The sequence below is a fragment of the Rattus norvegicus genome, chromosome 14 (genome assembly GCF_036323735.1).
Source record: "Rattus norvegicus strain BN/NHsdMcwi chromosome 14, GRCr8, whole genome shotgun sequence".
Taxonomy (NCBI): domain Eukaryota; kingdom Metazoa; phylum Chordata; class Mammalia; order Rodentia; family Muridae; genus Rattus; species Rattus norvegicus.
In genome coordinates, this window is record NC_086032.1 from 9,751,745 (window position 1) to 9,895,094 (window position 143,350).

At 46.8% G+C, this 143,350-nt stretch overlaps 3 protein-coding genes and 3 long non-coding RNA genes across 20 annotated transcripts; 4 read left to right on the forward strand and 2 right to left on the reverse strand.

Annotated features, from left to right (window-relative positions):
* Positions 1–2,315: 2,315 nt before the first annotated feature.
* LOC134481707 (uncharacterized) lies at positions 2,316–7,168 on the reverse strand. The gene is made up of 2 exons (XR_010057450.1): positions 6,883–7,168; positions 2,316–6,775 (listed from the first exon to the last, which is right to left on the reverse strand). It is a non-coding gene; the product is annotated as an uncharacterized LOC134481707 (long non-coding RNA).
* Positions 7,169–7,283: 115 nt separating this feature from the next.
* On the forward strand, positions 7,284–77,844 carry Tmem150c (transmembrane protein 150C). 4 transcript variants are annotated; one of them, XM_006250670.5, is made up of 8 exons: positions 7,284–7,687; positions 61,062–61,151; positions 63,509–63,562; positions 63,655–63,687; positions 63,791–63,858; positions 69,550–69,677; positions 72,157–72,334; positions 75,689–77,839. In XM_006250670.5, the coding sequence occupies exons 2-8, from the start codon at positions 61,072–61,074 to the stop codon at positions 75,895–75,897; spliced, it is 750 nt and encodes a 249-aa protein (XP_006250732.1). In that variant the 5' UTR covers positions 7,284–7,687; positions 61,062–61,071; the 3' UTR covers positions 75,898–77,839. The 4 variants fall into 4 exon arrangements, with proteins under 4 accessions (XP_006250732.1, NP_001101824.1, XP_063129401.1 ...); NM_001108354.3 differs by lacking the exon at positions 7,284–7,687 and adding an exon at positions 7,893–7,937 and having other exon boundaries at positions 75,689–77,844; XM_063273331.1 differs by lacking the exon at positions 7,284–7,687 and adding an exon at positions 60,603–60,805.
* Positions 64,244–66,016, forward strand: LOC134481706 (uncharacterized). Its single transcript, XR_010057449.1, has 2 exons — positions 64,244–65,193; positions 65,681–66,016. It is a non-coding gene; the product is annotated as an uncharacterized LOC134481706 (long non-coding RNA).
* A 6,037-nt stretch (positions 77,845–83,881) lies between the features above and the next one.
* On the reverse strand, positions 83,882–110,307 carry Enoph1 (enolase-phosphatase 1). 2 transcript variants are annotated; one of them, NM_001009391.1, is made up of 6 exons: positions 109,537–109,715; positions 93,820–93,921; positions 92,597–92,790; positions 90,285–90,417; positions 88,239–88,362; positions 83,882–84,837 (listed from the first exon to the last, which is right to left on the reverse strand). In NM_001009391.1, exons 1-6 carry the CDS (start codon positions 109,618–109,620, stop codon positions 84,689–84,691), a joined length of 786 nt encoding a protein of 261 aa, NP_001009391.1. In that variant the 5' UTR covers positions 109,621–109,715; the 3' UTR covers positions 83,882–84,688. The 2 variants fall into 2 exon arrangements, with proteins under 2 accessions (NP_001009391.1, XP_017454658.1); XM_017599169.3 differs by lacking the exons at positions 83,882–84,837; positions 88,239–88,362; positions 90,285–90,417; positions 92,597–92,790 and having other exon boundaries at positions 93,819–93,921; positions 109,566–110,307.
* Positions 98,402–106,691, forward strand: LOC134481708 (uncharacterized). Its single transcript, XR_010057451.1, has 2 exons — positions 98,402–98,983; positions 101,036–106,691. It is a non-coding gene; the product is annotated as an uncharacterized LOC134481708 (long non-coding RNA).
* On the forward strand, positions 109,972–116,201 carry Hnrnpdl (heterogeneous nuclear ribonucleoprotein D-like). 11 transcript variants are annotated; one of them, NR_174877.1, is made up of 9 exons: positions 109,972–111,100; positions 111,816–111,984; positions 112,073–112,234; positions 112,583–112,714; positions 112,820–112,934; positions 113,166–113,333; positions 113,578–113,669; positions 114,034–114,138; positions 114,787–116,201. NR_174877.1 is itself a non-coding variant. In NM_001401450.1 (8 exons), exons 1-7 carry the CDS (start codon positions 110,658–110,660, stop codon positions 113,646–113,648), a joined length of 1,260 nt encoding a protein of 419 aa, NP_001388379.1. In that variant the 5' UTR covers positions 109,972–110,657; the 3' UTR covers positions 113,649–113,669; positions 114,034–116,201. The 11 variants fall into 11 exon arrangements, 7 of the variants coding, with proteins under 7 accessions (NP_001388379.1, NP_001388378.1, NP_001388380.1 ...); XR_010057363.1 differs by having other exon boundaries at positions 110,895–111,245; positions 114,787–116,196; NM_001401450.1 differs by having other exon boundaries at positions 114,034–116,201.
* Positions 116,202–143,350: the final 27,149 nt, after the last annotated feature.

Consider the following 143,350-nt stretch of genomic DNA (forward strand, 5'->3'; position numbering starts at 1 on the left):
CCTGGCGGCCCCCTACTCTGGTCTGTTAGAGATGAAGAGGACTCTGGGAACATGTATTTACTAGACAGTTGGTCTTGCATTTAGAAGTCTAGCTCTTTGCATCCAGTATCCTTGCAACATCTATGCTGGAAATCCTAAATTACCATACGCCCCCCAAAAAGGGGGATTTTGTGGCATATATCACTTCTTTATAATTCGAGACCTAGAGGAGACAGCCTCAGAGGCTCATGGTATAATGTGGAATGCCTTAAGGCTGATGGTGACAAGACACACGGGTACACTCATGAGCTGTTGAATTCTTCCCCACCTACCCTGTTCAGAACCGCCCTATACACTGTCTTTTTTACCTCCTGATTAATGAAGGCATGGGATGTATTCTTTTAGAGGCTCCTTTCAAGAGCTAAACAAGTCTGTGGTTACATTTAGCCAAAAAAAAAAATAGACATTTCAGTAATTAATATGTCTGGTGCAGGGTAATAACAAAACCCACCCCCAGTGGGAAAGGGGGTGATATAGGCACCCCCATGTTTCTTTCAGCCTGGCACGTCTCCCTGTCCTAGGCTGGCCAGCTCCTCCAGGAAGAAGTGGGGAGAGAAAGCTAAGGAAATGAGGTTTTGGAGTGCTTACATGCAGGATGCTCCTGCCCACGGCCATGTTTCCACACTGTCTCCTGCACTTTCTTGGGCTTGTCAGAATCCGGCTTCTCGCCGGTGCCCACTGGCAGGTACTGACCACCCAGGATCCTTTGGTACAGGGCAACCGTGTTGCCCCCCACTGGTGGCTTTAGCTTCCCCCCAACCCTGGACATGAGGAAGTAAATGTCGTGCTTCTTTCTGCTGAGGTTGCTTGGTCATTAAGTGGGATCTCAATCCCACACTGTGGCACTATCCGTGGGACTAAATTGCTTCCCCCATTGATATGCAGGCTTTTTTTTTTTTTTTGGTTAATTTTGGTTTGTAGTCTGTACAAGGTGTGCAGGGTGGAGTATGAAGAACACACACTGAGCTGCGTGAGAAGTCTGCCTGAAGTCTCTCATACCAGAGAGAAGAAAAGCTGTCTTGGCCCCCCTGCTGTGGGAACAAAGGAGGTGCCCCTCAGAACTATGTCTGCAGAAACCTTCCCCAGTGCCCAGCAGCCCCACCAGCATCTATATGTCAGGTAACTGAGACTTCGCACGACACCCATGCTCCTTGCCTGGTAATGTATAGAGCTGGGTTTGGTTAGAGGGTTTCTAACTACTATTATCAGGGAGGGGGACCTTTGCAGAATGGGGGTATACTGAGTATACAGGAATCATCCACTTAACCTCTCAGTACCAGAGAACCTCCACACCTTTCTAGTCACAGCTTCCAAGCTCTCTCGCTTTCTCTTTTCTTCCTTTCTTTCTCTCTCTTTCTTTCTTTCTTTCTTTCTTTCTTCCTTCCTTCCTTCCTTCCTTCCTCTCTCCTCTCTCTTTTTACTTTTCTGTTTTCTTTTTCTTTCTTTTGTTTTCTTTTTCCTTGTTGTAGTTTTGTTGTTGTTGTTGTTGTTGACTGCTGTGGTGGGGTGGGACAGGGTCCTTCTTTAAGACAGAGCACCTGGCTAGCTTAAGTCACAACATATAGACCAGGCTAGCCTCAAAGTGCAGGCAATCCTCCTGCCTCAGCGTCTCAGGTGCTATGGTTCCAGGGATGTGTCATCCCATCCAGGGTTCTTTAGCAAGTAGATCAAATGTCATTTCTATAAACTTGGTGTGGTTTCTGAGCTTCCGGCAGAGGTTTTTATCGTAATGGGATTCATTGCAATTTCACCAACAGCCAGGATTCCCAGGATCCCTAGGAGTGTTATTTATGAGCTGTGCAAGCCTGATGTTTCAGATAAACGAGGGAAACGATTTGAATCATAAACAACAACAAACTGGCTGCCCTAGGGGAAGACATGCGCGAGAGTAGACTTTCCTCTCGGTTCTAAGTGTCCTGTCGTGGTGTGCACTAGAGTTCACTTATATCAGGAAAGCCAGCACCCTTGTTCAGTCCCATGAACCCTGTGCAGGGCAGCAGAGGACAGGCAGCAGAACTAAGGAGCAAGATGGTGCCAAAATCACAATGTCTTGCAATGGCCCTGTAGGATAATGTCCCCATCCTCCCCAACGAAGTCTGTGGCTGGCATATACCACAAGTAGGCCTAAAGCCTCCTTCCTGCCTGCCACACTTGGTCTGTAACTCTGTGCTTTGCCCTTTCCTTAAAGCATGAAGTGTTTTAGAACTCCATCAATAAGGCACTTGAATGCACAAGATGAATCTTACATTCACTAAAAGATAACCAACTCCAGGATGTTAATGACTTTTCGAATTATTTTATTTATTTACATCTCAAATGTTCCCCTTCCCAAATATCTTTATTTTTTTGAGATAGAATCTTACTAAGGAATCCAGGCTGGTCTTGAACTTGGAATCCCCCTGTTTCACCTTATGAAGACTGCTACTAGGTTTTGGGCCACGATGCCCTGATGTAGTCACATACAGATTTGATGCCTATGGCCATACCGTGTACATAACAGACAACAGATTTTAACAAGTGAGATATCAGTTAAAGAAAGATTTAAAAAGCTCAGCCAAGTGTCTCCGGCTCTCTTGAACGGGGGAACACAGAACGGAAGTCCCATTCGTGATAGCGGAACCTTCTTAGAGCAGCGGGTTCTTCTCTGCAGCCAGCGTTTTAACATATTAGTCTACGCTGTCGATGTCACTGTTGGATTCACTTCACTCTCGGGGTTGATCTGTACGGACATTTTGGAGACTGGGGCGGCAATGATGGAGTCCTGCAGTTGGGACTGAGCCTACCGGATGCATAAACTCAGGTTCGGTTCTAAAGCAAAAGTGGGCGGGGCTCTAGGCGCCCAGTATGCGTGGAGCAAGCTTTGTCCTCTCTTCCACAGAGAGAGGGAGGGACTCTCACAAATTGGAAACCCGCCCCCCCCCCCCACACACGGCTGTGACTCTTACAACCACATCAAAAACCATATCTGGTTCTTCACCAAAATGCCCTGGGGCTGGAGAGGTGGCTGGCGTTAAGAGCGCTTGCTGCTTCTGTAGAGGATACGGGGTTGGTTCCCAACACCCACACAATGGCTCAAGATCATCTACATCTCCAGTTCCGGAGCTCCCACACCCTCTTCCGGCTTCTTTGGACAGCAGGCATGCATGTGGTATATGTACATGCATACAGGCAAAACACTCGTACACGTAAAATAAATCTAAACATTACAAACCAGGCGTGGTAGCACACGTATATGGTCACGTGCTTATGACAACAGTTACTGGGAAAGCTGGGACCAATGGAGTGCAAGTCTTGGCCTCCAAAGCTCGGTGTGTGATTGTGGGTAACGGTTTCTGGCTCCCGGAGGGAGAGGGAAGTCTGTTCGGAAGGTAAACAGAACTTACAAGTCTGAGAAAGCTATAACTAGATTCCTATGCCCCCTCCTTGTACAAGTAATAACAGATAACAGTGATGACTGGGAAGGGAGATCCACCCTCTGTCCCGGGAATGACTGCAGATTTTCTTCTCTGCATACTTCTTGTCTCCTGACCTATAAGAATAAGGAACAGAAAGGGAGCAGAGCAAGGTTTATAAACCAAAGGGAAAGAGAAAGCTCTAGATGGGCAGCAGCAAGGACAGTGGTCAAGTTCACCACCAACGCCAAAAACTCCCTGACAGAAATAGAACTCGAAAAACAACTAGCTTTAAATCCTCCTTCACAACTCCTGCCCCTTGCCTGCGTTTGCTCCTTGGCTGTGGATAAATGCATAAAATATATTTAATACTGAAAGTGTGACATAATGTGAAGCTATGTGGCTTGCACTTTGAGAGCCTACTCTAATGCTATACAAATTCACTAAGTTGCACAGACTTTGAGTCTCATTAATTTTGGTGACCCATTTGTAAGTTTCCTTATGATAAATTTATTGAAAAAGAGAAAGTATTTGCCATTGAAGAGAGTGGGTCTAGGGGTTTTTAATAAGTCCAAGAAGGTTCTAACTGGCTAGTTGTATGTATGCAAAATAGGTGAAAATAGGGACCAATCAGAGGAAAGTTCATCAAACTGAGAAGGGTTCTCAGTTAAGTCCTCACCTCAGTCCTCTCTTGACCTTTGAGGGGTATCTCATGGATATGGGGGAGGTAAAATGAGGAAGTGCGGGTTACCCAGAGGTTTTCAGCCTCCATTTCTGGCCACTGGTACCCATCACAGCCTGGAGCCTTTCCCACCTCTATCAGAACACAGTGTTTGTATTGTCCACACTGGGGTGAGCTTTTTTCTCTTTTTCGTGGTGCAACTGTCTTTGAGTCATCCTGGCTCCTGGAAGTAGTTCCTCATTCCTGCCCTATAAGGAAGTCCAGCGAACTCACGGTTTTAGCAAGTGCAGTGTAGAATTCTTACTATAGCCTGCTGGTGCTGAGCAGATGTTTGTTCTCTGAGGAAAGGTCACACGACCGCATGACAGGGTTGTGTTACTTTTCTCCTTATCGCAAACAAAACAAAACAAAACAACAAAAAACTGGCAAAGCAACTTAAGGGAGAAAGAATTTACTTTGCCTTACAGTTCCAGGGTAGAGCCCATGGTGGCGAGAAGTTGTGAGGTCAGCAGGAGCCTGAGGTAGACTGGCACATGGCACCCACAGCCAGGAGGTAGAAAGGGATAGATGAGACACCCAGCTCTCATTCAGTTCATGAGTGGGAGCCACCTACATCCAACCAACTTCATCTAAATAATCCCTCCTGAGGGTCCTGGAGGCTGACCTCAAAATCCCCTCACAGGCAAGCCTAGAAGTTGGTGAGTCTAGAGTCTTTGAGTTGACAATCAATACTGACCATGATGTAGACCCTCTTCAAAAGATAAAAACAGATCTGCCCACTCAGGAGGTAGAGGCAGGAATGTAAGGCCAGCCTTGCTACAGAACACCGTGAGTTCTAGCCCAGCTAAGGTAACATGAGACTGATTCAAACACCACCATCACCACACACACACACACACACACACACACACACGCACACGCACACAGGCACACACACGCACACGCACACGCACACGCACACGCACACATACACATACATACACACATGCACACCACACACACATACACACACATCATACATACACATACACACCACACACACATATACATACATACACACATGCACACCACACACACATACACACACATCATACATACACATACACACCACACACACATACACATACCACACATACACATACACACAAACACATTACACATACACACACACACGCACACAGGCACACATACACATACACACAAACACATTACACACACACATACACATACATACACACATGCACACCACACACACATACACACACATCATACATACACATACACACCACACACACATATACATACATACACACATGCACACCACACACACATACACACACATCATACATACACATACACACCACACACACATACACATACCACACATACACGTACACAGAAACACATTACACACACACATACACATACATACACACACATGCACACCGCACACACGAACACACACAACACATAACACACACATACTACACACACACCACACACATGCAAACACACCACACATACACATACACATGCACACACATACATACACACAACACATACACACATACATAGACAAAACACATACACACACATTGATACACACCCATACACACCACACACACAAACACCCTACACACACACCACACATACACATGCACACCACACACATACACATACATACACACATACACACACACACACTCACACACACATACACACACACACCACTGACTCCCCCCTCCTTCAACTAGACTCTAACCAGGGTTGGGGAGCTAGGATGGGCCTTTGGGCTTCTTTTTGAGTTCTGTGGGTGGTTCTCATACATAAATTAAGAGGACCTGCTAACAAGTTGGCTGGATCTAGAAGATGTAAAATAATTAGGAGTCTGTGAATGGTGCTCAGTGGTAGAGCATCTGTCTGGTAAGCGCTAGGCCATAGGTTCAGGCCCCAGCACCCTCACCTATCACACACATGCACGCATGCACCCATGCACCCATGCACATTGAATAAGCTAGAGGTGCTGGAGAGAAGGCTCAGCCGTTAAGGGTCCTAAAAAGGGACCGGGGTTCAGTCCCCAGCACCCATATCAGGTGGTTCACAACCCTCTGTGCCTCCGGTTCTGGGGGTGGGGATAGGGGTATGGATGCCTCTGGGCACAGGCACTCTAATTAAAAACAAATGGCTTTTAAAAGAATGAATCAGAAAAGTGTCTAGCTAGAGGTCTCTTCCGGTCAACTTAGAAAGAGAGCGGCAGAAGTAGATCAGGTAGAGTGCACCTGGGATCGTGGTGCTTGGGAGGCTGAAGTAGGAGAAACTCTCCGGGACTCTGTAACTACTCTCCCAGGGCCAGTTTGCTCTTTTCCTCTCCTGTCTTGGTCAGGTAGTCATAGAAATGTACTCATCGGCATTTTAATAATGTTTTCCACCCTAGGCCCCAGACTCCCAGTGACAGCGCGTTCATAGCTCACAGCAGCAGCAAGGATCAGTGATACCCCACCCCCACCCGGTCCACACCTGATTGACTCATTGATTCATGCAGTCTTAATAGCCAGTCTGGGCATCCCCGTAAGGAGACAAGGAGTAGGAGTTTAACCGTCAGACCTGGGGTTCACGCTGGGCCTCAAGCAACTTTGGGGGCCTCACAGGCCACCTGGACAGTCTGGAAAAAAAAAAAAAAACAACTCACAGAATTAACTTATGAATTAACTTGATTGAAAAAATAGTAGTCCCATTCCTTAATATGTGGCAAACAGAAAGTCGTAAGACCTCAAGAATCGACCAGTCCAGTAGTCAGAGCAAAACAGTGGCCAGAAACCAACGCATGCGTAGATAATTACAAGCGCCATGGAGAACAGAGCATTCTAGAAGCCAGTGGTGGAGACTTTGTACAGGCGGAATTGAGGAGGAATCTTAGAATCTTGTGCTCTGAGAGGCAACAGTTTTAAATAGATGGGTGTGGTGGGTTGATCCAGGCGACCCTACCATGCATAGCAGGCCAGTCAAGTAAGTTAATCAGGAATCTAAGGTTAAAATGACACTGCTTAGGGGTCAGGGTGACACTGGGCTATGCTACTTAGGGGTCAGGGAAGTGACAAAAGTTGGGGTCTGGGACGGGGGTGCTACTAAAATGCTGACTAGTGTTTTATGAACACACACACACACACACACACACACACACACACACACACACACACACACAGAGGAGATGAGCAAGTTGGCTGTAGGAGAGCGGCCTTGAAGTCCTCGGTCCATTGTCAGGGTCAGAAGTTGGTCCTGTGTCTGTTCAGTTAGATGAAAGAAAACCACGGGAGGGCAGCGGGTGGCGGAGAACTAAGCTGGGCTGGTGGGCCTGGAAATGAATTTTAGCTGCTGTGCGCAAAGCCCTAGGTGTGTGTGTGTGGACAGAAGGAAGCCGGCAAGAAGGTTACAACAGGTCAGGAATAAATAACCAGCAGGCGGAGGATCCCAGATTCCGTCCTGCCTTTTGTTGGGTGAGGAGCGCCAGGCAAACGCGTCCACCTTGGCTTAGGAAGGAGGCGATTGGACCGTCCGCCCGCAGCCGCAGCCCCGGGTGACTGTGAGGGACACGGGGACCGGGAGGAGGGGGGAGAGGTACAAGCCGGGACCTCGGGGCTCCACCGTCTACCCCGCGACGGGGACCCCGGAGTAAGTCGGGGACCGGCCGCGCTGCGGCGGGAGGGGGCGGGCGGGCAGATCCCACCCCTTCCTGAAGGAAGCGCCCTCCCCACCGCGATTGCCACCGCCGCCGCCGCCGCTGCCGCCGCAGGTCACGGCCCGCGAGCCGCCGCCGCCCGGAGCAGGTAGGCGCCGCGCCCTCCTCCGCCCCTGGCCCCTGATGCCCAGCTCGCCCAGCTCCGGACCCCGTGGGGACCCCACCCGGGCGGTGGCGTTGCCTACCCAGCCCCCGGGCGCGTGCTCCGGAGCCCGAGGCTGGCGGTACGGCTACGCGGCGCGCCTGTCCCGCTCCCCGCCTCCGCAGTGTCTCCTGAGTCCCCCACCCCGCCCGGTGACAGGTGTCCCACCGCCGCGGGTGGGGTCCGGGTAGGAGCGGTGAAGCCGAGTCCGCCGGCCCGGGGCGCTAACTTGCGGTGCCCTGCACGCAGTCGGGTGCCCGCCCTGCTGGGCGCTCGTTCCTGGGAAGAATCCAGGATTTCGAGGAGGGGGGCGAGGGGGAGGGTAGGGGTCACGGTGCACGAGGCGGTCTGGTTATCCACGGTTATAAATAATTTTCAAAAGTCGACTGACTACCTTGGGTTTTGGAGAGAGCCTTCGCTGAGTGGTTTTCCCCCTCCTTAAATGAATCAAAGCGGGAATTAGGGTTTTCCCAGTTGAAATTCATGTTCCTTTGCCTCCTCCCCCGACAGCCTCCCCCATTCATCCTTCTCCGTCCACCCCTAACCCCCATAGCACTTTGCTGGTCTTTCGGTCGCAGCTACCCTGACCAGGTCTTTCAGAGCTGAGCCAGGGTGGTGACTGCCAATGTTGAGAGCAGAGCCCAGGTGAACAGAAGCCAGCCAATCCCCCTGGGCGATCCCAGGCTGACCTCCCACAAACGTGATCCTGATAGGGAACCGAAATGCACCACAGAAGCAGGACAGGAAAAAAAGCACTGCTTAGATCTATTACAGTAACGCAGCCGAGAGGGCAACGTTAGTTTCTGTTTCTTCAATTCTCTGCTTGAATCGAAGACGGATTTTAATAATGCACGGCTGTAACTCCATTCTGGGCTGCAGTTAATAAAAAAGGGCAGGCGAATGTGAATGTATAACGTTCACGGTAGCAGCTAGTAAGCTGACCCACGTAAAATTTCCCATGTTGAGGGTAAACCGTTAGGCGCCTGCATGTAATAGATGCAAAGTGAATGATTTTACAATCTCAACTTGCATCAGATACCTAACTTTCTTACACGTGTCCTTCGGAGAACCCTGCTTCCAAAGTAACCATAGTTGTGCAGAGCTCTCTCTCCCCCTGTCTTTGCCTCCCTCCCTCCTTCCTCCTCCCTCTCCCTCCCTCCTTCTCTCTGTCTCTGTCTCCCTCCCTTCCTCCCTACCCACCCACCTATCTATTGACCCATCTGAAACAAGGTCTCCCTATTATGTAGCTCTGGTTATCCTGGAACTTAACTATATAGACCAGGCTGGCCTGGAATTCACAGAGATCCACCTGCCTCTGCCTCTGAGTACTGGGATTAAGGGCTTGCACCAGCATGCCCAGCAACTGTCATCTCTTAATGAACTAGAAGTGTGAATTTAATTTTCTCGGCATAAGCGTGGGAATCTCAACGGTTTGCCCTTGATGTATAAATTACTTAAACATTTTGCAAGCCTCCCAAGTTGGAAGCTGACAAATTGGATGTAGTAAATAAAGGGTAAGGAAGTTCTGCTAGCATTAGTAATAATTGGCAGATGGTCTGACGTTGGTCAAACATAAACGGTTTGAAAAAAAAAACCGCGTGCTTATTCTGATCTGCAGGTCAGCTAAGTAAAGGCTGGCTTATGTAGATTTGCATTATAATATCTTGATAGCGATTTATTAGTCCGTGTTTGTTTCTTGTCGAATGCTTTGTGAGGGAGGTAGATTGCCTTAGAGGGTCATCGTTTTTTTTTTTAAATTTTTTCCTCATCTTTATTAACTTGAGTATTTCTTATTTACATTTCGATTGTTATTCCCCTTCCCAGTTTCCGGGCCAACATCCCCCTAGCCCCTCCCCTTCCCCTTCTATATGGGTGTTTCCCTCCCCATCCTCCCCCCATTGCCGCCCTCCCCCCAACAATCACATTCACTGGGGGTTCAGTCTTGACTGGACCAAGGGCTTCCCCTTCCACTGGTGCTCTTGCTAGGCTATTCATTGCTACCTATGAGGTCAGAGTCCAGGGTCAGTCCATGTATAGTCTTTAGGTAGTGGCTTAGTCCCTGGAAGCTCTGGTTGGTTGGCATTGTTGTTCATATGGGGTCTCGAGCCCCTTCAGCTCTTCCAGTCCTTTCTCTGATTCCTTCAACGGGGGTCCCGTTCTCAGTTCAGTGGTTTGCTGCTGGCATTCGCCTATGTATTTGCTGTATTCTGGCTGTGTCTCCCAGGAGAGACAGTAATGCTGTCTGTTGGCCTTTGTCACAGCCTGCCGCCACCGTGCTCACAGCCACCCTGCAGGAATTTTGTGTTCAGTTGCGCTGCTTTTGACTGTGGAGAATGAAGGCACTGTATCTTGGTTTCCCTGTGGCCAGCACCTCTGTGGTCCAGATGAGCAGGCAACCTGGAGCCCTGAGGGAAGGAAGGGTAGCTGTATCTGGACTTTTGGGTTCATTTCAGGGGTTAGGCCAAGGGATCCTGAGAAGCTAATGTTTTCTCTGCCAGTCTTCCTCTTCCTGAAGGGACCAGTAGTATCAGACTCAGGACTCTGCAGGAACGGGGTTGGCCTTGTCAGGCCCAGGCAACTATGGTTACTACCCCACTGTGTGTGTTGGGTATGTATGTATGAGTGTTGGCCCGGGTGACTATGGTTACTATGCCTCTGATATGTGTTGGGTATGCATGAATGTTGCCATTGTATATGTTGGGTCTGGGTGTGGTGCACACACGTGTGCACATGTAAGCATGTGTCTCCACACGCGACCTGAGGTCAACACTGCACATCTTTCCTTCATCTCTCTTCGCCTTTATTTTTTGAGATAGGGCCTCTCACCCAACTTGTGAGTTTCAAGAGGTCTACCCGCCTCCCTTCCCTACCAAAGGCTGGGGTTACAGGCACCCAACATCACGCTCAGTGTTTGACACGGGTAACAGAGGGTCCAAACTCGGGTCCTAATGCTTACATGCCAAGCACTTTATAGACTGAGCCTCTCCCGGCCCAGAGTGGAAATGCTTAACCAAGAGGGATTTCAGTCAGGATAGATGGAATAATGAGAGATAACGGTGGTCACTGACACACCCAGCCCCAGGTTGTCTGAATCAAGCCAGCTCCAGTTAGGCAAGTAAAAAATAAAGTTTCCTTTTTAACATATATAGTATTATATTTAATTTACGTATTACATTTACATATATTACATTTAATTTAATATATGCATTATATATATATATATATATATATATATATATATATATATCCTCTTGCAGATCAGTACTACCAAGCATAACTTTCTACATTGATGGGAATAATCTGTAAATCTGTCTTATATGATAACCATAAACCTTAACATGAGGCCGTTGAAATGTGGCCAGTACAATTGTGGGACAGATTTTAAATCTTATTTAACTTTAATTAGCTTGAATTGCCACATGGAGATAGTGGCCACCGCGTTAGGCGACGCATCTCTGAATTCCCACCACTCATTTCTGACAGGGATACATTTGAGGGCAATTATCCCTTAATTGGGAAGAAGTAGAAATTTGCATTATCCTGCCAGGAATTGAGATTTAACTCGGGAATCGGGTTTCGTAGAAAAGGCACTTGCATTTACGCTAGAGTCCTTGTCTACTCTGAAAAACAGTTGGCTTTTTAACTCTCTGTCTCGGCCATTCGCAAGCAGAGTTATCGGTCCGAGTTGTCGGGAGCTGTGTTTGTGGGGCGCTCACAAAGGGGCGTCGTCTGCGCTTGTGCGCCCTGTAGCTCACTCACTCTAAGTTGGCTCCTGCCCTCGGGACATTTCCAAGCCAAGGAGGGGAGATTTGGAGAAAGGGAGGAAAGATTATGGCTGTGTCTGCCTGTACCCTTCCTCTCATAAGTCAGCCCCGAGACAAATAGCCCATGAGTTGCTCACGGGACAGGCGAGGGCTGGTGTCTTTGCTCTGTATCCCTTCGTGTCCGGTTTCTTTCTCTGGAGCTTCCATCTAGACACCCGCCCCCTCCGCTGCTCCACACCGCCTGTAGCGTTTACCAAATTCACTTAAAATACCGCCCACTCTCCTTTTTAGTGAAGTGGGGTTCGAGTAAGCTTCTACTGGATAGCTTCCATTTTTAAAACTAACTCACTTTGGTTAAAACCGTTATTTTGATGCTGGAGACAGCACATTTTTTTTTTTAAATTAGATTTCACAAGATATTGCCTCTCTCCTTTCTTGAATGAGTGACCCTCACCCAGCCCAGAGACCTAAGAGTCTCTCTGCAGGGGAGAACTGAAGGGTCCGGAGGCTCCCAGTTTGGGAAGTCACTATCCTTCAGTGTGTTATTTAGAAATTATTGAGTGTGTTAAAATATATTAGAGTTGGGTTAAAACAACCCTAAGGCATTTGTGCCTTACAGTACTTATGGTCTAGAAGGGCAGATTCCTCATAACTCTCCTATACGGTGACGTGGGTGCTTAAATACATTTAATAAACGCTCCCTATAAATCCAGTGCCCTCCAAAATAAAGTGCAATGTCCTTCTAGCTTTGATTTTTAAAAAACAAAAAAGTTGTTAGTGTTTTCATACATTATGGTGTTTTTCAAACTGCTTGTCTTGGGTCTTAAAATCAATTTGTAGATGAGGATCATCGTGCTCCTTCTGAAACAGAACCATAAAACCGTCTGTGCGTTGTCCTCAATGGAAGTTTCCCTTTCCTCAATGTATAATAATGACTAGGCCACAAGGAAGCGAGTAGAAACGGCTTGAGTACTGGAGAAACGGGACCTCTGGCTTTAAACCTTTCCCAAGTAGCCTTGTTCATCTGTGCACCGCACAATGTACGGGTGTCCACTGCCTGCAGTCACTGTCGTGTACACATGTGTCCTGGTTCAGATGCAAAGTCCTCCCTGTGAAAGGTCCTCTCGCACCCCTCCAAGAAACACTGATGGGAGACGTATGTAGTCTGTAGCAATACCAATCACTCCACACCAAGTGCCCCAAGTGAGTTATCCTCGTCTTCCCTTGATGGGGGGAGTTCTGTTTCCCCATAGTACCTCCATCTCATTTGGTGGAGAAGGCAATCAGTCTGAAGACACACCCTGTGTCCGTATCCAACAGTCACATACATGGATGGGCATCTGCAGACGTGAGGCACTCATAGACTCATAGACCAAGGCCCTTAGGCAGAGGTAAGCCAACAGCAGTGGTTTTTCTGCACAAGACAGAACCAATGGTGAGAAGGGAGGCACCATAGTTGTAGGCTGCAGAGACCTCACTGCCGCCAGCCAGTGCTCTCTGAGGCTAGTCCTCTTCGAGAGAGAGCCTGAGCATCCTGGAGGCCGCCTGCAGATCGCATATCCACAAGTGTTTCCTTTGCTGCCCACACCCCCCAGCTTCTGCGTTCTGGTTTGCAGCAAGCAAATGTGAAATACTCTAACCGGTCCATCTCCAAACCCCTGCTGTATACAATCACCTGCACTTTCTTTCCAAAATCACTTCTGACCTATGAATGCCACTGCACACTTCCCAGTACAGCTAACTGAGGCTAGCCCACTGGTAGAGGCTTGCCTAGTGTTGGTGAGGCCCCGCGTTTACCCCCAGCACCACGGCTGGAAAAAATTGTTTTAATATAAATGAGCACATATGTGAGTGTCAGTGTCTTTGGAGGTCTTAACGTTGGAACTGGAAAGCCCCGCCCCCCATACTGTAATCTAGATGCAGATTCCAGTTTTCCTTAAAGACCAGGCTAAAGACGAGTGATCACTTATCCAGAGACCTTGCCGGGTAGGAGAGGCCTAAGTCTGCCGCCATGCTCAGTTTCCTTCTGTTAAAAGTCCAGAGGCTGCGTGTAACATACCAAAACCAAAAGTCTGTAAAATATTCAGACTTTGTTCAAGGCTCCAGAATTGTCTGTTTCTGCAGACAGTGAGAGACTTTGCCCATGGACTAGAAAGAGGCTTGAAGAACCATCGTTGAAAAGACACTGAAAGCCACGTAGACAGTGCCTAAGGAGTAATCATGCTTAACTACGGCAGTAGAGGAAACTGGCCTGTGCTTGGGATGGCATTGTCTCACGCCAAAGTGTCCGTAAGGGGTGAACGTGATAATCATATCAATACGGAAGGTAGCCGGGCCCTCTTTTTATATCCTGAGGTTACAAACACACGGCAAAATTAAGCATTTTAATTATATTTGTTGTGTTAATTCTTCATGTCTGTGCTGAGTTAGCTGACAAAGAAATGGTTTTAGATGGCATCACTTGGAAGTTCTAAAACGTAAGTTAAAATCGGCTTTCTACAGCTACAATGGGTGTTTGACCCTGTCGACCCCACAGAGTCTTGCCAATCAGAGTCTTCAAACTGTCTTCCTTCTGCAGATTCATAAGTGAATAAAATAGTTAAGAAATGATGATATTGGGGCTGGAGAGATGACTTCGTAGTTTAGGGCACTTGTTCTTGCAGAGAACTGGGGCTTGATTCCCAGCACCCACACGGTGGCTCACAACCATCTGTAAATACAGTTTGGGTCCTGACATCCTCTTCTGACCTCTGTGCACAACGGGCATGAGCATGGGGTACACGTGGACAAAACACTTACACACATGAACCAAGTAGGTAAAATGGGGGTATCATTGTGAAACAATGTAAGCAGAAGCATTAGTTTCATGTGAGTTTAGAAGTACTTGTCTATTAAGCTGTGGCTCTGTGATGCAGTTCTCTTAGAGTTCCTAGTAGAGGTGTATCTTACAACATCTAGGCCCAGTTTCTCCAAGTGATTTAGGCCGAAGCACAAAGACTTTTATGAACGTATTCCCTCATGCCCTCCATGTCAAAAATCTAACATTCTGCCATTCTTGTCATTGGCAGCACGGTGGCTGCAAGGATCATATTTATGTCCTTGTAGCTTTGGTAGCTAATGCAATTGGTCTTTTAAAAGGCAGTTATCTTCCCTGTGACATTTTGATTGGTATTTCTCCCTTTTAATTTCAGCTTATATGTAGCATAAAAATTGATTTACATGGAGAGGAGTGGGCTGCCATTACATACCGTAATTTTGATTGCATATCTAGGCTTGTAGAACTAAAGAGATTTCTCCATTAACTGAATTGCAAGGCAGACCCAGTTATGATCCAATAGGGGCAAGTTGTGATTTTTTTTTTAAAGATCAGGTGACTTAAACCAAGCCACTGTCTGCTTGCAAAGCTATAAACGGAGTTCAGAAATGTGGCTTGTTAGCTATGGTGGCACTTGAAGTATGGCCCCTGGCTCAGAATGACTGTTTGTGGGAGGATGTGAGATGTATGATTATGTATACATTCAAATGTGTGTGTGCATGCAAGCGTGTATGTGCATGCAAGCATGTGTGCGCATACAAGCATGTGTGCATGCAAATGTGTGTGCATGCATGTGTGTCTATACAAGCATGTGTGTATGTGCATGCAAGTATGTGTGTGTGCAAGTGTGTACACACAAGCATGTATGTGCATACAAGCATGCAAGCGTGTGTGCATGCAAGAGTATATGTGCATGCAGACATTTGTGTGTGTGTGTGTGTGTGTGTGTGTGTGTGTGTGTGTGTATACAAGAATGTAAAGCCCAGAGGTTAATGGGCTTCTTCAATTGTTCTTCATTTTTGTTTTTTGAGACAAGGTCACTTACCTAACCCAACACTCACCTTTAGATTAGTCCTGCTAGACAGCAGGCTGTAGGCATCCTGCCATCTCTACTCTTCAAGCCCTGAAGTCACAGATCTGCATGCCTGGCTTTTACATGACTGCAGGGGACTGAACTCAAGTCCTCAGCTTGTGCACCAAGCACAGTGCTGACCAAACTGTAGCCCCGTTCCCTCTGGATAACACCTTCTCTCCCTACTATTTTCTTTAATTAATAACATGGACCTTAAATCACTTTGCCACATGGAGAATTGAGGAGAATTGTTCTAGGTGACAGTGATTTCCCAGCAGGATGTCTGAAAGCAAGACAAAGCCTTTGGATGTCACACGGTTTATTTCTTGGAGTATAGTCACCACGGAAGGCGGTGGCTTCTTTACACTTTCAGACTCTGGCTATGTTACACGAGTTCTTGACACACTGTTGGCCAGGCTCTCTTAGCATGACTTTCAGCCTAGACCTCAAGAGTCTCTTCAGATTCAGTCCCCGATTGAATGTTTCCCCCCTCTCTTTAATTAAATCATTTCCTCTCTGGGTTATATTATACAGGATAGTTTTATCTTAGGGCATTTGACTATCTAATGGAGAAGGCCAGCAAAGTACTATAAAGTGTTACTGGACACAATCACTCTTCTGTTTCTATGTTGTCTGAACTGCTTATATACCGTCAAGGAGTTGGACAGTTGGCTCCCCAAACTGATGATATCTCCTGCTAGGTCTGCTGTGGGCTAGATCTTTAATTCTGACTGACTTAAATTTTACCAGCTTTGTGTGGTGCGGCATCCCTCCATCCAATGGTCCAGAGAGACAGGCACCAGCAGATGGTGAGCTGATAACGTTCTTAAAGGGTTGCTACCTTGGACAGCGCCATCCACATGCGGGCTGGGCCGTCTACCCAAGAGGTTCCTAGCCTGGTTGCACAGTAAAATCATCTGAGGAGTTAACAATCAAGTTGCACCCTCAAACAGTTAAATTAGCATCGCCTGTGTGGGGGTTTATAGACACCACACTTTTAAAAAGCTCTCATGTGATTCCATCAAGTTTGGCTGGTTAGGCACAGGTAGTCAAGGAAGCCTGTGTTCCCTCAGGGACTCGGTAGTGTTCCCTCAGGGCATCACAGAGTGTGCCTTGGGCCAATGGCCAGAAATGAACACAGGAAGGCCAATGGAGCCCATCTCATCTTAGTCAGGAAGACTCTGACAAATCTATGGTGTTAGATCTAGGCCATTTTCCTATCGGGTTGCCATAGCAACAAGGGCACACTTACCCCCACAGTGTCCAAGTACCAATTTGATTTGCTCATGGGTAAGGCAAGGGGTTGGGGGTGGGGAATTGTGGGAGCTGAAGGTGTGAAGGACGCCAGGGGAACAAGCTCCACGGAATTCCCTAGGCAGGGTTCATAGCAGCTCAAAGAAGCTGAAGCAGCCATCTTGGAGCCTGCCTGGATCTGTGCTAGGTCCTCTGCATATGTTATAGTTGTCAGCTCGGTGTTTTTGTGGGACTCCTCACGGTGGAAATGGGAGTGTCTCCGCTTTGCCTGCTCTTGGGACCCCCCCACCCCCACCAGGTTGACTTGTTCCGCCCTGATATGAGGATTTGTACCTAGTCTTTATTGCATCTTTCTTATGTCATATTTGGTTGGTATCCCTGGGAAGCCAGCTGTTTCTGAAGGAAAACAGAAGGAGTGAATCTGAGGGAGGGGCAAGGAGAGGGGCGAGGAGGGGAACCTTCGGTCAGGATGTATGAGGGAAAAATAAATGGAAAAAACTTGCTGCAATCATTTTTAAAAAATACAGATTCATGTTTAAAGTTTAAAAATCAAGAGAGAAAGTTGGTCTAAAACTAACACAATTGGTCCTTTGTCAACTTGACACAAGCTAGACTCTAGCTGCAGAGTCATTTGGGAAGAGGGAATCTCAATTGAGAAAAATCACTTCATAGGATTGGCCCATAGATGAGTCTGTAGGGCACTTTCTTCATTGATGCAGGAGGCCCGGTCCACTGTGGGCGGCGCCATCCCTGGGCAGGTGGTCCTGAGCAAGCCACGAAGGGTAAGGCACTAGGCAGCATCCACCATGGATTCTGCTTCAGGTCTGGCCTCCAGGTCCCTGTCTTGAGCTCCTACCCTGATTCCCTCAGTAATGGGAGTGGCCTGAGAGACATAAGATGGAGTAAACCCCAAACAGCTTTGGTCGTAGTTTTATCACAGAATAAAACTCTAGGACAACTTCCCCTCTAGTCTACTCCAGAACCCGAACCTCTTCGGTCCTGACATCCCTGTCTCTTGAGTGAACTTGAACCTCTCTCTCTCTTCTTTATGGACACCTTTCCATCGGTCACACATTTGTAGATTTTGTCCATCCAAAATTTGTTTTCCGCTGTTAAATAGATTAGGTTCATCTCTACAGTGGAGTGCTCTATTGTCGTCGAAATGCTGATAGTACGTACGCCTCAAGTGAACACGGCATCACGAAATACCTGAAAAGAGTGAGTTCCTTTACAAGCTTTTATTTATTTATTTATTTATTTAAACATTCTTATTAAATCTATTTTGTGTTGGGGTCCTGGGGGTGCATACCACGGGGCTTGTGTAGAAGTCAGATGACAACTTGAAGGGTCTCATCTCCCAGCTGTGGGTCCTGGGCATCAGACTCAGGTTGTTAGCCTGACATCAAGCACCGAACGCTCCTGATGAGCCGTCTCACCAGCCCTATTTACTTGGTTATTAACCGTAGCATGAAGAGCACACATAAAGCTTTCCATCTTCGTCATTGTAAGATCTACAACCCAATTGTGTCAGGAACATCCCCATCACTATACATTCTGTCTCCAGAACTCTTTGTTTTGCAGAGTTGAAACTCTATACTGATGGGACAGCTTATCCCTTCCTGTCATTCTGTCTGTGAGTCTCTGTCTCTCTCTGTCTCTGACACACTCTCTGTCTCTGTGTCTCTGTCTCTCACCTCTGTCTATTTGTGTCTCTGTGTCTCTGTCTCTCTGTGTCTCTGTCTCTCTTTGTCTCTCTGTGTCTCTGTCTCTGTCTCTCTGTGTCTCTGTCTCTCTGTGTCTCTGTCTCTCTTTGTCTCTCTGTGTCTCTGTCTCTGTCTCTGTCTATCTCTCTCTCTCTCTCTACTTTCCTCTAGTGAGACCCAGCAACCTTAGCCACTTCACCATACCAATGACCTTCCCTTTTGTTGAAGACCTGTTAGTATTTGCGGAGCCCCTTCTGGTTTAGAATCCCATGATCCCATGTTGTCCTGTCCCGGCTCCCCCGGCACCAGGATGGTAGTGTGTCCATCTCACTCCATTTGTGTGTTCCTAGATGGTGTGCTGCACTTGGTGCGATTTCCTAAGGTTTACTCATGTGACAGCATGTGAGAGAACCTCCACCTCTTTAAACTGAGAAGTACTATAATGTATTAATGTATCACATTTTAAAGGAAATTATTTCAGCTTTGAAGAGAAGTAATGCTTGTTAGTGCATGCAGGTATCTCACACACACACACCACACACACACACACACACACACACATACACACACAGATGTACACACACACATACCACACACACAGAGACATACACATACACACAGACACACAGACACACACACAGACAGATTTTCATCCATCTAAATGGGTTTTTAGAATACTAATATAGAACAAAGTCTATTACTGTTATTGTTATGGGAACCATGTCTGGATATCTGTACTTTTAAATAAATGAGACTTTGCCCAGTCCAGTGTATGTTTCTTCGCTATCAACCCATAGCCGGACTTCAAGATTAAGAGCCAGAACCCGAAAGCATGTACGTATTTCGTGGGATTCAGTGACTGTAGACAGTGATTTGCAGTTTTTTGCAGGCTCTTTGCTGATTTAGTCTGATTTGTCCTGTCATTTCACCTTTCTGTGGCAATTTAACACATCTCTCAAATACTAAGATTTTATTAAATTTAAGACATATAATGAAATATAATTCTGCTGCCAGATTACTGAGCATGTATCACTAAATGCTCTCTCTCCCTCCTCCTCTGCCCTCCTATTCTCTCAGCGTAGGTAACAAATCAGGGGTCGATTATCTCAGGAACTGTGTAGACACGAGGGAGAAGGAAACATGCCCTCCTCTAAGCAAACACAGCTCAGTCCACAGCCGTGGGGCCACTGTGGACTAATGGTAATAGGAGTTCACACCAAATGAGGGTTAGCTGTGCAGGCAAACTTTGTACGGAGAAAGAACTAGAAGCCTGCCGCTCACACGTATTAAGCTCTTAGTGTGTGCCAAGCACTGAGCTAGGTAAATCATGTGACTGCATGCGCACGCAAATATTTGAGGTAGGTTCCTTAATCAGATCTTCAAAAATAAATGAATTGAAATGTCCCGTGATAATAAACATTGGCTAAAGTCAGACAGCTAAAATTCAAGGCACCCTGTCTCCTGGAACACTAAACTGAAGGCGTTAACAATATAATAGATATTTGGAAAGTGTTACAAGATGGATTCTGAGTGTTCTCAGTGGAAACAGTAGTATGTGAAATGTTGTTGATGTTAATTGGCATCATTTAGCCTCTCCTCGGTGCATACACATATTAAAACAGCAAGGAGAGGTAAGTATTAAAAGTTTTTACTTGGTGGTTAAAGACAGCGGCCAACAGGAAAACAACTTGTCTTTATGTCAACATAAAAAATACAGTTTCATGGGCTGAGAAGTTGGCTCAGTAGCCAAAGACCGCCAAACCTGATGATCTGACAGAAGCAACACCAGAACGTTGTCCTCTGACTTCCACGTACACACCCAGAGATGCATACGTGTACATGCATGCACACACACACACACACACACACACACACACACACACACACACACACACCACACACGCACCTGCTAAATTAGATAAATGAGTTTATAATTTGTGTGCAGTGTAATGGGTAAATTAGAAGGCTTTAGTGGCGTTTCTTTTAAATAACTATAACGCTGTGTAGAGATTTGCCTTTCCCTAGTGGGAGCGAGCTGAGCTAAGGAGGCGTAAGGAGCAAACGCAACAATGCTAACAACAGTGTATGAAAGGAAGCCCCCTCAGTGATGCGATGCTAATTAAAATAACAGGTGGGGACAGTGCAGGGCTTAGTTGTGAATCTCCTGATAGAACTGACTTTCAAGATTATCAAGTAGGTTTAAAAAGATTTTGAAAGTGGCCTAGTTGGAGATTTCCTGGGTAAGTAGGCTTGTCTTCAAACTGGTGCTCCAGATGAATGATAGAGATAACATCATTTCCAAACTCATCTCCCTGAGGGCTTCTCTCTATTGACTTTTCTGAGTCCCACCTTCTGTGGGGTCTTCTCATGTCCCCTCCTACCGCAGATAGACCCACGTATTTTGGGGGGGGGGCTGTCACTATTATACATTGATTGTGTTTTCATTTTTTTTTGATGTAGGACTCTGAGACTTTACTCTTCTGTGATTTATCTAACCCTTTATTCGAATGCCCATTAACTTCTGAAATAGTTTACTTCATTCTCTGGTCTCGCTGGTTTTGCTATCATTTCTGTAGGCCTTCATCTGTACGTCTTGCTGGAACAGCATTAGTAAACACAGTAGTATTCATCTACTCTAGTTTTGCTTATGGTGAAAGCTCTCTTCTCATATCAAAGGATAATATTGGTATAGAGAGAGGCAGGAGGGGGCTCACAGAACCCATCAGCCACTAAGCACCCCTAGATGTTTTTTATTAAATGTTTTATTTTATTAAATGTCTTTCCACATCCATGAAGCTCAGCTTTGGCTCACGAATGCTTTACGTCTATAATATCGATAAATTTCTCACAATAAACTGTTTTATGTTAGGAGGCTCTTTTGAGGCTAAATCTGGCTATGGTGCCAGGGTGGCTTTGAACTTCTGAGCCCTGGTAATCCTCCTGCCTGTAGCATCCTGAACATTTGGACACAAGGCATGTATATTTTAGTGTCTTGTTGACATCCCAGGTTATTTCTAATTTGCAATTCCCCCCCATGTTGTTCATATAAACAGGAAACATATCTATTACAAACAGTTACCTTTAGGGGTCACATTGTACACATTCCTTCATGTCCTGAATTTTCTGTCCGTGTGCTATACGAATCTTTAGAAGGTTTATTCTTCAAGACATAGTTTAATGGTTGCATAATTTACTATGGGTTCCTCATAACGTAATCCTTACAGTTTTTAAAATGTTTATATTACACTTTTATTTACCATGTGGGAGAATGAGAGGACAGCTTGCAGAAGTCACCTATCCCCTACCACTAGGTCATCAGATTTAGCAGAAAATATCTTTACCCACTAAGCCATCTTGTCGACCCCTTCATCCCTGTAGTTTTTTTATTGCTCCAAGTTTTTCCTGATTGTTTACTGTCACATCGAGCTCAGTTGTGCGTTCATGCATGTATAAACTTTTCCTCCTACCTCTTGTATTAGCTTCCAGAGGCCTCAGTGAATTGCCACACACGGTAACTTAAAACAGTGGTGGCTTATTCTCTTACAATCTGGAAGCCAGGAATTCACATTTAAGTTGCTGGCCCTTCAGGGGCTCAGGCTCCCTCTAAAGAATCCAGGAAATTCTCTTGCCTCTGCCAGCTTCTGGCCTCCCTGGCATGTGGTGCCATCACCACTGCCTGTGGCTGTCCCCTATGTGCCTATGTCCTTCCCGAGATTCACAAGGACGACAGCCACACACCGTAAATCTGTGATGACTTCAAGATTGTCGACACCTGCCTCTACAAAGGCCCTGTTTTCCAATAGTCACATTCACAGGAAAGAGGGATAAAGACATGGACATATCTTCTTGGTGGTTGCCAGATTCAGCGCTACTATAAATTTGTGTCAGAGGACAGGTTTCCCACGCTTCCTGATTCTGTTAGCTGCTTATTTTCCAAAGGCTACAGCCAGGCTGTCCTTGGTCGTCAGTGGTATAGATTGCCCCATTCACTTACAGTCCTTCTTGCATTAAGTATCTATTTTAAGATGATCTTTGCCTCTTGGACAGAGCAGGGGAAATGAAGACTTTGCTGAATTCAGCAGAAATTCCTGTACTCGACTGCAGACATTTGTTTCTTTTCTGGTGAATCTTGGTTGGCATCTCTTTGCCCCTATCCATGGTGTGGTGACTGTTCCTTTGTCACACCGTCACACCACCGCCATCACTTTCTCTCAAACGCTGTTCGTAACCATTCTCACCGATTACCACTTACTTTGTAATGGTTCCAAAATTTAGTCTATGCATTCAAAACCAGAAGTATCCATTTGTGATGTCTTCCCGTATTTTAAATCTAAGAAAATACTTTCCTGAAGGGCTAGAGAGATAGCCCTGTGATTAGGAGCACTTGTTGCTCTTACATGGGACCCAGGTTTGGTTCCCAGCACCCATGGTGGCTGCTGATCATCTGAAACTCCAGTTCCAAAGACTCCACACCCTCCTGACCTCCGTGAATACTGTGAGCACACAGTTCCCGGACACATCTGCAGGCAAAACACTCCTGCACATAAAAACACAAAATAAAAGGATGTTCCCAGCCAGGTTAGAGTTCCACATTTTATATTATTCTCTTGTATTAGCTCCTGATCTCTTTGCCACAGTCAAATGCCTGACAAGAAGCAAAGGGGGGGAGTTTATTTGGCTTCAGCTCACAAATACCGTCCATCTTGGCAGGGATGGCCAGTGGCAGGAGCTGGGGCAGCCAGTCGCTCTGTACCCACAGTCAGAACACAAGAGAGGTTGAAGCTCCCCCCACCTTCTTCCTTTTATTTAGTCTGGGACTCCATCCTAAGGCATCACACTCACAGGTGGGTCTTCTCATGCCAGTTAGCCTGATCTAGAAAGTTCCTCAGGCATGCCTATGGTAGTTCTACATCCCATCAACTGGACAAGCACCTTATTCCAAGAATTGCCATATTCCTCACTCATTCCTTTAAAACAACCGTTTTTAGTGACAGGTGGTTTTTGCCTCCCCTGCCCCAGGGACATTGGCCACAGTAGATGTGCTGTCTGTTGAGACATGGTCTTTTTCTTTCCGTCAGAATTTTGTGGTATTTTTTAATTCCAGTTTTGTTAGGACAAATCCTTGCTTTGTGGTTTATAATCCACATTTTCCTGTCTCCCCCACCCTGCTGCAGTGATTCTGGGGACTTAACTGTTTCACCTGCCCCGAGACACACCTTTGGAGATGTACCTTCCCTTTCTCCCTTCTCCTTACCGACGTTGGGATGAGGCCCTGGAATCTGCACTGTGAGAAGTGTGAGCTGTGACTTTGAAGCAGCACTTGCTGGACCCCGATTAGACAGATGCTCCTGTGAAGCGATTGTCTAACCTGAGTGGCTTCTTGTAGCCTCTCCCTTTGTTTATTATCCTCCTCCTTCAGCAAAGTTTGCCCTCCAGATTATTCGTCCTGTATGTGGCAAACTCATTCGGTTTTTTCCTACCATCTTGTAACTGTTATTGGTGATTTGTATCGCTTGACTTGTTTGCTTGTATCCAAGTTGTTCGCTTGTATTGTTGACTTGTTCACTTTGTGTCCAACCAATTTACCCAGCTCTCTAGTCAAACTGAGTAGCTTTGTAGCAAAACCCAAGCCCTAGGAAGTCCTTCACCTGGAACAAGTCATTTTACCTTCTTTCCAGTGTTACACCCCCTATTTCCTCACTAGATAGCCCTTGGTGGCCTGGAGCTCACTGTGTGGAGCAATTTAAACCAGACTGGCCTTAAACGCACAGAAATCTGCCTGCTTTTGCTTCCTCAGTGCTGGTATTGAAAGTGTGCCCGGCTACCCCTGCTAGTCCAAGTGTTTTTAATGCCGCTTCTGAGGAGGGGCATGGGGTCACCTTCACAGGTCTCATTAATGAAATAAATTTACAGTAGACTCAGGATGGAACTCCAGGATAATTTGCAGGAGTCAAAGAGAAGAAAGAAGCAGGGCACCCAGGCTGGAGGAGGGGTAGAAGGACGACAAACGGAGAAAGTTTGTTTATAAGAGAGTACAAACAAAAGATAAACCCCAAAGGACCTGATGGGTCCTTGGGGGGACAGGGAGGAGCGGGGAGAAGCATCTAATGGCAGGGTCCTTGTTCCTTGTAGTTTTTATTCAAGGGGTACAGAATGGCTCTCCTCCGGGAGCGGGGAGGTATGTCATGGTCTGGGGTGTGAGAGCAGATTAGGAGACGCTTACCCGAGAATCATTTGATTCCGCTGAGTCAGCTGGAGTGGCTCCAGGGAGCTTGGAGCTCAAGATGTGTCTAACACAGGAAGGAAAAGCAGCCAACTGCACTTTCTGTTGTCAGTTCTGCTCTGAGAGCCCACTGTAAGGCCCCCGTATTGGCCCTACTTAGTCGTGAGCGCCACTGTAAGCCCACCCCCACCCCAGCATCGGCCCATCTTCCACATCCACTCTCTGCCTGGACATCTTTATCATTTCCTGAGAGGCCAGCACTAGCCGTGGAGGCCAACATTTGAAAATGAGTTAGGAGCAGGTTGGAGATCCTCTTGTATAGTGTTTAAAACTGCCTCTTAAAACGACTCTTAATTCCTTATCTACCAGGGTATTTCTGACCACAGACCTTGCATTTGTCTCCAAGAGCTTGAACACATTAATATTAGTATGTCTGAAATAACGCTTGGGAAGGAGATAGCTGTTGCCCACCTAACCTCCCCTCATTTAAAACAACAACGACAATAAAAGATCTGTTTCACTTTTATATCTGTGGCAGTGTGTGGGTGTGTAAGTGCAGGTATCCACAGAGGCCACAGGAGCCGGGGTTATGTATAGCTGTGAGCTGAGCATCATGGGTGCTGTGTACCAAGCTCCAATCCCCTCAAAGAGCAGCCAGAGCTCTTAACTGCTGGGCCACTTCCTCCTCCTCCTCCTTTAACCGTTCTTAGGGCAAACGCTCTGACTCCAGCTACCCCAACTGGCTAGACTTGGCCAGCCATTGCAGTGTATCAACTAAAGGGTAATACTGGACAATGGAGAGAGAGAGGATTCAATAAATAGGCACTGGGAAGGGGACCAGATAAAGGGGTCCAGTGGACCCTTCCTCAGTTTATTTTCACTGGACTGAGTGTTAGGCTTCATTAGAGGAAACTTTGGAGCAGGGGTCAAGCTGTATGTGCGATTAAGCATCTGTCATTGCCAGAGCCTTGGTTCTGTGAGATTGTCTGATAAATCGTTTGTCTGTAAATGCTTTTGTCACCTGAAGGGACTAGTCAGATTCCTACATGATGACCTCTCCTGTTCCAGGGTGCCCCTTGTTCTTGTGTGTAACTGCTCTCTTGAGGGGTTAGGGGTGCCCATCCTCTGGGGTTCTGCTCGTCCTAGAACCCAGAGTGCCAAGTGGTTTAGGACAGTGACTCCTCTTCTGTCTTGCCATTTAGAGGGGGATGAAGTACATTAGGCAGACAGAAATGGACAAGAGAATGACCCAAAGAAAAAGACACAAAGTAAAGGCTTCCATCCCGCCGGGCTTCCTTGTGGGCTCAATGCTTCTTAGCAAAAGCAGTTCCCGGTGCCCATGGCCAAGAGGGAAGGTTCCAGATCAAAGCGTCCTCTGAAACAAGCTAGATTTGTTGGTAGTGGCGGGCTATTCTTGATTTACATTCTTCAACTGATTGGGTAGCATCTCCATGACCTTTATAATTTATCAAGAGACTGGCTGTGCCCTGGAGCTGGAAGCTATAGAGAACATAGATCCTTCTGGAACACTGGAAATACCCACTGGACCTAAAGACAGTAATAATTGGCATTTTTCTCTACATTTTTAAAATTCTTGTGTGTGTACAGATCTTTCTCTCTCCCCCTCCTCCTCCCTCTCTCTGTATATGTGCTTGTGTCTATACACATATGTGTGCAAATTTCTATGCGTTTGCGTGCATGTGTGTATGAATGTGTGTGGGCACATGTATGTGTGCATACATGTGTTTGTGTGTGTGTGTGTGCGTGTGTGTGTGTGTGTGTGTGTGTGTGTGTGTAGGTCAGAGGAAGATGTCCAGTGTCCTCTTCTATCACCCTCTGCCTATTCCTTTGAGACAAGGTCTCTCAGTGAATGTGGAGCTCACTTGTTTGCGCCCCTTCCCCATGTTCTGCCAGCAGCTAATAAGCTCTGCGTCCCCCTCACAACTCCCTCCCCGCATGCCGAGGCTGCAGATTTGTCCGGCTTCACTCAGCACCTTCTGTTGAGGATTAGAGCACATGTCCTCACAGTCACACAGCAAGCTCTCTGGCCCTCTGAGCTGTGTCCCCAGCTTTCCTCATACTTGTAAAATTTCATACTTGTAAAGTTTCTTTTACTAAGTATGGGAAATGATGGTTTCATTTGACTATCCTGAGATCCACAGCTAGGGATGCAGCTCAGTGCGTGAGCACCTAACATGGGTGAGACCTAGGATTTAGTCTCCAGGATTACAAAAGGATAGCAGATAGATAGATAGATAAATAGATAGATAGATAGATAGATAGATAGACAGACAGACAGACAGACAGAAGACAGACAGACAGACAGACGGACGAAAGGTACTGACAGTGCACCTGAAAATGCAGAGCCATTGACTAATGTGGATTTTATTTTAAGGCTGGGATTCTGGCTTCGGCTGCCCTTCTTCACTCAAGATCGCGATGGCCTGGGAATGCCGGCGGCAATTCACATTTGGTTCAAGAGCAGCCTAAAGGATTCAGTTGATAGCACAATTCAAACAGAAAGGGCTTGTCTACTGCTTTAAACAAATACCCTTGGTTTTGACTCAGGAAGTACAGTTCTTAACGTAACTGCCCAGACTCTGGGATGGCTCGGCATAAAAGAGCTCTGAGAGCCACAGACAGAATCCCATGATGCTCTAGCGGCTATTGAGACAATTATTGCTGATACAAAGATGGCCCACAGGCTCTGGACTGTGGGAGGTGAGCATTTCAGGCTGCTCTTGCCTACTTGGTACACTGGTAGCCACACACACTTTCATCACGTGTTGGGAATTATCATTTATTTGAAGCAGGCAATCAGAGAAGTGGCTGTGAGAGCCAGGATGTAAAAGTGCATCAGTCTAAAGCTGTGAACGTTACTTTTCCTTTTATTCGGGAATAACATTGGTCTATAGTTTTCAGTGTTTAGAAATGTACCTACTGATGAGGGGCATCGGAATTAGTCCATCTTCAAGAAGAATTTGGGTAGCTCACCATATTTTCTCATATTCTAGCATTTTTCACACTAAAATGAACTCTTCCATAAATGTTTGTAACTGTTAAAAAATAATTTTCAGAAAAAGGTAATTTTGGATATAAGAACGGATACCAGTTAAAGATGCTGAACTCGCTAGCCACTGCCAGGAGTGTTGGAGCCAGGAAGGCAAGCACACTGTAGGGCAAGGGCTCCGTAGTTCTCAACCTGTGGGTCACAACCCCGACAGGGGTCACATCAGATGGCCTGTATATCAGATATTTGCATTGTGATTCATAACAGCAAAATTACAGTTATGAAGTCGCAACAAAATAATTTTATGTTGGGGGGTGGGAGGTCACCACAACATATGAGGAACTCTTTTAAAGGATCCTACTATCAGGAAGTTAGAACCACAGTTGTGTTACAGGTGATCTGACAAGTGAAGGTATAAACCATCCTTCGGTGGGAGAGAGAGTGAGAGAAGCGGGAATCAGATGAGCTTGTCCCTTATTGAACGCAATCTGCATGTCTAGAGAAAAGCACTGTGTTCATGGCTTTCGGTTACCTATAGCTTAGTTTTCCGCGGAGTATGTAGTTGTTGGTGTAGGTCCATGCAAGCATATATACACCGATGTGCTGTTACGTAAGTACATGTTACAGACACGGTTAACACTGTCTTGCATGTCGTTCTCATCAACATAGTTGGTATGCCAATCTTCCGTGGTAGAACTAGCTTTCAGATTTCCTCCGTCATTTTGCTCCTAGTATGGCTGAATGGTCCCAGCACTTAGAAGGCTGAGGCAGATGGATCTCTTGAACCCCAGAGTTCAAAGCCACTGGGGAAACATTTCTGTTCATTTAAAAATTTATTATTGGGGGGTTTGGGATTTAGCTCAGTGGTAGAGCACTTGCCTAGCAAGCACAAGGCCCTGGGTTCGGTCCCCAGCTCTGAAAAAAAGAAAAAAAAATTATTATTGGTTGCCTTTGCTTTCTTGCTGGCGCCTTTGTCACTTCCTGCGTGTCTTTCTAGATGAATAACGAGAACGCGGAGTCATCTCCTTCCTTCCCTTATTGAAGGACGTAATAAAAACACTGTGGACATTAATTTATACTACAAGTAGCCTGGGCTACATCGTCCAACCTGTTCAACAAATATGGGAGCTTTCACATGTCTGCACATGTTGTCACCAGCAGGGCCATTTTTATTAGACGTTGCCAGTGGGTAAGCACGTTACTTACGGTCCTGTCCTCTCCCCCTTTCTGTTCTCCACTGGCTGCTTCAGACTGTGTTCAGATGCTCAGTTCTGCTTTAGCTCTCTCGGGAAAAACATCCTAAGACCTCTCTGCACCCGGACTCTTCTTTGGACTCTTCTTCTGTGCAGTTTTCAGTCAATTTCTCCTATTCCTCTCTCAACCCAATTGTAACCTGCTTTCTGAGCCCCATGGTCTACAAAAGCCATTAGAGACAGTGCCACAGGTGGGTGCTTGATTGCCGAACCTGGGCCACCTGTTCTGCTCTAGCTGCGCTTTGAGGATACATTGTTGCCATACGCCTTTGTCTCCTTGACTTTCACGAAGCTGTTCTCTTCTCTACCTCCTTTTCCAAGACCATCTATCAGCTGCCATTCTCCATTGCTTCCTCATGTGAGGATTCTCTCTGCTTTCATCCTTTCTTCTCTTCTTCCATAGTCTACCTGGGCTGTGGCAAGGGTACCTTGGCTTAAGTCAACCCCCGCCCCACCACCATGATGCTGACTCCCAAGCCTGGGTATTTAACCTGCTCCTCTGAGTTGCACGTCTGTCTGGCTGTACCTCTTCTTGAATGAAGCATAGAAACACAGGTCCTCCAGGCTGGTAGACTTGTGGGTTTCCCCAGTCCTCTGCACTTTTGTCTGCTCCTTTTTGTTTCGATGCTTCTGACCTGCCTGGAATGCACTGTGGTGGACCCATGGTGGTTCTCCATCTTCCTAATGCTGGGACCCTTTGGTACAGGGGACCCCCAATCATAAATTGATTTTGCTGCTACTTCATAACTGTAACTTTGCTTCTTCTATGAGTCATAATGGAAATATCTGCTACGGAGGGCTGATATGTGACTCCCAAAGAAGTTATGACCCGTGATTTGAGAACTGCTGGTATATCAGCTGCTAATCGCTGGAGGAGAGGAAATGTCTGCTCCAGTTAAAACAGGGTGTTTGGGGTTTTGGGGGTGAGGGGACTGCTTGTTTTTTAAGGTAAGCTTTCCCCGTGTAGCCCTGGCCATCCTGGAACTTTGCTGACCAGTCTGGCCCCAAAGTCAGACATTTGCCTGTCTCTGCTTCCCGAGTGCTGGGATTAAAGGCATGAGTAACCAGAGAGGAGGGGCCATTGCCAGTTGGGAGTGGAAGAGAGGCTGAGGTATTGGGGCACCATCCCTGGCCCACGGCAGAGCAATTTCCATGGACTTCAGAGACCCATCCATGGCACTGAGGCTTGGAAAAAGGAAATGAGATAGAGATAAAGCAAATGTGGACTGCCTTCATTTGCTAGGTGTGGGTGGAAGGCAAGGTACACCATTTCACAGGGAAGGAGTGAAACAGTCTGTGGGAGCGATGGGGACTGAGGGCTGGGGGGGCAGTGTATGAGTGTGCAGGAGGAAATACCTAAGAAATGTCCCTATCAAACACAGTACCACATACCAGGAATACAGGCTCATTAAGAAATATTACTGGGGGTTGGGGATTTAGCTCAGTGGTAGAGCACTTGCCTAGGAAGCGCAAGGCCCTGGGTTCGGTCCCCAGCTCCGGAAAAAAAAAGAACCCCCCCCCAAAAAAAGGAATATTACTGGGGCTGGCAAGAAGGTTCAATGGTAAAGGTACTTGACGCTAACTCTAGTGATCTGAGTTCAATCCTTGTAATCCATGTGCAAGAACACACACACGCCACTCATACATACACATGCATACACACATATACAAACTCACAAACACACATTCACACACACATATTCACATACACTCACATATACATACATATACATATTCACACACACTCATGTACACACATACACTCACACATATACACACTCATACACATACACATTCACAAATATACACACAGTCACACACATATACATACATATGCACACTCACATGCATACACACAGTTGCACACTCACACACATACACACACTCACACATATACACACAGTCACACGTCACACACACATACATGCATACACACTAAATAAATAAATAAACAAATAAATAATTTAAATGTTTAAAACAAATGTTATTAGCCAGGTGTGGTAGAACACACTTACAGTCCCAGAAATTGAGAGGTAGAAGGAGGAGGCTAAGTAATTCATGGCTAACCTTGGCTACATGTCAAGTTGCAAGGCTAGCCTGTGCTAGATGGGACTCATCTAAAAAACTCAAAATATTCCCACAAACCCCAACCAAAACATTGTTAATAAAAAAGTGTCCCCGGGGTTGGGGATTTAGCTCAGTGGTAGAGCGCTTGCCTAGGAAGCGCAAGGCCCTGGGTTCGGTCTCCAGCTCCGAAAAAAAGAACCAAAGAAAAAAAAAAGGGTCCCCTTTGTCTTCCACTACTTTGTTGTCTCCTGCCGAGGCCTCTGTTCCTGCTGTCCCCTTCCTTTGCCCTCTGCCCTGTGTTCCCTCTCTGTCCCCACTAAGTTAGAAGCTCACATCGGCACTATCAGCCTTTGTACTCAGTAGACTCTAAGCCTGAAGTCTAGAAACATATTTCCTGCCTGGGACATCTCCGTGGTCACACCTCAGAGGTGAGAGAAATCGTGGCCAGTGAGCTAGAACAGGAGAGAAATCTGTGACTAGGGACCGGGTTGTAAGTGACATATCTAGCTGCATCTGTCCCTGCTGTTTAGAATGCCTGCCACCTCATTCTAACCCTTCTTTAGTGTGGCTATGGCTCTCTGAGTGTGGGCACCTGCCAGTAATATCAACCGTAACTGGGAATTTGAAATACAAACTCATAGTCTTGCCAAATCTTCTGTACTAGAGCTTCAGGGCCAGGACCAAGGAGACTCTGCAGGTGATTGTATATCAACTGAAGTTTTCAAACCCCTGCACTCAGGGAACCCACACATTCTTCATGGTACAGTATCAGTGGTACCTGTTTATGTACTCTCCATGGTGCAGCATCAATGGTATCTATCTACTCTCCATGGTTACAGCATCAGTGGTCCTATCCTCCATAGTTACAGCATCAGTGGTACCTATCTACTCTCCATGGTTACAGCATCAATGGTACCTATCCTCCATAGTTACAGCATCAGTGGTACCTATCTACTCTCCATGGTTACAGCATCAGTGATACCTATCTATTCTCCATGGTTATAGCATCAGTGGTACCTATCTATCCTCCATGGTTACAGCATCAGTGGTACCTATCTACTCTCCATGGTTACAGCATCAATGGTACCTATCCTCCATAGTTACAGCATCAGTGGTACCTATCTACTCTCCATGGTTACGGCATCAGTGATACCTATCTATTCTCCATGGTTACAGCATCAGTGGTACCTATCTATCCTCCATGGTTACAGCATCAGTGGTACCTATCTACTCTCCACAGTGTAGCATCAGTGGTACCTGTTTATGTACTCTCCATGGTGCAGCATCAATGGTATCTATCTACTCTCCATGGTTACAGCATTAGTGGTACCTATCCTCCATGGTTATAACATCAGTGGTACCTATCTACTCTCCATGGTTACAGCATCAGTGGTGCCTGTTTATGTACTCTCCATGGTGCAGCATCAGTGGTACCTATCTACTCTCCATGGTTACAGCATCAGGGGTAGCTATCTATCTTCATGGTTACAGCATCAGTAGCCTATCTATCTGCAGAGACCTTATTGACACTTCCAGACAAAACTGATTCCAGACTCCCTCCTCCACCTCCCCCCCAGCATCCCATTCATGCCAACCATGCAGCACTCAATCTATTACAACCAGCTCTGTAAGAGTCTCCCTTCCCTGTAGATTATGCAATCTAAGGTCATTATTGATCATCGTAGCTCCAACACCAGACGTGTGCCTGGAGCCACACACACACACACGTGTCACATCATCACGGGTTGTTTTTCTGTCTTCATTACCCAAGATCCCTTTTCATTCGTCTCCTCCATATTCTTCCGTATTCTCCTGAAACTGCCTTCAGAGGGCAAATAATCAGAACAAGGTCTTGTCACGCAAAGGGAAAATCCTCATAAGGTCCAAGGTTTTAACCCTCTTGTCTCTGTATCAGCCAGGGCTCAAAGAAAGAAGCAGATCCCACGAGAGCTTCCATGTGTTAGGTTGTGGCACAGAGATGCTTCAACTGTGTGAGTCTGTTGTCTTTCCTTCTGAGGCTGGGGCTTGACACATTAGAATTCTGACACTGGGGAAGAGAAAGGTGGATGTAAAGGAGGATAGTAAAGGAACGCTAAATTCCAGAAGCTCACGTGCCAGAGCTCACGCTCGTGATGAGCAGGATCTATAGGATTCTGGAACTGGTTGGCCCCTCTTACCTCTAACCTCGCTGCTATGAGGCCCAGCTAGAAAGAGGACGGGGTAGCATTCATTACAAAGATAAGCATGTTTCTGGCCTGATTGTTAGTTAGTGAGGCTGCAGAGGATCCAGATGCAGATGGAATGGCTGTCCTGTGTCAAAGGACAGACGCCAGCAGGCTCACAATGACGTGTTAGCTACACACACACACACACACACACGCACACACACGTTCAGCATTCCAACCACGAAAGGCAAACTGCCTGTTTATTGAAATCATTCCTCAGCGAGTGTTTAATATCCTTCCAGTGGTTGCTAATTCTCTTTGTCCTCCAGACCTCCTGTCTGGTCCTAAAATGCCAGAGTACCAGAGGCTTAGGGCTGAAGCAAAAGATCGGAGATAGGAGTGATATTTTTTTCTTTTTCTAAAGCAAAACAAGACACAGTAAGAGCTGGGGTAATGAGAGAACCCCTTCCAAGGTTAGCTTGCAATAAAATTGGCTCTGGAACAATGAGTGAGATTTTCGAAGGCTTCCCCTGAGCCAAAAGCTGCTTCTCCATAGAAGACTTTCAGTGTCCAATAAAAGACAAAACTGTGCTCAGTAGATGCTCTCGCCAGTAGGATGGGTTTTGGAAAGATTATCAGTTAAGAGATGAAGGCGAAACATCTCAATTTAATTAATTGGAGCCTCGTCTAGGCATTAGAGTTAACTGAGAGGTTCTGGCAAGTGTGGCGTGTAATAAAGGGTAATAATGCTTAGTAGAATGTACTGGTGAGAGTCCAAGAGCTTGGACGAACTCCACCACTCTCCAGCCGCACGGCCCTCGGCGAGGTCCTAAGGCTCAGTAAGTCACTGTGGTCTCCCGTAAATTGACAATAAAGCTGGTCCGCGCGCCACAGTTAAACTGTGATGAATGAACAACAAGAATCCATGTACAGTAATTGGCAAAACCCCTGCCAACAGTTCGTTACCGTCGTTGTGTGCCTGTAACTTTTATTGTTGCTCTCTCCATAGGAAACGGTTTCCAGGAAGGTTGGTTGCAAAGATGATGTAGTGGTTTGAATAGGTTTGGCCTCCACATAGATTCATGTATGTGATTGAATGCCTGGCCCATGGGGAGTAGCACTATTAGGAGGTGTGTCCTCGCTGGAGTGGGCGTGGCCTCGTTGGAGTGGGCGTGGCCTCGTTGGAGGAAGTGTGTCGCTGTGGGGGTGGGCTTTGAGATCTCCTATGCTCAAGCTCCTCCCAGTGTGGCACCCAGTCTCCTGATACCGGCTGATCAAGATGTAGAACTCTCAGCTCTTTCTCCAACACCATGCCTGCCTACACACAGCCATGCTTCCCTCTAGGATGATAATGGACTAAACCTCTGAAACTCTAAGCCAGTCCCAGTGAAATGTTTTCCATGGTCATGTGGTCTTGCGCACTCTATGGAAGGCCGGTTTGGTAGATGGCTTGTGTATGATCAAAAGAACTTGCCTCTACTTATTTTTATGGTTTCTCCTGACTCAAGTATAATTTCCACAGCCCGACCCCAAAAAGTATCCCTCTACTTTCCCGTAAAAGGTATTGCATCTGCATTTTGGTCATGCTCTGCACTTTGAGGCCCTTGGGTGAGCACGTGGATCAGTGGCTAGAGCCACTGCCACCCTGTCTGCTTGGTGGGTGGGTGACTGTATTTGGGTACGTGACTGTGTCCCTTGGGTGAAGGAGTGATCGTGTGGCTACCTTACCACTCAGTTGTTGGCACAATCTTCCCCAATTGTAGTCACCATTTTACAACCATGATCAGAAGCTGTTAGACTTATTGCTGCCTGAGAGAAAGGACTGGACATCTCCCTGGGTTTGTTACACAATGACAAACAAAGACTGGAATGTTGTCTTTTAATTAAGGAGGTCCCTAAGTCACTTCCTTCATCTTGATTACCACCAGAGCTTCATAAATCTTTATCTCCTATAAATCTCCATTCCCATCCTCCCTGCTCTCTGTCTTTAATTAGGTTGTTGTAGTTTGTGAACGCTTGCATGGTGAGAATGACTGAACTAGACTAAAAACAATGCCGTCCCTTCTGGTTTTATTACTCCGTGTCTGTATTGATCCGCTGCCCAGCTGTACTCATTGACATGCATCTTCTGAAACCGTCTACAGATCTTACCAATGCAGCCATTTCCTCCTGTTTACCAAGCCCAAACTAACTTTAATCCAAACATGCGTTCCCTCGGAATCAGTAACTGGGTTTCCAGCTTTCAGAAGGTGTAGCCCAGCTACGCACTCAGATTAAAATGCCCCAAGCATTCTTGGCACTTGCTACTCCTACCTCCAAACCAGCTCTTGAATGTATCCACTTCAGTGTCTAAGTTGCCATTTTGGTTTGGGGCACCAGCTCTCTCCTTCCCCTGCTCCCATCCCCAACACTGCCCTGGGTCCCACCTTGCTAGGAATCCTGTTCCCATTGCTTCCTTGATGCTATGACTAGAACCACTACACTCTTTCTGCTTCACCTGGCAGGGAAATCCAGGACTCTGCTGTCCATCTCTGCTCCTTGGAGGGGTTGGGCCTGCCTTGCTGTGGGCTTAGGCCAGTTTTTTCCTTTCCTTTGCACTGAACCAGCCATAGCTGTCTATCTTTTCTGGAGGACTTGAGGATTCAGGGCTTGCCTTCTTGGTAACCACTTTCCCCAACACCTGGCACGATTCCTTATCCAGGGGAGACCCTGGAATACTTGTCCAGTGAATGACTGGTGAGTGACTCTCTGTATATAATATACAGAGAGCTCTCTGGATAATATATTAATCTCTAGACAGTGATCTATACATAATAAGGAAAGACTAATAAAGGCAATTACTTGATTTTTTTTTCTGAAGAAAATTGAGATAGATCTAATTTTTTTTTTACAATTTGAAAGACAGCTAAAGGATGAGAGGTGGGGTTCCCAAAACACATCGCCCTAGAAATAGATATCTACTTAAATGTTGATGGCAATAAATGGGGAGAAGAAAAGAATTTTTATACAAAAAGATAAAAGGAAAAGAAAACCACCCCCAACAAAACGATATGCTGCTACAACCTTATATTCTGCAGCCTGATTTTGAATTATGATCATGTTTTTAGTTGTGCTTTAATAAAACTGGTGACCATGACCTGGACAGAGACTCTTTGCTTGACTAAACTTTAATCAGACACCTGGATTTTCTTATAGATTCATCCGTACATGCTATAAAACTCTGGGTTTAACAAGAGCCTCTGACACTCAATATCTAATAAGATGGTAGTCTTCCCGCCCTCCTGTTTGATGGTTCATTTCATTGTGAACTTGACTAGGTCTAGAATCGCCATGGAGACACGACTCTGAGAGTGTGTGTGAGGATGCTCCCATCGAGGTGGAAGAAGGGCGATCCTGGATGTGGGCGTCACCATCCTGCAAAACAGGGTCCCAGATGGGAAAAGGGGAGGGAGCAAGTCCCCAAGGCAGCTCCCTCTGCTTCCTGACTGCAGGTGCTGTTAGCAAGCCTCCACCACAAGGGACTGTATCCTCTCAAGCCGTCAGCCAAATGACCTTTCATTCCTCAAGGTGCTTTCGTGTGAGGCATTTTGTCATAGCAACAGTCAGCGATGCACCTCACTGGCTGCCGATCATACTGCTCTGTCAGCTTCCTGTTAGGTGCCTCTGCCCCGGTCTTTCCTCATGGTAATTTCCCATTCTGCTCCTTTGTGTTGGTCCATAGCTGCCTGTGATCAAGAGCAAGGTCCCTCTGCCTGCACTGCACACCCTGTTGCTGGGGCCATTGTCTCCTGCAGGTTTGTGCAACAGCAAAGATGTCGCCTACAGGCCAGCCTCCGTGCTCATGAGAGAATCAGTCACCCCTGCTGTGGGCAGACACAGATCTCAATCTGCAGCTCACACAGCCATCGTCGTTAGTTTGCCTGGTGCAATGGCTGTTCCTGGTGGTCAGCTTGACTGTATCTGGAATGAACTACAATCCAGAATTGGGAGGCTCACCTGAGATCCTGATCTTGAGGCCTGGAGACCCAAGTTACCGACCTGGATCTTGGCGTGGAGATCTTGAGGCATAGCGGCTATGAATCCCAGGAGAGGAAGGCACGGAGATCTCTGAGTTCAAAGTCAGCCTGGGACAAAGCACGTCCCGGATCCAGGCGTGGCGGTATACAGCTTTGATCTGGGCCACGTCTTCGGCTGGAGACCTACATAAGGACATTGGAAGAAGGAAGACTTGAACTTCTTTACCTGCTTACATTTATTCGCAAGCACATCTGCTGGAACCTACTTCTACAGGATTCCAGCTGAAACACCCAGCCTCATGGGACTGAGCAACTACCGGGTTCTTGGACTTCCCATTCGCAGTTGACCATTGTTGGGGAGTTGCACTACCGACTGTAAGTCATCATCACAAATTCCCTCACTATACAGAGACTACCCATAAGTTCCGTGACTCCAAAGAACCCTGTGGTCACTTACGTTCACACTGATATCACCTTCGACCAAATCTCATTCCTGCAGCTGGCTTCTTTTTATTATTGTACCATGTGTCTGGGTGTTTCGGTTCTGTGGATATCCGTGTACCACATGTGTGCCTGTTACTCATGGAGGCCAGAAGAGGGCGTCAGATCCTCTGGAACCAGAGGTACAGATGGTTGTGAACTGCCTTGTTGGTGCTGGGAATTGAACCCTGGTCCTCTGGAAGAGCAGCTAGTGATCTTCACTGCTGGGTCATTTCTCTATCCCCTCAGCTTATTTCTAAGAATCTTCTGTCCCCATGCCTAGCACAGTGCCTTTCATGTATTGTGCACCGGATGTTTGTGGGTGTGGCCTGGCTGGAGATAGTGTCGATAAAATGGAGACTAAAAGCCCAAAAAACCCTACCCTCTGACTTGCTGGGAAGAAAAGGGTTTCAGCCAGAGAAGGAGTAGGGTGGGAGTGAATGGCACTAAAATTCATTATTAGAGGAAACCTCCAAAGAATTTAAAAATAAACTCATTTTAAACTAATTTATGGAGGGAGGGGTTGGGAGGAAAGGAGGGAGGGGAAACATCTGTCAGGGTATGAAAACAATAAAAATTAAAAATAAAATGGTATCAGTAAAAACACAGAATAACCTATTTTTTTAAATGTAATTTAAAAAAAAATAAAATCCCACCCGGATGGAGCTCCCACAGTGAACCAAGCAAATAGATTAAATACAGGACAGGATGCTCTGGAGGGAGAGCCGCAGGATGCTGGAGGGAATTCTGGGCCATGTTAAGTGGAATGTTCAGGAAACACTTTCCAAGGGAGCTTTACACAGTCTTGGGGCAGGCAGCAGGGCTGAGGCACGTGAGGGGGCATGGAGGTGGTGGCTGGGGCAGACGGGGGGACTGGGGCAGGTGGGGGGCAAGGGAGGGAGCAGGCTGGGGGGGTGGCCTGGGGGAGGCAGGGGGTCTGGGGCAGGCAAGGGGCTGTGGCAGGCAGGGGGGCTGTGGCAGGCAGTGGGGCTGGGGCAGGTAGTGGGGCTGGGGCAGGTAGAGGGCTGGGGCAGGTAGTGGGGCTGGGGCAGGTAGAGGGCTGGGGCAGGCAGAGGGGCTGAGGCAGGCAGGGGTCAGCCCTGTTTCACGTTGAGACAAAGAATACTTTGGAGGAACATGGAAGGGCCACCCTGGCAGGACACTGAAATCTAAAGTCTTGGAGGAGAGTGTGCTGAGGACAGAGTAGGGTTTGAACCCTGTCTGTCTGGCAGGAGTGGAGCCTGACTTGTGTTTTAGAGCTATCATCCTGGCTACTGTGGGGAGCAGTGTTTAGTCTGGAACCTTCTCTGGCTCAGGACGCCCCGGTACATTAAATCTAAGGTCTCTACAATGACCTTGAGGCTTTGGGGCTGAGAACCACCGTTACTGCAAGATGGCACACGGCCAAGAGCACACCTGTGACCCTGTCACGCACAGGTAAGGGACATGACAGAGTTAAATACGGGGTGAGGTCTCTGAGGACACACGGAGAAGTATTGACCGGTAATCACCTGGGATTTTCACTTCTCAGTTTTCAGTTCTTGATTCTCCGTGAACTCAGTTGACCTAAAGAGAACAAAGCTCCGAGGGCCTGTGTGAGGTCTCTGCCTTCAGTAAACACAGAGCGCAAACTAGCAGAGCAAACCTGAGCAGGGCAGTCTCCAGGCTTGTGTGCTCAAGGGCTAAACCCTCAGCTAGGCAGGTTTCCTCCCTCAATCACCAGAAGACACACACACTCTCCTGCCCAGCTACAGCTGTGGGCATCTGTATTAACCAATCAGGGATAACTCGGGGGACAAGGTTTACATAATAAAAGTGTACATGAGGATTCACGGTGGGCGCAATGTTAGGGGCCAGAATTTACCATTTGAGTGCATAGCAGCACCAGACCAACCCCAGCATCTTTCCAAGCCTGGCATTCCATCTAGTACGATGATCTTCACAAATTACAGGCTTGATTCTTCTTAAAAGCTGAGCAGAATTCACCGTTCGTTCCTGTATCGGTTGATGGACAGGTAGCTTTTTTCCACATCTTGGATGCTGTGGCTGGTTCTACAGTAAACATGGGAATGTCCGTATCTGCTTCATCTCCTTGAGAAAGGGCCGTGGGGTTCAATTTTTACAGAAATGTCCATAGTAGCTACTCATTCTAAGTGGAATGACAGAGAGACGATGTTCCGCTGTGATTTGATCTGCATCTCTGTGGTGACTGCTGGTATTGAGTGGAGCACCTTTCCTACACCCAGTGGCTGTCGATGTGTCTCTTTGGACCGATGGCCCCTCTTCATAGGGTTGGTGCCCCCCTCTGCTGTTCTGGATATGATTCTGCTGGGGTTTATAAGGATCCTCTGAGTCTTACCCTCCCTCCCTCACACGTGTAATTTGCAGAGGCTTTTCTCCCATTCTGTAGGTCATCTCTTCACGCTGCAGACTGTTTCCTTTGCTGTGTACAAGCGCTTTAGTTTGATAGAGTGCTACCTGTCTACTGAAGCATTTGGACAAGATCTTACTGTGTCACCCCGGCTGGCCTAGAACTCATGACGATCCCCTTGGTCTCTGTCTCCCAAGCACTGGGTCAAACTATCCCTCTTCATTGTCAGTCGTCTTTCCAGAAAACAATACATCTCCTTAGCAGTGCAACAACTTTCCCCCTATGCGTGACACTACTCTGACACACTGCAAATCCTAGTGGTCACACTCCCACCCACCCCCCCCAGTCAGTGAATTCACTCTTAATTTATCCTAGACAAGAGATAGCTCAAGAAATTAGGGGGTATCCAGTTCATCAGTATATCCACTTAGTGTTCAATGAATTGTTTGTACCAGACAGAAAATAATAACCTAATAACTGATGAGATTTTTTTCAACCCCCTCCCTCACCTCCTAGGTGTTGCATATGGCACAACTGAGCCAGCCCCTGTTGCACAACTTCTTTAAGTTTGTTTTAAATGCTACTCCCCGTTGCGTGCATGCACATGTATGCTACCATACGAATGTAGGGGGCTCAGGAGAAAACTTAGAGGAGTCAGTTTTTCCGCTGTGGGATCCAGGGATTGTGCTCAGGTCACCAAGCTTGTATCCAAGGACGGGCACTCACCGAGCCATGTTGCTGGTCCCTGATGTGTAATTCCCAAGAAATGTTTATCCTCTCAGGCCGTTCTCGCTATGCTACCAAACCGCAGCCTCCTGCTTTAAAGAGTGAACTATGCAGTTCCTGGAGAGGAGGCTGAGAGCCCCACGAACACCCACCATTGAGAAACCAGGCAGCTAGAGCTGGAGAGATGGCTCAGCGGTTAAGAGCACTGACTGCTGTTCTAGAGGTCCTGAGTTCAATTCCCAGCACCCACATGGTGGCTCACAACCATCTGTAATGGGATGCAGATAGAGCAGTCACATAAAATTAAAAAAAAAAATCTGGCTGTGGAGAAACCATGCAACTAAACCACAACGAGAAGGGCCTGTGACTCTAGTGGAGTGGCAGTGGGAACAAAAATGGGAGCTTTATGCATGCATTTGCCATGGGGGAGGGTGGGAGAGGATTCCCTGGAGATGCTGCCAACCACAGGGGGCTGGGCCCTTCCACACAATCAAGACAATCCCTCACAGAAATGCCCACAGACCAACCTGACCTAAGCAGTAGCTCACTTGAGGTATCTTCTCTCAGATAACTCCAAGTTGTGGCAATTGACAATCTTAGCTAACCAGGACACTCAGTCTCCTGAAGCCTTCTCTGAGACACGTCTACTTGTTGTCTAAGCATCCCTTAACCCTTGCTGCATCCATGTATAATGTGAACCGCCTTGACCTGGGATGTTGCTCAGTGGTAGAGTGCTTACCTAGAATGTGGGAGGCACTGAGTGTGATCCCAGAACAGCAAACAAAGAAACAAAAGATTGACCCCTGCCCCTGCAGCGACCCAGCAGGTTTTAGTCTTTAATCTACAGCCACGCCCTAATTCATCCTCTGTAGCCTTCTGGTGTAGCAAAATGAGAGCAGTGGAAAGTGGAGGAAGGTAGAATTATTTATGAGGTCCGTTCCAGATTGCTTTTGTACAAGCTACTAAACGGTGGGAGAATCTGCAGGAAGGCAGCGTTTGCCAGATGAGTGGCGTGATCACTGGCTTTGGAAGAGCGCGCAGTGGGCAGCTGTTACGCTCTGTAAGCCCCTGATTCTGATGGTTGCCATTCTGTTGATGGAGTAGTTCTGTTTGGGTTCAGGGGGCTTGGGTTCAGTTGTTGATTTGTCCTCGCTGAAGGAAGGATGCCGGATGAGGTACAGCCTGCTTCTGCACCCTCTGGGCTCCAACAAACAACCTCTGGGCTGGTATGTTTTGTGTGCTTCCTGTCCTGCCAGGGAAGTTATCAGAATAAAATGACTTGCAAGAGACTACTTGAAGAATGTATGTGTGTGCGTGTGTGCACGTGTGTGTATACATATACATATATACATGTGCATACACATACATATATACATGCACATATACGCACACACACATATACATATATACACATATAAATGCACATACACACATATACACACATATACACACATACATACACATACACACATACACACACATATACACACATACACACACATACACACATATACATACATATGCACATATACACACATACACACATATACATATATACATATATAAATGCACATACACACATATACACACATACATACACATACACACATACACACACATATACACACATACACACACATACACACACATATACACACATACATATGCATATGGTTTCCAGCTAGGAAGAACTTAGCACGTGGATGTCACTGATAGGTTAAATCTTAGTCTTAACTGCAACCCAAAGAACTATATGAACCCCATGTTGTGATGGGAAAACTGAGGCTCAGTAAGGTTAAGCAAGACGCATCGCCCCACTGAGCCGGGTCACACTCGTGGCCCTTGCTCTATTCTGAGGCCCTACATCATGGGAAGTGGAAGAATAATCATCGGTTTCTTTGCATCTGTAACATCATCCACCAGGAAGCTGGCAGCCTGATTGACAGGGCGCCCCTCCACCCTCGGTGTTCAGGGACGGCTGGTCCGGCTCACTGCTCAGTCTCAGAATTCTAACGCCAGCCACACCAGCTTGAACCTGTCTGCCTGTCAGATCCCTGTCTCCTGGAGTTCCAGCGAGTTCTCTGTCCCTGGGAACCTGGCTTGTTCCTGGGATATCTCTTGTTTTGCTCTGATTTGTTTTGTGTTTCCTTGTTTGCCTTTCACTGAGCTGAGTGTTGATGTCAGAGCCCAGCAAGAGGCAGCGTGCACCTCGTGGGCTCAGCCTTGTTCTGGAGCTTGGAGCTGGCACAGCACACACAGCAGAGAGCTGCTGTAGCGTTTCCCAGCACAGGACCAGGGCGTACATGTTGGAGCATGGGCAGACTACTGAATGGCTTTTTTCGTTGTTGTTTATTGTCTTTGGGATAGGCAGATACAGGAAATAATTGCATATCAAAGGACAAGCAGATAGTCTTCAGAAGTGTCCCAGACAATCACCTCGGCATCCACAAAACACATCGGTGACAAAGCCTCAGAGGAGGCTTGAGTACTCTAGGAAGTATTTGACAGGTGAGGGAAAGATTTGCGCATTTGTGAAATCTCTGTGAGGAGGGGACTGAGGGGCTATCTCAGTTGGTAGACAGCTTGTCTAGCAGGAACCTTTGTTCAATCCCCGGCACCACAGAATCCAACATATGGCAATGCGTGCCTGTAGGCTCAGGACTTGGGAGAGGGAGGCAGGAGGATCAGGAGTTCAGAGTCATTCTGACGATGTAGCAAGTTTGAAGCCATCCTGGACTACATGAGGTCCTCTCTCAAGGGGAAAAAATACCGAAACATTTACATACATAGGAAGATTAGCCATTTTAAGTCAGGAAGCCATCCCCTGGCCTCAGTTCTTCTGTGGACTGGGGGAACCACCTAGTCACTCTGGTCTCCTGGGTGTCACCTAGTTCCCAGGGCAAGGTTATGTTACTGTCACCTAAGATTCCTAGGATTTGGCTGGTAGCTTGTGAACAGTGACTGCCTTTGGTAAGATGTGTGGACATCAGCTACTGCGGCATCTGCATACATTAACTAGCTACAGTAAAGAGATTCCTCTGTGGCAACAAAATCTGAGGGCAAGATGGCTTTAAAATGTGGAAGGCTTGTTTGTCTTTTTAATTTATGTAACAGAGGGTGGGAGAGGAGGGACCAATAACTGCTAGGCCGTCTGCAGCACAGTGTCTGTGCAAGGTCGCTGTTGTTTTAGATCAGAGGGAATGATGGGCAATCCCTCCCGTTCATATCTCACGGGTAAGAAATTAATCATGTAGCTGGGCCGCAGCCCAGAGGAACTGGGGTGCCATACAGCAGGGCAGCTCTGTGCCCAGCTCTTCTGATCACACAGTGGAAGAAGGGGAAGTTGACTTGTACAGACAGCTGGCAATCTGCCACTGCCAGCTCCTCTCTGGCTCCCAGAAAATCTGTTTCCGACAGTGTTCCACTGCTGTAACTGGAATGTATGTGTGAGTGTAGAAGGTGGGTAACCTGCCATCGAGTTTATAGTTGGTAAGACTCTTATGCAAGTGCACCAGCCTGAGTTTGATCCTCAGAACCTACACACACACACACACACACACACACACACACACACACACACACACACAGAGGACATATACTCACATGTGCATGCACACATGCAGGCATGCACACATATCACACATACACATTCATATATACATATACACATTATACACAGAATCACACATATATACACTCATACATTAAACACACACAAACATATACACATGTGCATAAATGCACATACATCACACATGCACATACATGCACACATACACACATATACACACATCACATACATATATTATACATTCATATCACATATACACATTGTACATATACACATTATACATACATATTATATATATGTATACATATTATGCACATGCAAACATGCACACACGCATATATGCACACACATCACACACATTATACACATACATCAATCACACACATTATACACACATTTTATATATATGCACATATTATACACACACGAACATATACACACATGCACATATACACACATTATACACACACATACTACATATACACATTACACACACACAAACATATACACATATACACATATGCACACACACATCACACACATTATAATCACACAATAATAGGCATCTGTCCAAATGGACAGGGCAGTGTGTTACCCAGAAACCATCACTTCCAGATGGAGACTTAATATAAGCACCCATTCCCTGACTCCACCCCAGAGCTAGCACCTGCCTTCTGTCCATCCCACTGTCTCTGTTGGTTGAGCACTTTGGTACTGCATAAGTGAGAGCTGTCTTTCTGTTCATCAAATGGCATTTGTCAGAATTTCCTCTTTATGGCTGGCGTCACACTTGTGACCTTTCTGAGCACTGGGATTGCAGATGGGAGCCACCATAATATTCTGCTGTCTATAAAGTGTCAAACTTTAAACCCACCGATGGGCACTTGGGTTGTTTCTGTCTTAGGCTGTTGTGAATACTGTTGTTAGAAGTGTGGGTTTACATGTATCTGTTCATGTACCCGGCTTTCATTCTTACGGTTTGCATTAGATCTGTCGCTGTGATAAAATATATGACCAAAAGCACCTTCGAGGAGAGAGGCGCTTACTTTTGGCACACAGGTTTGTGGCAAAGGAAGGAACAAGAAGCTATTGATCATGTTTTTTGTCTGTACACAGGAAGTAAGGGAAAGAACAGGAAGTAGAACAAGGCTATCTAAAACACCAGAATCTACCCCCAGTGATGTAATTCCTCTAGCAAAGCTCTACCTCCTAAAGCTTCCATAACCTTCCCAAACAGGCCCAGCAACTGGGGATCAAACGCTCAAATTCGTGAGCCCACGGGAATGTTCTTCAGAGTAGAATTTCTGCATCATAAACTAATCTTATTTTTAACTTGTTGAGAAACCTCCATATTGTTTTCTAGTGATGCACATGGTTTTATTTTATCTTTATGTGGAGTACGGGGAAACACATGAGTATATATATGGCAACGTGCTTGTGGTGGTCAGAAGACCATCTCAGATATCAATCTTCACTTCCCATCTTGTCTGAGACAAGATGTCTGTTGTTTGCCGAGGCTACACAGCTTGGGACCCCTTCCAGGGAGTCTCCGAGCTCTGGCTCCCATCTCATCATCAGAGTGCTGGGATTATTTCTCCACAATCTGAGCATTACTGTGTCTAACTTTATGTGGGCTCTGGGGATTTGAACTCAGGTCTCTACACTTGTACTTCAAGTGCTTGACCTGCTGAGTCATATCCTGATCCCACGAGCCATCTCTCCAGCTGACCCTGACATCTTAAATTCTGAGAAACAGTTCTAATTTTTGTCCAGGCATCGTAGCACATGCTTTTAATCCAACACTGGAGAGACAGAGGTGGATCTCTGTGTGAGGCCAGGGTAGCCTGCATAGCATATACCACATCAGCCAAAGTGATATAATAAGACAGATTAAAAAGTTCTCATTTTCACTCACATCCTCACCAACAGTTGCTTTGTTTTTTATTTTGTTTTGTTGGTTTTGGGGTTTTTTTTTGTTTTGTTATTTGTTTGTTGTTGTTTTTGACACTGGGTCTCTCTACACAGCCCTTGAACTCACTGTGCAGACCAGGCTGGCCTTGAACTCACAGTTCTGCTTGCCTCTGCCTCCAAAGTGCAGGGATGCTCACTGTGGTGGCTTTGGGTCCTCATATCTGTGGTCTCATGGTTACATAGCGGATGCCACCAGGTACTGAAGTTTTACTGCACCATCCCGAGTGAGGAAGAAGGAATGTGGGTGGGAAAAGTTTTCTTCCCATTATTGTGGATGCGAACCCTTCCCATTTACTACCCAGGACACTTCCTTTTGCATCTCAGTGACGAGGTCCAAGAGAGTCTGAAATGGTCACTCGTCACAGGAAAATGAGGCAGCCCTTTGGCTTACCTTGCTGTGACATACGTGGCATCCTTGGGCTGTTAAATGAGACTGCTCTAAACTAAGAAGAGAAGTTGTGTATCCCCCACATTTGGGTAGTGTTTGTTATTATTCTTAAACAAGTAAGTGAATTGATAGGCTGCAGCAGAGAGAGTCAGACCATAGTGGGTCTGGGGCCAGTGGAAGGGACTTCCTTTGGGGGTTATCTTTGCATGGTATCAGTGAGTCCCATCTAGTTCTTAGAGAAAGAATCAGGTTGGGGATTTAGCTCAGTGGTAGAGCGCTTGCCTAGCAAGCGCAAGGCCCTAGGTTCGACCCCCAGCTCCGGGGGGGGGGGGGGACTGAGAAAGAATCCTCTGGGCTGTGCGTGTGTAAGAGGACTCTGTAGTCATCTGTCGGGTGAATGAGAGTGAATGCTTTTAGAAATAAAAAAAAAAAATGGTAGCGAAAAGACTAGTCACTGCTGGTTCTGTTTAGAAATTATTGTATTTGGGGAATAGCAACCTTTTACAGGAATCCTTCACTCCGACTATACTGGGTGGTTTGTTTTGTTTGGTCAACACCCTTAAAAATTTTGTGGTGAGGGACTGACCTTGTAGGTTTGATGATGTTGCTGGTGTCTGCTGATTAGGGGAAGTCATCACAGACTCTTAATGTGATTGATTCCAGGTCACCTGACTCTTGTGGCAGTCAGAACTTAGGATGCAGTATAAGTTTCATCTTGGGACCAGGGACCTATTTGTTGGCTCTTTTTCCAGCTCCCCATGGTGATCTGTATCTCTGGTATCTTAGTTATGGTCTTATTGCTGTGAACAGACACCATAACCAATGCAAGTCTTATAAAGACAACATTCAGTTGGGGCTGGATTACAGGTTCAGAGGTTCAGTCCATCATCATCAAGGCAGGAGCACGGCAGCATCCAGACAGGCATGGTGTAAGAGAAGCTGGGAGTTCTACATCTTCATCTGAAGGCTCCTAGTGGAAGTCTGACTTCCAGGAAGCTAGGGTGAGGGTCTTTTTGCCCACGCCCACAGTGACACACCCACTCCAACAGGGCCACACCTTCTAATAGTGCCACTCCCTGGGCTGAGCTTCTACAAACTATCATGCTCTGGGTCTAGAAAAATCACAGAGAAACAAAACAGATTGCCCCGGTCATTCTCACTTATAATTACAAATGGATTTAGAATATAATGTAAGCCCTCCGCGTTTGCTCACAACACGCATGGCGGAGATTCCCAGGAGACTGGTTCACAGACGTTGTGACCGTTCTGGCCATTAGTAGGTGGCTCATTCATGGTTTCCGCTCCATACTGCTGGCCCCAAGAGTGCACAAAGAATTGCTATGGCAAGGAGCCCATCTCCTAATGAATTACAGAGCAAAGATGAGCAGAGACCTAGGTGGACCTTGTGGCGGAGTCATGTGTCGCTTAACAGCAGGGACGCATCCTGAGGAAAAGGTCTTTGACGGTTTCATCCTCAGGGGAACACACTTCCACAGACAAGTCACCAGGCAGTACGGTCTCCAGGGATGACAGTTATACGCAAGCTTTCTCGTGGACAGAAATATTGATTCACGTGCGTGACAGCAGTCGGCACGTCTCGGGAGGCTGGCTAGGCAGTGAGAAGTGTTTTCACTGTATTTCCAGTCTTTATAAAAGCACGGCAAGGCCGGTGCCATTATTCTCCCCATTTTACTGATGAAAACACTGAGGCACAGAGCAAGCTTAACTAATGTCACATAACTTGGAAGTGGCAGAGTTGGGAGTCTAAGCCCTTGTCCCAAGCAGGTTAGCTACTGTTAGGTCTGTTCGCCACTGGCCCCACGCAGACAAATCTCCTCCTCAGGCAAACATAGGCTGGTGCTGTAAAGTCTCAACCTCTGTCACTCGTCAGTCAGCAGTAACAGGAGAAGTGGTTTAAAGAGCTTCAAACAACAAGGTTCTGGTGGGCTTTTGCTTTCCATCTGTAGATGAGAGGTGGTTCTCATCATATGGTCCAATAAAAGGTTTGTGTCTAAGGCCCTTGTGCTGACTACAGGATGCCATTTTCCCAGCTTTCATAGCCTCACCTATACCGGAAGAACTACATGGTACTTGCTACACAAAAGTAGGAATACGAATATTACTATCATTGTTGGAATTTTCTAATAGGGCCCCTCCCTGACCTCAGCCTTTCAAGTGGTGAGATTACTGCCTTGTGTCACTACGTCAAGTTGTGGCTTTGACTTATAAACTTCCCCCTTTTTGAACAAGTTAAAGTGGGTGGAGTCTTAGAAACTAGCTCGAGTGGGCATAGAAAACACGCTCTCAAGAGAGAGTGACTTTCTCTTGGTTGTTTGAAGCCAGAAGACTTTCAGAGCCTCAAAAATATAAATGACGGGAGATGCCACAATCTCTTAGCTTTTGGTTTTCCCTCTCCCGTGCCCAGGGGTGGGGGAAGCAAGAGTTTTGGGACCACAAAAGGAGCAGAGAGAGGGAACAGAGGTTCTTGCTACCTCACACGAGGCACCGAACAGTCCTGGCTGTGCAGCCTGCCTCACACACAGATTGGGTAAGAGTACCGATCGCTCATGCTTGCAGTGACATTTATTGGAAGAGAATACATGGTAAAATGCACAGAGCTGGCAGCACCGACCTTGCGAGATGTGACCATCTGGGTAAGAGCTTAGCAAGTCATTTGGATAAATAATACCGTTTGGAGGAGAGTTCCAAACCAAGGCTGAGCGCCAGAAGCCTTTCGAGACGGTCTTCACAATTCTGGCTCCTTCCCTCCTTTCGTCAAAAATTCATTAGATCGCATTCCAGATATGCTCAGCTCTCTGGGGCCACGGGAACATTTATCCTTGTTTTTTTTTTTTTCACTGTGAAATAATATTTGAAGATTAGTATCGGCAGGGTAAATACTGCACAGAAGAAAAAGAATCACAATTATTATACAAAGACAAAATTCGTTTTAAGATATTCTCTTTTTGGGGCTGGGGATTTAGCTCAGTGGTAGAGCGCTTACCTAGGAAGCGCAAGGCCCTGGGTTCGGTCCCCAGCTCCGAAAAAAAGAACCAAAAAAAAAAAAGATATTCTCTTTTTATTTATGAGTGCTTTGCCTATATATCTCTGTGTGTGTGTGTATAGAGAGAGAGAGAAAGAAAGAAAGAAAGAATATATATAGAGAGAGAGAGAGAAAGAAAGAATGAGAGAGAAAGAATGAGAGAGAAAGAATGAGAGAGAGAGAGAGATCATGATGTATGTTCCTGATCCCTAAAGAGGCCAAAAGAGAGCATTAGATCCCCTGGAATGGTTGTGAGCCACCATGTAGGTGCTGGGAATTGAACTCAGGACCTCTGCAAGAACAGGGCTCTAAGCTACTGAGCCACCTCTCCAGTCCCAAATCTTTAGGAATGTGGAAGAGGCTTCTTCATTTAGCTCAAGAGAAGAAGGGAATATATCCTTGTCTCAGGGTTGCTATTACTGTGATAAAACACCACGACCAAACATAAGCTGGGGAAGGGAGGGTCCATTAGGCTCACAGTTTCATATAACAGTTCCTCATCAAGAAGAGCGAGAGCAGGAACTTGCGCAAGGCAGGAACCTGGAGGCAGGAGCTGATGCAGAGGCCGTGGAGGGGTTAGACTTACTGGCTTGCTCAGCCTGCTTTCTCACAGCACCCAAGACTCCAAGCTCAGGGATGGCACTACCCACAGTGGCTGGGCCCTCCTCCCCCAGCCATCATTAATCAGGAAAGCAGCTTACAGCTGGACCTATGGAGGTGTTTTCTCAGTAAAGACTGTCTCCTCTCTGATGACTCTAGTTTGTGTCAAGTTGACATAAAGCCGGCCAGTGTATCTCACTAGTTAATGAAAACTCTGAGTGATGCTTTCTCTTAATTTAGAAAATATTTACTTCCAGCATGTGTACGTGCTTATGCGTGCATCTTATGTGTGTGTAGGAGTGTTCATACTATGGCACAAATGTGGAGGTCAGACGACAATTTTGTGGAGTTGTCTCCTTCCTTCCACCTTTACCAGGGTTCCAGGAACTGAGCTCAGGCCGCCAGTGCCTTTTCCAGCTAAGCCACCCCTCCAGCCCTGGTGACATTTTCTAATGTAACTGGAGCAGTGGACCAGTTCGTGTTCAGGAAATGTGGGAGCACGGAAGGCAGAGATGCATCTCGGTCTTTCCTTCCGTTCTTAGACTGGGGTTACAGTCATGTGACCAAAAGAGAGTTACACTATTGAAATGTGTATGCTATGTCCACATGACCTTCTTACCTAAGACCCCACCCAAACTTTAATCAGTTCAAAAGGGGGGCGGGGGGCATTGTAAAGTCAGAGTCGCAACTGGACATGGTGGCTTGCGTTTATAATCTCAGAACTTGTGGAGCTGAAGAGGGGTATTTGGGGCCAGCGAGGACTTCATTCTTAGACAATTCCGAGACAGTGTCTGCGGGTCGATTTACCAGGCTGCTCACTTCCCTCCCATGACGTTCCCTTTCTGAACTTGCCCTTGATCCCGAACAGCAAACGGTCAGCACTGCTCACCTTCCTGGAACCCTGCAAACCTCTAGCACCGAGAAGAGAGAGCACGTCGGTTGTGTGTCTCCTGGAAATCCTTCTAAGCTGAGAGAGGACAAAGGGAAGGCCAGTGAACTCTCTATGTCAAGAAAAGAAGTGTGTAACAAGGCACACCAGAGAGGCAGAGAAAAGCAAAGTGTCATGATTTGTCCCATGGGACATTGACAGGCTGATGAAACCACAAGTCGATCTTGAACTTTTCACTGAACTCTTCTGGTCTCTAGATGTCTTGACCTAACAGGGAAAAGTGGGTAAGGGAGTAAATAAGACGACTTTCCTGTCTGCACAACACACACACACACACACACACACACGTAACATGAACACAAACACACACACACACCTATGCAGGCACTCATGCACACACACACACAGGCATGCACATATATAAACACACATGCACACTCACATACACAGGCACACTCACACACACACATGCACACAGATACATATGCATGGACACATACGCTGTCACACACACAGGCATACACATATATAAACATATAAACATGCATGCACACTCACACATACATGTGCACAGATACATGCACATGAGCACAAACTCTGTCACACACACACACACACACACACACATTCCCCTTTAGTCTTCAGCTCATACCTGTTAGCTGCCAGAAGAACATAGCATGGTAAGTTCTACTGTATGTCTGACTTAGGTCCCTTAGTGTACAAATCGTTTTCGATGACTTCAACTGACTTAGCTCATTATGTGCTCCTCAAGTCTTACCGAAATAATTTTATAGTGTTTAGGATCTAACCAAATTCTTTAAGACAGTGGAGACTCACAGTTTCTAAAGATAAAAGCCAGATCACTGATTTCAATATAAAACCACAAACCTTCTAATTAAAAGGACATAGGGAAAAAAATGAGATCAAGGAAAAGGCAAGAAGTTCCTAGATTTGACAAAATGCGGGACCTATAAAAATAGAACTGGTCAGGTTAGACTTTGTTAGAAGCAGAATTTCTTGCTTTGTGAAAGCGCTTGTTAAAAAACCAAACAAACAAACAAACAAAAAAAGCTAGGCATGATGACAAGTACCTGTACCTCAGGTGTTGAGAGGTGCAAGAGAAAGAGTTCAGGGCCAGCCTCCGGCATCTTGTGAGTTTGAGGCCAGCTTGACCCTACGTCAAAAGAACGTGAGCTGGAAGATGTCTCCATGGATAAGAGCACTTGCTGTACAAGTGTGAGGGCCTGGGTTGGTCCCAGCACCCGTAAGAGCCACATGTGGCCATGTGCCTCTGTAACCCAGCACTAGGTACGAAGAGACAAGGGGATTGCTGGAGCTTGGTGGCCAGCTAGTCAGGGAGGGGAGGGTGCTCAGCTCCAGGTTCTGTGGATGACTGTTTCACAGGGATAAGAGGCAGAGTGCAAGAGCTGGACACCTGACCTGACACCAGCACATGTGTGCACAGGTGTGTATATCCACACATGGATATACCAGACACCTGACACCTGCACATGCATGTATAGGTGTGGGTATCCACACATGGATACACACAGACACCTGACACCTGCACATGCATGCACAGGTGTGGATATCCACACATGGATACACACAGACACCTGACACCTGCACATGCATGCACAGGTGTGGATATCCACACATGGATACACGCAGACAACTGACACCAGCACATGCATGCACAGGTGTGGGTATCCACACATGCATACATACAGACACCTGACCTGACACCTGCACATGCATGCACAGGTGTGAATATATCCATGTCTGCATACACACAGACACCTGACCTATGCACATATATGCACAGGTGTAGATATCCGCACATGCATATACACAGACACCTGCACATGCATGCACAGGGTGCATATCCACACATGCATACATACAGACAGACAGACCACACACACATACACACAGATTCTGTGAAGTGCCATTCAGTGATGAGAGATACTTTTTAAAATAGTTGGTTATGGACCTTTAATATACAAAAAAAAAAAAAAAGGAAATCACGTTATGCCATATACTTTGAACTCATGACGACCCAGAACCCTAAACAGGAAGGCTTGAAATTATAAAAACAATGAGAAGGAAAGAGAGAAGAAGCCAATCAACACTGGAGTGGGCAATGATTTTTTTGTTTTAGGACACTAAAGCTCGGGAGAAAGTAGGCAAATTAGACTTCGTCAAAATTAAAAACACGTGTGCCCCAAAGGACGCTCTCCACAGCGGGATGGTGACTTACATAATTGGAGACTTTGGATATGTGATGGGAGATTAATATCCAGGACATGTGAGGGACAATAAGACAATTGAGAATCTGAAGGGCTGTAGATGTGGTTCTGTGCTACCCAGCATGCTCTGGGGCCTGCCTGTGATAGCTGGTGTTGAAAACAATGACGTATAAACAAATTAAGTAGACATTTTCGTAGAGAAATATACAAACGACCAGTAAGTGTGTGACCACACAAACCTAGGGAGGTGGGACATTTACATAAAACTCATGGGGAAGCAGTGGATGGGGTCAATGCGAGCTGGCGAGAGCTGAAGGAAGCTGAGGAGAGGAGTCGGATTACGGTTGGTTCTTACTTGAAGATGTTAGACACTTATTGGTATGCCGGTGGGGAGACAGCGTAAAGAATACACAGGGTCTCGCTGCTGTATTCTTTGTTGCAACTGTGTGTGGATTTGCAAGCATTTTAAACGAGAAAAAATCAAAGCCTACGTGAAATGCTTTGGAAGAGGCACCCGGGTAGTTCTGCCGCCAGCTAATAATGCGAAAGTTCATAGACAGCTCCCCTGGCATCTCTTCATGGTAAGAAAAGGGCAATTTTCATCTAACCTCAGGCGGGGTATAGAGAGCATGTTTCCAATAATTTAGACATAAGTTGCCCTGGGAGAGTTAGACTAGTGAAAATAAAACAATTTAGAAACTGTGGGCGTGTTCCCCGTGTCTAAAGGAACAAGTAACACGTGGCAAAGAGTAACAAAACTGCTCTGCCTGGCGAGGGGGACTTGAGATCACAGCCCTTGGGAGTTTCAGGCAGGAAGACCATGCTGGAGTCAACCTGGGCCACATAGTGAGATCGTCTCAAAAATCAAAATCAAAAGCAAGCAAACAAACAAAAACCCCACAAAATAAGGGAAGGGCTAAGGAGATGGCTCCAGGATTGAAGTGCTTGCCGCGCATCCTAGGGACCTGAGTTTGGATCCCCAACCCCCAGGCAACATTCCAGACTTGGTAACACGCACCCCTAATCCCAGCACAGGCAGGGATGAGGACCCAGAGATGCGTGGGTTCCCAGAACTGTCTATTCTAGCTGAAATATTGAGTTCCAGGTTCAATGAGAAACCTTATCTCAAAAGACAAGGTGCAAAGCAACAGAGAAGGACATTGGTGTGAGCCTCTGGCCTCCACGTGTGTGTGCACATGGGAGGCCCTTGCCCATGTGCAGAAGTAACTGGTAGCTCACTGGTAGAGAGCATCCCATTACTAAAAACAGAGTCAGAGGAAAGCAGACCTTAAATATTAAGATTTTTTTGGAAAGGCATTTAAAGGAGAAAAAAAATGTTATTACCAGAAAAGCTATCTGTGCCTTTCTAGAAAAAGAAGAGAGTATTGTTGTTCTGAGTCCTACTCTGCAGATGGGAGCCCAGTGCTAACACACTGGGCCATCTGCTTAGTCTCTAGTTACGGCGCTTCCAGATCAGGGATCGTATGTGAGGCTCTTCACCCACACTATTGTCAGTCCTCAGCACGATGCTACAAGGGAGATACTGCTCTGTAGCTAAACAAAGGTGGAAGAGGGGATAAGCCACCAGCGATCACATAGCCAGTGGCTGGTGAGGTGGGTTCACATCCTGAGTCTGCAAACCATTTCTTCCCCACTGCCTCTTTCAAGGAAACGATGGCAGACAACTAGCTTGTTGCCACGGTCCTAGAGTCGATTGACTCTTGGCACGTACCTCCCTGCCTCCAAGCTTCTGTTTCCCATAGTCCTAGGAGAGGCGCCACTGTCAGTCCATTGACTGTTCTATTTCTCGATGTGCATTTGAGGGTTGATATCCGGATTTTGTCACCAGTATCTGTGTTGGTCTTTGTGTGTGTGCATGTGTGTGTGTGTGTGTGTGTGTGTGTGTGTGTGTGTGTATCTGTTTGTGTGTCTCTGTGTGTGTCTGTGTATGAGTGTTTGTGTGTGTGTCTTCATTTGTGTGTCTGCGTGTGTGTGTATCTGTGTGTGTGTGTCTGTGTTTGTGTGTGTATATATGTGTATATGTTCACGTTTGTGTGTGTGGGTGTGTGGGTATGTGGGTGTGTGTGGGGGGTTGTGTGTGCCTGTATCTGTGTATGTGTTTGTGTGTGTGTGTATATGTGTGTGTATCTGTGTATATGTCCACATTTGTGTGTGTGTGCCTGTACCTGTGTATGTGTTTGTGTGTGTATCTGTGTATATGTCCACGTGTGTGTGTGTGCGTGCGCACATCTGTGCCTGTGCCTGTGTATGTGTTTGTGTGTGTATCTGTGTATATGTCCACATGTGTGTGTGTGCGCGTGCGTGCACACGCCTGTGCCTGTGCCTGTATATGTGTTTGTGTGTGTATCTGTGTATATGTCCACGTGTGTGTGTGTGTGTGTGCGCGCCTGTGCCTGTGTGTGTGTGTGTGTGCGTGTGCCTGTGCCTGTGCCTGTGCCTGTGTCTGTGTCTGTGTATACATGTGCTGAGATTGGCCATTGTTAGTAGTAACAGACAGTGAGCTGTGAATAACAGAACATCAGATAACCAGTAACCATTCCTTTTATCCGGAGTCTGTAGAGGGGGATATGGGCAGAAATCTAGACTTTAGGTCTGGGATACTAATTACTGTGCATTCTGGAAAGTGCTACTATTCAACCAAAACCTAAGAACTTTTCACAGTGAGACTGGCCATGTCTGACTCCCCACTCTGGCTTCTAGAGCTCGGTGGAGAAGCCTGCTGAGGTCTGGCCTCTAAACGGCGAGTCTTCTGCTCAGCCCACACTGCTGCCTTCTTCCTCTCCCTCCTCTGGTCCTTTAGAAAAGGGAGCCACCAGCTACCCCCAGCTATGAGAGAAGCAGATGCCTCTTGTGTTACCTTGGTAAATTGTCTGTGCTGTTTAAGCTCACCAAGGAACTGGCACAAGAGCTGGGATTTGACCCTCTCACTTCAGACTCAAGATGACTTCTATCAAAGCATCCTTCAAACTCCCCCGCCCTGGGTCGGGATGCTCCTTGACTCTGTAACAGGTTGAAAATAGAACAAAACAGCTCAAAGCGAACGCGCTGTGCCTTTGAGAGCAGCTAAAAGGTTTCTGTATTTACATCACATAAAATGCCTGAGAGGGAAAGGCTAGGGAAGGTTCTCTGCCTAAGGATCCCCAGCGGATGAGTCTACTGTCCCAGTCTAACAGGGTGTCCTTCGTCGATTTCTGCTGAACGTTGTACACATCCGTTGGAAGACGTTTGATTCTGCTTCCGGTGTCTCCGTGTGCTGCTTGGCTCACTCAGAACCCAAAGCATGGCCACGCAGATCTTTCTTTGGGCCTTGAAGAACACAAAAAGATTTTTTTTTTGATTGTCCTGTTTTCTATGGCATTTGCCTGGGAGCTTACAAAGTCTCTCAGTGTGACAGCGCATACGCAGGGAATATTAACTTAATTAGATTCTGCTCTGTGCGTAGTTTGGATTTGGTTCTCTTTGAACATGATGAGAAGTTTGCTTGTTGATGTTACTGTGTCTTAAGGTATTAAGGAAAAAAAACCATAAAAGGGAGTCAGTGAGGAGGGAAGAAGAGAAACGTTAGGAAGCTGAAGGAATTGAAGTGTTTCAGTAAAAGATGGATTTGTGTTAGAAGATTAAGATGATTGAGGTTTTTCCAGAATTGGAAAGAAAACGGGGAAGCCCAAGTAACTCCCCAGAGCTCCAATCAAGTTGTCTAAGGCACGTGGACGATAAGACCCAGGTAGCTAAAGTAGCTTAGCAGACTTTAATTAGAAGTGTTTGGGCTATGCCTAAGCTTTAAATATTATACACTAAGTAAAAGTACCAGAGTGGTGTAACCGACTTCTCACTCTTTAATAAGTCTACTTGGAAGCTATCCTAATTGGAAAGAGATTAAAACAGGCATTTTGCCCCTTGACTTCCAGTCCCCCTACATCTTGGGGACCATGAGACATCTCTCAAAGTGACCTATATACCTGGTGAGCCAAGTCTTTTGCTTGGAGAGGCCATGGAGACCTCACCAGGTAGAGTCTACCCAGTGTCCATTCTACCAAGAAGAAAGTCGCCTCGGAGGAACCCCTTCCTCCGTGCCTCCAAGTGAAACTGTTGCCAAGCAGTTCTTGGCGCTCTGACTAATCCTCACAGTAAGGAAACCACTGGTAACAGAAAGAACTCCTGAGAGCTAGACCTTCGACCAACCTTAACAAAAGAAGAAAATGAATAATCTTGGCCTCCTGCATGGTCTTAAGCACACAGCAACAAAGTATCACCAAAAGTAAGATTGTTGATAATAATAAAAGACGAAGAATAGACCAGCCCGTGCCTGATGGGCTACTGACAAGTCAGGGGAGTAACCACAGCCTCCCTGGCTTTAATCCAGGGAAGGACTCTCATCTTAGCAATGGGCGCATTGATCTTTTCATATCCCTGGTAATTTTGTTTTTGTTTCCTTTGCTCTACAAAAATCGGACTAAGGTCATGTCAGCATCCCTATCCTAATGGTAAAAAGGTCTTCGTAGTGAACTTGGATCATTATGACTATTATGATTATTATGATTATTATGATTATTATGATTATTGTGATTATTATGATTATTATGATTATTAGATTATTATGATTATTGTGATTATTATGATTATTATGATTATTAGATTATTATGATTATTGTGATTATTGTGATTATTATGACTAATATGATTATTATGACTATTATGATTATTATGATTATTAGATTATTGTGATTATTGTGATTATTGTGATTATTATGATTATTAGATTATTATGATTATTGTGATTATTATGATTATTATGACTATTATGATTATTATGATTATTATGATTATTATGATTATTATGATTATTATGATTGTTATGATTATTATGATTATTGTGATTATTGTGATTGTTATTATTATGATTATTATGATTATTGTGATTATTAGCACCGGTGCTGTTAAAACCTAAACCTTGTGCTCTCCACTACTGCCTTGATTTTATCTGCTCTTTACAGTTTGTTCACACTCAGATGGTCGGTCCTGGGATGATCTAGGTCTATCTTGTCCCCTTGACCACACTCCAGGAAGTCAATTAAGAGTGGAGATCACAAGCCCTTTCTATACCCCCTGGTGTCATCTAGCATCACCCAGGTTGATTCTGTGTCTGTCCCCTAAATGGTTTCGGGGTCTTAACTCTTGAAGGGAAAATGTTAGGTAGCTAGGTAATCGTTGGCAGGCTTGGAGGCCATCAAGGGTGCCATCCTTCATGACATTTCTCCCTACCTTGACGTAAGGTAGACTTGGAGGCCACTGACAAAGGACCCTTCCTTCAGTACCAGAGACTGCTCCAAGAACTCCCTGGTGAGGGTGTCAACATCATCCAGCCAGAAATAGCCACATGGACCACGACTGTACCTTCTCCACCCATCTCTAGAAGTCAGTCAGGAATGTCAGACATGGCCAACTAACTTCACTGGGAAGGGTTCTTAGAGTTAGTTTGGTTAAGTAGTAGCAATTTCCACAAGCCATAGTAGTTAGCATTCCAGAACAAAAGCCTGGCTCCCTGCCCCACCCCACCTCTGAAGACCCTTGATACTGAGTCTCCATAAGAGATGGGTTTTTTTCAAGACAGAATTTCTCTGTGTATTGCTGGGTATCCTAGAACTCACTCTGTAGTCCAAGCTAGCCTCAAACTCACAGAGATCCACCTACCCCAGGCTCCTGAATGCTGGGATTAAAGTCACGTGCCAACACCTCCCAGTGGAATTCTTTTACTTAACTACCCACCATTCTGTTTTCACCCTCCTTCCCCACACCCTGCTTCGGCCCTGTGACCAATCGTTTGTAAGGAATGGAGGCTCTGGTTCTTACAGATGCCTCCCCTTCTAGGTTTCCTGAGATAAAGAGCTGCGCTGTGGGGGAAATTCTGCTAATTAAGGTCAAAGTCCACCATGACCTGGGCTCAGTGCAATGTGGGAGACTCTTCATTAGCAGGGCTTCTCCTCTGACCTTGTCTGGGGAATTCTAAGTCCGGATATAAGCCTCTACTTGAGGAACGTCACATAGCCTCAATTAGATTACAGGATCAATTTCTTTTATCCTGATAAACCCGTTCGGCTAGTACCTGAGATTTCTGAAGTGCTTCCCCATGATAAAGTGGCATTTCGATGCCTTAATCCCTCAACCAGTGACCTTTGCCCACCTTGGGTGTTTCTTGGGTTCTCTGTCCCCCAAAAGCTTGTAAGCCTGAATCACCCTAGTAAAGCTGACCAGCCTCCTGATAGCTGGCCTCAGTGTGGTCACCGTATGGACTCACAGGACTCCAAACACACCCTCCCACCAAACACATGCCCCACCCCAGCTAGTTCTCTGCTCCCACTGACCTTGTGGACCTTATCAACTGGTGATCCACGATTGTGGAGAGACCCACACTGCACGGTCTTTTTAAAGAAAGCGGCATCCCTGGGACAGGTAGTGCTCCACTGTCAGGTTGACGCCATGTGGACTCACCTGTGGTGGGAGTGTCGGCGGGGAATTGTCTGGATTATGCTGGCCTGGAGGATTTCCTTAGTTGGGTCAGTTGAGGAGGGAAGACCCACCTTGAATGTGGCCAGCGCTGTTTCATAAATTGGGCCCTGAACTGGATGAAAGGGAGAGCAAGCCCAACACTAGCCTGCGTGCATTAACTCACAACTCTCCGCTCGCGACTGTAACGTGGTGTGATCAGTTCTCTCTGAGTCTTGCTGCTGTGACTTCTCCATAACGAAGAACCGTAACTGGGAACTGTGAGCTCAAACCAGCCTTCTCTCCCCTGAGTTGCTGCTGTCAGGATACCTTATCCCAACAGCAGGAAATGAAGGAGGATGTTCCCCACCCCCCACCCCCATGCCTGTGACTTTGCCAGTGTGCCTGCTGGAGCTAAGAGGAAGCATTGTTTGCAAAGAAAGCACTTATTCATCCTGAGAATCTACTAGATTAACAGCCACAGGGAAAAGTTCAGATTGGCAAAACGTCTGTTGTTCCCCCGAATTGCTAGTCCGTTTAGTAGCCGTCTGTCTCTAACTCTTTAGACTATAACACATGGAAGCTTCATCAAGCCATGAACATGAATGGTAGCCCTAAAAGTGCTCCAGACCACACTGTTGGTGCCCGACCCTTCTGCATTCCATATTACAAAGCCCTTTGTAAGTAAATCACGGAGGATGTAAAACCTCCCACTGGGTCGCGGGTAAGATCTGGAATCTATAAGCTAGTACCAAGCAACGATCGCCTATTTTAATCCTGGACTCTCATAAGACAGAGCAATAGTAACAGAGTTGAATCATGGTTTCGGACAATACATGGTTTTTTTTTTTTTTCCTTCCCAGTTGGACTTTCTATCTTGAAAGAGTTAGCTGGATTTTTTGCTTGTGTTATTAATACCTGTTCATTTGATTTCAGTGGTCCAGGCATGGATGGGAAGAAATGCAGCGTGTGGATGTTTCTACCTCTCGTATTTACTTTGTTTACTTCTGCTGGCTTGTGGATAGTGTGAGTATACCCAAGTTGACAACTTAAGGGTTCAAGTGTAATACAGAGAAAAATCCAAGTATCGGTGTTATGTCATATATATATATATGTATATGTATATATATATAAATGCATTTATAAGTAGCATTATATATAGTAAATTAGTTTTTTAAAAGTAAATATATATTTATACATATATACGTACATACTAACCAACTTTCTAAAGTCTCCGTTTTTATCATCCTTTATTATCAATAACAAAGTTGAATAACAAATTATGCAAAAATAGGTAATGAAGACGACTGGTTTTGTCTTCTTTTCCTTCTCCCTCTCTCTCTGTCTCCCTCTATTCCCCCCACTCCCTTCAAGGCAGGTCTTGCTGTGTAGACTAGGCTGGCCTTGAACCTGCAACAGTCTTCCTACGTGCTGAAATTACAGGCATGTACCACCATGCACAGCCATCTGAACTTCTTGTGAAGTTTTTTTTTTTTGGTTACACAGAGTCTCACTCTAGAGGCTGTTATGGAGCCTGTCCTGGGATGGCTGGCATGTACCACTATGATGAATCTTGAAAACTGGTTATATGAATTAATATTTACAGGATTTTTCTCATTTGACACCAATGTGCTGTGGACTCCATTTGCAATCTAGCTATAAGATATGATGTATTTATAAAATAGTTATTATGTCAGAAGACCTGACTTACCACAGAGAAAGTTCCCTGAGTTGATGATTCAGTCAGTATTTATCTTGAGAAAATTCATTAAGAATGAATGGTGTCACTGGCCTGGGGCTATAAATGGGAGATTCCTTCCCTAGTACATACATGGCCATGGGCTCTGTCTTAGCTTCTGTTCTATTGCTGTGATAAAACCCCATGGCCAAGGCAACTTATGAAAAAGAAGGCATTTGGTTTGGGACTTCTAGTTCCAGAGAGTCAGAGTCCATGATTGCAGAGCAAAGACATGATGGCTGGAAAAGCTGAGAGCTCACACCTTGATCTCTGAGTAGGAAGCAGAGAGAGCTAACTGGAAATGATGTTAAGTCTTTGAACCTTAAAGCCCACCCCACAGCAATACCACCCTCAACAAGACTACACCTCGTAATCCTTCCCAAACAGTTCCGCCAAGTGGGGACCAGGTATTCATTCTCACTCAAACCACCACAGGCTTGATTACCAGGAGTGGGAAGACCAAACCAAACCAAACAAACTAAAAACAGGGAAGGAAGAATGGTGGTCATATATTCCTGAGAAATTATATTAAAGCTATACGGTTTGTCCCTACTGCCAAGTTTTCAGATTATAAGTATCACTGCTAGTTTGGAATCTCTTCAAAATTAACTTTTATAAGGAGTTTTTTTAAAATCATGTATGTATCTCTGTGTGGTGTGAACATGCAAGTGTAGATGCCTATGAAGGCTGGAGGCATCAGATGCCCCTGGAGCTGGAGTCACAGGAGCTGTGAGCTACCTGACGCCGGTGTTGAGAACTGAACTCAGGTCCTATAGAACAACAGTGCGTGCTCTTAACTTTTGAGTTGTCTCTCCAGGTTCTGGTGATCAGTGAACCACTAACCCTGGCACTTAGCTTTAAAGCACTAGTGATGTATTTGGTAAAGAGTTGCAATTGACATGGTCGTGGTGGTGCACACCTATGTTCCCAGCACTTGGAAGGCATAAAGAGGGGGATCATAAGTATTAGGCCAGCCTGAGCTACATACAGAACAATTCTAGGTCAACCAGTGCCATAGTGAGATTCTGTCCCAAAAGAAAAATAAAGGTAGTTGAAGTTTTTTTTTTTTTCTGTTTTTTAGTTGGCTGTTTGGCTGTTTGGTTGGTTGGTTGGTTGGTTGGTGGGTGGGTGGGTGGATGGGTTGGTTGGTTGGTTGGTTGGTTGGTGGGTGGGTGTGTGGGTGGGTTGGTTGGTTGGTTGGTTGGCTGGCTGGTTGGTTGGTTGGCTGGTTGGCTGTTTGGTTGGTTGGTTGGTTGGTTGGTTGGTTGGCTGGTTGGCTGGCTGGGTGGTTGGCTGGTTGGTTGGCTGTTTGGTTGGTTGGTTGGTTGGCTAGTTGGTTGGCTAGTTGGTTGGTTTTTTGAGAGAGAGTCTCATGTAGCCCAGGCTGGCTCTCCCTACATAGCTGAAGATGATCTCAAATTCTTTATCTTACTGCCTCTGTGTCCCCAAATATCAGAAATGCAGTTGTATGTGTACAAACATGCCTAGCTAAAGAGTGTTTTCTTAGATAGAAGATAACGGGTATGGCATGATACAGATAAACTAGATATTTAACCCAATTAAAATAAAGAAAAAAAATAACTCCTGGGGTTCTGTTTGTTTTGAACTGTTCTGTTTTTATAAACTAGTCATTCTCTCTTGCTAGGTACTTCATCGCCGTGGAAGATGACAAAATTTTGCCATTAAATTCAGCTGCAAGGTAAAGGTTTCCTCTAGAGAATTCATTCCCGGTTCCCCCCAGACTTGCCAGCCTCTTTGTCTTAATCTGTGCCCCTGTGCTTTGTCATCTAGGAAATCAGGTGTGAAGCACGCCCCGTACATCAGGTAACTGATCCCGCCTGAGCTGCCGAGTTTAAGGACAGTGCATGTCAGACCCATCCGGTTATGGACTTGGACAGCCAGGCCCTAAGGCTTTGCCTTCTTCCAGTTTTGCAGGTGATGACCCTCCTGCAAGCTGCGTGTTCAGCCAAGTCATGAACATGGCCGCCTTCCTGGGTAAGAGGAGCAGGAGGAACGGAGCCGCACGTGCCCTGTTCATCCCTGTTTTAGATCTTCCTGAATCCGTAGCAAAACAGTGGGGGACCCGGCTGATAATTTAGTGTCCTGTCACATTGGCATGCTGAAGGCAGCAGCTTTTTGTTTTAAGAACCTTCCCCCCACCCTCGTAAATCCTTTCGAATTCCCCTGCCTCCTTCCCAGCCCTCTCCCCTTCACGGTGTTCATCTTTCCCTTCGCACCCTGAACTTTCTTTTGCTGCACGAGATGACATATTTCACATGTCGTAAAATCTTGCTGAGAATTTAACAGGGTGGCACACGGTTGATTTGAAGAGGATGCCTTATTTATTCCTTCCTTGGCGAAGATGGGGACGTAGGTAGGTTCTGTGATGAATCTCTCCCTTAACACAGACCCTGCCGTGACGCCCTCCTGTGTGCCTGCATACATATCAGACTGCCATGTGAACACAGAGGTTTCAGGAAAAGTACCATTTCTCTGGGGTCCAGGTCCCTCTTTTAACATCCTGGCCCCCCGGGATCTGGAAGTACTCATGTGACCCTGCCAGTCCTCTGGGGACAGTGGGAAGCAGCCATGTTCTTTGTCTTGTTGAATATCACCTGCTCTTCTAAAAAAAATCCCAAGCCAGGATGGTGACATGCGCCTTTAAACCCTGAAGGCAAAAGCAGATGGATATCTGAATTCTAGGTCAGCCTGGTCTAAACAGTGAGTTCCCGGCCAGCCTGGGCCACATAGAGAGCCCCTGTCTATAAATAAACAAGTAAATAAAATAAATAACCCAGTAAACCCATTCATACCAGGGCCTATTGGCTACTAATAAATGCTTGCAGTTAACAGGGCACAAAGCCCCAAGAGTGAACTTGGATTGCAGGGCTGGGGCCTTCCACAGACCCTCTGTGGTCACGGGATCACAGCGCCTAGGCCTGCAGGCTGCCAGCCTCTGCACTGAGCATCCCCCGGGGACCCAGCACAGACATTCACAGCCGTGATTTCTGCTCCAGACCCATGGCTGAGTGCTTCCCATGCACCGCCTCATTTCCTCACAGGAGGCTCTCCTCACGCCAAGGCTGTCACAGCTTCCCTCCACTGGGCTTCCAGGAAACCCTTCGAGCACGCCGTAGAGCTCCACGCTCTTTCCTTTGTACACTCTGCACAAATCGATATTTCCCAGGAGTCTTTGGGATAGGATCTAAAAAACCGCCAGTTTGCACACTTCATGAGTCCCGTGGTCACAGAGCCTGGGATGAGCAAATCACAAAAGCATTTGCAGAAGCAAGACCCCTGTGTGAGCAAGCAAGCGACACCCTCTTCCAGGTAACAGGCCTCATCCCCTCGTTCTCGACCCTCCCTGGTCAGCCGACAAACAATTAAGCTTTCGCTGGAAGGTGTCACAGCGGCCAGTGTTCAGCCTTTATTACCGTTCCGTCTTGCCTGATGCCGTCTGGTAGGCGTGAAGCCGATTGAGATCAGTGTTCAGTGAGAGCAGAGACGGTCGCTTACTGAGCAGCTGAGAGTGGAGAGGAACCTGTTTTTCCTCTCAAGATTATTATTGTATATGCTAGCTGCTTTCTTCTCCCCAGACCGTCCCGGCAGACCCCAGGCTATTACTCTAAGCTCTCCAGCCGCCTTTAAAAAATATAGCCTTCACCGCTTATAAGTCGCTGACTTCGACAGCCGTAGAGGCTGTAATTTCTACTCTGAAAGGGAGTCCATGTGGCATTTATTAAAATGAGTTAGCGAAGATCTTTCATCTTTTTGACAGACTAATCAAAGATTAAATGCTCGGTTATTCTCCTCACAGAATTAGCGGCCTCCTTTGTCCTGAATGGATGCTTCCTCTCAGCTGGGGAGAAGGACCCAAGACAAATGTGTTAAAAAGAGCCTTATCTCTGTCCTGCGGAGGATGTGAGGGTGAATGATTTCAGTCACCTAACAGCAGCCGCCTCCCTCCCTCAGCCAAAAAACATCCCAGCTGCCTTTCTTTCCTGCAGCCATAAATAGGGATCACTGATGTCTAAACAGTAAAATTAACAAAACAGAAGTCGGCCAGGCCAGCGGAGCACTGTGACGGGGAGGTGTTATTCTGAGTTCTCAACGTGAAGACTCCAATCAGTCGTTAAACATCTCATTTTTAAAAGTCATCTGTGTTTTCATTTGTGGTCTTTTTGAAATAGAGAGATCAATTAGATAGGGGACTCCCATATCACAACAATGACAACAACAACTTATGTAGACCCAAAATAGCAGCGGGGTGGTTTTAAAAGTTCTCTAAAACTGTTGACACGAATACAGATTTCTTTCGTTACATCTCGTTTGGAGGGCGGGGGAGGTGGCTTATGCAAGTCACATGTGCGTGGAGGTCTGATGACTACTTTCTGAAGTTAGTGTTCTCCGACCGCATAAGCCCTGGAGTTTGAGGTTATCAGGCAAGTGTCTTCTTCCCAAGCCATCTCACTGGCCCCAAATCAGTAATTTTTAATGGAACTTAAAAGTATATTTACTAACCAATTAGGGGCTAGAGGGATGGCTCAGCTGTTATGAGCACTGACTGCTCTTCCTGAAGACTGGAGTTCCAGTCCCAGTGTCCACATAAAGGTTGTCAACCATCCGGTCCCCAGGGCACCTGACACCCCCTCTTCTGAGCCCTGTAGGTACTGCATCTGTACGGTACACATACACGCAGGCAGAGCACCTAAAATCATTATTTTCTAAGTTGTAAGGTCAGAAAGTAGCTTGACCATCAGCTCTTTTAACAGACAGTTTGACTAATGATAGATTAAACTCTTACACAGCCAGATCTTCATTCGTTCCTTCTTTCTAAAATTCCAACTAGGATCTATCTCGAAGGGAGACCTTGTCTCCTCTGAGCTGGTCAGTCTAGAGTTGGGGGATGGGAAGGGCAACACCTGGTGTTTAGAATGTAACCGTCAAGCCTGGGTCAAGTTATTATAATCTAATATAGGTTTCTGTTCATGATAAAGCGACTTCTCACCCATATTCCAAATAGGAAGCCCCTGCTTCCAGGAGGTGAACATATCCATGTCTCTAGGCATGGCGTGCATAGTGCCTAAAGCGGTCCACGGCCCCTGTGTTGGGCAGGGAGGACGACACTGTCAGTGGGTCAGTGTGAGGAACCACGCTGGGTCTGTGTATGTCAAAGTTATAGCACAATAGGCCTACCAAGTTAAAAGCCCTTAAGAGTTCCCAGGAAAAAGGCTTCTCACTAGCTGACTTCAGAAGAGATCAACTGTGCTGTATCTGCTTGATTCTTCTGCCATGACATCAAACAGTGTTAATTGGCAAGTGTTCCCAAGGGGCGCTGTGCTAAGCCCATCGTCCATCCTGATCTAAGGCTGCTCTATCAGTCCTGTCTAATTAGTCCTCTCCTACCTCCTTCCTCCTGTTCCCATCCTAACAACGAATGCAGTGCCATGCTTTCGTAACTAATAGACTTCTAGGACAACGATCCTTGTACTAACAGGCTTCTGGTATACCTCCAGGGATATTGGTTGTAGAACTGTTGTCAACTTGGTTATTCTCTGATTGGTCATAGCCCTTAGCTGGGACATGTGCCAGATATGAATCAAGTTTTATTCCCCTGGCTGGTCAGAGGTACTCAGAGTTACAAATGAACTCTGGATAACACAGCTCAACACAGTGAAACCTAGCAACTTGGAAACGCAAACATGTGGACTGATGGCTTCTCTCCACTAATGGCTGGAGAGACGAGGGTCTGGAGTCAAGGTTAAACCCTTAGTAAATAATCTCCAGTTAAATTGCTATGCAAATAGGGTAATTTTGTCTTTCCTGATGGAATATAGTATCAGAATAGTCACAGGAAGTTGGTACTACATTCCCTTATATATGGATATGGTTAAAGTTAATTGCCAATTATCTTTCTTATTTACAGACTAACTTTACACACTCGTGCATATGTACACACACACACACACACACAGAGAGAGAGAGAGAGAGAGAGAGAGAGAGAGAGAGAGAACACTATCTCTGCATAAGCAGTAATAAAAGGTGACTTTTAGGTTAATAACTTGAGGGCAGATTGTCCTCAAGGCCTTTATTGGAAGTGGCTATGCTGATATGCCAGGGCTGCCGGATCTCCATGGGAAGCTTGTAGTTTTCTGAAGAGAAACGGAGGAGGAGTGAATAGATGGGAGGGAGGGAGGTCTGGGGGTGACTGGGAAGAGAAGGGGGGAACCGCAGGTGGGATATAAAGATTAGATAGATAGATGATAGATGGACAGACAGCTAGATGAATGATGGATAGATACATGATAGACAAACAGATAGATGATTGATAGATGGATAATTGATAGATAGATAGATGGATAGATAGACAGACAGACAGATGATAGACAGACAGATGATAGACAAACAGAAGTGGGATTTGAAATCTAACCCCCCATTCTACTATTATATTCTCAACTCACTTTTTAAAAGTGTCCTTTATATAGCGAGTGATTAATATCATTTGAAGGAATTAATTTTCAGTGAATGTGGTTTTTCCAGATGTGATAACCTTGCCCTCTTTCCCATGTCTTCTGCCCTTTCTGTTCAAACACTGCCGAAGGTGACTGGCCAGCGAGTGCCGGCATGTTCTCTGTCCCTGTCTTCTTGGTTTGTGCTATGCCTCCGCAGTTGTTGCCCCACCCAGTCTGAGCTTCACCGACCTTGCTTTTGAAAGCTCTGAGAAAGTCCTGTTAGCAACGCTGCTGTCCCTGCGTCACTGCAGGGGAAACATGCAGAGCTGCTTCAGGGCCCCTCTGAGTCCCCAAAAGTTCAGAATCATAAAGCATCTGAAGAGTCTAAGCATCGAATGAAAAGGTCCTTTGAAAAACTGTCTGTCTGTCTGTCCAGAACTAGAGGCAAGCAAGGAGTGCTGAGAGGGGGTGAAATAGTCTTCCCCAGGGAAGAGCACAACAGTTGGTTATCCAACCTCAGAGAGTCAGTCCTGAAAACATATGGACAAGTAGCATTACGCAGACAGAGCAGGTTGTATTTATATGTTTGGGGATGTGCATATATGTAAACATAAACACATACACATGCACATACATATACACATACATATGCATACATATACATGTCTAATAATTATTGAAAAAAGAAGTCACACGTGAGTTTGCAAGCCAGCAGGTAGGTGTATATGGAAGGGTTTGGAAAGAAGAAAGGGAAGGAGAAAATGGCATTCTATAATCTCAAAAATAAATAATGAAGAAAAGTTGTTTGTGGTGAGATTTAAGATGCACTGTGAGAGCCAGCTATAGTGGCTCATGTCAGTAATCCCAGCATTCAGAAAGCTAATGGAGGAGAATCCTGGTTTGAGCCTGGACTATATCCTGAATTCCAGGCCAGCCTGGACTGCATAGCCTGGGCTACATCCTGAGTTCAAGGCCAGTCTGGACTGCATAGCCTGGGCTACATCCTGAGTTCAAGGCCAGTCTGGACTGCATAGCCTGGACTACATTCTGAGTTCCAGACCAGCCTGGTCTTCATAGCCTGGGCTACATCCTGATTTCCAGGCCAGCCTGGATTGTCTAGAATCTCAAAAAAAGTTTTAAAAGAATCTTACTTTTTTGCTGTGGTTTTAGACTTCGGCCTTTGTCTAAGCCTATGGTTTATATACCTTAATTTTATGATTTGTTTCATCCCTAGCCCTCGTGGTAGCCGTTCTGCGCTTCATCCAGCTGAAACCAAAGGTTTTAAACCCATGGCTGAATATCAGCGGTTTGGTGGCACTGTGTCTAGCCTCCTTTGGGATGACCTTACTTGGTAATTTCCAGGTACTTCCTCTGGCATTTCTGCCTCCCTCTCCTGCTGGTAAGATTATTCATGGCTCGATTGTTGCAGCCTGAGGTATAGACACTGTATGACCCATACCATCTGCATGAACTCCAGATACAAGTAGACACTTGGGCCCGGCATTCCGTCCCCAGGGTCTCCACACCCATCCCCATCACACATGAGAGTGCTAACTGCAGGGGCAGATACCAGGATGGCTGGGGAAATGGCTTACACAGCTAGGATCCTCCTCCAGGGATTCCTTTAGAGGGCGGCTCACACTTTCCTTCATTGCAACCCTGTATCCCAGGGTGCTTCTCTAGATAACTCTGACCCGCATATATGATGAAAGCTTGCATTTCACAGGGACCAGTTTATATGAAAGTCAGGATGGAAAGCCAAGAATTTCTCCAGAATCCCTGATTCACACAAAGATCTGTTAACCCTGACTGGCCCTCCTAGAACTCAGAAGCCTCGTGCACACACCTGGAAGAGTCATTTCCTCTTGTCCTGAGTGGCTTTTTTCTATAGTTGGCTAATTTCCCTGCCTCCCTTCGCTCCACATTCCCTGAACTGTGAGTGAGCAAACAAGATATATTTATCCTGTCCTCCTCCCTTGACCTGTTGAGTGAACTCCAAATGGCAGAGGCACTCAAGACCCTCGGCACTCTACTGCACACTTCTCTTTGTCCTTTCCAAAACATGCTAGTGGGTTTCTCTGCAGCTCTCTCTCACTCTCACCCTTAGTCCAGCTGATTCATTGAACCAGGATCATTTACTCCTAAACGCTTCACCTCGGCACCCAGAAAAATCAATAATTTTTGCATAATGTGTTGTTGAACATTCCTATTCCGTATCAAGCTGGATAACCAGAACGCTGCACTCTTAAGAGTGTATGGCCTAGGACAATAAACTGTCAAGAGCATCTCCGTAAAGATGGCTGCCGAGATCTTGGCGGCCTTCCGTCTTGCCTGAGCGTGCTGATGTTGGAGGCGTGGCTTAAAGTTAATACCCACCCCCAGGGCTTCGAGCTTTGATGAGTACTGAAGTGCATATGTCATTCTGAAGTCCTAGAAGAATCCCGGAAATGGGTTGTCTTGGAGTAAAACAGAGTTTAAATCTATGAATGATGGCACCCAATGTGAACACCCTTGCTAGTTATCTGCTGGGAGTATTGAGGGAACAGATGATCAATCCCCTAGCGTATGGGATGAGAAATGTTCCCATCACTGCCTCTACAACGTTGAGAAAGTTTGAACCATGTGACCATGTTACCTATTTCTAACATCAGGTGAAATCTGAGTAATGAATGGAGTGGGTTACGTTCAACATGAGAAACTGATTTCCTAGAAGTGAAATTTAGCTTGAGAAGTCATTATTTTAAGTACATTTTGAAACTAAACCTTTTGAATTATGGGGTGGGGGGGTGCAGTGGCTTCCTAGCAAAACGTAGGGGAGGGGATCTATAACCAAAAACAACAGGAAAATCTTTTTTTTTTTTGGTTCTTTTTTTTGGAGCTGGGGACCGAACCCAGGGCCTTGTGCTTCCTAGGCAAGTGCTCTACCACTGAGCTAAATCCCCAACCCCAGGAAAATCTTAAGAGAAAAGTAGTAGTAATTTGGTGCAACACTGTCAAACAGTAAGATAGCTGGGGGCAGTATAAAGTTTTAAAATAATATTTCACCGTGGTTTAAAAGTGGTCTCTTGAGCAGATTTCATTTTCCTGTATGTGCAGCTAAAATGCAGATAATTTTATAAGGAGTTTTTAGTGACGGCCCCTTCTGTGCAACAGCTGCGTAATAATTTGGAGAATTTTTACTTCTCTAATATCCAACTGAGGTGGCCCAGAGGAGACTCAGTGTTGGGACTCTGCAGAAGCCTTGTGTATGGGTCTTTAGACACAGTTGTTCTGTAATGGCCTGTGGGTCTGGCTAATACTCAGAGCTTACAGTTTTTATGACTCTAGGAAAACAACACCCAGAGAATTCCTATTAAGTAGGCTGTGCTACAGACGAGCCAGTTGTCTCAAGGGTATCAGTGTGTGCCAATCAAGTCTCCCCGTGCCAGAACTGACGATTCTCAGTAAGCACACATCCATATCCCAGCCCTCATTCTTTCGGCCTGAAAAGCAGAATCTGGGATGTGTGCCTGCAGAAACTTGACATTTCCCTTTTTTTTTTTTTATGTAATTCTCCGGCTTTTTAATTTCCCTTCCTTAAAAGCTTTTTCTGGAAAATAAATTCAGGAAATAGATCCCGGCCTCCTGCAGGGTTTTCTAAACAAATGTTTTTTAAGTTTGGGGAGGAGGGGGGAACCGATTTCTTTGCCTCCCTCTCTGATTTTAACCATTGGAGAACCAACACAAAGAGGCTGGAGAGAGCAAGAAGCCCAACCTTTCTAATCTCTGTAGCCCCACTCCCAAAGATCTTTCCCCATCTCTACCCCCATAGCCCCCCCCCCTTGCCGTCTCTGTCTCCTAGCTCACAAATGATGAAGAAATCCACAACGTGGGGACATCCCTGACCTTTGGGTTTGGCACACTGACCTGCTGGATCCAGGCTGCGTTGACACTCAAAGTCAATATCAAGAATGAGGGGCGGAGAGCCGGAATTCCTCGAGTCATCTTGTCGGCCGTCATCACTCTCTGCGTGGTCCTGTGTATCCTTTGAGGGTTCTTTGTCAAGGACAGTAGAGCCCAGGTAAGCTTTATATGCAGAAGACCACCGCCCTTCCTGGTGTGTAGGAAAGCGGTCAGGTCCAAAAGGGTCAAAACGAAGCTATCACTTTGTGCTCTTTGAAAACAGCTAGCCAGGGGCTGCAGAGATGGCTGGGTGGTCAGGAGCTCTTGCTGCTTTTGCAGGGACTGGGGTTTGATTCCCTTCACCCAAATGGTGGCTCACAGCTGTCTGTGATTCCAGGTAGAGGACGAGCTGCGCCCTTTTCTGCAGTCCTCAGATACTGGGCACACTATGGGTGCACATACATATATACTGACTCGATCATACACAGAAAAATAAATCTTCAAGTAAACAAACAAAGAAGAGGTAGGGGGAAGGTCAGCTTTTATTCCTAGTGGTCAGGGGGGAGATCAGCTCAGACCCCATCTGCACCCTGTCATCAACAAGCAGAGGAAGGGAAAGACAGAGCCTGCCTTACTCTCTCAAACCCCAGACAAGTCCGAGAGCCGGGTAAGCTAGCACATAGCCCTGACCTGATAGAAGTCACCAATTCCAGTCTGTGTTGGTCACTTTTCGGTTGCTGTGGCAAAATACCCTGACCAAAGGCACCTTAGGAGATGAATGGTTTGTTTAAGCTTACAGATCCACAGCGTCCATTGTGACTGGGGAGCACAATGGTTAGATCAGGAGGCAGTTCACATTTTCACCCATACACGGGAAACAAATGAGGAAGCAGGGCAAAGCTATAGAACTTCGATGCCTGGACTCCGCAACGTACTTCCCCCAGCAGGGCTCCGTCTTCTAATAGTTCTGTAATTTTCACAAACAGAACCACCAGGTGGGGATGGAGTTTTCAAACACATGAGTCTGTGGTGGGCATTTATCATTCAAACCCCCACCCATCAGTTAACACAGAACACAGAACGGATGAAAAGAATTGGCCTTTATTCCTAGTAAATTGGAAAGAATGGCTCAGGCCTCATCTATATCCTGTAATAACCAGTATTTATTCAGACAGGTTCTCCTCAGAAGGGGGAGTCACGATTTCTAAGTGGTCACGCACAGCTAACACTTGCACACCTATCATAGTAATCCCTAGTATTTGCTGAGCGCTCACCCTGTCCAGGCATCCTTCTAAGTGCGTGAAATGTATTGATTCTTTCGATGAGAGGTTGAGATTCACCGGGAGGTTAATTTGTCCAGGACCACACAGATTGTAGCTCCCTGATGCAATATGATCAAAGAAATAGAAGCTGCCATTTCCCCATGAGTTAATCCAGCCCTGGTGACATTTTCTACGCTCAGTCAGAAGAATGTGCAGACTTTCGATGACTTTGGGGCTGACAGCTAATGTTTCTGATTGGGTTGCATCTGAACGCTTGGACGCGCTGCTGCCTAAGTCAGGGTTTCTATTCCTGTGACCAAAAAGCAAGTCAGGGAAGGAAGGGTTTATTCGGCTTACACTTCCACATTGCTGTTCATCACAGAAGGAAGTCAGGACTGGAACTCACACAGGACAGGAACCTGGAAGCAGGAGCTGATGCAGAGGCCATGGAGGGGTGCTGCTTACTGGCTTGCTTCCCCTGGCTTGCTCGGCTTGCTTTCTTGTAGAACCCAGGACCACCAGCCCAGGGATGGCTCCACCCACCGTTGGCTGGGCCCTCCCGCCTTGATCACTAATTGAGAAAATGCCTTACCGCTGGGTCTCATGGCGGCACCTCCTCAAGGGAGGCTCCTTCCTCTCTTAAGACTCTAGTTTGTGTCCAGTTGACACAAAACCAGTGAGTACAGTTGCTCTCGGAAGTCCCTGAAGATGTTAGGTCTGTGTATTAAAGACAGAGCCCAGGTCTAAGTCCTCAAATATCCAGGGGGCCATATCTGCCTTTCTGAATAAATGTTTCTGGCTCTTAGACTGTTCTTATTTCCCTAAGACATTCTGTGAACTTTCCCTCTTTCCTCAGCTCCCACACTTCCATTTGCATGGTCCTATGTGTGCATACATACTGTATGTGTCACACATGTATTTCAATATGGGTGCATACACATTTAGGGAAAGGACTGTCATCTGACATTTTATTGGTGCTTTGGAATTTTTTTTCCCAGAGGTTTTAAATTTTTAAATTTATTTTATTTTTACATGTATGATTGTTTTGCCTGCATGTGTGCCTACATGTATGTATGGATGGATGGATGTGTACCACCTTTGTACCTGGTGCCCTTGGAGGTAGGAAGAGGGAGTCATCCTCTGATACTAGAATTATGGATGGTTTGAGGTACCATCTGGCTAAATGTATTCCATGGGGGCTGAAAGGATGGCTCAGTGGTTAGAACACAGGTTGCTCTTGCAGAGGACCTGGGTTCAGTTCCCAGAATGCATAGGGTGGCTTACAACCATTCATAATTATAGTTCCTGGGGACCTAATGCCTTCTTCTGACCAGGCATGTACATGATACCCATACATATTTGCACACAAAACATTCACATGTAAAATGAAATGAATACATTCTAATTAAAAAAAACCAGATTTCATTATGGCATTTCATATATATACATAGACACACACACACACACACAAACACACGTCAAGGAACAGAGGCCAAGTGTGTGTGGTGTGTGTGTTTTCAGAAAGGTTCTCATATAGCCCAAGAGTCTAAGAATGGTGAGCCGAGAACTCTCGGTCTTCCTGTCTCCACCTCCCAAGTGCTGGGGTTCACTAAGGACTTCCCCATTGCTTTTCTTCTGTGCTCGCCCATTTTTTTTTTTTTTTTGGTTCTTTTTTTCGGAGCTGGGGACCGAACCCAGGGCCTTGCGCTTCTTAAGCAAGCGCTCTACCACTGAGCTAAATCTCCAACCCTGTGCTCGCCCATTTTAATGTGCCTAAAAAGGGCAGAGTCGTGGCGGTATGAGCACTGTGGAGTGAACCCACAGTGTGGTGGCAGCTGGGATCTGGAAAGCTCAGCAGGGTAGCTGTCCTTTTGCTACTCTCTCATTTAACCAGGCAGGCGTGGAGTTCAGTCGTGGGTGGCCAAGGAGTTTGCCTAAATCCTCCAATTCGTGCCTGTGAGAGTGACTTCCGGCCAGTTCCCCACTTGGCCTCCGTTTCTTGACTGTGTAAAACCATCAGTGATGATAGGATCACTGCCGAGTGTTACAGAAGACTGTCTGTGAACACATCTAGAAGCGTGCCCAGCACCGCGTACAGCTCAACATAATTTAACAATACATGCAAACATCACCCTTCAGCCAGCCCTGTCGCATCACCGTTAGCTTGGCCAGGGATGGGGAGACTAGCGTGGTCATGTCTGACTACCTTCCTTGACTCCTGCGCCCCAGATTTCATCCTCATGGCCCAAGATATCCACATGTACGCAGCCAGGGTGCAGTGGGGCCTGGTCATGTGCTTCCTGGCGTACTTCGGCACCCTGGCTGTGGAGTTCCGGCACTACCGCTACGAGATCGTGTGCTCCGAGTACCAAGAGAACTTCCTGAGCTTCTCAGAAAGCCTGTCAGAAGCCTCTGAATATCAGACCGACCAGGTGTAACCCACCAGCTTGTCCCTGGGCGTGCGGTGGGTGTGGCGACAGGGGAGGGGCCGGGAGGACACACTCACAGGACTTGACACATCACCTCACTTCTCCCACACACGGACACATACTCACGGCCACATCTGACAAAAGAGTTTTCGGGGCAGGTTATTTCTTTCTTGAACCAGCACACGCCCCCAGGCGTGGAAATACATGCTGTCAACACTGAAAACATGCACGACCGGGCCAGAAGCTTGTGCATGACCACCTCCCCGCACCCGCCCTCCCAGCAGGCCTTGCGCTCCTCATCCTCTTCGCCTTTCCAACCTGGCCCCTTCCTCCGGCAGAGTAAGGCCCGCAGAATGTAAAGCGAGAGGCAAGCCAGCTCCCTAAGTCGCCCTCGGGTCCGAAGCGCTTGGGATGAGCGTGATGGGAGAGTGGTGGATCTGGTACCAATATTACCGAGTGAAAACCTGAGCAGCACTGCCTGGATGCACACCGCACTAAAGCTGTGACTGCAGCCGGAGAGCTGCGGGCAGAACTTTCCCAACAGGCTGTCCTCGGCAGCGTTCAGCGGTTGGCTCTGTTGGCTCTGTGGATCCAGGGAGAGGGGCATGCTACGGAGAGAGCGCAGGAAAGAAGCCGGCTACCAACATAAGGACTTGAGTCACTCTGCCTGAGGAAGATCTCCAAACGTGAATGTTCGCAGGGACGGTCTGCGGTGTTTGGCCAGAGTCCGGCTGAGAGGGCGTGGCGTGGCTTATGTTTCCATGCTGTTATCCTGCACCGTTCTACTTTCATAGCTCATGACTCGCTTTTTCGTCTTTATGTGCAACTCTCATGGGTCTGTGTAGGCCTCCTGGTCAAAGGTGTGGACCAAAGGCAAGAATCTTGTTTTGCTTTCGAGTATGAAAGGGTATGCCTGCAAGCTGTTTATATTTGAAGGAAAAAGAGATTCTCGAAGAAGCACAAAAGAAATCTGCGTGGGGTTGGGAGGCATGAAGGTGCCTGTGGGCTCTGAGGAAAGAGAGGAGGTTGTGAATCCAACCTGGGGGAGACTTTCACATCCATGTATTGGCCAAATTTTACACTTTGAAGACTGGGGTCTTTTCAAATTTGGAAATTATAGAAGCAAATTAAAAACACTGCCCTCCCCCAAACTGCATCAGCACAGAGCTGCAATACTGCTAGAGTTCAGAAGTGAGCCCATAAGTGCAGGAGTTCAAGGCCATCCTAGATCCCTGTGCCAACAACAGTGTGCCAAGTGCACAAGCACCCCTCCCCCAACCAAGGGCACTATTTCAAAAAGAAAATCAATCTCCAAATTTATAGGGGCCTCGGATACCCCAGAATGTAATGTCAAAAACACTGTTTTGCAAATTCAACCCAAAGTGTAGCTTCCCAAGGAGGGGGTCAAAGGTGGTTCTATCTAATTCTCTGCCCCCAGCACAGTCCCTAGCACATAGTAAATACTCAGTAAGTGTCCACTGACCAGTCTACTGTTGTTTATGAGTGCAGGTAGGGAGTGCAAAAGAGATTCAGAGACAAATGACAGAGTGGACACAGAGAGACAGAAGTCTCGGAGTGAAGACAGGGAGAAATCGTCACCACTGGGCAGGGGAGGGAGCCAAGCCCCCGGTGGTGTGAGAAGAGCCTCGAGTAGACTTATTCTCTTATTAAAAAGGCGTCTTACTGTAAATAGTCCAGGGTGACGTCTGCTAGTTTTGAAACTGCTCTGGGGTTCTTTTCTTTTCTTTCCTCCTCTTCATTTTTATATTTTAAAGATTTTTATCAAAGGACAAACAGTTTTACTTTACACACTTCCAAGTTAAAGAGCTTTCGGTGACGCACTTCTCTGCTTTCTTAAGAGTGTATGTAACAGCACATCATAACAGAATCAAGCCAAGACTGACATTACTCATTGGGCTCTGGCCACTAAATAAAGGTGTTTTATGCAAAAGTGACTTCCTTGTTTCTTACACTAACGGTTCTTCTTGGGGGTGCACAGACATGTCCACATTTGCCGTTTGCTTGCAGAACCCGTCCTTTTTTTTTTTTTTTGGTTCTTTTTTTCGGAGCTGGGGACCGAACCCAGGGCCTTGTGCTCGCTAGGCAAGCGCTCTACCACTGAGCTAAATCCCCAACCCCGCAGAACCCTTCTTTATGTTTGCCTTATTGTGAAGGATACAACTCAGGATCAGTCAAACGGAAGAGGTGTGTGGGTAAAGGGGAGGGCTCCCCTGCCCTCAGAGCATCCCACTCTCCTAGAAGCTACCCCCAGCTCCCCATCACAGCTGCCACCCCTCCCGGAAGTGGAAGGCTTGGAGGTCTAAGCACTTGGTGACCAGCCTCATCCTAAAGTTACCTCAGGAGCATGAACTCTGGTATGACCAGAAGATGGTCGTTCTGATATTCATATGATCAGAAGATGGTCATTATGAATAAAACATTTGCTGTTATGGACTTTAGGAATTCCACACCAGGAATAGACACAAAAGCCAAACATCTTATTTGAGAAAATGTTTTTGTACAATAAGGTTTTAGCATATTCTTTCTCCCCCCCAACTCCTCCCAGGTCTCCCCCACCTCCGTGTCCAATTTCTCGCTCAATAAGAAGCTAAAACCGAAGCAAACTGAAAAGACCAATAAGACACCACAAAGAATCCACAAAAGGACACGGTACTTGTGTGTGTGTGTTGATGGGCTCTGCCCAGTTGTGTTGTATATTTACCCAGTGACACTCCATTTGAGGGAGCTGGTTTTGTTCCCCAGCAAGCACCAATTATGAATATCTTCTTGGTTACGGGTGGGAAGGACTTTGTGCCTGCTTTCCCGTCTCAGTGCTGGGATGTTGTCTGGTTTGAACCTACGCAGGTCCTGTGTGTGCTGTCACCGGCTCTCTGAGCTCCTGCGTCCATCAGCTCTACGATGTCTACAAAGGTTTCTTTGGAATCATCACCTCTGGCTCTCACGCTCTCTGCCTCCTCTTCTGCAGAGGGGCCTTGAGGGAGGGGGTCTCAGTAAAGGCCTCCCAGTAAGTTCGCAGTGAGTTCCAAGATGACCGTGACTACATGGTGAAATCACTCTTGAAGGAAAAGAAGAAAGGGGGAGGAGGAATAGGAGGAGGAGGGGGAAGGAAGGGGAAAGGAGAAAGGGAGGCAAGGGAAAGAGGAGAAATTTAAGGCCAGCCTGGGCTACATGAAACCCTCCCTTATCTTTAAAGATGACTGTGAATCTCCACCACCACCATCTGGCCCAAGCTGTTAGCCATCTCTCCTACCCGGTCTGTTCCCCTTGTGTTCCCTTCAACCTGCTCGTGACACAACAAAGTCATCTCTCTTAAAAGCTACATTTGTTCATTTTCTTTCCTCTGCTGAAGAAAGCCCAGTGCTTTCCATGTACTCAGACTGAAGTCCCAGCAATGCCCGATCGACCCCATTAAACCTTTCATTATTGCAGGGCCTCCAGGGTGTTACCCCAGTCAGGCAGGCCCTGGCCACAGGGTCCTGGGCAATCTATCTTCAGATACGTAAATCTCACCAGCTTCACTGAGTTGGGTGTGGTCTCTCAACTGTTTAAAATCAACCTCCCCAGTCTACCTCAACACTATTTCCTTCACGTTTGCTATGGACTAAGTCTCTGTAAACATGATCCTGGGCCAGACAGACGGCTCAGTCGGTGGTACCTACTGATAACCTGGGCAACCTGAGTTCAACTCCCAGGACCCACGTGGTAAGGGAGCTTTCTGACCTCCACATGTATGCCATGACACATGCACGAGATAAAAGAAAAAATGAATAAAGTATGTGCCTGTAATTGGCTAAGATTATAGCGCACAGGGGCTGGAGAGGTGGCTCAGTGGGTAGGAGCACTGCATGCCCTTTCAGAGGACATTCTTAAGTGCACACTGGGGCACAGGCCTGTGCTGGGGAGGAGAGTGACTGCTTGGCCACTTGATGACTGTCCTAGTTATGGTGACGCTGGACACGGTCCTAAGGTGCAGCAGCAGAAAACCAGTGCTTGGCTCCCAGACTCTGTGCTCACTGCTGGGACATGTCTTCTCTGCTCCGTGGTCTCCGTGGTCTCGGCACGCTGACTTGAAAGGATGAGGCTGGAAGCAGAGGCTGGCTGACTGGAGCCTGGGTTGCTCTGCAGGCCTGTGACTCTGGGTTCCCACACAGCATGGTAGCTGGCTTCCCTGGAGCAAATGTGCAAATTCCAGCCCTTGACAACAGAGCCCCCGAGGCCACACAGACTAACAGTGGCAGGGGAATCCGTTCAAGTTAGAGTTCTGGGTGAAGGTTTTTCCTGACTTATAGGTGCTAGCTACCCTGTCACTGTGTCTGAGGTAGACAGGGAGGCGAGGAAGAGATGAGACAGCCGTGGGACTAAGAACATGGTGAAACCAAGCACTCTGTCTTCCCCTAATAATGCCACCAACCCTACCCATTTATTGAGACAGAATCTAACCGTGTAGCCCTGCTGGCCTGGAACTCCAGTTCAGATGTTCCAGCTCAGCCTCCAGAGTGCAGAGAGGCGCTAGTACAATTCATTTCGTCTAAGGACTTCCTACATGCCTACCCCAAAACGTGGCCATACTAGGTTGGGACTTGAACATATGAATTTCAAGGAGCAGTTCTGGTGGGCCACCACAGCAGCCAGTCTGATGATCCTGTAACGCCGTGAAGGCTTTACTGTCCCTAAGTTGGAACTCTGCCAGTTCCAGGTGGCTACCCAGGACAGTTGCTGAAACAGTTAGATGAATGTATTATTAAGCACAGCCGAATGGAATGATGGGTAACAGCTGGGCAAACAACAGACTTGGCCGAAAGGCTTGTTAGGAAAGATCAGAAAAATATGGCCTTTGGTGAATTGGGGCTTTGAGAAGTCCTGGTGTTTTCTTGGTGGACACAGGATGGATATATATATATATATATATATATATATATATATATATATATATATATATATATATATCCCTTCCCCCCAACTCTCCCACACACACCGAAAGTCTAATACCTAGTAACACAGACTGCAATCTTAGAGAGAGAAAGAGAGATATTAAAATGAAGGTAGACCTAACATGCAGTACTGTCAGGTCAAGGTTCACACATACTCTCTTCCTCATCTGCTTGGTCTGCTTCCTTCTGAGGCATGATCTCAAACGTTGAAACTTCGGGGTTCTCTAATTCTTCCCCTAATCAAAACTCCAGGATTTAACAGCATTTCTACGTCCATCAGCTCTGACCTCAGTCTGCTGCTCCGAGGTCAGGCCAGAGGCTCAGGCTCTGGGCTCGTCCAGTCTCCCTGTCTATGTCAGCTTTCTACTTTACACATTGAGTCGCTGTCTCCATAGCGACAGCTATCCAGTTACTCCAGGCAAAATCGTAGGAGTTTCCCTTTCAAGCCCTGTCAATCAATGTGGTTAGATACCTCCGAAAAATCCGTGACTGTTTCCCATGTTACCACACCCAAACCAGCCACTGTTAACCCTCACTACAACAGTCCGATACAGGACCCAGGAGATGCAGCAATTGGCAGAGCTGCAAAATTGAAAACGTTCCCCAGACGTACCTACAGAAGGTTCTGGAATGGAATTACGCGATGAAATGTGGTGGGCTTACAAAGAAAAATGATCTGGCTGCAAGGTCACTAAAACGCAAGTGTCTGGAGAAGTTGCAACCAGTGGGCTTGTACTCTACTGCCTGGCGGGCTTCACGGATGAGCCACGGTAAAAACCGTGGCGGTGCCTGAACTCACCACAGTGGGCTTCCTGGGCTGGTTCCGCTATTTATCCCTCCTCTAAGCCGTCCTTCCACTGGGTTACGTAAAAAGCCTTATTCCTTCTTTCAAAATACCTCAGGGGGACCTTAAGAGGCAGAGCAGCAGCGAACACTTGCTGCCCTCACACCTACATCCGGTCGCTCGCCACTCGCCACCACTACGTTACCTCCAGTGTTGGGAGCTCCGTCTTCTGGCTCCTACCCACACACACGATGCACACGCACACAAGCCAGTATTAACCCTCAAGCCCCGCCCTCCCATGCCTTACTCTGTGCTATCTTGGTTTAATTTCCTAACATTTGTAAAGCATGTGCACTTCTGACCATGGGACAATGAGTCCCTCATGTCAAGCCCAGGACTCACCTTGACAGAATAAATCTGAGTGGAACTCAGGGCAGCTTTACCCATTCTATTAGCAAGAACTCCGGGTTTTTGTTTTGAGAGTCCACGTACGTAGCCTTGGTTACTAGCCTGAACTCCCTACGTACACTAGGCTGGCCTCTGTAACTGTAAGCCGCCAGGGCAGACTCTGCAAATTACTGCCGAATGTTACTGAAGACAGTAAAATGTTGACATCAAGGCACACGTGTTGTGCTATGGTACATTTTATATTTAATATTTTTTTGGTAGGAGTAAAAGAATATCTGAAAACAAGCCCCTTTAAACAGTGCTGCTAGAACGTGTCTAACCAAAAGGCATGTGTTTTTTAAATGTGTTAGACACAAAAGGGGAAAAGGGATTAGAGGGTGGGCTGTGGTTGACATTATCGTCACAAGTCTGCCCAACTCCTCTGCTCCTGCAATGGCTTTCAGAGAGAAATGAACTGTTCAGTCATCTCTGCTCTCCCCCCAGGCTCCTGTCGGATGGGAGGCCTTTGAGACGTCTGTGGGGAAACAGCACCACCTGCTGGGCAGAGCCTGTCCTGAACCCACACTGGCATTAAGGTCAAACATCAGTGACTCTCAGCCGCCAAGGCCAGCCTAAACAGCAAACCTCCCTGCTCCACAATTACTGACTAGAGAATCAGATTGAGATTTCTCTCCCTAAAACAGTAACGTGGACGTCAGTGCTATTGAGAGAGAACAACCGAACATATGTGGCTAGGCACAGGCATAAGGAACTTTCCTGTTCCAGAGAGAGCAGGCAAAGACCAAATGCCATTATACACGTGAGTGTTCTGACTGCACATGTGTCTGCCTGGTGCAGGGAAAGGCATCCGATGTCCTGGCATTGGAGTTAGATGGTTGTAAGCCACCATGCTGGGAATCAAACCCTGGTCCTTTGCAAGGGCAGACAGTGCTCTTAACCACGAGCCATCCCCAGCCTCTTAAAGACGGTTTTGTGGTTTTGTTGGGTTAGGGTTAGGGTTGGCTAGTTTTTGTTTGAGACTCCGTAGCCTTGGATATCCTGCAGGCTGGCCTTTGCTAAAGTTGAAGGCTCTTGCAAGCCTGGGGAAGTTCTGAGGCCACAGGGATGGGCCACCACACCAGGCTGCCTCTCAATTCCCTTCCTAACTGCTGTTGGTACAGGATAATCTCCAGCCATCTGCCCATGAGCCTGTCTACAGATATAATGAACAGGCAAAGCAAAGCCTTTCATTAATGTGATTTCTTATTTATAAATGATCCCGTTCCCATGGCCCAACGTGAACTCCCAGTGACAAACTGGGAATCGACATAACATTTTTCTGTTCCCTTCCTCTTCCTATCTCCAAGACTCTGCCCCTTATTCAATGCATCCCCAAAATGACTACACAATTTCCTTAATTACAAAGCATGGCTATTTCGTTTAAGTATTTTTTTATATAGCCTTTTAAAAAATGAGATGGCAGTGGTGGTGCACACCTTTAATTCCAGCACTCAGGAGGTGGAATCAGGTGGATCCCTAAATTCAGGTCCAGCCTGGTCTACAGAGAAGTTCCAGGTCAGCTGAGGCTACACAGAGAAACTCTGCTTCAGAAAAACAAAATAAAACACAAAAGGAATGGCTCAGCGGATAAAAGGGTCCTGCCTCGAGCAAGCCCACGCATGCCCTGAGAGATGGCAGAGAGGACCAAGCATCACACACTGCCCCCACCCCGCAATGATGTTCATTCACATTCTGTTCAAGCAGACAGGCATTGCATACACTCATTGCAAAGTCTAAAGGAAGGTCAGTCTTCTGGTTGCTTCAGCCTCCCTCCCTCTGCTCTGACAGAGGTACAAGCCACACGTCTATATGAAACTGAAAGAAGAAAAAGCTTTTATTAATTATTAACTACAGGAAACTGACACCAAATCCTGTTAGAACAGCATCAGGACAAGCAATGCTGTTATAAAATTTACATCTTTATATCATCTGAGGAAATATTACACATTAGAGCTCTTTGTGGGGTTACACCAGTTTCAATAAAACATTTTTAAAAAAAATAGTCATTAACATATATTCTCAGTAAGACATAGAAAGGCAACCATGACACAGGCTGACACTGACAGGGTTAGGGTGCCCACCTCGGCCTCAGCTGTTCCACTCACGCCTGCTAGCACCGGTCGGTCCGTCCTGAGACCAAACCGCCTTTCCCAGAACTGCTCTGAGCAGGAGCAACGCCGCAGTCTCGTGAAGGCCGGGCCGTGAGTCTTAGTGCGGCGGTTGGGCGCGCACTCTTGGGACGGGCAATGGGCTCCTCTTATGGGTGCCTGCGAAGCACTTCCAGGTTTTAAAATATATGGTCTCAGGGTAATAATTTCTCAAAACTAGCTTTCCATTTTGGTAAACAATTTGATAAACATCACAAATTTGTATTTTTGTAGTTTCTTTAGCAAATACACTCTGGCCTTGGCAAGACTGAGATTTACGGTCTACACACAAAGTGTCTTTACACGGATTTGGCCTCATGGAACTGACTACTTCTCTCACATTATGTGCCCAAGGAAATTAATCTGAGCGCATAGCCACGTATATACTCTCGCATATGCCTATGTGCACACATAGTAAGTTACTTTTACATAGAATGAAGCTAGACACTAGGGGGAACAGTGACTTCTCCTCAGACCTTGCTCTGTGTAGACGGCAGGTAGAGCTCGCTGAAGGACGAGATGAGGTTGTAGTAGGTTTTCTCGTCGTCGGTTAGCCCCGCATTGCCAGGCCTCACCACCACAGCCACATGCACGTCTGCTTCCTCGGCAGCACTGGCCTCTGTGAAATCAAAGGACAGGTGAGACGGCAGGCCCTGATGCCTGATACGACAGCAAGTCATCACGGAGAGAGTACAGGAGTGGGCTGGGCGCAGCTTCTGCTGCAGCTAAAAGAAGGCACAGCGAGGAAGATACTAATTCTTTACATATATAAACTCTATGCTAAGGTGTGCCTAATTATACGTGGTGGACAAAACACAGCCCATCCCCTGCTGTGCTTTAATTAGAACTACTGATAAATACAACACAGGCCCGCTCTGGACCACGCATGCCCTTTGTCCGTTCTTGCAAATTACCCCAAAGAGCTGAGCTGTTTCTCAAAGGACAGGGTGTGCGGTCGAACACCAATTATTAAGTAGATTAGGGTGAAGGAGGCCTATGATCTAATGTAGGTAAAGTATATGCTCTCACCTCAGGCCCCAGCATGTCATGCCCCTGCCTAGACTCCACAATTTCCTATTCTTCAAAATTCCACTCAAAACATGCGGCACCACCCTGAACTATAGCAGCCCGTATGCTTCTCACAGCTCGCACAAAGCTGCCCTAACCAGACTCCTTCACCCGTCCCCTGAGGCTGTGGTACCTAATGATGAGTGACTGGGATGACGCTGTGTGAGAAGAGTCAAGGCAAGAGCAGGCACACTAGATTAGCTAAGTTGGCTGTTATAGGAGGCATCCCTCCGGATCAGTCCTCTCTCCATTTGATTTTTATGGGAAAACCTCAGCTAATATCACCTTTAGACACGTCTACTATGTGCTAGGAACCACTCCGGACAAAGGAGCTCCGGCCTTCATGCCACCCCATTCTCTTTGTCTCTCACAGCTTGAAGAAGCCTGCCACATCACCCCTGCCCGTCTACAGATATGGAACAGAGCTAAGCAAGCAGCGGCCTAAACTTCCGTTGGCTAGCCTGACACCAGGCCCCACGCTGCTCACCTGTTCATCGACATCCTGGGTGTGACTGTTCTTGCACTGGGGACAGGGCTGAAGAGCTGTGACAGCAACTGAGAACTGAAAGGCACTTATCTACTCTCTGGTCTTTAGAGAAAAGGCTCACCAACTCTTTCAAGTGTGCTCTGAGGACACTACATGCTACAATTCCAAGAAGTCTTTTAGTTTCCTCGTTCATATTTTAGTGCCTTTTGGAATATCAGCTTGGTTTTACACCCTGCCTTGGCAGTGAATGGATGGGTGCATGGTACAAAAATACCCAAGGACCAGACAATAGAAGAGCAAATGCAGAATGGTCAGGACTACATAGAGAAACCCTGTCTCACAACAACAACAACAGAGCTGGGAAAACCTACTCTGGTTCCTTCACTGTATACATCTCCTTTAACTCAACTTAGAAAGTAATCTGTGAACTTCAGCCCTCAGGGGTGGCTTAAACAAGACAGACTTGAAACTGCAGGTGTGCGTGACTATAAAAGGCCTAACAACAAAAACATGAAGAAGGCCTAAGCAGTCTTGAGGAGTTGGGCAGTGAGGCACTCGGCCTGGAAGGGCACTGGCCACCAACACTGATGGCACGAGCTCAATTACCCAATGCACAAAGTAGGAGAAACAGACCCCACCCCTGCCTTATACATATCCTCTTCTATTCACTGGGTACAAGTAACACAATGTACAAATGAACAAGAGTTAGAATCACAGTATGTGCACACGTGTGGATGCATGTGCTGTCCATGTATACCCATGGAGACGAAAGGAAGACCTCAAGACACCGATGACCTTTTCCTTCTTGACACAGGGTCTTTCCCTGGCCTGGAGCTCACTAGAAGCTAAGCTGGCTGGTCTGGAAGCCCAGGGATCTGTCTGTCTCCTTCTCCCAAGCACTGGATTATGCACCACCAGACACACCGGGCACTCACAAGGTGCTAAGTATCAAGCATTACTGGCTGAGCTGTCTTCACGGTCCTGGGAGTTACAATCATTAATTGACCAAAGCCAGAGGAAGGCAGAAGGGCCTGGGATCACAAGATAAACTCAACTTGAGACTGCCTGGGGTGTAGCCGCAAAGCACACCTTTAATTCTATGTCTGGGGACATCTACCGTGGGAAGTGCTACTGAAATTAGAAGTAACCAAAACAAGTTCAAGCTAAACCAGCTACACCTACGAGGACAGCACAGGAAAAGGCCCGCAACTTATCCTTCACAGAAACTCTGCACGCACCCTACGCTCACAAGGATGGGGAGGCAGTCTCCCTGTGCTGCTCCCCCAAATCCTTCAAATCAGGAAGAGGTTCCACAGTGACACAACAATGTCCAGTGTAGAGTGTTAGAGTCCTCGCTACCCACTTCATACGGGCTGGCTACGTGTTATAAAATAACCTGGGGCCAGAGAAATGGCTCGGAAGTTCAGAGCACTGGCTGCTCTTCAATTCCCAGCACCCACACGTTGATTCACAGCCACCTGAAACGCCAGCTCCAGGGTACCCAACAGTCTCGCCTGGCTTCCCCAGGCTCACAGACACATGAGCGTGCCGAGTCCTCCATGAACATAAAATAAAGACGGTCCATCTTTAAAGAATAAAACACGCCTTGGCCTGCTGTGTATCTGCTTCATTTCCAGTGTGACCAGGTGTGTAAAAGAAAAACCTTCCAGGATGTGGAAGAATAGAAGCAGTTCACAGAATTCCAGCCCAGCCAGACACGCAAGAGAGAGCCTGGTCCTCACTAAGGCTGCAGGGTAACAAGCCACTGTGAATGCCACCACCTACCCAGATTACAAATTTCCACCAAGCTACCAAGGACCGAAAAGACTTTTCCCTTCATTAGCAGGTATCACTGTGAAGCTTCATGTGTGCATATAATCATTTCATTATCCTGGCCTTACAGTCTCTCACTGACCCAGAACTACCAGAGTTCGCTGGCTGACTGGCAAGCTCCTAGAACATACCTCTCTTCACTACAGACAGGGTTTCAGGTAGATGGTATGTGGGTGCCGGAGATTTGAACTCAGGTCCTCATGGTTGCACAGCAAGTACTCTTACCTCCTGAGTTTCCTACCTGGACCCTTCCGTGCTATTCCCTTAGAAGGTGACAGACATCAGTTATGCCATGTTAAGACACCACCACGCATAGAGAGCGGCTGTAGTATATTCTGAACTGTCCCCAGAACAGGCTGTGGTATTTCATCACTGGTCTCCGTGAGATGTTGTTAAGGTTGGGGAAGTTGGGAACCTCTGGGAAAGGGCCTCCCTGACAGGGGCAGGCCAACAGAGGGTTCTGGCCCAGACCTGCTTCCTGATCTGTGGCTATGTGAGAGGAGAAGCCCCCAGGGCCCACACCTCTCCCCAGCACGATGGCCCCATGCTCTGAACAGTACAAACCTCCCCTCCCTTAAAGCACTCAGGGGCTGCATCACGACAACAGAGGAGGCCAACAAGCCGTTACCTACCTACAGTGACATCCGTGAGAAATAGGATGTTGTTGGTTGAGCAGCCGATGCTGTCTGCAATCTTCCGGTAACTGTCACTTTCCACTTTGTGTCCTATCTTGGTATCAAAGTGACCATCGATGAGCTGAAGCAGGAAAATGGAAGGACTGTTCAGTGCAGACCTACAGGCAATGGACCCCTTCCCCTGAAATGCAGGCCAATCATGGTGGGTTGGGTTCATTTCACAAATATTTATTGAAAAAATATCTAATGGAGTGCTTTATGGAAGCTACAAAAAACAAATCTTCCACGGTACTAGATAATCAGAAGAAATCTAGTTTAACACACATCCCATTTGGTTTCCATGGGCACCGCTTTATGCCCAAAATCACTCCAAGTGTGCATGCCCTGCACTCTAGCCGGAACAGTTTACATTGAACTACCTTTCAGACTGGGTTTGTTCCCATGAAACGGTCAATTTGCTTTTAGCTATCAAAAACATTGAGACTGATGCTGCATATTCTGTTCTGTCTGACTCACTTGCTGACTGGAGGAGACTTTCACTACTGAATCCAGGAGGGATTACCACACCCTGTGCACTTACTATGCTCTCTGTATGGACCGTGCTGCCGGTCTCACTAGACAGAAAGTCACCATCTGTAGCTACAAAATGACCATCACTTACTAAAGGGTCCCATTACTGGTTTGATATCTGCCAGAGAAGACAAAAAATGTGTGTGTGTGCGTGTGCGTGCATGTGTGACGACTAGAGGGCCCCACTCAGCTCATCAAGCTTGGAAGTAGTGCCTTTACCCATGAACCCAAGTTGCCAACTTGTCCTTTATTTTTTGAGACCTGGTCTCTCACTGATCGATCCTTGAACTCACCGATTTGCAAGTCCAATAATCTCCCTGTAGTCGCCTCCCCCTCCCTGCCCACTTTCTCTGTCTCTCTCTCTGTCTCTCTCTCTGTCTCTCTCGCTCTCTCTCTCTCTCTCTGTCTCTCTCTCTCTCTCTCTCTCTCACACACACACACACACACACACACACACACACACACACACACACACATACACAACACACACCAGTGCTGGGATGCTATTTATTATCTAGGCCTCAGAATATGAATTTTAAATAAACTTCTGTGGATCCTATACACAAGAAAGATTTAGGAGACTTCTAATTCAAAACTGTACTACCCAAAACATTTCACCTGTTCAAAGTCTGGCAAAGCCAGGCTTTCTCAGTGGTCCTCACAAAAGCCAAAGGAACCAAGTTCTGTCTTTGCCCCAGGGCACTTGGCAAGCTCCACTCTGGGGCTGGTACAGGAGTTAAGTGGCTTTTCTCACTAGAGACTGGCTGTGCTTGGCCCATGGCATACCTGAAATATCCCACAACCCCCTTGTGAGATATTGCTTGATTAGCTTCCTGCTGACTTTGTCCCATTTCCCCTCTTGCTGTACGAGATGCTCTGAGTAAATCATCAGCCTGGGTAAGAAGACCTTAAGGATCCCAAACACCCCTATCCTCTCAGGAACTGGACACTGCTGCCTCAGGCCTCTCTACGTAAGGCAACCTCCAGTTTTCCACATACTTTTAAAACAGCAATACTATTGTCTGGTGTTAATTAAACTTACTTAGTAGATTTCTTTTTCTATTTAGTATTTCATGCTTTGACAGTATCAAGGCAAAGTAATACAAGAGTGCTGGTTAGCTTTTGTCAACCAGACACAAGCTAGAGTCATCTTTGAGGAAAGAACTTCAATTAAGGGAGCGGCCAGCCTCTGGGCAGATCTGTGGGACACTGACTGATGTAGACAGTGCCGGCCTCAGGCAGGTGGCCCTGGGTTGCTGGAAAAGCAAGCTGAGCAAGCCATGCAGAGCGAGGCGGTACGGCAGCCCGGTCTCTGCACTGTGGCACCTGAGTTCCAGGTTCCTGCTCCAGTTCCTACCCTAACTTTCCCAAGCAACTTGATGTGGCAACGCAAGCCAAACAAACCCTCCTGAGCTGCTGCTGGCCGCAGGACTTACCACCGCAGTATCGACAGTCGGACAGCAAGCACCCTACCTCCAGAATGTCTCCCTCTGTGGAATGTCCGAAGAGCAGCTTCTGCGCCTCCACGCTCCCTGAGGAATAGATGTACACCTTCATCCCGGCTTCCCGCCACCTTCTAACGGCAGGGACCACATCTGCAAAGACCCTGGAAGGAGACCCAGCACGTTACAGCAAAGGCACACGGTCCAGCCAGATGGCATGGCGGTGCTCTAGCCTGGCTCACACGGTAACCTGAGAAGCGACTCCATGGACAGGGAGTTCCTGTGGTCCTAGCAGACAGGGCACTGCTCTTCCAGGATCACAGACTGGAAGCAACAAGCTTGATGGATAGAATAGCATTTGACAGCAAAAAAGTATGAAGGAATGAAAATAAGGAAGTGACCGGTGGATGGAGATGGAGCAGAGTTAAGGGGACTTGCGTATTCTTGCAGGGGACCGGGTCTGTTCCTGGCACCCACACAGCACCTCACAACTGCCTATAACTCCAGTTCCAGGAAACCCAGTGCCCTTTCGGGCCTCCATGGCACCAGGCATGTGTGTGGTGTACTTAACATACATGCAAACAAAAGACTAACGCAAATCTAAGAAAGTGATTATGTTAGGATTCTCAAGGAGCTAAAATACACAACATATAAACAATATTGTGTTATTATTAATAACAAGAGGCTAATTTACCCTCAATATGTTTGAGACAGTGAAGACGCTCTCCTCCCTACTTTGAAAGGATTTATTTTAGTGTTTTGCTTGAGTACTTCCTGCGTGTACGTAAGGGTATTCCCTGAAGTTCCAATGCTCCTGTTACAAAGCAGATCCTTGTAGTAACAGAGAAGAACGACACTGATCTAACACAGCAAAATCCATGACACAGAAAAGCAGCACAGGCGGCTGGGAATGGCCCTGAATCAGAGGGTACCTAAGACGACTGAGCGAGTGAAATCCTTTCAAAGACAGGGAAGCTAAGGTCAGTCCATCAGGTGTACAGAGATGCACGCAGCTGTGAACTCCAGCCCGGGGAAGGCCGGCACGGGAAACTCCTGGTCTGAAGTCATGCGGGCTGCACTGCAAGCTCTAGGCCAGTCTGAGATAGACATATCTAGACGGATGGATGGATGGACGGACGGACGGTCTGTAGTCAGGCAGGTAATATGTTTTTTGTTACATCTTGTGTGTGTGTGTGTGTGTGTGTGTGTGTGTGTGCACACCTGTACACACAGGGCCAGCCACGGTCCACATGCCTAGTTAGCGGTCACCCTGCAGAGGTCACCCTGCAGACCTCCTCCCACAATCCTAGGGGACCCTAGGGCTGGAACCCGGCTGTCAGAGCTGGCAGCATCCGCTCTGGCTCACTGAGCCACCTGGCTGCCCGAGGCTGCTAGGTCTAGGCAATACCACAGCCAGGGAGAGCTATCAGAGACTCAAGACTAAGAAGGAGCTGCACAGAGCAGAGGACGGGCGGTGCTGTGTAATCGCACAGCGACAGGCACCCCACCTCACAGCGTTCTGCAGCTGCCCTTTTCTGGTTTATTCATTATTTTATGTGTAGTGCCAAGTCTGTGTTCTGGTGTCTCCCTCTTTTTCTGGTTTCATTTTTTATTTTATGTGTGTGAGTGTTGTGTGTGCCCATGCCTGAGGTCAGGAGTGGACACTGGGTCCCCTAGGACTGGGGATACAGGTGCTGGCAATCAAACCTGGGCCTCTAAAGAGCAGCAGAGCTCGTAACTGCTGGGCCATCTCTCCAGCCCTCTCACTCTGTCTGCAAATGGCACGGTGTTGTGAGAGGCAGGGTAACACTGCTATCGCTGGGACCTGGGGCCGCTGTCGAGCCATGGAAGGCTTAGGCAAGTCCAGCTCCCAAGTGCTGACATCACAGAAGTACACCACCACTTCAGGCTCAAGTTGCCACCTTTTAGGAAGCTGCCTTAAAGTAAAACTAAACGTCTCTCTCTCCCATCCTGCCCCCCACAAGCCCCACATGCAGATCCAGGGGATACGCTCAGTGAAATGCTTCTGAAAACAACTCACTCGCCACAAAAAGGTAGATCTTGTCTGACCCACCCTCCCTCCCTCCCTCCCTCCCTCCCTCTCCACCCACCCCACCCCCATCTCCCTCTCTCTCCCTCTCTGATAGGATCTTTTTTATGTAACCTTCCCTTGCCTGGGAGATCTGCCTGCCTCTGCCTTCTAAATGCTCACATTTGATGTGCATATACCGTGCCTGGAAACTTTATCACCTTTCGCTAACTGTGCACCTAGCTGAGGGAGAGGAAGGGCAAGGCTGTACTGGGCTTTGGGGCTTCCAACTGTCCTATCATCAGAGCACGCACTCTGCCTTCATGCGGCCAGCCGTGAACGCCGCCTTCCACATGTGGCCCTGCAGCTGCTTGAGCGCCGTGGTCTTGCGGTCATGAGACATCTGCCAGGACACATTGTCTACCACAGCCTGGATCATCTGCTGCACGTCACCACCAGATGCCACAGGTATCGGGACAGCCCCATCCAGATGTGCATCTTCTTCAGCCTTTAAATCAGAGACAAAGGAAGTGCATTTGTGCGCACATTTAAAAAGCATTTTACGCATACACTTGTACATACCCATGCACCCATGCATACGTGTGTTTTTAAAATAAGATACAACCAAAACCAGGCTGATCACTTTTCTCCAGCAATCAATTATCCTGAGAACTGCTAAAAACTATATTAAAGGAATGACTTGGCAAATAGATTAGGTAAAAAAAAAAATCACTTGCCACCAAGCCTGATGACCTTGAATTCAATCTGAGACCCGTGTGATCAAAAGGAGAAAAATGACTCTCAAACTGTGCTCTGACCTCCACAAGGGCTCCATGGCACATGACTGTACACACACGCGCATGCACACACACATATAAAATTTAACAATAACTAATTTTCAAGGACTCTGTAACAATGCAATGCGTTATCCAAACATAAGACAATGTACGTCCAGGACATTTGTTGAGATAATAAAAACGATGCCCTCAGGATATACAGGATACTCAGCAAACCCAAATACCACATGATTCAAAGGGCATTACGCTATTTCTAGTCCTAACCGCGCACAGTAAGACCCATGGACAGCTTTCTACAAATCCCCAGGAGGGAAGCTGCCCAGCAAGGGAGGTCTCCGCCCTGAGGACAGGCTGCACAGCACACCACGTGCAAGAAGAGAGTGCAGGCTGGCTAGGAAGCAGCAGAAAGCAGGCTGAAGAACGGGCCAATGGGTGCCAGGGTGTGAGGGACACTGTACTGGGGGGTCTCCTGCCGTGGGGTAGGAGAGTAGAAATCAACAAGCCGCTGACACTTGCTGACGTTAATGACATGGGCTGACACTGCACAGCCTTCTGTCTTCCACCAGAACGGCTTCATTTCACAAATACACTTAGCTTTTATGCAATTTAAACAGTCTCGGAAAGACACAGGCGCTCTGACTTGCTTGTCTCACTACTCGCTGTGAGTTCCTAGAAGCCACTGCACTCTCCCCATGCAGGCACCATTGACAGCACAGCTCGCACTCAGAGTGAGTCCTAACCTGCTTCCTCAGCAGGCTGACATCCTGCTGGCACTCCTCCTCCTCCCAGTGTGTCTGCAGATACTCCTTGACATTTTCCTTAATGTACGGAAATAAAATGTCCTGGAAGAAAGAAGAGGAAAACAAGAATTAAAAACTCGGTTGGTTATTTTTCTGAACTTCGTCACACGATCTGTGTCTTTGATGATCTCACCTCAACTAACAAGTTGCCCAAGAAAAAGACACTTATAAGGCACCAACTGAACGTGGATTGGCGAGAGCAGAAAATGATTTTAACTACTACACCTCTCCATCCTGAGGGCAGGGACAGACAGTGCAGCAGGGACAGACAGTGCATTGCCCAGAGGACAGTGTATGACTCAGAGGCCAGCTGGACCGTAGGTATCCCAACGGCAACAAGAGACTTGGTCGGACCTCCTAGAGTGGCTCTGCAGCTAGGAGTATGCCTTACAGACAGGAGGAATGACTCAGGATTGACTAAACCTACGTCATACAGTGAGTGAGTCCCAGGCCAGTCAGGCTACAAAGTGAGACCCCGTCTCAAGGGGAAAAAAAAGATATGCAAACTTATATGCAAAGCAATTCGTTAATAAATATGTCAGTAACTCATATGCTGAGATTATAACCTCTCACTGATCAATATTGTATTTATTGGGGGGCTGGAGAGATGGCTCAACAGTTAAGAGAGCTGGCTACTCTTCCAGAGGACCCAGATTTGATTCCCAGCACCCACATAGGTTGCTCACAACCAAGGGTGGCCAGTCACGCCCTCTCCTGTCCTCCTCAGGTACTTACAAGCACACGGTACATAGACATACACAAACGCAGGCAAAGCACCCATACACATAACTTAATTTTTAAAGCACCGTTTGGTGTCAAGGCCTGAACCCAGGACCCTTGGCCTTTTTCTTTAAGATTTATCTTCATCATTTTAATTATGTGTAAGGAGGGTGTGTGCACATGAATGCAGGTGCCCACAGAGGCTGGGCTGTCAGCCTCCCCTGGAGCTGGGTTACAGGCAGTTGCAAGCCACCTGAGGTGGGTGCTGGGAATAGAACCCAGGTCCTCAGAATGTGCTCCTAACCACTGAACCACTCCTCCAGCCTGGCCTTCACCTTCTAAGAAGGAGAGGCCTTGCTGATACACTTAAACTCATGGCTCCTGCTTTAGTTAAAGCGTCTCAATGTACATACATCTCCTCAAATACATTACAGTACACATAACAGTTCCTTTTAAAGGTCTGCTGTGTATGGCGCTATGGAAGCTGGCACCTAAGTAAGGAGTGAGACGTGACGAGAAGCCCCAGTCACTGTTGCGGACGAACTCAAGGGGCCGGGGTGGGCAAACACGATACCGAAGTGCATTGTGGGAGCAAGCCGAGTGCAGGGCTGTGCAGGCTCAGGGTTTAACGGGTTGGCCAGTCTTAGAGATGCGTCTAAACACTCGGAAACTGGTTTATGCTTGAGCACAGAACCCACACACACACTGCAGAGGTCTTATATTTTAAGTTAAATTGTATAATGAATTAAATTTAAAAAGCCTGCTTAAATTCACTCACTTTATTTAAAAAAAAAAAAAACTAACTGCTTCCTCCTTTTGAGAGCGTCTCTCTGGCCTACAGGGGCCCCACACTTGCAACTATTATACCTCAGCCTACAGATTATCAGTATATGTCACCATGCCTGGCTAAAAGACACTTTAATAAATGCTACAAAAATCAGAAATGTCAGGTTTGTTTTGGTTTTTTTTGCTACTTAGGTTTCCACCTCCTGAGTTACACTACTATAGGCGCAAACCAACACATGCAAAGAACCTGAAGGACTCACTGAAGGGGAAATGATAGCAGAATCAACCAGAGGTTCTAACACTGTCACTCACAACCCCTAGGTGTTCTAGAACCTTCTAGGGAACCAGCAAAGTCAAACTGCTTTCAGAGCACACGTTGTCAATGATGATAAAGACATCTTTACAGGTAGTTAGCAGAGTGACTAATTTAGTAATTGCTGTCAGGCACCTTCAAACAAGTAGCAATGGTTTCTAACAAATTCTAAAATGTTACTGATTTTCCCCTCCCTCCCTCCCTCCCTCCCTCCCTCCCTCCCTCCCTCTTCAGTCAGGGTATGCAATGGGGTTTTCCACAGCCCATGGAAACACTATGACCAAATAGGGACATAAGAATCCGACATCAAGGCTAGAGAGGTTAAGAGCACTGGCTGCTCTTGGAGGGGACCCAGGCTCCATTCACGATGGTTCACAACCATCTCTAACTGCAGGGAGACCACGCCCTCTCCTGAGCTCAGATGGGCACTGCACGCATACTGTATACACACAATGCAGGCAAACACCCGCACATAAAAACAGGAAGGAGATGATCCAGATCTTTTCAGTAGTAGGCGTTCAAGGGATGTACAAAAATGCACTCCCTTTTCTTGGCTTTAAATGGCACATCTAGACCAATGCCCGCCACAAGGGACATCTCATGAGAAAGAATGTAGAGCTGGAGGCTGGGGAGGTGGGCGGGGGCAGTGTCTGCGCATGTGAGGCTGCTGTGTTCACAGCTGGTTGGCTGTGCAAGATCAAGCCAAAGTTCAGCATGGGTGGAGACGGGCAGGCCAGAATCCACACCTAACAAAAGACCTGTTGGCTGCGGCTGGCTGCAGGGAGGGGTCAGGGGTCATTTACCTTGGAGACATGGCCATTGGCAGATTGCCTGTTGCACTACTAATCTCTGTTGGTGTGATAAAACACTCTGACCAAAAGCAACCTCAGGGAGGAAAAGTTGTCTGGCCTATACTTCAAGGTCCCAGTCTACTGGTTAGTTTTACATCAACTGACACAGGCTAGAGTCGGAGAAGAGGGAACCTCAGCTGAGAAAATGCCTCCAGGAGATGGGGCTTTCTCCTAACTGATTCTGAGGGAGGGCCCAGCTCACTATGGCTGCTGCCATGCGGGGCTGCTGGTCTTCTGCTCTATAAGAAAGCAGGCTGAGCAGGCGGAAAGCAGCACGCTCCATGGCCTCTGCATCAGCTCCTGCCTGCAGTCCCTGCCCTGCTGCTGCCTGAGGCCATGGTGTTTCACTACAACAATAGTAACCCGAGAGTCATGGAGCCGCAGATCCTGGAAGGCTGCTTGCTGGCTACTAATCACCAAGACAAGCCCCTCAGACACACCTGACCTGGGCAGTTCATCCTGGAGGCTATGACTCAGCTGCCAACAGTGGCCTGCCCACACCCACTTACCTGCACACTTGGGCAGCACTAAGAAGACCCACTAGGGTGTTCATTTTAAAGAGAGGAAGGAGAGGATAGGTTGGGAAGGTCAAATGCTGGGGGAGTAGGGTGGGGAGAGTGGGGAGTCAGACCAACCCAAGACTTTCAGAGGTCCCAGTGAAAGGACAAAGGGAGCTTTAGTTCTGTGTCCCTGTCCAGGAGTGGACTTGGCAAGTCAGGTCTAGGGCGGGAGACAGGGCCTCAGAGGAGGTGATGTTGGCCCCTGGGCTCTGGTCTGAGATGTTCTGTGTGATCGGCCTGATCAGCCAGCTCTGCTGACCTCGGCCATTCTCCTCTTGCACACAGTACACATGATGACGCTGTGCTGTCTAATAAACGTGCCTGGCCCAAGACAAAGCCGGCTGACCTCCAGACCCCAGCTTCTCTCTCTCTCTCATCCCAGCCCTCCGTGTCAGCACCTAGTCACTGAGAAGTCCCTGGGCAGGTCAGGGTGGGCGTGACTAAGACAGGTCCCCAGACAAGCGCTAACAAAGCACTGAGGTTTACTGCTCCTGTTTAAAATGAAAGTCCTTAGGCACGTGTGGTGGAGCATGGACCTGTGTGAGTTTTAGGCCAGCCAGAGCTACAGTGAGACCCTGTCTCAGAACGAGGTAATAACGATGAAAAGTTCCTGACTGCTCAATTTTAAGTCCCAGTGTGATAAACACATGAATAGCACTAGAGGTAAACAAGCTCCCAGAGTTCACTGGGACACAGAGGGAGTAGAAAAGGCTCTCCGGCAGGGTCACCTAAGACAGGTATGAGTTTACCGAGTGTAAAATTTACAGTGTTTCCACGCTACCCCAGCAATCAGAAGGCCCTGCAAACACACGATCCTACTCCTGGCAGGCTGACTGCATGTTACGGCATTAGACTAACTACCCCAGTCATTCAGTGCGCAGGCTCTCCTCACTTGTCCTTCTCCAAAGCTCCTGAATCACTGCATGGTCAGACACACAGACACACAAATACACACAGTGGGACGGTTGTGGGGTGGGGTGGAGTCTGTCCCTAGTAAGAGCCATGGAATCAGGTTAGGATATCTAATAGTTAACAGACCAGTATGAACAAGTGTCACCCCCGCGGTCTGAGTATATAATTAGAAATCCAGCGGGTGTACGTATATGCTGAGGAGTGAACCAGGGCCTTCTACATGCTAGGAAAACACCCCAGCAGAGAGAATGCCCAAGTCTGAGAATTTTTTAAATGTATCTAAAAACCAAAATCTAAATACAACTCCCAAATGAAAATCACCAATGTCTAACTTTTTGTTTGGTTTGCATCCTCAAAACCCTTTATCCACACTTCACCTCCTCAACAAACCCCTTGTGCACACTTCACCTACTTAACAATGACAAGGTGGTCACTGGGAAGGTCTCACAAGGTAAGAGCAGAAGCCCACACAATGGCTTGACAAGCCACACCCCCAGCACACTTGGCAGAGAAGCCGTGGCAGAGCTCAGGGAGTAAGGGAAGAGCTGAGCGGATTCTCCCTGCAGGCTCCCTCTACACTGACACTCTTCCTACGGACTACTTCAGGTTCCCTTCTGCCTCACACTCCTCCTCCTCTACCCCTCCCCCTGCTCACAACACCCCCTCCCACCTCTGCATAAGCTCCAGGGTAGGGCAGCAGACTGCTGTCCCCTTGAGAACACTGCCTGAAAGACGCCATGACTGCCACTCCTCTACTAGCAATGATGAGAACTGCGGAAGCAATGTTACTGCAGCACTGTAAGAACAGCAGAGGGCCTGAGGAGTCCAGACCTGCAGCAGCAGCAACAGCAAACCGTGACGGGACTGTACTGTAACTGGCACTCAGGAGCTGGAGGGAGGAGGACCAGGAGTTCAAGGGGCACCGGCCGCTACATACTGAGTTTTACTGCAGCCTGTCACGCGTAAGACCCCGAATCAAAATCAAAACACAAACAGGAAACCCTGCACAGCACTTAGAGTCGATGTGATAAAGTTTCCTTTATCAGCACAAATACCAAACAGGGTATCCCTAGGGGCCCAGCCAAATGCGCGTGCTGTTTCTTTAAGCTAAGATCTAAAGCAAACCAGCGTGTTTGGCCCCTAGTTGGACTGTTCTGGGAGATGTGGCCTTGTTGGGGGAAGCAGGACACACTGGGGGTAAACTGAGGTTTCAAGACTTACTCACGCCATCAGGATGTAAGCTTTTATTTTAATGTTACAGGTATTTTACCTGTATGTATGTCTGTACATCCATGTTCTTGGAGGCCAGAGAGGGCATCAGTCCTTGGAACCGGAGTTACAGTCAGTTGTGAGCCACCATTTAGGTGCTGGGAATCAAATCTAGGTCTTCTGAAGGGCAGTGCTCTTAACCTCTGAGCCATCTCACGAGCCCCAAAGGCTGTAAGCTGTTACTGCTCCAGGGCTACGCCTGTCTGTCTGTCCTGCTGCCAAGCTTCCTGACTGATGGTCATCGACTCAAACGATAAGCAAGCCCTCAATTATGGGGACCAAGCCTCTAACACATGAGCTTGTGGGGAAAGGTTAACCAAACAGCACTGCCTCATCGGGGAAGCATTTGCTGAGAGCCAACGGTGGTTACTGGAGTTGGTGCTGCAGTTCTCATCTCAGACCTCCCAGAAATGAGGCGCAAAGTGTTAGGCAAAAGTGTTTGGGGAAAGTGTGAAAACTAGAAATTACGTAAAACTGCTCATCATCCATTATATCCCCACCTCGCCTAGAAAACCTCTCCCCCACCATGCACTGGAAAAACACACAGAGCCAGAATGCAGTGTAAGAGCAAAACAGCCAGAGGTTAGCATGCTCCAGTGACTGTGTTCTCTAAGTGCCCTGCTTGGGTGCACAGCAGAAAAATAAAGACACAATTCATTAGTTCTCAAGACATCATCCATTCATAAACACATACTCAGAGTTTCTATGTGACACAGATGCCTTTAAGTTACTTACAAAAACGGCCAATAATTATATTATAGCCTGGTGTACACACACCATTACACACACATACAAGTGCTCTAGAACGTACTTTTCAAAGCTAGCAGTAGGAGTGGGAACACATAGTGTTGGAGTATAAAAGGCCCAGGGCTCTGTGCTCAGCTCCATTAAAAATGTGTATGTGTTGTACGCATGGGGCTAAAACAATGGCTCAGTGTTAACAGTGCATGTGGGTCTTCCCAGAGGATCCGAGTTCAATTCCCAGACCCAGTTATGTCTGGCTACTGGGCCACCTATAACTCCAGCCCTAGAAGAGCTAAGTCCTCTGGACTCTATAGGCATATGTGCAGACACACAGCCACACAGCCACACAGCCACAGACACACTTTCTCTCTCACACATACACGCACTATTAAAAATACATTACAGGAAGGAAGGAAGGAAGGAAGGAAGGAAGGAAGGGAGGGGAATGGAGGGAATGAGGGAGGGAGGAAGAGAAAGGAAGAGGGAAGGAACTGTTTGGATGGCTTCAGCTTCATTGGGTGGCACTTGCCACCAAGTCAAATACCCTGAGACCTACAGGGTGGAAGGAGGGAACCGACTCCACAGTTATCCTCTAAAACACACAAATGTGTGTGCACATACACGTATATGCATGAAATAACAGAGGGGAAGTGGCTATCAGATATCTATGAGTTGAAGGCCAGCCTGGCCTACATAGAGAGACTTAGAGAGGCTTTATCTCAAAAGAAAATGGAAAGGCTAGTGCTCAATGTAGAATCCAGTGAAAATTTTAATTTCAATTATAACCTATTACTGGTAATTTTACAATCTCCTAGAATAAAAACCATGCTGCTGTTAACCCTAGCATCTACACCAGACATCTGAGGGTTTACATCTAACAGCACAGAACCAAAGGTTACGCAGGGCTACAGTTGGGTGGCCGAGTGTTGGCCAAGCGTGTGCAAGGGTTAAGCGCTGGGGTGGGAAGGCTAGAAAACTAAATGAGAGTGTTTGCTTTCCAGGGACTACACTAGGTGCTGACGGGGATGCCTTGCAAGCAGCAACTCATACCATTGCACTGGCTCAATGACAGCTCACGGAGTGAACGCCATTAATACGACGTTTCTGACAAGGTAACTGTAGAAGCTGCCTCGTAAACATTGAGAAGTCAAAATATGGATGTGCTTTTTACTGCTGTGGTTGTTTTAATGGGAAAGTCACAGAATCAATAAACATTAAAGAGTGGATGCAATCTTTACCTAAGCTCCCTTTGAGAACACAGGGATGAAAGGTCCTTCCTAGGATCAGAGCTTAAAGAACTTCCGAGTCTTTCAGGGAAAGCCTGGAGTAGAGTGATAGTGACTGAAACCTTAGAAACTGTTGCCCAGAATATCAGACAATCCAGAGGCAATGCTGAGAGGCTACTGTTACTAAAAATAAATCAACTTTCTAAGCAAGAAATACAACTCAGTACTAAACAGTTTACATCATAAACCCCTGTTGTGGGTACAAAGAGAAATGGAGAACACAGCTCAGGTAAGATCCTCACTGGACACAATGGGAGCAGAAGATACTTTTCCTTCCATCTTTTATGAGCTCCGAACGCAGCTAGAGGGTGCTGGGGAGAGGAGGCTTTCTCTTCAGTGCTGAGCCATCTTACGTAAACTCTTGGGTCACTGACAAAGGTGGACCGGCCAGTGAGGGGGATTAAGGGGTACAGGCAGGTGTGGAGAAAGGGTGAAGGGAGTATACACAATCAAAACACACTACGAACATGTGGAACATGATTAGTCAGTAATATCTTCCACCTGGAGCCTTGAGACAATACCCTCCATCAGTCTTTTAGCTCAGCCTGACAAGGCGCTCGCTCGCTCGCTCGCTCTCACTGCCTCCCGCCCCTGGCCCCCTTCCAGTTTGGTCTCTGTGCTAGCAGTACAAGCAGAGCCACCATGAGTCTTTCTGCCACGAAAACACACAATCTTTTCAAAGTCTGTGCGTGTGAAACATACGGGGTGCGGGGCACAGTATAAATGTGAAAGTTGACTGCATGGGTCCTGGGGATGACCTCAGGCCATGAGTCTTGACAGGAAGTGTCTTCACAGTGGGCCACCTCACCAGTCCCAAAACATCTAATTATAATAGAGCACAAAATTGGTAAAATATGTTTAGTTAAAAAAAAAAAGGTCAGGTGTAACAGCACACCTACAATCCCAGCAGCACTCGGGTGAAGGCAAACGAATCCAGAGTTTAAAGGTCATCCTTGGCTACATGGGAAGCTTGAGGCTGGCCTTAGAATGTGAGAACCTATGTCAACCAAAAGACAGATTTCACGAAGTATATTTTGGTCAGGTATGAGATAGATTCTTTCCGCATGGCCCGAGCTGGCCTGACACCTGAACGCTGGTATTATAGGCACCTGCTGCCACACTGGCTGTTGGAGTAGTTTTAATAAGCTCCTCACCGATCAGAAGCCATTTATCCTGAACGAAATTAGGAGAAAACAAATGCATCAGGCAAGAGTAGCTGGTCATTTGTAACTATGGCTAAAGAGTTCAGTAAAACCCAAGTTCAATCAAAATGGTCAGCCTGCAGCCTAAAGAGAGCAAAGCAGACTCAACGCAGGCAATGAGGGATGGGCTAGGAAAAATCCAAAGACCACAACTGTGCTGAGCGAACTTCCTCCACTGAGCCACTCAGCCAGCACCTCCTGTGGTTAAGACTGATGTGAGCCTTCGCATATAATACCCCGCTGGCGTGACGTCAGATGCCATGGCAGCTCAGTGGAACCCAAGGAAACCCGCTGTAAACTTACAGATTATGCTTCAGAATTCCAAGATGAGAAAATGAACTTCAGGAGCCATTCCCAATCTTTTGTTTCCTGGCTCTAGACCAGACTGGTTTTCCCAGGGATAAGAGAGTATCGGTACCAACCAATGAGTGACATCACCTATGGAGTGAGGAGGCTCTCTTTCCTGGAAACTATTAGCTGAGGATAGCCCAAGGACAGCCGCTTTCCAGGCAGGAGGAGTGCTGCCTTTCTTTTCTTGGGATCAGGTCCTTGTAACCCACCCTGACTCTCCCACAGTGCTCTTCAGCAGAAGGCAAAGAAGATGAATGAGTGGACAAGCCTTGGCCTTTAAATCATCCTGTCTGAAGAGCGAGGTTAACCCTTCTTGATTCAGTCTCATAATAAAGTTTAAGGGAAACATTCACTTAGCTCAAAGCAAGGAAAATGTGTTTAAGACAGAGCTCCACGCTGGCCGTAAAGACCTCCCTCTGAAGGAGGCTGCCTTTAACCAGCATGACAGAGGAGTATTTAGACAGAGGAGGGAAACAGTCCCTGTGACGTAGAAAACGGTGCCCACCCCTGCCTGCAATGATCTCTTCATATAGGCAGCCAGAACACTGCCTTCTCCCCTCAGGAACAGTGCTGAGGGCTGGGCTCAGAGCCCGGGTGTGAGTGTGTGTGTGTGTGTGTGTGTGTGTGTGTGTGTGTCTGTCTCAGGCTCAGTTTCACCACCAGCAGATAAACAGGGAAGGACGATTCAATCCAACCCAGCCCTCTCAGCCTGTTTCGTTCATTCTTACTATTGACCCCAAACGCTGGAAGGTTTGCGTCAGACAATTTACACCTTAGTATTCCCTGGCTCCCTGAGATACACCCACCTAGTCATCTGATCCTGTATGCAATATGAACATGAAGTACTCGAGGCCTGCTCTAATTGTGAAGTGAGGCATCCCTCAACTATTCTGCGTATATTTCTTGGCCCAGAGCGGCCTGACTCACTGTGATCTTTGTCTTTATTATTGGAGTCTTTAAAGGCAGGGACCGACGTGTAGTTTATACTGTCCTCAAACTCATGATCTTCCTTCCCACCTCAGCCTCCAGGTAACAGGGAGGCGCCACCATACCAGGCTCCATTAGCTCTTAAAGGGCCTTGTGTCTGGACACGTCTAAGGATGGGACCAGTTCGTAGCTTGGCATGTTCTGTCTGCCAGAACCTTTCTGTGGTTACAGTACTATATAGACTGAACCTCTTTCCCTAGGACAGATCAAAAACTAACAAGTGCTCCTGGGCTCTCAGACTATCCCTCTATCCCTTTCTCCATGGAGGCAGAACCCAAACAGGGTCCCTTTTGAAAACTGTTATCTGCACTCCAAATAAATCGAGAAACGCGCTCATCCTGTAAATCCCGTTAAAGAGGTTAACCATAACTAATGAAAGCTAAATTCTAATCTAGTTAAGCAATGAATCAGATGTGCAAGGGAGGACTGTAATTACAACTGGCCTGGGCGTGGAATAAGGTTTTAAAGGAAATTCAGAAGACGGAACATCAGACCCTCAGTGGGTTCCAGGCCAGGATCCTCGTCAGAATTCACATTTATTACAAGGAAGCAGTGGTAGATGAAGAAGCTGAGGTCCCAAGAGGCTTTACAGTTGGCCCACGCATAATCAGAACTCAATTACAAGGTTCTCAGATCCCAACATCAAGGTGAGGACATCCGAGCCTCAGGGCAGGGTGTCTTCAAGGGGCAGAGCTCAGCAGCACCAACGCCCTGGATTCTGATATCATATCCCCTTGAAAATTAGCAACAAAGCCATACATCCCCCAAAGACTTGGCAGAGGGGGTGCAGGTACAGCTGGAGACAAGGAGCCGTTGCCAACCGCTTACCCACCAGAGACAGCATCTGCCGAAAAGTCTGGAGGAGTGGGCTGGGCCCCCCAACCCAGGTCTCTGTACCCCAGTGCTAGGGTTGCAGGGAAGCCATGGATCTGCTCGGTTGTCCTTACTTTTTACATGCGCTCTAGCGCTCGCAACTCAGGTCCTCGTGCTCCTGCCATGAACAGCTTTGCTGACTGACCCAGCTACCCGGCTATGAGAGATTCCGAAAACCTGAGAGATTTGTGGCTCACTTGGCAGTTGTCACTGTAACCATATTCATAGTGATTTCCCCTCAGGAATGAGAGCATTTTCCCTCTTTGTTCAAAATCAACAAGTATCTAATTCCCAAAGTTAAAACTCCAGCCCTAAGCACTATCTTTTTAATGACCTCACCATCACAATCCTTTCTAAAGCAAAACCTGGGTCAGCACAATGGCTCAGCAGGTAGAGATGCTTGCCCCCAAGCCTGACCACCATAGGGTGAAGAGAGAACCTACTCCTGCAAGGTGTCAGACATTCACCATGACACACACACACAAAATAAATAAATGTAAACAATAATTTAAGTGTCAAGTCTTTTTAAAAGATTGTGAATCCATTCAATATCATAAAAGATAATTTGAACCACCATAACAGTAGTATAGCCAAGAATTACCCAAGCCCTTTCTTGAAATTATGACATTACACAGATACTTAATTCTTCTCTTTGGAGAATCTCTGTGTAGCCTAGGCTGGCCTAAAACTCACAACCATACACGACCTCAGCTCTCCGCTGTTTGGACATCACAGGCTTGTCACCATGTCTAGCAAAAAAACAAAAGCTCATTTAAAGCTTCCCCGGATATGACGCCCCGGGCCCAGCTGAGGATGACAAAGGATGCCTATTTGAGCTCCCACACATGAACAGTTAGTCTTTCATCTATTTTGTTAGTGGCTCTGGTTTAAAAATGGCCCTGCAGTGTGCGTGGGTGCTAAAGTGTTGTTAATGCTTCCTCAGTTCAAGGCAGCTATGGTGCACTATGTGGAGAAGACAGGAATGACTGTGCACTGCAATATTAGCGACTAGGACAGCATATGACTCTGTGTGTGTGTGTGTGTGTGTGTGTGTGTGTGTGTGTGTGTGTGTGTGTGTGTGTTAAATAAGGAAAATGGACACATAGAACAAGTTTGTGCCTGGATCATTGGTAAAAGCAGGACCAGGGCTTGAGCGCAGTGCTGAACCTTATGGGTTCCTCCTGAGGGAATGATCCGGCACCCACTGACACTGCTCATAGAGGCCATGCAGAAGGAAACTATCACAATGGTTGTTACACTCAACAGAAGAAAAATACAAGATGCAAACATTTTATCAGACGAGAGAATTTCCCCACACTCGGAGAGACGGTCAGTTTCCACGTAAGATGACCACAGGGACTGCCGGCTGCTGCCCGTCTGTGTTCACAGGCTAAGACACAAGCACAAGAGGAGGCTCATTCTATAACAATAGAAAAGAAGACCAAGCAGTTGTTCCGTATGGCACGTGTGTACCCCAAAAGTCACAAACTGTGCCAACCACTAATTATCAGTTAACTCAATTACACTAAATGAGTGTTGAAACTTAGTCCTACAGAAATGTGCAAATAGATTTTGTACTGGCAATGCCTCCTCCAATCCTGTGGATGTACCTGACCAAAATACTGAGGGATCACAGTGCAAAAGACCAGTCCGGTAGCTGGTCTCCAGAGGCAGGGAGGGGCAGACCTGGTGGCATTCAGGACAATGGAGCAGTGGGAGCACTGGAGGGAAACTAGGGTCTACAGCTGCTGCACGCCCAACCAGTTGTGATGACCCAACCTGTTTCCTAGAAATGACGAGGCTGCTGAGACACTCTCAGGACACCCTGGCCAGGAGCCCATCCTGCTCCACAACTATTGCTTGCTTTCTTTTTTTTTTTTTAAGATCTTAGGCATTTATTTTATGTATACGGGTACACTGCAGCTGTCTTTAGACACACCAGAAGAGGGCATCAGATCCCATTACAGATGGTTGTGAGCCACCATGTGGTTGCTGGGAATCAAACTCAGGTCCTCTGAAAGAGCAGCCAGTGCTCTTAACCGCTGAGTCATCTCTCCAGCCCTGATAAAATACTTTATAAATGTTAGGTTCAATACTAGAAATAGTAAGAGGGTAGTTTGTTTGTGCGCATGAGTATGTGGTCTGTGTGTGTTGTAAGAGATCCTCATGTAGCCCAGGCTGGCCTCAAATTTGCTCTGTAGACAATGATGACCTTGATGACCTTCAACACACACTTGCCGTTTGCTTGGTTTTACGCCATGCTGGAAATGGAACCTACAGCCTCATGTATGCTAGGTAAGCCACATCCCCAACCAAGAGTAAGAGGTTTTGATCATGACAAATTGGGTTCAAACCTCGGCGTTTCATACAACTTTCTGAAGCCTTATTAAATCCACAGTGCATACGTCGTCAGGATTTTTGAAGACAGGTTTAGCATCTCATACGTAAACAGTACTGGACGCTTTTGTCCATCATCCCTGGGAAGTAAGATTACATGTTCACACACCGACTTGACTGTAATAAAGCCCAAGGTATTGCTCTCAGCTCTGTCGTTCTCCTCCTTCGGATGTGCCTAACAGCCGAGTAAGGTCCCCCCTCCCCCAGGACTCACAAAGCGGTTCACCAGAGAGCAGCGGCCCTGAGGACTCCCTCATGCTGGAAAGCTAAACTTGTTCAGACCGCAGCTTCCACGTATGTATCAGGGACTTCCTCCGTGCAATTACCATAAACACCACAGAACTCAGATCCTTCTGAATGTAACTCATTCTTCTGAACATACTTTTATTTTGACAAACTCATGTGCCATAGCAAAATAACCGTATTCATATGTATTTACCTTTAAACTTTATATTTTGTGGTTTTTGAGACAGCACCTCTGTGGTCCCAGCTGTCCTGGAACTCACTTTGGCTGGCCTCAAATGTACAGAGATCCACCTGCTTCTGCCTCCTAGTATCGGTGTTAAAAGTGTGTGTCATCACTCTTAACCCTTAACTTCTTATAAAGAACTTTGAATTTTTTCTTTACATGTACGAGTGCTTTGTCTGCACGAATTATGTCTGTGTACCACTTGTGTGCCTGATGCCTACTGAAACCAAAACAGGTTTGATCCCCTGGAACTTGAGTTACAGACTGTTCTAAGTCACCATGTGGGTGCTGGGAATTGAACCTGGTACTCTGGAAAAGCACCCAGTGCCTTTAACTGCTGAGCCATACCTCCAGGCCCCGTATTTACTTATTGGTCATACTGTGTTGCCCTCGCTGACTTCAAACCAGCAATCCTCCTGCCCCTGCTTCCTGGGCAGCACCACACTTGATTGCTAAAAGCTATCCTATAAGAGAGAGAGAGAGTCCCAAATCAGTATTTTGTAGCTAGCCTTGAGTGTGCAAATATTCTGGAACCCATCTGTTTCTGGGTCACTAGAACATTTTTTTGACAAGGTTTCAGAGTAAGACTGGCCAAGGATTAAGACGTGGTTCGTGTGCATCTAAGGAAAGGCAAGGGGAACAAGATGGGGTAGAGGCTTCACTGTTTCCACACTGACTGGTATGAGTTTATCTTATTCAACAAATCAACTTTGCAAAACTGGCACATATCTAAGGCCGCATCGTGACCTCGGCTGTCATTTAGTCTCGTGCTCTGTGGACAGTAGACAGAGAGAGAATAGTGCTAGTGACCTATAACCACCTCCCCCCAACCCCACACACAAAGCAGTTAATTATGTCACAAGAACAACAGAGTGGACACAATTATCAGCATTTAGACAGTCTTGAATTTTTCCACTGGTCTCTACTGTAATTAAAATCTTGGCAAAATGGTCAACTGGACTTTTCCAGGACCTCTACTATGTATCCAAACCACCATAATTCTTGAGGAGAAAAAGAAAAGAGTTGGCAGGTTTGGTGGCACATGAGAGTTCGAAGCCAACCTGGGTTATACACAGAGGTAGAGGGACCCTGACTTGAAAAAGCTGTTACATTTGGAGAACTGAAATTGGGCACAAACATTATGACCTACACTAGAACATCAGGCAACTGTAAAAAGTAAACAATAAAAATAGAACTTAAAACAGGAGACACAGTTTACTGGTCGATGGATTTTACAACTTTCCCCCCTATACTACCCTCAACTATTCTATCCTAGATATCTGCAGTTAATACGGGTGCATACACTGAATACGCGGAAGAAAGCAAAGTCCTACGCCTGTGAAACGGTGTTAACCCGACAGATACTTAAAAACTTCAAGATCTCAGGGCTTTCTAAGGAAAACGAATGGAATTTAGGTGTGTTCTATACAAGTCTCAAATCCAGCTCAAGAGAGATGGTGCTAAAATCAATTGCTATTGCCGAAGATACCAGAGCCACAAGAAAACTCTTTTCCACTTTGGTCTTTGCATTGGGAAGGCCTAAACCTCAAGGCCCACTAAATCAAGGCCACTACCTCACCAGGCCGCAACCTTAAGCACATGGTGGACGCTCATCCACCGGGTGACACACCTACCTGCCAGGTCATGGGCGCTCCAATCACCCCAACTCCTCCCAGCTGTCCTGCCCCTCCCCAAGCCGTGACTGAGACCACCTCCACGTCTTCCTATCCTCCATCTAACCGAAGGCAAGGACGGGGGAGAATATGGTGGCGCGAGAAAAAGCACCCCCGCAAACCGCCGCAGCCTCTCTTCCCCATTCCAGAAACGGAAAGCCACGCCACCTCTCCTGAGTCTCTCGGGCAAAATCTGCAACACTTAAAATATCTTTTAGGTGCTCTTAGGCACAAGTAACTTCCCCGCTCCCTTCCGCCCCTCACCTTCACGAAAGCAATCGGGGTTGTGGTACCTTCGATATCTAACAGGATTACGGTGACTTCGGCGGGCACAGAAACCACGACCATTTCCCTGCCGGATGTTACTACGGGCTCCGCCTTGCTGGTAAGGAGGGCAGCACCGCCTGCGCCCCAGGACCCTTTGAGCTCCCGAGGGCCCAGCAACAATCTAGAAGCTGGCGACAGCGAGCGACCAGAGGCGCGGAGACAGGCCCGGCAGCGCGGACCCGCAATTGCAGAGGAAGCCGCCCTAGGTACTGCACCCAGAGAGCAGGCGAGCGGCGCAGGCCCAGACCACGTGGGCAGTCGGAGGGGCGGGGCCCCCGGATTCGATGGGCGGGGAAAACAAGGCGCGCGCGCCCATTGGCCGCCGGAAAGCCGCGAACGCCATCCGTCAAAGTAGGCCTCGCGTGGGCGGGAACAAAGAAGCGAATACCCGAGCCCGGAGCCCGGAACCCCGAGCGCGGGCGCCGGCCCTCCGCAGCCTGGTGGAGCCCGCGCAGGAGGCCCGGGGCGCGTGCAGACGGGAGTCCCTTGAGTGGCGCGCCCGGGACGTGAGTGCCCCTTGCCTTCCCCGGCACCTGACCCCTTCCCCGCCCACCGCGTGCGCTTTGGCACATCTTCAGTCATCCGAGCAGGCCCCGCCCTCCGCCGCGGCCTCGGCCAGCCCGGGAGAACGCACGGACCCGGCTGCGGAGATCCTGCAGCGGAGGCCCTCTGAGCCAACGCCGCCCACGCCAGAACGGAGGCGGTCATCGCGGACCCGCTTTTCTGCTCCGCTGATTCCAGCCGGCGCGAGGACAAAACACGCGTGCGCCGGGAGGGCGGGCGGGCGGGAGCGCTGCAGCTTCGGCGAGCGGCGCTAGGTGCACGCCACCCTTTGCTGGAGCAGCCGCCGCCGCAGCTCTGCACTGGGAGACTGAGGGCGCAGCAAGGGACTGAGTCGAACTGGACGCCGAACGCAAACGATTCTCAAGGCAAGAGGAACTGTGGCCCTGCGACAGCGCCGCTCGGGATTCCCTGCCCTTCGGTCCTGCTGCACTGATTTTCCCGTTATCTCAGCCCGGCCCTCTGGCGCGACCTTGCTCCTCACCCGGAGCCCCGCGATGGAGGTCCCGCCCCGGCTCTCCCATGTGCCGCCGCCATTGTTCCCCTCGGCTCCCGCTACTTTAGCCTCCCGCAGCCTTTCCCATTGGCGGCCGCGGGCTCCGCGGCAGCTCGCCCCTCTCCTCCCTTCGCTCGCTTCCAGCTCTTCCCGGCAGGGGGCGCGCCGGACCCAGCGCCACGTCACCGCCCAGCAGCCCTCCCGATTGGCGGGCGGGGCAGCTATAAAGGGAGGGCGCAGGCGGCGGCCGGATCTCTTCCGCCGCCATTTTAAATCTAGCTCCATACAACGCTCCGCCGCCGCTGCCCCCGGGACCCGGACTGCGCGCCAGCACCCCCTTGCCGACGGCTCCGCCACCATGGAGGACATGAATGAGTACAGCAACATAGAGGAGTTCGCAGAGGGATCCAAGATCAACGCGAGCAAGAACCAGCAGGATGACGGGTACCGCACGCTCCGCTCTTCCCCTCCCCCAGAGCCCCGCGCGCGCCCTTCGTCCCTCTGGAGCCGCGCGCGCTGCCCCCAGTCTTTCCCCGAGTCGATTCTCCGCGTGCCCGCTGGACCCCAGTAGCTTCCCCACTAGCGGAAAGTAAGATGGGGTGACTCGAGAGGCCCGCCGTGGGTGGGGGAAGGGAGGAGGGGGTTGGTGAAGGAGGGCGGCGCCTTCGGTGTCCCGAGTGCGCAGGCGCCGCGTGGGGCCGGGGGGGAGGGGCCGGGCTCTGTGCGCCACTTGGCTGAGTGGCTGCAGCTGCCGCCGCCTCTTCATTGTGTGTTGCCGCTCGGGCGACTTTTGCTGGGGAGGTTTGGGAAAGTTTTGGTTTGGGCACCAGTAGGCGACTGACACTAAAAGTTTTCTAGGTAGCAAGTTGGCTTTTAGGCTGTGGACGAAAGTCTACGTAAAGTTGTGGGGAGTTCGGTGTGGAAGTTGTGCTTTGCAACCCAAAGTAACCAGAGCAGGACAGCTACCTAGTCAGTCTAATGGCCTGTTTTAAGTTGTGTGTTTGCACAGTAGAAAGCAACATGTCAGTTGGTGTGAGCAGGTGATACCAAGGTTTTTGTGCGCTAATGTTAGTGTTTGCTTGAGCCTGGCGAGTAAGTTGCCCTGTCTGTATTTGTTCAATCTGTTAAGCCTGTTTTTCTTGAATAACTTTATTTCTAGTAAAATGTTTATTGGAGGCTTGAGCTGGGATACAAGCAAGAAAGATCTGACTGAATATTTGTCTCGGTTTGGGGAAGTTGTAGACTGCACAATTAAAACAGATCCAGTCACTGGAAGATCAAGAGGATTTGGATTTGTGCTTTTCAAAGATGCTGCTAGTGTGGATAAGGTAGGGCTGTGTTTCGATTTGTGTCTATTGTGTTGCTTGCAAATTGCTCCAGGCTTTTAAGTTCCTGTCACACTAACTTGTCTTCCAGGTTTTGGAACTGAAGGAACACAAACTGGATGGCAAATTGATAGACCCCAAAAGGGCCAAAGCTTTAAAGGGGAAAGAACCCCCTAAAAAGGTTTTTGTGGGTGGATTGAGTCCAGATACTTCAGAAGAACAAATTAAAGAATATTTTGGAGCCTTCGGAGAGGTGGGCCGTGTTTGTACTCGTGTGTCTGATTGTACTCATGTTTGGTCACGTGTGTAGGGTTCGTTAATATTTCACAGGATGGGGCTGAATTACTGCTGGGTGTCTTCACCTACTGTCTCTTACTGTCTGTGCTGTAGTGGAAAGCACGATCTAATCTTAGCCAAAGCCCCAGCAGGGGTAGAGTGTTTTACCAGTTGGTGGCCGCTGGGCTATGAGATGCTATAAAAGGACATAACACAACTTCTTAGAAAGTGGTGGTCGGCAGAGGGGTCTGTGTAAAGAGCCCGTGGCATTTTGAAGTCTTCATTAACTGGTGGGTTTGTTTGTTTGGACTGCACCTGATTTCAGATAGAAAACATTGAGCTGCCCATGGATACGAAGACTAATGAGAGAAGAGGATTCTGTTTTATCACATACACAGACGAAGAGCCAGTAAAGAAACTGTTAGAAAGCAGATACCATCAGATAGGCTCTGGGAAGGTAAATCACTTAACTACATTGAGAAGTGTGTGGAATCTATTTGAAGGGATAACTTGTTCTATGTTCAGAACTTAGAACATCGGCAACATCTCTGTTTATTTCTAGTGTGAAATCAAAGTTGCACAACCCAAAGAGGTGTACAGGCAGCAGCAGCAGCAACAGAAAGGTGGAAGAGGGGCTGCGGCTGGTGGAAGAGGTGGTGCTAGGGGACGCGGAAGAGGTGAGCCTTGCTCTGGGCCTGCTGAGATTTAAACTGAAGCAGTGAGCAGCTGGGTAGCTGACCCATAAGGGACACCCCAGACTGAAGTTGGGAGAGTCCCACCTGGTGGCCTGGCCTGCGGGGGGAGGGGGTTGAATAGGAGTAAACAGTGTAGGGGACAGGAGGGGGTCAGTTTGCGGTGGGATTGGGACAGTCCAAGTTGTTCCTAACCATCCTTGTGCATTGTTTCAGGTCAGGGCCAAAACTGGAACCAAGGATTTAATAACTATTATGATCAAGGATATGGAAATTATAATAGTGCCTATGGTGATGAGAGCTATAGTGGCTATGGCGGCTATGACTATACGGGGTATAACTATGGGAGCTATGGATATGGACAGGGATATACAGACTACAGCGGTAAGAGCACCTGCCTACCCGTTAAGTGCTTCCCACTCTGTCGTCCTGTGTGTGTGTGTGTGTGTGTGCGCGCGTGCGCGCGCGCATTTTCCTGTTGACATGTCCGCAGCTATTGCCTGTACCGACTATTGTGTTTTCATGTTTGTGCGGCATGCAGGGGTTCTTACGGGAAGATTTTTTTCTGTGTTTAGGAAAACAATTTTTTAGGAAACTTGGTTAGTAAAACTCGTCTCCTCTCCCATAGGTCAGCAGAGCACTTATGGCAAGGCATCCCGAGGGGGTGGCAATCACCAGAACAATTACCAGCCCTACTAAAGGAGGACGCTGGGAGAGCAGGTGTGTGAGGCTACAGGAAAACATTGGCAATGGCTAATTTAACTTAAAGATGAATAGACAAATGAACGATATGAGTAAACTATGTTGCGTAGTCCTTGCTAAATTGTTAATGTGTAATCGCTTTATAAGCCTGTTTTGCCTAAAGTGTCTATAGATCTTTAACTTTAAGGTTTTACCTCACCTTTTTTAGAATTACAGAAAAACTTAAGAGTTTTTCTGTTTGCTTTGTGTACCAGGAGGTGTAGAGGAATAATTAAACTTTTTTAGAACTATTAACAGGTAAAGTACTGAAATGGGTACAACTTAAGGAAAACCAGAATGTTGTCTTCTAACTCTGACATTATACCTTGTTTGTACCCGCCAGCGGGAACTTCATTGCAGGCCGTGTGTCACCCTGACCACGTCTATCTCTGGGGGTCGCACGTTGCGGGCAGAGCGCAAGGCATACACCAGAAAACGCTGTCCTGTGGTATGGTCTCTTCCAACTTCATGTACCAGCGTAAAGATTAAAGTGGAAAACCAGACTTTGGCTGCTTTTTTAATCTTTTTGGAGACTAAGTGTCTAAACTTAACTTAAATGGTTTTTTACAGGAGTTAAAGTACATAAATGCCTTTTTACAGCTTAATCATTTTGGTCTTCTGTTTAGTGTTGTATTTCAATTGTGGAGCCTCATTTTAAGTGTTCATTCTTTAAGATTTAATGCTTGCTTTTTCTTTTTATAGCTAATAGTGAAATCTACAAACCAAAACAAGAACTTTTAAATCTGGGATGTAAGTTAAAGATCATATGCACAAAGCAATTGGCTCTCACTATGTGTCCTAACTATGGCAGCTGCCGGGAATTCATTGGTAGCACTCCAGTTGGCTCACCTGATGCTTCTGGTTGGCCCTCACCTGTTAGACTCATAACAGGGAAGATTGCATTCCCATGTTCTAAGTTGAATCCGTTCAGTGTCGTTGGAACTCCAGCGAGTTTCAATCCCCAAACTGTGCTTTGCTGGTCACTATGCATGTGATCTTTAATTGAAGTGAGGACTTAAAGCAGTTCATGAAAGTGGACCTTTTACAAGCTTGTGGGGACCGCACACATCTAATGGGTGTTTTGTTTTTGTTTTAGGAGGTGTAAAGAAACCATCTTACAGGACGACATTGAAGGTTGCTTGATCTTCTGTTGACCTAAGATGATTATTTTGTAAAGACTTTGTAGTGTACATGACACAATTGTGTCCCACTGTACATAGCTGCCAATTAGTTCCTTTGTTAATCTGTCCTTTGTTCCTTCCCTGTGTTATGACTCAATGTGGATTTGTGTTTATACAAATTTTTATTTGTGTGACTTCATGTTCAACCTCAAATAAATGCTTCCTTATGTGATTGTTTTTCTGCGTCAGGTACTGCATAGTTCTGTGGAAATGTAATTTTATAAAGAAGCAATAACTTAAGGCGCAGCTTGTTTTGTAGGGGGTATTGGTCCACAGAAGAGACTGCTCATGGTATCTCCTTGTCTCTGGTTTCTGTGGGTGTTATTCTGTACTTAAAGTCTAATGCTTTTTCTCTGTTGATTCCTTCCACACCTTTGGAATAATGTTTCCCCCTGGGTATCTGGAGACTGACACTAGTCTGTTTTGATTGGTGACACGTGGTGTGCTTTTGGATTATGGTTCTAAGGGAAGCACCTTGCTGGGCTAGGCTGTACCTCACTGGCAAGTATTCTTTGCCGGAGCACAAATGATGCCCTTGTTTCTGTCCCTCACTGTTGAAATGAACCTGTTGGCTACCACAAAGCTTGTCAGTTGACTACCTTTGCTCTATGCCTATCTGACAAACCATGTGTAATTCACAGATGACTTTAAAGAGCTGGTGGTTTGTCTGTTAGATCAGAGGTAAATGCAGAGGAAGAACGCTGTCCAACTGGTGCCCAGATCATCAGTTTCATCTGGGATTAGCCACTAAGTGGGTGCAGTGGGGTGAGTTTGTCCCACCACAGTACCTGAGCTAAACAGAACAGTTTGATATTGAGGCGGGGTGGGGGGGGCGAGTTGTGGAAAGTTACATGGTGTGTATCTTGTGGTGCATTTAAAACTTTAAGGATTTAACAGTAATACAGGCTTTGGGTTTTTTCGGGAAATGTTGGGCTTAGAGGTCTCCACGGTTCCACAAAAGCTTCTGGGTTTGGGGGGTATGTTTAGAGTGCCTGGTCTTAGACCAGTGTAAGCTTTTTATACTGATACCTTTTTTTAAATGCCTACGACTTTGTTCCATGATATTTGTACTTGCTAGCAAGGCTGTCAAGTTACCATGCCTTGGCCTGATTTTCCTCTGGCCTGGTACCAGTGTTGGCCATTAAAAAAGAACTGTTTGTTTCAACTTGCAGCCAGAAAGTAGAAGGGAGATCATTTCACATTGTTAGTAGGTACAGTATCCAGAGAAAGATACCTGTGAGTTCAAGCTTACAATTAGGTGACAAGTTGACATTGAGATTGTCATTTCCCCTGATCAAAATGAATAAAGTCTTTTTAAAATAAAACCTAAGTTAAGTGTTGATATGTACGACTTTTAAGAAAATACGAACATCATCTGAGAATTGAAGGTGAGAGTCCACTTGGTCGTTGAGGCTCCTTGAACTTTGGCGATTTCTTTAGTGTTGAGCCCACAGAAGCATGAATTTGCCAAGGTTGAGTAGTTTGGCCATTGCTTTGATGTTTGTGTCAGCGTTGGTTTCTAAACGGTTCAGAGCAGACTGGTTTATTTTGACAATATCTTGGTTACTTTTAGAAGATGAGGCTCATGGCATTGTTGGGCTACTGACATGAGTTACCAGAACCTCTGGCGTGTTTTGTTGATTGCTGACAGGGAACCTTTAAGAATACAGATACAGCACATTTCAAGTCATAACCAGGACTTGTTTTCATCATGAACCAATGGACATTCAGTTTAAAAGGATACCTCAAGAGCTGTATCGATAATTTCACATTCCAAGACAAGCTGGGTTGGGCAGGTGGAATCAGGAATTCATTCACTACCTCCCCATCCTAGCTGTATTGATAGACTGAAGTTCAGTTGAGAGATCTGGTCTGAATAAGCAGAGATGGACAGGCTGGTAAGATGGCTGCCAAAGAAGCCACCCATCCCTGAACTGAACCTCGGGAAGATAGAAGAGCTGACTCCACACCTGTTGTGCTCCATGCATGCGAGAGAGCAATCAAGGAGATAACTGACAACAGTTTCACCCCACAACACAAGTGCACAGTCACCACTCAGGTGACAACACAAGATAGCTGCGTGTACATAACCATATGGATTCACCAGTGTCAAGCAGTATTAACAAGGGTTATTCTGAAAATCCATCTTGGACCTTGGCCTCCTGGCTGTCACCTACAACCTTGACTGAGAACAATGCAACCTCTCTTGGCCTTTTGCAACCATCTGAAGATCCTATAAAAATCGGACCACCTCGAATTGGTTGGATTTTTTATCTTCAAAAATAGGATTTTAGTATTTGGTTTTATAAAAAGGATACACCATGTCTTCTCACTGAGAACTAAAGTGTGGTCTGGGATTTAGAGGAATGCTGAACAAGAAGACTTGTGCTACAGAAATGAGAATTCAGTCTGGCTTTCCATTAGGACTCATTTAGAGTGGTTGAAAAGGGCTGGCTGTCAAGTGGTATGACAGCTCTGCAAAGCACATTCAGTATGCCACTTCAGATAAAATGTATGAAGGAGTTTGGTTTCTCAAGACCAACCAATAAACACCTAGAAATTGAGGACCTGGGAAATGGCTCAGTGGTTAAGAGCAAGTGCTCTTGCACAGGACCCAAGTTCAGCCTGTAACTACTCCAGAAGTTCCAATGACTCTGGCCTTCTTGGGGGCAACATACAAGTGCACACACTCAGGAGAGCAGGTGTTTGTGCTAGTGAACATGATTTATTGAGGGAATAATGGTAGCCCTGCCAACAGTCCTTGTCAAAGTTCACGCCATGATTTTCAAGTCAGGGCAGTTACTGGTTCATAAGCACTACCTAGTTACGTTTTTTGGAATCTTCACAAATATGTGTGGCCTAGGTCTCCGGATGAAGTATTTGCTGCTTGAGAACTATTGGGTATTGAGACTGGTCAGTGTTAACACTCCTGACTAGGATCCCTTGAATGGTTACAGTGGATCTTTATCTCTGGTAGAATATCCAGGATGAGGGTCTAGCCTTGGCTACTGACTGTGACTGTCCTTGGACTATGAGATACATAGGTTGTGTGTGCAGATTCATACCAAAAAAAAAAAAAAAAAAAAACTTTAAATGTTTGTTTTGCCTGGATGTGTATCTGTGCACTACTTGTGTTTGGTGCTCATGGTGGCCAAAAGAGGGTGTCAGAGAGCCCCTGGGATTAAAGTTACAAGCAGTTGTAAGCCTCCCTGTGGGACCAGGGAACTGAACCCAGGTCCTCTGCAGTAACACGTGCCCTTAGCCTCCTCAGTTATCTCCATAACCCCAAATTTTTGAGACATCAGGGTCAAACCCAAACTAACCTTGAACTTCCAGTCCCTGGTTCAGCCTCTTGACTGCTTACTAAAGGTTATGGTTTCGGTGGTGGTGGTTTTATGTTGTGTTGGTTGGTTGGTTGGTGGTTGGTTGGTTGGTGGTTGGTTGGTGGTTGGTTGGTTGGTTGGTTGGTGGTTGGTTGGTTGGTTGGTGGTTGGTTGGTTGGTTGGTGGTTGGTTGGTTGGTTGGTGGTTGGTTGGTGGTTGGTTGGTTGGTGGTTGGTTGGTTGGTTGGTTGGTGGTTGGTTGGTGGTTGGTTGGTTGGTTGGTTGGTGGTTGGTTGGTTGGTTGGTTGGTGGTTGGTTGGTTGGTTGGTTGGTGGTTGGTTGGTTGGTGGTTGGTTGGTTGGTTGGTGGTTGGTTGGTGGTTGGTTGGTTGGTTGGTTGGTGGTTGGTTGGTTGGTGGTTGGTTGGTGGTTGGTTGGTTGGTTGGTGGTTGGTTGGTTGGTTGTTGGTTGGTTGGTTGGTGGTTGGTTGGTTGGTGGTTGGTTGGTTGGTTGGTGGTTGGTTGGTGGTTGGTTGGTGGTTGGTTGGTTGGTTGGTTGGTGGTTGGTTGGTTGGTTGGTTGGTGGTTGGTTGGTGGTTGGTTGGTTGGTGGTTGGTTGGTTGGTTGGTTGGTGGTTGGTTGGTTGGTGGTTGGTTGGTTGGTTGGTGGTTGGTTGGTTGGTTGGTTGGTTGGTGGTTGGTTTGTTGGTTGGTTGGTTGGTGGTTGGTTGGTTGGGGTTTTTTTTTAATAAACTTAGTGAAGGAAGTTTGAGTGGTTTCCAAATTTTTCATCACCAGAACACTTTTCCCGTACATTGGAATTTGTTGAGTCCAATTTCCCCATGTAGCTTGTGATGAGTTTGAGTCCCTCCTGCCTCAGGCTCTCCTTAATGCTGATTTACAGCTATTCAAGACACTTGGCTGACTTTTTAAAAATAGTATGTGTGTGTGTGCACATGTGCGTGTCACTTTAATGGGGCTGACATAACTGTGAGGCCGTGGGCATCATGCCAAATAAATAATGTTTTCATCACACTGCAGATATTTCTATGATTTCTGCCACACTAAAATACTGAAAATGAGCCCAAGAAATTTCATTCTTAGGACAGAGAAAGGGGATGCTCAGGAAAGCATCACTGGCGCTCTGGAGGAGGAAGAACTTTAAAACACTAGATGTTGTGTATATTTATGCAGTTTTAATTAGGTGGCTTTGGAAATACAGCCCCCCCCCCTCAAATTTTGTCTAATGTACATTTCTTTTCAGTAGTTATAAATGTATTCACACTAAAGTCTTAGAGTCCATCAAAAGTGTGATCCTTCTGGCACAGTTCTTTCCTTGCTTAATTAATTTTAAAAATTTTGTTAAAGTTATTTAATTGCTATTTGCCTGGTGTTTCAGGGCACCCGCATCAGCAAATGGGTTTTTTTTTCCCCCTCTTATTCAAGACTGATAAATTCAAATGATTCAGATTGTTCCGTCCATGGTTAAGAGCACTGGCGGCTCTTCCAGAGGACCAGAGTTCGAATCCCAGTATCCATGCAGTAACTCACAATCACCTGAGACTCTAGATCCAGAGGATTCAGTGCTCTATCTGACCTCTGAAGACACTGCATGCACCTGTTGCATAGACGTGCGTGCAGCCAAATCACCCACAGACACAAAGTAAAAATAAATCTCCAGGTTTTGAGAACATGTAGTGTATTTGGAGAGAAGCCAAGTGTAGTTACAGCTGCTCACGGCTGTGGGTTTCTCCATTTCCCGGGAGTCTGAGACTTCTGTCTTTCCCAGGCACAGCAGTCACACTCACAAGCCTTCCACTCTCACACACATAAAAGTTAGCTCAGCTTGGTGGCGCACAACTGTAATTCCAGCACTCAGGAGGCATCGGTGGGTGGATCTCTATGAATGCAAGGCCAACCTGAGCTATATATGGAGTACCAGGCCATGCCCAGCTACATAGGCCCTGTCTCAATATAAATAAAAATAAAACTTAAAATTCAAATGATTCATTCCACTTCCAATTCTCTGCTAGAGATGGGACTATTGGGGGTTTTTTGTTTATTTTGGTTTGGTTTTTGTTGTTTTGTTTTTGACTTGGTTTTTCTCTGTGTCTGGCTGTCCTGGAAGTCACTCTGCAGACCAGGCTGGCCTCTGCCTCCTGAGTGCTGGCACTAAAGTCCTGTCCTACCACCGCCCAGTCAGGATTATTGTTTTAATATGCTGGGCCTCCGAAAAGGATTGCTTTCTCTTTTTTTTTAGAATTATTTGTTGTATATATAGGAGTACACTGTCGCTGTCTTCAGACACACCAGAAGAGGACATCAGATCCCATTACAGATGGTTGTGAGCCACCATGTGGTTGTTGGGAATTGAACTCGGGACCTCTGGAAGAGCAGTCAGTGCTCTTAACCACTGAGCCATCTCTGCAGCCCCAAAAAGGATTTCATGACAGATTTTTCCAGCAATATCACTACTCATCCTTCTGGCTAAGATCGCGTGTAGATTTTTCAAATGGCACTCAGCCAACATGGGATTAGCAGGCTAGAGTTTTTAAATGTTTATGTTACTAGTTTTGAGGGCGTGTTATGTGTGTGTTTGTGAAAACCAGGAGTTAATTTCTGCTCCAGCTTTTACACTGGTGCTGAAGACCTAAGCCTGGCCCTCAGAACCTCACTGATTGGTAGGGGTCTGCAGACTCCAGGGTACTTCTTTAAAATTACCTAAATCTCTTCTTCTTCTCTAAGACATAAATATTCCCTTGATAAAATCATCCTTTGCCTCAAGGTAAACAAAGAGAAAGCTGTTGACGGCAACCAAATAGACATAACCAGAAAATATAGTCCTTACTGAGGATTTCTGGAAAGTCTGCGAGCTGGTCATGTAACTTAATAAGAACAAGGGTCTGAACTTGAGACGTTGGTAAGGGGATTGCCTGGCATAGATGAAGCCCTGGTTCAATTCCCGAAATCCCATAAATAGTGTGGTGGTGCATAGCTGTCATTCAGTACTCCGGGAAGGTGAAGTAGGAGACCAGAAGCTCCAGGTCCACCTGAGTTATATAGAGTGTGAGGCCAGTGTGGGATACACAGGCTCTCTATAATGAGAGCCATGTACACTGACAGTTTAACTGTCTATTGCCACAAGTTGACCTTTCCTCAAAAGTCCTCAGAAGCAGCCCAGAATTCACTCCTAGTTTTGTTTAGAATATACATATTCACATTCAAATACATTAGAATTGTTCAATATATGAAGAGTATATACATAGGTGTGCACACATACATGTCTTATCATTAGATATTTCAAATTTTCAAGAGGATATACATGATTCTGCTTCTAGAACCCTTTTTGTAAACAGAATGAGATATTAAAAACAAAAATCTGAAAGCACCAGAGATCTAATGGGATATTGGGACTTACTCTACACGGGCGCACTCCTGTTAGGCAAAAAAAAAGGAAGTAGCGAACCAAAGCCTCAGCGTTTCCTCTGCCAAAGAAGTCAGTTCCCAGGATGTGCGTGCAGAAGGCAGAAGACTCAGACATGGTAGAACATGGCCTCTCGCTCTGGATACGGAGTCCTTGTTCCGATCGGAAACCATCCTCCGCGGCTTTTCCCTTGGCATTCTTGTCTCCCCAACTCCCAGTAGAATGACCGGTTAAGTTCTAGAGCTTTTCTTGTCCAAAGTTCTAAATGCTTGGACATTCCTTCTGTAAAGGACTGCGTTCCGAAGGCCCACGGGCCACGTGGTCAGTTTTGTTCCAGGTTATTCCATTCTGTGTGTTTCACTGTTCTCGGTGCTGTGCCAAAGCACCTGTGAAAGCAAGAATTGGTTTCCTTAAAGAAGGAAATGAGCAGTGTTAAGAGCACTGGCCACTGCTCTGGAGTATCTGAGTTTGGTTCCCAGAACCCACAATGGTGGCTCGCAAGCGTCGTTCCGGTTGCAGAGGATCTAACGCCGTCTCCTGGCCTCTGTGAGCACTACAAACACATGTGCACAGACAGATGCAGATACATACTCATGCGCATTTTTTTTTTTTTATTTTGAGATAGGGTCTATGTAGCTCTGGTTGTCCTGATACTCTCTGTGTAGACAAGGCTGGTCTCAAATTCACAGAGATCCTCCTGCCTCTCTGCCTTCGGAGTGCTGGGAAAAAAGTATGCACCACTAACAAAAAGAAAAAAAAAGGAAGGAAAGGAAGAAAGAAACAAAGAAAGAAACAAAGGAACAAAGAAAGGAAAGGAAAAAGAAGACACGTGGCACGGAAGTCACAGCAGAGGGACAGTCTCTCAGTTTCCTTTCTCCTCCTTAGCCCAGGATTCCAGGCCATGCAGGAGCCTCCTACATTTTAGGTAGCCTTCACTCTGGAAGCTAAGCCTTTCTAGAAACAGCCTTACAACACACTCACAAATGTGTTTCCATGGTCATTTGAAATCCAGTATTGGGGTTGGGGATTTAGCTCAGTGGTAGAGCGTTTGCCTAGCAAGCGCAAGGCCCTGGGTTCGGTCCCCAGCTCCGAAAAAAAAAAAAAAAAAAAAAAGGAAAAAGAAATCCAGTATGGCTGACAGTCAGTGTTACCACATAAAACATCTGGTGCATAGCGAGGGTTGCTGCACTTGAATCCAGTCTGAACGTGTTTTCTGAAAGAATTCCTATACCGGAAACTTGGGCCTCGGTGTTCGACCTGGAGGGCAGGGGACCTGTAGAGGCTGAGGCTTCTGCTGCAAGTGTCTCTTCACCCACTGGCCTCTCCAGCCCTTCGTTGTGATAGTGTGTGTGCATCACGTATGTGTTCTGGGAAAGGAGAGTTTACATTTTGCAGTCTGACTGAGAAACAGTGCATCAGACTATATGGAGAGGGAAGACTCTTCTTCCCAGACTTCTTTACATCAAAAGGCAGATGTGTGATTCCAGCTCTATCAAAAATCTCTCAGACCAGACCTTGAGCGAGCAGCTGTGAGAGAAAGAAAGAGGAGTGCTGTGGAATCAGTGCTGGGACAGGTAGCTGGTATGGTGACTGCCACTGTTCAGAGAGCTCAGGGGCTTTAATAAGGACGCCCAGTATTTAGCCTTGATGGTGTCAATGCTGACACAATGTTACCTTTGCGTACCAAAACAGCAGCCACAGTGGACTGCAGTCTTAGTCAGGGCTTCTATTCCTGCACAAACATCATGACCAAGAAGCAAATTGGGGAGGAAAGGGTTTATTCAGCTTACAATTCCACATTGCTGTTCATCACCAAAGGAAGTCAGGACTGGAACTCAAGCAGGTCAGGGAGTAGAAGCTGATGCAGAGGCCATGGAGGGGTGCTGCTTACTGGCTTGCTTCCCCTGGCTTGCTCAGCTTGCTTTCTTATAGAACCCAGGACTACCAGCCCAGGGATGGCACCACCACAATGAGCTGGGTCCTCCCACCTTGATCACTAGCTGAGAAAATGCCTTACAGCTGGGTCTCATGGAGGCATTTCCTCAAGGGAGGCTCCTTTCTCTGTGGTAACTCCAGCTGGTGGGAAGTTGACACACAAAACCAGACAGTACAACTGGCCCCTTGTCAATTTGACACACAAACACATCACTATTAAGCCTCAACTCTTTCTTTCTTTTTTATTCATCCCCAAGAACTAAAATAACTGTAAAAGTCCCACCATCTTTACAAATTATTACATCTTAAAGTTTCAATCCCTTTAAAATATCCAGATCTCTTTTAAAATTCAAAGTCTCTTAACTGTTGGCTCCACTAAAATACTTTCTTACGTCAAGAGGGAAAAATATCAAGGCAACCATATGAAAAGCAAAGTCAAACTCTAACCACCCAATGTCTAGGATCCACTCCTGATCTTCTGGGCTTCTCTAAGGGCTTGGGTCACTTCTCCAGCTCTGCCCTTTGTGGCCCACACCTTGTCTTCTAGGCTGCAGCTGCCTGTTCTCCAGTGCTGTTGCTGATATTCTTGGTGGTCATCTCATGGCACTGGCATCTCCAAAACTCTGCTGTCTTCCGCTGCAACCGGACTGCACTTTCACAAACAGCCTCTCACAGGCTCTCTTCATGGTGCTAAGCCTCCACGTCTCTGCATGACCCCTTCAGGCCTGGGCCTTCAACTGCCACTGAGGCTGCACCTTCACCAATGGCCACTCCCGACCTCTCACAGTGCCAAGCATCTGCAGCTATGCCCTTCATGTTTCAAAACCAGTGCCACCTGGTGTCTCTCAACATAACCGAGTCTGGCTCCCAACACAAGGTACAACCGTGGCTGCCTCTGGAACACAGCTTCTCTGTGCTCTCAGGAAACACTTCCCAGAGGATTTCACCTCAGCGATGCTGATCTCTTCTTTCTCAGTGTTAGTTACTTCGCTCCAGCTGAGCAGCATCAGTCATCCCAGGAACGCAAAGGTTTCCCTTCAGTAGTTCTGGCATCTTGTTCATCACAGCTGGTCCTCCAGCCCCAGCCAACCAAAACCACAGAATCTTCACAGTCAAAACAGCAACGGCCCTGAGAAGAAAGACTCTTTAATCTTCCCTCTGAAATTTCACAAGCCAGGCCTCCATCTTCTGCACTGTTCTCAACATTATCTTCCGAGCTCCTACACAACATCCCACACAGCTCTTAACATCCCAATGGCTCTTCTAGCCCAAAGTTCCAAAGTCCTTCCACAGTCCTCCCCAAAACACGGTCAGGTTGTCCCAGGCATACCCCATTATGCTGGTACCCATTTCTGTCCTAGGGTTTTACTGCTGTGAACAGACACAACTCTTTTTTTTTTTTTTTTTTTTTTAGATTTATTTCATGTATATAAGTACACTGTCACTCTCTTCAGACATACCAGAAGAGGGCATCAGATTCCATTACAGATGGTTGTGAGCCACCATGTGGTTGCTGGGAATTGAACTCAGGACCTCTGGAAGAACAGTCAGTGCTCTTAACCGCTGAGCCATCTCCCCAGCCCCCCAGACACAACTCTTATAAGGACAACATGTAATTGGGGCTGGCTTACAGGTTCGGAGGGTCAGCCCATTATCATTAAGGGGAGAACATGGCAGCATCCAGGCAGGCCTGGTGCAGGAGGAGCTGAGAGGTCTACATCTTCATCCGAAGGCTGTTAGCAGAAGACTGACTTCCAGGAAACTAGGATGAGGGTCTTATAGCCCACACCCACAGTGACAACCCTACTCCAATAGTGCCACACATTCTAATAGTGCCACTCCCTGAACCGAGCATATACAAACCATCACAACTGGCATCTATGTGGAGCCAGTATAGTTTCTGCATAAGAGTGACCGGATATGGTTTCCTAACCTGTTTTGGAAGTGTGGAATACCAAAATAGTCCATGCTTTCCTCTCCCTCTCCCTCTCCCCCTCTCCTCCCTCTGACTCCCCTCCCCTCTCTCCCTCCCTCTGCCTCCCTTCCTCCTTCCTCCCTGTCCCTCTCCTCTTGAAATAAGCTTGCTCTTTAATGGAAACGGAGAGTCCTGTCTAGGATGGAGTGATTTGAGGGCGTCGGGAGCAAAGCCCTTCGTGTGCTAAGTTGGCTCAGGCCTCCTGGTCCTGGCCCTGGCCCTGGCCTTCTCAGGTGGCAGTCCTGCAGCTGTGAAAGCCTGCAGTGCCCAGAGCACAGCAGCAAGAAGGTCGGCAGTGCCCATAGGCCTCCTCCAAACCCAGAGAGCCAGGGATCATGGTTGCCTGTGAAGTCTAAAAGCACCTGCCCCTCAACAATTTGTCTGCGGCTGCTCCTCAAACCTCAGTGTAACCAAGGGTGGCTCTGAACTCCTTCTGCCTCCACCTTCTAAGGGTTGGGCTTACAGATCTGTGCCGCCCCACCCAGTTTGTGCTGTGCTGGGGACCGAACACTGCTAAGAATGCTTCCTTCTAATCCAGCCGAGTCCTGGCCCTGCCTAGTCACTATGACAGGGGTACTCGATGCTTTCAGACCCAGTCGCATTCGTGGCCACCTTGTGAAATTCATTCTTAATGCCAATAGATAAATAACGGGGGGGATGAAGGGTGGAAATGTAATAAACACATACGTTAAAAGCATTTCTGGGGCTGGACCGACTGTTTTGTGGTTAAGGGCACACGAGGACCCACGTGCGGTTCCCACACCCTCGTTAGGGAATGCGCATCCTAACTCCAGCTCTAACGATTCCAGGACCAGAGTCCTGGACTCATACAGCAATTAAAAAATCAAAATAAATCTTTTTTTTAAAAGTATTTTTATGAGAGCAGGAATATGGATCCAAAAGTTGACTCCACACAATCGGGGAGGACAAGGACAGAAAACCCCCAAACCAGGAGTTTTCAGAAGCCCGACAAGTATGGCCTTACAGTGTGAAAAACATTTGCCTTTTTCAAAATTTGATTTTATTTCAGCGGGAAACATGAGCCTTGCGACACTTTTACCTTAGACTGTTCGGGTCTCCCTTCCTGAGCTTTACAGAAGCCTGGAGACTCGCCAGCATCTCAGTACAGAGGCGTGCAAAGCAGGCAGGCACCTAGGAGCCCCCGGAAGTCTCCTCAGCACCCCTTCTCTTGGTCTTCATTTCACCCGACTCAGTTTGCTCTTTACAAGTACAAGCCCTGAGGTTCTCTCTCTCTCTCTCTCTCTCTCTCTCTCTCTCTCTCTCTCTCTCACACACACACACACACACACACACACACACACACACACGGGGTGCAGGAGAGAGAGAGAGAGGCAGTAAAAATGTTAAAAATTATAATTATTTTATAAAGTTGAATTAATTATAGGCTGTCAAAAATAAAGACTAAATGAACTGGTGAGGGCTTTTAGAGGCTTTAATAGAGGCCTGGAACCCTAGAAGGTCACACGGGTATGGGGAGTCTTATACGAGTCCAGAAAATACCAGAGAGCACTAAGGGCTCGCCGGGTCTTTCTTTGAGCTAGAGAGACTATGTATCCATTTCTTTCCGGCTGAAACATTCCCTCCTGGGACCTTGACTCAGGAAGTAAACAAACTTGTGCACGAGGCCCTCCTCCAGGGCTGTACACTAAGCCAGTGCTGGCGTTTGGAGATTTTGGCCAGGTGAACTAGAACCTCTCCAACCGGCTGAGCTGCCTGCAGGTCTTGCCCAGAGCCCCGCTGTTCCCACTGGTGATAAATACTCACTGTAGGGTAGGTGTTCCAGTGACTCAGCTGCTCCTGGCTCGTTCCTGTTCCCATAAGTAACCCCTCACCCACACGCTGTAAATAAGCCCAAGACCTCGCTAGTTCACCTAGTTGGATTTTGACCGATTCCTGGTTACCTATGTAGGGTGCCCAGGCAGAGCAAAGGATGCCCATCTCAGCATTGGGAGATAGAGGCTGGTGGGCCTCTGTGAGTTAGGGGCCAGCACGGACTACACCAAGAGTTCCAGATCAGTCAGGTCCACATAGAGAAATCTTGTCTCAAAAGGAGAAAAGGGGGGCAAAATCCTGTTTAGAGTGAATAGACCGGTGGCTCTCACCCTTCCTAATGCTACAATCCTTTAAAGACAGCTCCTCATGTTGTGATAACTTCCCAACTATAAAATTATTTTATAAAGTTTAATTAATTATAGGCTGTCAAAAATAAAGACTAAATGAACTGGTGAGGGCTTTTAGAAGCTTTAATAGAGGCCTGGAACCTTAGAAGGTCACACTGGTATGGGGAGCCTGATACGGGTCCAGAAAATACCAGAGAGCACTAAGGGCTCGCCGGATCTTTCTTTGAGCTAGAGAGACTGTGTATCCATTTCTTTCCGGCTGAAACATTCCCTCCTGGGACCTTGACTCAGGAAGTAAACAAACTTGTGCACAAGTTGTGTCGCTACTCCTCAACTGTAATTTTGCTACTGTTGTGAGTCATAACCTAAATATCTGATACGCAGGGTATCTTATGTGTAGCCCCCCAAAGGGATCACAGCCCACAAGTTCAGATCTCTAGAATAGGCATTTGTGTCCCATCTCTCCTGGCAAAGCCACACGCTACACAAGTAAAAAGAGCCCAGGCAGAGCTGTAAACAGTGTCAAAGGCATTGTGACACTTTCGGTATCAACTGTCCCCACAGACTGATCTGTCCTCAGTTGGTGGCATTATCTCAGAGGTGATAAAAACTTCAGGAGGCCTAGATGGAAGAAGTGCCGTACTGGAGACTTGGGTTGAAGGTGTGTGTGTGTGTGTGTGTGTGTGTGTGTGTGTGTGTGTGTGTACATATACACATGTGTGTACGTGTGTGTGGAGACCAAAGGACAGCTTTTGCTATGGTTCTTCCTTTCTTAAAAAGGTTTATTTATTATATTTAAGTACATTGTAGCTGTCTTCAGACACACCAGAAGAGGGCATCAGAACCCATTACAGATGGTTGTGAGCCACCATGTGGTTGCTGGAATTTGAACTCAGGACCTCTGGAAGAGCAGTCAGTGCTCTTAACCACTGAGCCATCTCTCCACCCCATCTATCTTGTTCTTTAAGGAAGGCAGGGTCTCTCGCTGGCCTGGTGCCTGCTGACAAGGCTGACTGGCCAGTGAGCCTGAAGCATCCACCCGTCTCCCCTTCACCAGTGCTGGGATATTATGGGCCCACTTCATTATGTCCAGCTTCTCACACGGATCCTGAGAGTCAAACTCGGGTCTCCATGTGCACACGGCATACACACTGTCCACGGAACATTTCCTGAGCCCAACTACTGTATTCTTAGTGTCATATTTGTAGAGGAACTTTAATCTAGCACATGATGACTGGTCTGGCAAGGGATCACATAGGATCCTGCTGGAATACAGACATGCCCTTGTTAGTACAGGCCTTTAATCCCAAACAATGACATTTAATTGAGGGGCAGACAAAGTGACAAATCAGAGAAAGATTTGACTGAATGAGTCAGAGATAGGATCTGCCCAACTCTCATGAGTACAGACAGAAAAGAGGGGCCACTTAAAAAGTTGTGTGTGTGTGTGTGTGTGTGTGTGTGTGTGTGAGAGAGAGAGAGAGAGAGAGAGAGAGAGAGAGAGAGAGAGAGAGAGAGAGAGAATTCAGTAGAAGAAAATTCAGTATGGTTCCCTTCGGTTCCATTCAGTTCAGTTTGGTTCAGGTTGGTTCAGTTCAGTTCAGGGATTTCAGAGGCTGCCTTTCCAAGCAGAGCAATTCAGTCAGAAGCTGAGAGAAGCCAGTTTGAATCAGCTTGAAGAGGAGTTGGAGCCAGAAGAGCTGAGTTGAATCAGCCAGCCAGAGTTCAGAAAGAGCTGAATTCGTCAGTAAGTCTTGAAGATTGAAACATTCTGGGCCTAGGTTGTCAAATAGAAATGCTCTGAGCTCGCTCGGTCCAAGCCATGTATCCTCATGGCTTGAGTCAGCTCTCATCTCTCTCACCTCATCTGAGGAAATAAAAGCAACGTTTACATTCACACATATTACTTGTATATAGGGGCATGTAAATTGGTTAGAAGGTATTAGTTTCCTTATTAACATTTCCCTTTTGTTTTTCACTATGTTTTAGATTTATTTTATGTTATTGTATACATGTTTTGCATACATGTATGTGTATGTCTGTTTCCAGAGGAAGTCAGTGAAGTGTGTTGGTTTCCTGGGACTAGAGTAAAGGTGATTAGGTGCCACACCCACTCCAGTGGAGTCTGTGTGACATGAAACTCTTGTGTTTCGTTTTTATCCAGAGCAGAGGCCTGTGCCTGGAATGGCTTGGCCTCCTGGAGGTCCCTGGCCGTCTCCCTACAAAAAGATGATGACTGGGGTCTATGCTTGCGGTAGAGGTGCCGTCTGTGTTCTAGCGTTGGTGATCTTAGCAACTTTAACCCTGTCAACAATATCTGATTTTAAGAATATGGCAGTGTGGGAAGATGATCATATATCTTTAGATGTCTCAGGAGCTGAAAGTTCAGACGGAAACGTCTCACACCATCGTGATCCTGATAAACTCAACGGCTGCGATGAATTCAACTGCTGCACCCACTAGTTCCCAGCAAATAGGAGAGAAATTAATTGCAGCTACTAAGAACATGACTGTTCCAGAAGTCTTTTCCCCCTTTTTGGGAAAGTTTTGTTTAGCATGATTCAGAATAGTAGTGACTCTTTTAGAAAGATCATGGATAAGTTCCAACGAGCTGAGCAAACTTATCAAGAGTTAAGAAGGAAAAGAGAAACTAACATTGAGGAAGAAATGAAAGAAATTATAGAACGGTTACAAAAGTTTCCTTGTTATTCTGAGGGGCCATAAAGATAGAGTTTAAACTTTATTAAAACAAAGGTAAATGTTGAATGCATACTTGGTGCCCACAAGTCTGGCAGTATAACTGCAGTTTTCTAAACTATTGTTTGCAGTTGAGAACTGTTTCCTAGACTGTATGTTCAGCTTCCCTCCTTGCAAGGGACATTGGTGGGGTAATGAATAGAGCTGGATGATTGCCAATTATCATGTACCTGCTCTAACTGCTTAAATCTGTGCCAAGAAGTAAAGCTTTCTGCAGCAGCACACACCTCGAGTTTGTGTCTGTCTGTCACACCGAATCCATTCTCTACCTGAAATCCAAGCCTTGGTCCCTCTGCTGTACATTCCCCTGGGTGGTCTGTGGCAATTGGGGCCACCCACCACGTGGGTGCTGCAAACTGATCCCCAATATTCTTCAAATAAGTGCTCTTAAGCACTCAGCCATCTCTCTCACCCCTCAGCCATCTCTCTCACCCTCAGCTATCTCTCTCACCCTCAGCCATCTCTCTCACCCTCAGCCATCTCTCACCCCTCAGCCATCTCTCTCACCCTCAGCCATCTCTCTCACCCTCAGTCATCTCTCTCACCCTCAGCCATCTCTCTCACCCCTCAGTCATCTCTCTCACCCTCAGTCATCTCTCTCACCCTCAGTCATCTCTCTCACCCTCAGTCATCTCTCTCACCCTCAGTCATCTCTCTCACCCTCAGCCATCTCTCTCACCCTCAGTCATCTCTCTCACCCTCAGTCATCTCTCTCACCCTCAGCCATCTCTCTCACCCTCAGTCATCTCTCTCACCCTCAGTCATCTCTCTCACCCTCAGTCATCTCTCTCACCCTCAGTCATCTCTCTCACCCTCAGCCATCTCTCTCACCCTCAGTCATCTCTCTCACCCTCAGCCATCTCTCACCCTCAGCCATCTCTCTCACCCTCAGCCATCTCTCTCACCCTCAGCCATCTCTCTCACCCTCAGTCATCTCTCTCACCCTCAGTCATCTCTCTCACCCCTCAGCCATCTCTCTCACCCTCAGCCATCTCTCACCCTCAGCCATCTCTCTCACCCTCAGCCATCTCTCTCACCCTCAGCCATCTCTCTCACCCTCAGTCATCTCTCTCACCCTCAGCCATCTCTCTCACCCTCAGTCATCTCTCTCACCCTCAGTCATCTCTCTCACCCTTGTCATCTCTCTCACCCTCAGCCATCTCTCACCCTCAGTCATCTCTCTCACCCTTGTCATCTCTCTCACCCCTCAGCCATCTCTCACCCTCAGTCATCTCTCTCACCCTTGTCATCTCTCTCACCCTCAGTCATCTCTCTCACCCCTCAGCCATCTCTCTCACCCTCAGCCATCTCTCACCCTCAGCCATCTCTCTCACCCTCAGCCATCTCTCTCACCCTCAGTCATCTCTCTCACCCTCAGTCATCTCTCTCACCCCTCAGCCATCTCTCTCACCCTCAGCCATCTCTCACCCTCAGCCATCTCTCTCACCCTCAGCCATCTCTCTCACCCTCAGTCATCTCTCACCCTCAGTCATCTCTCTCACCCTCAGCCATCTCTCACCCTCAGTCATCTCTCTCACCCTCAGCCATCTCTCACCCCTCAGTCATCTCTCTCACCCTTGTCATCTCTCTCACCCCTCAGCCATCTCTCACCCTCAGTCATCTCTCTCACCCTTGTCATCTCTCTCACCCCTCAGCCATCTCTCACCCTCAGTCATCTCTCTCACCCTTGTCATCTCTCTCACCCTCAGCCATCTCTCACCCTCAGTCATCTCTCTCACCCTCAGCCATCTCTCACCCCTCAGCCATCTCTCACCCCTCAGTCATCTCTCTCACCCTCAGTCATCTCTCACCCCTCAGCCATCTCTCTCACCCTCAGCCATCTCTCTCACCCTCAGTCATCTCTCTCACCCTCAGTCATCTCTCTCACCCTCAGTCATCTCTCACCCTCAGTCATCTCTCACCCCTCAGCCATCTCTCTCACCATCAGCCATCTCTCTCATGTTCAGTCATCTCTCACCCTCAGCCATCTCTCTCATGTTCAGTCATCTCTCACCCTCAGCCATCTCTCTCACCCTTGTCATCTCTCTCACCTATTTTTCATTATTGATGCTAATGTTGTGACATACAGTAAGTTTGTCTTTATAATTTTATTTGAATATTACCCAAATCAGATATATATATATATACATATATATAAAACATGGTGCTCCAGAAATATGAAAAATGTGTTTATCTGGATCAATTTTTAAAACATTCAAAATGTTTTTACTTCCATGGGGCTGGAGAGGTGGCTCAGCTGTTAAGAGCATTTGCTGTTGACTTCCTAGCACCCATATGATGGCTTAACTGCCTACAACTCCAGTTCCAAGGGGGCCTCTGAGGGGACCAGGGACGCACATGGTGCCCAGACATGTGTGTAGACACACATACAGTCATATATACAAAGTAAGATAAAACAATTCAAACGTTCAGACCTCTCATGTGACAGAAATATGACCCACGAGTCCATCATGTTATGTAAGGTCTCTTGTTATTCCCCCCTAAACTAATATGTCATTTGTGGTTTTACATAACAAATTATCATAATGCATGTTTTTATCCTGCTGGTAAATATTTAAGTTTAGCCAATTTCCTACCCATAACATAATACTGTGGGGGTACAATATAGATTTTATATTATTTATTTTGTGTGAGTGTGTGTGTGTGTAACATAAACGCACCTGTGCCTACATTCACATGCCATGGCACACATATGGAAGTCAAAGGATAACTCCACACAACTTCCATGTCATTCATGTGTGTGAGCACACACACACACAACACATACAAATTAAAACATAACTGTAAGAAACCTCACATTAAAAAAGTGATGGAGAACTTTGATACTAGGTAGTAGTAACTGTAGAGGAAAAGTGATAGAAGTGTGCACAAGAACTATTTGCACAAATACGTGCATTTCTCTTTTTATACCATGAGGACCTGAGTTCGAATCCCTCACACTCTTGTGAAAAGCCAGATGTGGCAGCACAGACTTATAACCAACCCGAGCACTGGGAGGCAGACAGGCAATCAAGGGAGCTTGCTGGCCAGCCGGTCCAGCCACCACAGTGGAATATGATGGAGAAAGACACTGATGTCTTCTTCTGGCTTCCACATGCACATGCAAGGCACACCCACCTGCACACCTGCATACCTGCACACCTGCATACCTGCATACCTGCATACCTGCAAACATACATAGATACATACATACATATGCATACATCATACACACTGTGTGCACACAAACATACATACACACACACACACACTCTTTACCTTATTAAAGGCAGAAGAAAATGACAATGACATTTGTAAACCTACTAAGTGAGTAACTGGGCTGGGGGTGTGGCTCAGTGGTAGAGCATTTGCCTAGTATGCATTAGGTTTGGGTTTGATTCCCCACTACTAAATTAATTAATTGGTTAATGAACAACTGCTTCTATTCAAGTTTTTTCTCGGAGTATTTGTGTGTGTGTTTGCATGTGTATATGTTTGTATGTGTGATATGAATATTGTGTTTACGTGTGTGTATTTGTGTGTGGATGATGTGTGGTGTGTGTTTATGTGTGTGTTTATGTATGTGTACATGTGTATGTGTGTTTGTATTTGTGTGTGCCTGCTTGTGTGTATGTGGATAAGTGTGTGTATTTGTGTGTATATCTGTGTGTACGTTTGTATGTGTTTATGTATGATGCATTTGTTTATGTGTACATGCATGTCCGTGTTTATGTATGTGTGAGATGTGTATGTTTGTGTTTATGTGTGCCTCCGTGTGTGATTTTGTTTGTTTGTTTGTGTGTGTGTGTGTGTGTGTGGTTTTGTGTGTGGGTGTATGTGTGGTTTTGTGTGTGTGTGTGTGTGTGGTTTTGTGTGTGGGTGTATGTGTGGTTTTGTGTATGTGTGTGTGTGTGGTTTTGTGTGTGGGTGTATGTGTGGTTTTGTGTGTGTGTGTGTGGTTTTGTGTGTGGGTGTATGTGTGGTTTTGTGTGTGTGTGTATATACCTGTGTGTATGTATGTGTTTATGTATGATGCATATGTTTATGTGTACATGCATGTACATGTTTATGTGTGTGTTTGTGTTTATGTGTGCCTCTGTGTGTGGTTTTGTGTGTGTGTGTGTTTATGTATGCCTCTGTGTGTGGTTTAGTGTGTGGTTTGTTTGTGTGTATGTGTGTGTGTGTGTGTTTATGTATGCCTCTGTGTGTCGTTTTGTTTGTGTGTGTGTGGGGGGTTTGTGTGTGTGTGAGCACACGCACGTGCACATGCTTGAGATCAAGCCCAGAGTCTTACAAGTGCTAGGCAAGTGCTTAGTCTCGAGCTGAATCTCCAATCGTCATAGTTTCCTTATGGGTCAATTTAGGTTATTTGTCTCCAGAGACTGCTTGTGTGGCAACCACTGTGAAATTCTGATCATACACAATACCAAGGGTTTATGAAACAAATGGACATGTTTTTAAGAAGTCATCAATGAGAGGCACATTTGAAACTCTGACTGTGTCGCTCACAAAGGGAAGTTGTAGTAAAACAAAAAGAGAACAAAGGACGAAATCCTGGTGGGGAAAAAAAATAGAATTTAAAGACGGATCAAGGGAGGCAGACTGGGAGGCCTTAAGAGCCTAATTCAAGAATGTTGCCAGAGCCCTGAACACTTCATTCTCCTGGGACAGCCAGCAGGTAAGCCGGAGCACAGACCCTCCTCAGCCCTGTGAGTGCTGGAATTACAGGTGTGAGCCACCATACCTGGATTGGTGTGGAGTTTTAGAATGAAACTGTATTCTCATAGTGCTGGAGTACTTTAGAATCAAATTAAGAATCAGAAGCTAGCACGAAATGAAGTAACAGAAGTGGAGCGCAAGCACGCTGGCTAGGAAACCCGGGGAGAAGAGGCGGCTGTCAGACAGCGCCAAACCTTCCAAGCCTATCATATTCCCCACCAGAGGACACAATGAGCTGCCTGTAAATGGAACGTTTGGCCCCTTCCTACATGACAGCAGAGCCAGGTCTCCGTCCCTTCTGCAGCCAGTGGCCCGGGCTATCCTTTTCCAGGGTCACTGGAGTGATAAAGAATCTGTTGTCTCATCAGACTTGACAGTCACCCTGAGCTTGACTGATGTGTAGGGAAGATCATCCTCCTAAGAGCATTTGAAGTAGGACCAGAAGGATTGGGTAAAAGCAGGTTGTTTCCCCCTTCAGAAAGATGATGGGCATATGAGCTGGCGAAGACAGCTCTCCGTTAATTATTGGAATAGAAAAGCCCAGATGATGATGATGGAATTTTACACAGATGAAGCATAAGACACCATTAGAAGATGTGGATACAGGTGGTCCCTGTCCCCTTTCGGTGACTCTGCAATAATTTGGCTGTCCTTTGTTCATTTCCACTGAGGCCCGTCACAGTCAGTTGTACCTTAGCATGCCTACTAAGGGTGACGGTGACAGTGAGCCTCAGTGTTTGCAGGTTCTTTGTATGTCATTCAAGAATAAAATGAAAGCACGTGAGGATACTTTACTCAGAGAGAACCGACAGTGCAGACAAAGGAGAAATCTGTTGTTAGGAGCAACGGCAGTCCACACGAGCGACATTCTCCCGTTATACCAAACTAATGCTTGGGGCTTCTTTGTATTGAATCCAAAGGAAGAAGAAGACAACTGCTAAGGGGCATAATTCCGGTGGCTTTTTGATTGGCAGAGACAATTATATCGTTCTAGTATAAGTGGTAACCGTTTCTCCACTGCACATGTCCTTTCCCACAATGTACCCGATTTCAATCATACGCATGCCTGATTATTCATTAGCATAAAATGTTAAGCTGCAACAGGTCACCAGGTACATCTTCTGGAAAGAAATAAGTGTGTGCATAGCACATGCAGGTAAGGACCTCTGGCTGCCAACTGCATTGTTCGAAGAGGGTGTGTGCACTGGGGACCAAGTAGAATTGGAGTGCTAAGCCATTCCCTGCGCTTGCTGCCCCATGACCACAGACCAAGGTTTGGTGCTCAAACGTTTTTAAGGTATATATAAAACATTATGTATTATATATTATATTATAGATGTATCTATCTCTATATATTACATGTATCTGTAGGTACACACAGACTGTGGTGGCTTAAATATGCTTGGCCCAGGGAGTGGCCGAGGAGATATGGCCTTGTTAGAAGAAGTGTGTCATTGTGGGGATGGGTTTTGAGGTCCTGTGCTCAAGCTTCGCCCAGTGTAGAATGAGACCCTCTTCCTAGCTGCCTTCAGAAGATGGAGTTTTCCCCTGGAGACCTTTGGATTAAGATGTAGAACGCTCGGCTCCTCCAGCACCATGTCTGCCTGCATGCCGCCATGCTTCCTGCCATGATGATAATGGACTGAACCTCTGAAATTATAAGCCAGCCCCAATTAAATGTTTGCCTTTGTAAGAGTTGCCTTGGTCATGGTGTCTCCTCACAGCAGTAAAACCCTAACTAAGACAAATGTGTGATCACGCATACACACACATACACACACACACACACACAGAGTGAGTGAGAGAGAGAGAGAGAGAGAGAGGAGAAGAGAATGTTTTGTCTACATGCACATGTATGTACTACACATATATCAAGCGCCTGCAAAGCAGAGGGTGCTGGAACCCCCAGAACAAGAGCTGCAGACAGTTGTGGCCAATCGTGGATGCTGGAGACTGAACCTGGGTCCTCTGGAAGAGCAGCCAGTGCTTCTGACCACTGATCTACCTCCCCGGCCCTTTGTGCAGTTTTAGGGACAAGGGAAGGGTTCTTTTTCTGAATATTATGGATGTCGTTATTCTCAAATGAGAACAAAAGGATGTTCAATTATTAAGTAGTGACAGAAGCGGGAGGGAGAAGTGGGGGAGGGAGAGCGAACTGAGGAACACGCCAAAGTCTGATCAACTATTTCTAACCTAAAAGAGAACTTCGCCAGGGGCAGAAAGAGCTAAATCCACTATTGGAATTTTAAACTGAGAAGGGCTATCCTCTGAAGTGTTGTTTTTAATAGTATAGTCAACAGAATGCTAGCTGATGTATGCTTTTACCTGTGAAAATTTCCCAGCAAGGAACATAAGGAATGTAGCTGGTGTCCGATCTGATGAAATAATTCCAGTATATGCATGCAATTGTATGTTTTTGTTCTAATTACATTAATAATATTTAAAAGTGTTGGGGAATATATAAAATACCCAGAGAAGTTGTATTTGTGGGCGATTGGTCTTCCTTGGTTTTGAAAAAATGAGTAGTGGGTGTAGATACGGCACAGAGGCAGAAGCAGGCAGATCTTCTCGAGTTCTAGTACAGCCAGGGTCACACAGCAAGTTCTGAGCCATCTAGGGCCACATACTGAGATTCCAGTGCGGAGGGGGGGAGGGGCGAATTAAAAAGATTATTTTTAATTATCAAAGACAGCAAAGTTAGGAGTGGGAGAGGGGGACCAGGGTAACATGTCTGCCACACAAGAATGACATCGTTTCATTTCCCGTTACTGTAATAACAGGACAATCCCTCTTTGAAGCTTCTTAGGCTTGGTGGCAAGCACTATTACCCTCTGAGCTACCTCTCGGAATCAGAGGACACATTTTTAATAACCACACATCAAGAAGCGGATCCTACCAGAGGCTGCTTAGGGTTGCGAGAGTTTCGGTTTTCAGACTTTAAAAGCTGACTGATGTTCGTTAGCTCTTTAAGCGGGGCTCTTTTCTAGTCAACATTAACTCTTCGATCCCGTGGGCCTGCTGAATGTGCCCTTCCACATCCCTTAACCCCTCCACAGTCGCCTTCCCTCTCTCCTGCGAGACGTGGGCTTCTTAAATGACTGGGAAACACGGAAGGCATCGCCAACCCCGCGACTGCTGTGCCCCGCTCACAGGCTCTGCCTCTGGTCCCACAGAACAGACCCATTTACACCTCCTTGTTCGTGGGCCCCGGTTCTTGAGACCTACGTAAGAGTTTGGCATCCGTGGCCATCACTGGCCACCTCCACACCCTATTCTCAGTTGTTCTCATCACGATCCACCCATACCACCGCACTGGAGCACAGCGTGAAGAAAAACCTCAGCTCTCGGAAGCATGGCCGTACGCACCTGCATCACCGGCTAGCCGTTGGGTTTAAAGTTACTAGAAGACAAAACAAACCCCCTCCTCAGGAACTAACAGTAGGTCGTTTGAAAAAGTATGCTTTAGCAATCTTTTACAAATACTCTTACGAATTTAAGTCTTGTCAAAGCCCACCGAGTATCACGTAATATATTTGTTTCGCTGAGTTCTTTCAAGATTTGAGTCTAATCATTCTCGACACAACATAATAGCGGTTAGGGGTCCCGAGGAGAACCAGCGGTCCCCGGCAAAGCAACACTTTCAAAAGAGGCCATTTTTAAGCTGTCAGACCAGAGGAGACCCAAAGGACAATAGAGGTGCCAAAGTCCTGCTGCTGTTGAAACACGTTACATTTGGTGGCTTAAAATGATGGTTTCTTATTTTACAGTCATGAGGGGCTCATGAGGCTAAAAAGGTCCTTTAGGAGGGTTTGAGGGACCAGTGGCCTTTCTTGATCTGTCCAGCTTCTGAGGCCACCTTCATTCCTTGACGCCCAGTCTTCCCCCTTTGTATTAAAGGTGGGTGTAGCACCTTCAGCTCTTTCTGATCTGGGTGGAGGTGGCGAGTGATGGTCGCAGATGCCAAATGCTTACGTAGGTCTCAAGAAGCCGGGCCCACGAATAAGGAGGAGTAAATGGTTCTGTGGGACCAGAGGCAGAGCCTGTGAGTGGGGCAAGGCAGTCGCGGGGTTGGCGATGCCTTCCGTGTTTCCAGTCATTTAAGAAGCCTGTGCCTTACTGGAGACAGGGAAAGGAGACTGAGGGGTGTCCCCGATCTTCCCACCTCTGATGAGAACAGGCTGATCTTCACATGTACGAACATAAGATTTGGGAAGGAGGGTGTGGATATTTGGGAGTCGAGGGCGTTATCCCACCGGTGTAACACAATAACGATTCTGCTCACAAGAAAGGCATGGACTGGATTCATAGACCTCTGCTTCATGCAGATCTGTCCAAAGGCTACCTAGCAGAGCTCCATCCTTTGCTGCTCAGAATCTTTTTAATATCATGAGGATCAAGAGGACATGCAAATGAATTCAGCCGCCTTTTAAATTCTGCCATTTGCATGACCAAGTTTTGGGTTTGATTTCCAGAAATCTCCATGGCCACATTACACAAGGATTTACTCTCAGACAGATAAGAACACCCCTGATTCCTCTTCTAGGCCTGAAAATGGGGTTTAATACTTTGAGCTTGTGATTATTTAAGATCGTTAGTTTATTTTCTTTGAAATGTTTCTCTCTTTTTTAGATTTAATTATATCATTACTTTTTGTGTCTGAGTTTTTTTTTTTAAAGAATTATTTAGGTATACAAGTACACTGTCGCTGTCCTCAGACACACCAGAAGAGGGCATCAGATCCCATTACGGATGGTTGTGAGCCACCATGTGGTTGCTGGGAATTGAACTCAGGACCTCTGGAAGAGCAGTCGGTGTTCTTAACCTCCAGCCCTGTGTCTGAGTATTTTGCCTGCATATATATGTGTGTTCCACATGTGTGCCTAGTGCCTGAGGAGATCAGAGGAGGACATTGGATTCCCTGGAGGAGATTTACAGATGGTCGTGAGCCCCCATGTGAGGAATGGGAACTGGACGTGGGTCTAACAGCAACAAGGGCCAACTCTCCAGCCCCTAAAAAATATATTTCTAAAAAGATTTTATTCATGAGCCAGGTCATAGCACACACCTTTAATTCCGGCACCTGGGAGGCAGAGGCAGGAAGAGCTCTGTGGATTTGAGGCCAGCCTGGTCTACAGAGTGAGTTCCAGAAACTCCCAGCCCAGGTATAGAGGTGATTCTTCTGACATAGCTGGCCTGGGTGAGGAGCGTCAGATAACTCAACCACTGCAACAGAGATGGAGCACAGAGAGCTCTTCCCGAATCTTCCCCAGACTTTCAATACTTGATGATGTTAGGTCTCAAATCCAGGACGAATGGACAACTGGGGTGACAAAGTAACAGGTAACTGAGCTTTAATCTGCAAATGGTGACTTTTCTCTTACCATCCATCCATAGTAATCTCCATGAACGCTGACTCCTGCAAAGCTAAGTGTTAGAACTATAAAATTAAAAGTACACCATGGCCAGCTGGGGTGGCCCACACCTTCAAATGGGAGGCAGAGGGAGGTAGATCTCTGAGTTCAAACATGAGCTGGTCTACAGAGGGAATTCTGGGCCAGCCGGGGCTATGTAGTGAGACTATATAAATACATAAGTAGATAGCCAACAGTATTGAGTAAAACTGTGTTTGGAGTTATTATCTGTATTTTCTGGGGGAAAGAAGATATTTGGAATATTCAAGAAGCTGGACTTCAATTCCATCAAACAATTATACTTACTATAAGGTCTGCAGTAGAATTGTGGACAATTATAGCTGCCGTGGATGACCAAAATCTCGTCTCAGAACTTTAGGAAGGCAGAAGGAAAAATGTGCAGTGGTGTCCACCTGTATTTCCAAAACTCTGGAAGTGGAGGCAGAAGGATCAGGTGCAGAGACATTACAAGGCTGGGCTGAGTGTCGTAGTGTATTGAAGGTCAGCTTCAACACCACAGGGTAAACTGAGGAGGGTCTAGTATGTAGTCAGTGACTGATCACTCAGCAGACTTTTCTCTACAGGAATAAAGCATGATTCCCTGTGGCCAGCAAGAAACTCTCTGAATTCTTTAAACTCTTTGATGGCTGGCGAGAAGGAGAAGACAAAAAAGAAGGAAAATCATACATACACACACACACACACACACACACACACACACACACACACACACCCCTTCACACACACATTGGGTGAACTTTACATATGTACGCATACATGTATTTTGTGAATGGATGGTGCAAAGCTCCAACAACTTTATTTTTTTTCCACATGGAGAGATTTAATGAGAGAAAAAGAGTACAAGAGAAGAGAAGTAAAGGAGGCCAGCCATGAGCACATGGAGGGAAGGAGAGGAAGGATGGATGGGGAGAGAAGGGAGAAGGACAAAGAGGGCATGAGAGCAGAGAAGAGAAAGAAAGCAAGAGGGAGAGGACTAATTTTTTTACTCTTAGCTTTTTTGTACCACCTAAGCAAAGTTCTCTATGTAAGAAAAAGATTACCTCATATTCACGAGCTACATATTCTCTAAAAACAATCATCATCAAACATATTCTTCAAACACACATTATAACCAATGCACAAAAGGAAACTACAGCAGGATGGTTGCTTATGTATCCTTCCTCTGAAACTCTTACGTCACTATACATTTCCCATCTGTCTTCCTCTCCACAACCTCAGCCTAACCCTATAGCAAGAACTCTTTTGTCACTGATTAACAAAGTTTAAACAAGCCCCTCTACAGTAGCAAGTTTTTCCCAATGCTTAGCTGATGACAATTTGTATTTCCCAAGAAACACATCATCATCTCTCTTATGTCTTATTTTTGAAGTCTTGTTCAGCTAAACTGGCTAATCGTCTACTTTCTATTCTTTTTTTTTTTCTTTTTTGGAGCTGAGGACCGAGCCCAGGGCCTTGTGCTTGCTATGCAAGCGCTCTACCACTGAGCTAAATCCCCAACCCCGTCTACTTTCTATTCTTACACTCACAGTAGAATTATTGACTCTTGGGCTGGAGAGATGGCTCAGCGGTTAAGAGCACTGACCACTCTTCCAGAGGTCCTGAGTTCAATTGCCAGCAACCACATGGTGGCTCACAACCATCTGTAATGGGGATCTGATGCCCTCTTCTTGTGTGTCTGAAAACAGCTACAGTGTACTCATACATTAAGTAAATAAATCTTAAAAAAAAAAAGAATTATTGACTCTTTATTCATAACCCTGTCTTTTCATGGTGCACATTGAAACTTGCGGCCTTATCCTTAGGAATTCAGACCCAATGTGGAGTGGATGGTTTTTGGTTTTTGATCATTAACTTGTCCCAGGCCTGTTTTTCTTCCCAGTACAATTACAGGTCATAATCCATGAAAGCTCGCTGTACTGCTTTTCTAACCTATGCAGCCCTCACTACTGTACAAGGAGGGGGGCACATTCTACTCTTAATTCTAACTTTATTACGTCTTCCTCGAAAACCAACTTAAACCATCTCTTTAAACTTTCAAGCAACTACCCTAACTTCCTAAAACTATTTAAATCAAAGCATATTCCATAAAATTAATTTATCTAAACATTATTTTATGAAGGTCCGCCTTCGTGTTGCTCTGCAGGAAACTTGCCCAACAGAGTGGGCTATCTATCACCCAGGAAGTAACACACCAGGCTCTAGGCAGTGAGGCGCTCCTCACCCCCAGTGACACCACGCCAGTTATATGAGGAGTGTAGCAGTGACAGACAAGAGAAGGCACATCAGTAACTGGAAGCAATCCTGGATGAAGCCCCCAAAGCTGTGTCTCTTCAGGATATACCTATCACTGATGGGGGCGATGCTGATGCTAAGGTCCTGTTCCCCAATTGGCTCTTGATCTGTCAGTAAAGAAAGCCACGGCTAATGCTGTGTGGAAGGAGTAGGCGGGACTTCCGGGTCCCTGGAGGGGAAAAAAAGACAAACTGTGTGTGTGTGTGTGTGTGTGTGTGTGTGTGTGTGTGTGTGTGTGTGTGTGAGAGAGAGAGAGAGAGAGAGAGAGAGAGAGAGAGAGAGAGAGAGAGAGAGAGAGAGGTTTTATCCATGGATTCAAAGGAAGCTGTTTTGAGGCTGGTAGTGTGGCCCATTCCCGAAGCTAAGGTGGGTACCTGCCATCCCAGTACTCGAGAGGTTGAGATAGAAGGGTTGAGGGTTTGAGGCTACATAGCAAGGTCCTGTCTCAAACCAAAGCCTGAAGCCAAAGCCAACCCCACCTCCAG

What these genes read in the sequence shown, in the direction of transcription:
- Tmem150c (XM_006250670.5), top strand. Translation starts at nt 61,072, where the DNA reads ATGGATGGGAAGAAATGCAGCGTGTGGATGTTTCTACCTCTCGTATTT. An exon ending in TCTGCTGGCTTGTGGATAGT is followed by an intron (nt 61,152 to 63,508) that starts GTGAGTATACCC and finishes CTCTCTTGCTAG; the next exon opens with GTACTTCATCGCCGTGGAAG. An exon ending in CCTTACTTGGTAATTTCCAG is followed by an intron (nt 69,678 to 72,156) that starts GTACTTCCTCTG and finishes TCTGTCTCCTAG; the next exon opens with CTCACAAATGATGAAGAAAT.
- Enoph1 (NM_001009391.1), bottom strand. Translation starts at nt 109,620, where the DNA reads ATGGTCGTGGTTTCTGTGCCCGCCGAAGTCACCGTAATCCTGTTAGAT. An exon ending in GCTGGCCGCATGAAGGCAGA is followed by an intron (nt 90,418 to 92,596) that starts GTGCGTGCTCTG and finishes GTCTCCTTCCAG; the next exon opens with GGTCTTTGCAGATGTGGTCC. An exon ending in CAGAGGGAGACATTCTGGAG is followed by an intron (nt 88,363 to 90,284) that starts GTAGGGTGCTTG and finishes TTCCTGCTTCAG; the next exon opens with CTCATCGATGGTCACTTTGA.
- Hnrnpdl (XM_063273051.1), top strand. Translation starts at nt 110,658, where the DNA reads ATGGAGGTCCCGCCCCGGCTCTCCCATGTGCCGCCGCCATTGTTCCCC. An exon ending in ATGCTGCTAGTGTGGATAAG is followed by an intron (nt 111,985 to 112,072) that starts GTAGGGCTGTGT and finishes CTTGTCTTCCAG; the next exon opens with GTTTTGGAACTGAAGGAACA. An exon ending in ATCAGATAGGCTCTGGGAAG is followed by an intron (nt 112,715 to 112,819) that starts GTAAATCACTTA and finishes GTTTATTTCTAG; the next exon opens with TGTGAAATCAAAGTTGCACA.